General features: G+C 46.3%; 5 protein-coding genes and 2 long non-coding RNA genes across 8 annotated transcripts; 4 read left to right on the plus strand and 3 right to left on the minus strand.

Moving 5' to 3' along the window:
• Positions 1-35,561: 35,561 nt before the first annotated feature.
• On the plus strand, positions 35,562-37,877 carry LOC120692333. Its single transcript, XR_005682582.1, has 2 exons — positions 35,562-37,221; positions 37,400-37,877. It is a non-coding gene; the product is annotated as an uncharacterized LOC120692333 (long non-coding RNA).
• Positions 37,878-44,443: 6,566 nt separating this feature from the next.
• Positions 44,444-46,543, minus strand: LOC120690777. Of its 2 annotated transcripts, none has more exons than XR_005681927.1 (2): positions 44,992-46,543; positions 44,444-44,866 (listed from the first exon to the last, which is right to left on the minus strand). It is a non-coding gene; the product is annotated as an uncharacterized LOC120690777 (long non-coding RNA). The 2 variants fall into 2 exon arrangements; XR_005681928.1 differs by having other exon boundaries at positions 44,945-46,543.
• A 9,158-nt stretch (positions 46,544-55,701) lies between these two features.
• Positions 55,702-56,216, minus strand: LOC120689136 (NEDD8-like). Its single transcript, XM_039971467.1, has one exon. It carries the CDS (start codon positions 56,214-56,216, stop codon positions 55,785-55,787), a length of 432 nt encoding a protein of 143 aa, XP_039827401.1. The 3' UTR covers positions 55,702-55,784.
• Positions 56,217-57,810: 1,594 nt separating this feature from the next.
• On the minus strand, positions 57,811-59,184 carry LOC120693099 (protein EXORDIUM-like 5). The gene has a single exon (XM_039976502.1). It carries the CDS (start codon positions 59,025-59,027, stop codon positions 58,029-58,031), a length of 999 nt encoding a protein of 332 aa, XP_039832436.1. The 5' UTR covers positions 59,028-59,184; the 3' UTR covers positions 57,811-58,028.
• A 1,493-nt stretch (positions 59,185-60,677) lies between these two features.
• On the plus strand, positions 60,678-64,196 carry LOC120692136. The gene is made up of 6 exons (XM_039975370.1): positions 60,678-61,271; positions 61,362-61,417; positions 61,509-61,770; positions 61,849-62,038; positions 62,584-62,705; positions 63,750-64,196. The coding sequence occupies exons 2-6, from the start codon at positions 61,398-61,400 to the stop codon at positions 63,762-63,764; spliced, it is 609 nt and encodes a 202-aa protein (XP_039831304.1). The 5' UTR covers positions 60,678-61,271; positions 61,362-61,397; the 3' UTR covers positions 63,765-64,196.
• Positions 64,197-64,997: 801 nt separating this feature from the next.
• LOC120692695 (serine carboxypeptidase-like 34) lies at positions 64,998-67,915 on the plus strand. The gene is given in 10 exon segments (XM_039976069.1): positions 64,998-65,274; positions 65,370-65,460; positions 65,569-65,664; positions 65,778-65,842; positions 65,961-66,049; positions 66,161-66,442; positions 66,576-66,712; positions 66,799-66,894; positions 67,391-67,496; positions 67,710-67,915. Coding segments are annotated over 10 exon segments (1,389 nt in total). The 3' UTR covers positions 67,860-67,915.
• A 15,525-nt stretch (positions 67,916-83,440) lies between these two features.
• LOC120689138 (serine carboxypeptidase-like 34) lies at positions 83,441-87,996 on the plus strand. The gene is made up of 6 exons (XM_039971468.1): positions 83,441-83,620; positions 86,982-87,040; positions 87,144-87,244; positions 87,331-87,423; positions 87,540-87,640; positions 87,847-87,996. The coding sequence occupies exons 1-6, from the start codon at positions 83,441-83,443 to the stop codon at positions 87,994-87,996; spliced, it is 684 nt and encodes a 227-aa protein (XP_039827402.1).
• The last annotated feature ends 37,494 nt before the right edge of the window (positions 87,997-125,490 follow it).

Raw genomic sequence — 125,490 nt, forward strand, 5'->3', positions numbered from 1 at the left:
ATGTTTATCCCTGTGCCACAACTTGTGAAGGAAACTGATCCTTTTGTTTTGGAACCAAAGACTTATGCTAAATATAAACATTTGATTCCAATTGCTACAGAAAAGGATGAATGGAAATTGTTGTCTTTTTTAAATACTTTGGGTTATATAGAGTTTGATACTTTGTGTGCTCTTATTAGTTTGGAGGAGAAATTTAAATGTGTTGGATTGCCATGGTTATCTCGATGTACATATAACTTTATTGGCAAATATAATTGTAAAGAAGACTGTAGTACACCGAGTTTATATTTGTTCAAATCTGAATTCTCCTTTTGGTGTGCATCAATATGACCAAATAGAGGGCTGCAATATCGATAATAATATCATGTGGAGATTCCCTAGTTTTCCTTTAAAGAAACAGGTTAAGTTTCAAGAAGTGGAGCATTATTGGCTACTACCCACAACATGTCCTCCAACTAAGCTCAAACCGAGGACGGTTTGTTGTCAAGAAGGGGAGGATGATGAGGACATGACACCTTCGGATACGACCATTGCTTATAAGATGACTTTGCTCTTACTTTTCCAAAGTGATTTTTGGCACAATTCACTTAGTTCCACATGTACACGTCATTATTTGCTTGTAGGTGCAAATATTTCTCAAAGTGCAAGTCCATCAAAGTTGCTATGTCATTGTCACGGGCTTGTTATTCACAATTGGGACCCTGGCCCAAGTTGGAGCACACCCCATGAAGATGGAGAACACGTCAAGAAAGTCTTTGGACGTCCTCCACCTTGGCCACCTCCTTAGGAGGCCAGCAAGGGCGTCCAATCCAAGTTGGAGGCCCAACCGAATTTGAGCTCGAGTCTGTTTCGGACTCCAGGAGCAGCCCGCACTAAAACGGATGCCACGGTTGCATACGGGCTTGGATTTGAGCATACTTTATATGGTTGGAAAGATAATTCCAAGACACTTCCAATGCAACCAGTCTCAGGCCTAAATTCGTTCGGAGTCGACAGGAATCATCCAAGAAAGTTGACGTCCAGAATCTGTCCCGATGCTGCGTCACTGTTTTTGGCCCGATAGCCCGTGTATCGTGTTGGAGCCCAATAGGGGCGCGTCCAGGGGGTCTTGCACGACCTAAACCCTTATTAGCAGCCGCCGCCGAAATCATGAGACTTGGGTTTTGCCTGGATTATTCTGTCAAGAACAGTTTCGCTGCCGTGTCGGTTTGTGAGACCCCAACTCGTGAGATTAATCATTCATCTGCAGAGTCACTTCATTTGAGCTGCGTTCTTTCGAGTTCTTGCTTGTGTTCTTCATTGCGCTTGCAGGGATTAGCCTTCTTGGCGAGGTCAACCGGGTTGTGACACGGTTGATAACCAGAGGAGTTGTGGTGCTAAGATTGCTGGATTCGGGTCTTAGGATCTGAAGCCGGATCGGTGTGTATCGCTCCGCCTACAACGAGAGTTATCCAGAACCTGATGGGAGATCAGGAACCCACGTCCTTATCACCCACTAAGGCCTATCTGAGGGGCATAGGCACTGATCACATTCACAGCCTAATCTCCAACTACTATCCGGACCAAGATAATCCGGTCGCCTCGCCTTCTAACATCTACGACTCCGTCCTTAAGGCTCCTATCGGTCAAGATACCGACACCATTTCTACCCGATGTTGCCCCCGTGTACCAAAACTTGAATCCAGTACCCTCAACCTTCTTCGCCTCTGGCCCTTCCATTTAGTCTCCTGAACGCATAGAATATTTACACGCCTCCTAATTGCTACATCAACTAGCTGTCGCAACTTACCCGTTAGGGACCCTACGTTCCAGCTACCTATACGAATCCTAGTTAGCTCGGCTAGCTTTCTTACCCTTCGCACCCGTTGAGGGAAGTACGAAGACTCTTGCTCATTTATCACTACACCGGGCGTAGATGTAGCGCGTCACTCAGGTGACGACCCGACCCTTGCTCACTTATCATCGTACCCAGGTCATGATACGACGCGCCATTGGTGGGGTGGCGGCCCGGCCCTTGCCCACTTATCGCCACACTCGGGTTCCGATGTGGTGCGTCGCTCAGAGGGTTACGCCCAACGATGTTTTTATGGGTTTCATATCCATTAGAGTGGCTATTTTTTACACTGGTTCGCCAAACCTACCGCAACCCTCCTCCTTTACCCGGCCTTGGGACCGGCTATGTTGAGACGACTCGAGAAAGTCTTCCAGTCAACACAGGCGGAGTTGCTCATTTTCATCAAAAACCCCAAAAATTCCATCCATGTTGAACAGCAAATCAAACAAGGACAATAGATAAGAACACATGAGAAGCAAATTAAGCTCCAATTGAACGGCAATGACAACCATTCATATATTCCACAATCTCAAAAGTTTCCGAATATCCAAGACACGATAAGGTGCTTCATACCTAGAAATAAATCCATATACCCCCTAGAACATTTTACTTTCTTGTTAAAAATGTTCTCAGCCATCTTACAGTAGCAAGGACTTGGAAATAAAAAATTACATGAACTGGAGGGCATAGCGTTAAGCTTTAGCTCTTCACAAGAGAAACAACCTTCAAAGCAGCACTTGTTTATTGACATCTTTTTTTTCACGAAAATCAGGGTGATTAGATCTAGTGTCCTGAGCCCTGATCAGGTTCTATTACCTCCAATGGGCAACAAGCAAACTTCTGCACCTGGCAACTGCTACCTCCATGGTCAGCCAAACCAACATCCCTTTGGCTAGTTCATTTTGCGGCGTTGTGTCATCTGTGCGCCATCTGTGCTGGTACCTTGACCACATCTTGTTCAATACCCTACGAATTTGAACATTGTATGTCATATAAAGTTTCTAGAAGTATTAGTACATGGGAAAGATTTCAGGCAACTAAAAACTAATAGCAATGAACTCCAATAACGCAACACCTTTTCTTTAGAAAACTAACTAAAATATAATTTCTATATATGCATTGAACAAAATGGTAAGCATAAGGGTGATGTGTCATTCATGTCTTCATCTGCTTGAACATTCATGTCTTCATCTGCTTGAGCACTTGATAAATTTTAAGACAAAAGAATTATAATGACCACAATAAGTTATTAGGAAATCCATTCAGTCGCATAGAAGCACGCAAAAACGTAAATCTTGATACAAAATGGTTCACAGATTAAACTAAGCAAGCGGGATCTAAAATGTCAAACTAGTGATGAATGCACATGGAAATGAGAACTACTACTATTCTAGATCCGTAAAACTTGGCACTTCAGTTAACAATTGAAATAAATACACTGCATATCAATACTTTGTGAAAACATAAACAACACTTTCTCGAAGAAAAAAAATGCCAAAACTATATCAAATAAGTGTATCCATGCTTGTTGAAAGTGCAAAATAAGTAACAAAAGGGGGAAGATGCCTAAAACTACAGAAAATATTGGAAGAACTTATCATTACGCTAATTTATAGAACTATTGAATGCAACAACTTACTCTCAACAAATGATTTTACATGAGGAACACTGAGAATTTATTTTTATTTTAACCTTTTTTTAATAATATTTTAATTTTAACCCGGTATGGATTTAATTTGCACAGCGTAGCCCGTTTGGTCGCGCCAGCCTCTGTCGCGCCATTGCGGCTGGCACGACAAGGGTGCCACGCTGGCGGGCCAACTCGGCGCTACGCCACCTTGGCGCTGACGTGGGCGAGCCTGTCGCGTCACATGCAGTGGCGCGACAAGGCTTGTCGCGCCATGCGGGCTGGCGCGACAAGGCCAATGCACTGGGCCCGCGCTAGCTCCTTCTCCCCCACCCTCCCTTTCTTTCGTCCACCACCCCGACCAGAGCAGCGCCAGGGTCGCCGCCGCCAGCCGCCGCCCCCCAGATCCCCCCAAAATCCATCATTTGGGGGGGGGGGCAGTGGGGGAAAGCATTCCCCAACCTTCCCCGAAGGTATTGCCCCTATTATCTCTTTGTTTAACCGTGTACATTAGTAGTTATTAGTGGTTCATGGTGATTAGGGTTTGGTTCTTGATTTGATAAATGGTCTTGTAGTTGATAACGTACTCATGATTAGAGGTTTAGATGACACGTAAATGGTACTCTGCTCGCGATTTGGACGTGAGGTAGTACATGCATGCATCGATTAATATGCCATCTAGGATTTAGTAGTGGGAAGGATATTATGAGTTTCATTCATGGATAATATGCACCATGGATTTATTTGTGTAGTTGGTTTCTTTGTATAATTTATTAGGGTACGAAGTTTTGTTTTGGTTGTAGATGGACGAATTAGTTCGGTTCTTTCACAGAGGTATGGTTAAGAAAAATGGAGAGTTTGAGAATATGATAGAAGATGTCGAACTTTTCGATAGTTCTCCATCGCTCAAGGATTTGGTAGACCGAGTTGTTTCAAAGCATTCTTGTCGAATTGATGAAATATCTCTGAGGGACATATTTGATTGTGGTAAAGCTAGAGCACATTATGTTTTGTTGACATTGGAATCGGAGATGCATTGGAGGAAGTTCAAGGATATAGTAGCTCGTGCGAATGTGGTTTGTTGGGAGGTGGTTGTTGAAATAACCCGTAGAACTAGAACACAAGAACCATTTGAGAGAGTAGATGAAGTTCCATTTTGTATTGAGAATATAACTCAAGAGTCAACCGTTGTAGAAGATGTCCCAAATCTCACTTCTGCTAGTGCTTTTGTTTCGGATTATGATATGACCATCGCTTCCGATCATTTCAACAACGGTACCTTCGAGGAGGAGGATGGGGATGCTAGAGATGATGATGATATTTATTTAGGTTCTGAGGACAATGAATACGATAGTAATGATGACGACGATGATGAAGACATTGGGGAAGAAGGACCGGAGGGTAATGCTGGGGTGCCTCAAGTAAAGCAGGAAAATGATGACGGAGATGGATCCAACGCTACTGATGAGGAAATAAGTGGAGATAAGGAGTGTAGGGATGGTTCAATGGGTCGGGCTATTAGTAACGCTGATGAAAGATTTAGTTATACCGCCGAAGAGTTGCGCATGTTGAAGCTAGCCCACGCTGAAGTCCCGACAGTTTCAAATGCTAAGGACCTTAGCAGGATCCATAGAGCCATTTGTGACTCAAATATTTTTGAATGTGAGTGTGTAATTGATAGTGACAGTCCAGAGATTCGCAAGGGCATGAAGTTTAATTCCCTTCCAGAGTTGCAGTTTTTCTTGGCTGATTATGCAGTGCGTCACCATCAACCATTTAATGTGGTTCATTCGGACAAGAGGGTACGCTGCGATGTGCTATGCAAATAGGGATGCCTTTGGGGAGTTTGGGCACGGATTGTTAGGGGCACTGGTTAGTGAAAGATCACCAATGTAGGACAGCCTCACACATGTGCATCCTTGAAATCGAAGGAAGTTCATGCACAGTGCACCGTACGTTACCTCGCACATCGGATTCTTGGTATTGTTCAAAAGGATAGCGACACATCAGTTCCTTCGCATATGGAGTCGATTTTCGCCTTTAGTTGTTACCGGGTGAAGTACTCCAAAGCATGGCATGCAAAACAACATGTTATAACTTTGTTGTGGGGAGATTGGCTAGAGTCCTATGGCAGGGTGCCTAGGGTCTTTACGGGCATCTCCCTCTTCAATCCAGGGATCAGATGGTTCACCTACATGGGAAACATGATGCTCCCTCACAACGGAGCGTACAAACGCGTTTTTGTCATGTACCATAATCAGGGGCACCCTAACCTAGGGACTAAAACACCCTCAAAAGTGCAAAACGCGATTAGGCAATCGGGCCCACAGTGCCAACCGCCTCATCATACTCTACAGTCATGGCGAGCCAAGGCAAGTCGTCTTCCTCCGATCCGAAGGGGAAGAAGGACTACTCCACGGCGATCCTAGAGAAGAAGAAGCCACCAATGCTGACAACTCCGTCGTCACTCTGCACCCAGATACCATGGAGCTCCTCCAGCTCTCCCTCAGCACCCGGATCCTCTCCAGCCTCCCATAAGGCCCAATGCGAACTCGGCCCACGGCCCAGCTCCGCGGTCCGACCCATACGAGGCCCCCTCAAATCCGTGGAATGAATCCGCCTCGCTCGAGGCCTCCCCTCCGAGGCCTCCAGTGGGCGCGCTCCATCTCCGCCTCGCTCGAGGGTTGAGAACCTACCCTCGAAAATAGGCCAACTCCGCCTCGTTCGAGACCCCCTCGGCCGAGCCCTCCGCAGGGCCTCGGCTCGGGGGGAGACTCTGCCTCGCTCGAGGCCACCCTCGACTGACGGAACAAGCAACCCATCTGCTCACCCACCCGACTGACAGAAGCATTTAATGCCAACCACTCCACCGCAGAGCGCGGAGTCAAGCGGCGTCAGGTAGCCATGCCACACAGGAAGTGTGACCGGGGTCTCGTCCGCCCACTCCGGCCACTGTGCCGCTATTCCCGGCCCTGCTCCGACCCTGTGGGAACCTGCGGCGCCCTGTGCGGACATGCTTGATGCTGTTCTCGCCACTGTGCTACCAACTCCCCGTACCTTCCTCTACTGCAGAACCCTCGGCAGGCATGAGAAAGACCCTCGGATAGTGTACGGATCTTGACCAGCACAAGACCAACATCAACAGAACCCTCGGCGCTCCGCCAAGTCAGGCGCAGAGGACGGTACCTTCAATAGCAACCGCCACGCCGCTTACTGGAGTCACCAGGATGCCGGCGCGATCCCCGCAAGGCTAAAGAGCTTCTCAGGACGACTGCCACGCCCGGCCCATTCTCTCCAGTGCTCCACAGTGTACTTTCTACAGCAACTGTCTACTGCAACCCCCCTCCCCGATTCGGGGAGAAGACGACGACTTCTGAGATTTCCCCATACATGTATCCCGCCCCTCCTTGTGTCTATAAAAGGAGGAGGCGGGCTCCCCCATACACTCATCATCCATCTTCCACGCGACTCGCAGAACACACACCCGCTCTCCAGAGCCCGATATTGGTACTAGCCTCAATCATCTTCTCCTCTAGCAGAGACTTAGGAGCTTCCCTCCCTCTCTCGCCTCGCTTGTACTCCCCTACTACAGGCACTCCGGTGCAAAATAATATAGTGCACTCACACACCCTGCTAGACGTATGGCCCCGTGGCTGGAACCAGGATAAACTCTTGTGTTACTGTGTTACCTGTTGCATCAATCATCTAGGATTAGGGACACACAACATTGATTACTAGTTAGCCCTAGGCCGCGAGGTCTGGACACCGACAATTTTACAAAGGGTGTTCTGGTGTTTTCCCCAATGTGTTGAATCATTCCATCATTGCCGACCTGTGATCCTCGGGGACGCCACATTCTTGACAGGTAAATCCAAGGGGACACTAATGATGGCAGTTGCTGTGGATCCTGAGAGACAACTAGTTCCGCTAACATTTGCTTTGATCGAAGAAGAAAACAATGACAGCTAGTCCTGGTACATGAAGCTGGTGCGGCGGTATGTATTGGGTCCCTCCAGGCAAGTTTGTATGGTATCTGATAAGCACCATGGTCTCCTAAACTACGTTAAAGATCACATGGATGGATTTCCCCCTCTTGTGCACAGGTGGTGCATGTGACACTTTGCAGCAAATATGTGGAGGCGTCAGAAAAAGAAGTAACTAATTGGGAAACTAAAGTTGCTTTGTTCAGTGCGCATGGACAAAGTTCTTCAAAACTTGCAGATTTGGAGAAGGAAATGAATGAGACGGCCAAGGAGTGGCTGAAAGGCGAAATGGTGAACAAGGATAAATGGACTCTTGCTTATGATGAAGGGGGGAAGCGTTACGATATCATGACTACAAACAACACTGAGTCATTAAACAATATATTCAGAGGTATTCGTTCAAGACCTGTTGCAGGCATTGTAGAGTTCTCCTTCAAAAAGTTGAACGAGTACTTCGTCGATAGATGGGGTAAACCCGGAGTTTGTCGGATAAGGGTCAATATGGGGACTAATAGCGGAGGAACACCTTGAGGATGCTGAGGCTAGATCGGTGAACCAACTTGCAGCGCCTTACGGCCCTGAAAGAATAATTTATGGTGTTAGAGGTGCAGGTGGTACAAATATAAAAGGAGAGAGTCATGGAGGACGCCATTACAAAGTGGACCTCAAATTTGGAGAGTGCACTTGCATGACTCCATAATTGTTACACCTTCCATGCTCACACCTAATAACGGCATGTAGAGCTCGAGGACTTTTTTCAAAAGCCCCACTTATTTAAATCCGTACTACGCTCGGTCGAACACAATCAACATATGGGAGTCCAGTTTTGAGTTTTACCTCAATCCGTCCCAATGGCCCGAATACAAGGGACTAGAGTACGCGCCGGATGCGTCACTGTTGAAACCTAAAAAAGGAAGGAGGCGGAAGAAAAGGCTCAAAGGTGATATGAATGAGGCGCAAAGTCGGGCTAGTGCGGACTATAGCACTGGTGATTTTGATGAGGACAGGAGCCAGAACCGTTGCTCCAAGTGCCTTAGATTTTGTTCTCAGTGCAAATGTAAGAAGAAAAAGAAATCGAAAAGAAAAAGAACAGCACAGCCAAGCGCGAGAAAGAGGATAAGGCATAGCACATGGGGAGAGGTACAGTAGTTTGTGCTTAGCATAAATAATAATTAGCAATACAAGTTACTCTACATTCGTTGTTGTAAATAACAATTGCAATAAAATTGATTGATAATCTACAATTATTATTTTACTGACCATGATCATGTTGATTACTTTTCGGTTCATTACTGATCAAGTTTTGATTCGTCACTGCAGGATGGCGCACCCCACGTTCCCCCTACTGGAGACGTTCTACGACTCCAACCACCAAGCACACGTCCTAGTTGATCGTGGCGAGGTTAGTATTCGTTTTACCAAATACTCAATGTGTTCATAGACCACTTAACTGAACATATGTAGTAGGCTCTACTGGCTGTAGTCGGCCACCTAGATTGCTTCACCTCTGCCGGAAAACCGCATTCACAATTTGGGACAGGTAGTGCAGGAGGGACAGGGTCATCCTCGAATGATAATGTAGGATACCGTATCTCAACCTTACGTTTGCGTTCCGCCATCAACCTAAAAACAATGAGATTATTGGACCACGAAAAAAAGTTAAATTCTACTTCTCAATCCTAGAATTTATATTAATCGATGCATGCACGTACTACCTCACGTCCAAATCGCGGGCAGAGTACCATCTACGTTTATCTAAAGCTCTAATCATGAGTACACTATCAACTACAAGACCATTTCTCGAATCGAGACTCGGTCTACCAAATCCTTGAATGATGGAGAACTATCGAAAAGTTTGACATCTTCTATCATATTCTCAAACTCTCCATTTTTCTTAAACATACCCCCGAGAAAGAACTGAACTAATTCGTCCATCTACAAAGAAACCGACTGCACAAATAAATCCATGGTGCCTATTATCCATGAATGGAACTCATAGTATCCTTCGCACTACTCAATCCTAGATGGCATATTAATCGATGCATGCACGTACTACCTCATGTCCAAATTGCGAGCAGAGTACCATCTACGTGTCATCTAAACCTCTAATCATGAGTATGCTATCAACTACAAGACTATTTCTCAAATCAAGAACCAAACCCTAATCACCATGAACCACTAATAACTACTAATGTACACGGTTAAACGAAGAGACAATAGGGGCAATACCTTCGGGGAAGGTTGGGGAACGTTTCCCCCCACTCCCCCCCACCCACCCCCCAAACAAAATGCCAAATTTGGAGTTGATCTGGGGGGCGACGGCGTGCCTGGAGATGGAGTGGTCGAGGAGGAGGAAGGAAAGAAAGGGAAGGTGGGGGACAAGGGGCTGGCGCAGGCCCAGTACATTGGCCTTGTCGCGCCACTGCATGTGGCGCGACAGGCTCGCCCACGTCAGCGCCCAGGTGGCGCAGCGCCGGGTCGGCCTGCCAGCGTGGCGCCGTTGTCGCCAATGTTCTTAAGGCATCACCTAGGCGACGACTAGGCGACAAGGCGTGCTTGTGGTGGTAGGCGTCCCCTTCGCCTTGCCAAGATGCCTATGGCGTCCGCCTTAGGCACGAGGCGTCCTCCTGGGCGTCGCAAGGCGTCGTTTGGGCGTCCCAAAGGACGAGGCAGGTGCCATAGATGGGGTATCGCGCGGGAAATCGAGTGGCGCGCGGGAAATCTAGGGCCGGGCGGGAAATCGAGGGGCGGGCGCGAAATCGAGAGGCAAAACCACCCAATCCCTGCAAAATCGAGAGAGAATAGAAAGAGAGAGAGAAGAACGAGAGGGACTGAGGGAGGCAGAAGAACTCACGGCAACTGGGCGAATCTTGGGCTACGGCGACCCCTGCGCCGCCGCGCATCTCCGCCTATCCGCGAGGCTACTGCCTCATGCGGCACTGCCTCCTCTGCGTCACATCTGCTGGTCGGCGGCCCCGGCTCCTCTACGCCGCCGTGCGGCCCGGGCTCCTCTGCACCTCTTCTGCTGGTCAACGACAGCTGGTCCGTGGCCTCGTGCGGCCCTTCGCAAGACTGCAATGGCCAGGTAATTCATCTGCAGTCTCCCTGTCCCCTCCCCTCTGCTTCGCTGCTCTTGCTTGCTCTGCTGCTCGCGCTGGCTCTGCTGCTTGCTTTGCTGCTAGTGCTGGCTCTACTGCTTGCTCTGCTTTTTGCCTCTAGCCCTCTACTGCTTGCTTAAATACTAGTGTGTGGCTCTGCTCTGCCATTTAAAATCAACTCATATGGTTATATGTTAGTGGCTTTGTGATCTGTGCGTCTTTTGTTTACTCTTTGCGCCATGTGATGCTGCTTTGTGCTATGGGCTAGCTAATCAATATACAAATGCTATGGTCTGTCATCTACGACTAGTATACACTATACTGAATAATGCTTTTGTTTTTTATGCACAGCCAATAGGGAAACAATAGAGCAGCGAGTCCAGCTTCAGTGGCAGCCGAGTACGATCCTAAGACTGATCCAAAGAGAAGACCAGCAAACTCAAAAGATCCAGGATGGGAGTTTGGCTACTGGGAAGACCCTAAGGATCGAGATAAGGTGACATGTAAGTTGTGTACAAGAAGATTCCAGGAGGAATTAAAAGGTTTAAGCAACATCTTGCTGGTGGTTATGGAGATGTTATTATATGTCCACAGACCAACACTGAATTAAGGAAAAAGACGAAAGCATACTTGGATGGCAACAAGAGGAGGAGACCAGTGTACTTGGATGATGAAGAGAATGCTGAGAATAGTGGAGAGGAAGATGAAGATGTGGTGGAGGTGGTACAAGAAGAGGCTTCAGGGGCTGCCACTGCAAATTCCCAGGTCACCAAGGTGCCAAGTTCAGGAACTGCAGCTAAAAGAAGGCAATCAACCCTTCAATTCAAGCCTGCAACAGCAAGCAAGGGCAAGACAAAGCCAAATGAGAATAAGAAGTCAGTTGCTGCTATGTTTAGAAGGTCTCCTGAAGAGATTGTTGATGAAAGGCAGTCAGGGAGATTCCAAAAGACCATCCAAAACAGCATGAGGACTAAGGAGGAGAAGCATTATGTGGATCTGCAATGGGCTATGTTTTTCTATGAGGCGGGCATAGCAATCCATGCGGCTGCTGCAAGACAGTTTGAGGTTGCACTTGAGGCCACAGCACAATATGGTTCTGGATATGTGCCTCCTTCTGAACACATGCTCAGGGGGGCCATTACTTTGGGAGTGTGTCAAGCTGACAAGTAACATGAGGGTTGACCATGAACGAGCATGGAAGCATTATGGCTGCACACTTATGTCAGATGGTTGGACCGACAAGAGAGGGCGTCACTTGATCAACTTTCTTGTGAATAGGCCCAGAGGGGACTTATTTTTTGGAGTCAATTGATGCATCAGGTGAAGTACATTATGCCTATTTGCTAGCTGATCTATTGGAGGAGAGAATTGAGCAGATTGGAAAAGACAAGGTGGTTCAAGTTGTCACTGATAATGGTGCTAACTACAAGGCAGCAGGCAAGCTTCTAATGGATAGGATTCCTACACTGTTTTGGAGTCCTTGTGCTACACATTGCCTGGATCTTATGTTGGAGGACATAGGGAATTTGAAGGAATTTAAGAAGACTATTACACGTGCTAGGGGGTCGCCAATTTCATTTATAGGCATGGGAGAATTCTTAGTGCAATGAGGGAGAAGACAAATGGTAAAGAAATTGTGAGACCTGGTGCCACTCGATTTGCCACTGCATATCTTTCTTTGAAAAGCTTGTATACGCTCAAGGATCCATTGAAGGCCTTATTTGTTTGTGACATATGGACTACCAGCAAGTTAGCAAAAACTAATGCTGGGAAAAAACACATGACACTATGCTCTCTACTAAATTCTGGAACTCAGTTGAAGATTGCCTTAGATCTTCAGCCCCACTACTTATTGTGCTAAGGACTGCTGATGGTGATGAGAAGCCGGCAATGCCGGAGGTTGCTGCACTAATGGCTGAAGCAAAGGAAAAGATAAAGCTAAGCTTTGCCACTCAAAACAAGGCAGGGCTGCTCAAAAAAATCATGGGAATTATTGAGAAACGTTGGTTGAACCAAATGGATCATCCATTGTATGGGACTGCGCTGTATTTGAATCTAGGAAAATTGTTTCCCCTCATAAAAACTGATGATGATGAAACTGTTGGGCAGCTAAGGCCTTGCTTCCTTAAAGTGATTCGAAGAATGGTACCGGAGAGGGAAATTCGGAATAAGATCAATGATCAAGCCATGGACTATGAGTGTCAAAGAGGAGATGCATTTTCAGATGAAATGGCTATAGAAAACATTGAATCAAAGAGCCCTCGTAAGTGCTGTTAATTTCAGCCATTTATTACAGCTAGATAAGTTCATTTCATTACTCTTAATGTGTGCTATGCTTGAATTTGTCATTCTAGTTGATTGGAGGCGTTCCTATGGTGGTTTGGCCATTGACTTGCAAAGGTTTGCTAGGCGTGTTGTTGGTCTATGTGCTTCCTCAGCTGGCTGCGAGGGAAATTGGAGTACCTTTGAATGAGTGAGTTACTGTACTATGTAGTTTGTTTGCTGTTTTTTAGCAAAATATATAATTACTAATCCATGATCTTTCCAGATCCATACAAAGAAAAGGAACCGGCTGCTACATAAGAGATTGAATGCCATTGTCTTCATTTCATACAACCGCAAGATGAAAACTAGATTTCAAATGTTGCGTCAGAAGAAGAAAAACATTGATCCTTTGGTCATTTCACATTTTGATTGGGACAATGAATGGGCTGATTCGTTGCATGTACCTCCTCAAGGTCATCGTGGCTGTGAGTTAGATGATGGTCTCACATGGAACCTTGTTGATGAAGTTGTTGGAGCATCAGAAGCACTTCGTGGTCACAATCTTCCTAGGACAACTCATAGAAACAACCATGGTGAGCCAATCACTTACAGGAAACGTGCAAAAAGTTCTACTACAATTGTTGAAGATGATGAAGATGAACACATGGGTTCAGAGAATGAAGAAGAGGAAGAACTTCAAGATCCATATGATGATGTAGATGTCACCGATGATGAGGATTCTCCCTCCAATGATGCTGAAGAAAACAGAGATGCTGCTAACTCCAATGAATTTGATGATGGATATTAAGAGCTGAGAGATGGGAGTTGAGAGATTTAGACTAATACATGCTGCTTTTGCCTTGTGCCCTACTTATTATCTTTTATTCTGTAATGTGGTCCAAAACTGTGGACAGGGACCTATTAATCATGCCCACTAGATTCTAAGCTTGTGGACTGAAGTACTGAACTAATGATATTAGTTATATTGTCATTCCCATGTATTTATGTTGCTAATGTCCAGCTTTCACTACAGCCGATTAGTACTGTAGCGTCAACTCAGTTTCCTCCTGTGTACACCAGTTCCACGCCAATGGCTACACATGGACAAGGAAGCTTCATGTCAGGATACCCAACTGGTTGGGATCCTACCACTGGATTTGGTATGCCTCTAGAATACATGATTCCATCTCTAATAGGGCAGCCAAGCACATCGGCTTCTTAGCCGATGAATCAGCAAGTCAATGCGTCGGCTCCATAGCCAACACAACCTCAAGATACCGCAGCAACTTCACAGCCGTCGGTTACGCCTGCATCAGTGCCTTCGTCAGCAGGCCCAAGCAACATGTCAGCCCCATGGCCGACACCTCAACAACAGAATCTGGCGATGATACTGTAGCCCAAGTCTCCTACGGAAGTCCTGGCAAATAGAATTCCCCATGCCAATGGAGTCACATGGGTTTTCCATGATCTTGCAACTGGTTTTGTACGTCACGTGAACGTGCCCAATATACCACTTGTGGCACAACAACAGCCAAATCAGAGGACAGTGCAGAGCAGTCATGGCAATGAGATGGTGCTCTACCAATCACCGTCTAATCAATCCCCTCAACAAGTCGCACGGACCGCATCGGCTACTCAGCCAATGGCCACACCGAATGTCCAGCCAGCATCGGCAGCCTTGCCGATGACTCCGCCAGTGCCACAGGCAGCATCAGCTGATGGTCAGCAGATTGACTAGGCATCCAAGATTGCTAAGGTGATGAGAGATCAGTTTGGTTTGAAGCCAAAGCAGCAGAATCTGATGTACAGAACTCCGTATCTAGCTGCTTATGATCAACTGCCATTGCCCCACAAGTACAAGCTTCCAGATTTCACCAAGTTTTCTGGACAGGGGGAGGTCTCTACAGTGGAACACATCAACATATTCATCATGAGTGTGGAGAAGCAGCTCAGAACGACGCATTGAAGGTGCGATTGTTCTCCATGTCTTTGTCTGGATCGGCTTTTACATGGTTCACGACGTTGCCAGCCAACTCCATTTTATTCTGGGCCAATCTAGAGAAACAGTTCCACCAGTTCTTCTACTCTGGTATAGAAGAGATGAAACTGACCGATTTAACCAACTTGAGGCAAATGAATGATGAATCGGTTGCTGCCTTCATTCAGAGATTCAGAGATGTTAAGAACTGGTGCTTTAGTCTGGTTCTATCTGATCAGCAACTTGTAGAGGTTGCCTTCTAAGGACTCCTTCCACACATCAGGGAAAAGTATGCTTCCCAGGAGTTCTTCAGTATCAGTCAGATGGCTCACAGGATGACAGGGGAGGCCAGACCATATGAGCAGAAGAGAACCAACTTCCAGAAGAAAGTCAATTTTGTTGACTGCTCAGACAGTTCTGATTCGGATGATGATCAGATGGTGGGATCGGCTGAATGGGTCCAGAGCAAAAAAAAAAAGCTGATTTCATGTTCTTTTGGTAACAAAGAACCCGAAAAGTATGGGTTTGATATTACCAAAGCTGATAAAATCTTCGACCTGTTGCTGTCAGAAGGACAGATTAAGCTGAAGCCATATCACAAGATTCCGACAGATCAGAGTTGAAGAATATCAAGTACTGCAAGTGGCACAATGCAACATCTCATGATACAAATGAGTGTAATGTGTTTTGTCAGCAGATACAATCGGTTATAGAACAGGGTAGGCTCAAGTTTGAGACACCCAAAAAGCTGATGAAGATTGATGGGCATCCGTTTCCAGTGAACATGGTAGATGTTGGAAAGAAGGGGAATGCACTACAAACAAAGGTGCTCACATCACAATCGGCCACAGAATCTAGGGCTGTTGATCCCAAAGCACAAATAACGGCCGATGAAGCCAAGGGTAAGGAGCTGCAGTAGAGAGAAGAATCAGCGGCGCCAAGAAAGAAGATCACATCTCAGATGTTGCTGAACAAGTTTCAACGTGATCAAGAAAGGAGACAGTACAGAGAAGAGTCTGCACGACGGCATGAAGGGCACTGGAGATGTCCTTTCTTTGTCTACTGTTGGGAAGAAGGCTTGACTCTGCCGACAATGGATAACTGTCCAGAGTGCAACGGTTTCTACCGTGAAGACCGATCGCACAAGAAGTCACATTTAGATCAGAGGTCTCGAGGGCCGATTATCAGAGAAAGAAGTGATGATAGACGCATCTCTGTGCATGATCGGCTGGGGGGCAGGGTTTTAGTGTATGATCGGCTGGGGGCAGGACCATGCTGCGTGATCCTGCAGGAGGACGGATTTCTGCCAATGAGCGGGTTGAATGGGCTGTTGCTGCTCAAGTTTCACATGAATACCCACATCGCAGGGACCCAGAAAGAGAGCATGTTCATGATAATGTTGATCAGCCTCGGTGGTGTCCAGCTGGTTTATCCAGATCGCAGAAGAGGCGTGTTCAGAGGCTGCGTCAGGCAGAGGCGCTAGAAGAGGAGAGAAAGGAGACTTCCAGGAGAAGGATCAGGTCAGAGGTTTGGCATGTCAAGCCAAAGGCCGATGATGTGCAGCAATCAGGATCATTGGCTGCACCCATTAACATGATTTTCATTCTACCTAGTGAGTTCATGGCTCCAGATGATGATGATGAGAAGCAAGATTTGGAAGAAGCTATGGCTCAGCTAAATTTGGAACCTATACCGGCTACCTTTGAGAAACTAGAAGATGAAAAATGTAAACATCTCAAAGCTTTGTTCTTGAAAGGATTTGTTGATGGTAAACCTGTTACAAAGATGCTAGTAGATGGGGGAGCAGCAATGAATATAATGCCATATGCCATGCTACGCAAACTTGGGAAGAGTAATGAAGATTTAACCAAGATAGATATGTTGCTCAAAGATTTTGAAGGAGTCGTATCTCCGGCCGTTGGAGCATTGTGTGTTGATTTGACCATCGACAGTAAGACTCTTCCTACTACTTTCTTTGTTATAAATGGGAAGGGGTCATATAGTTTGATGTTGGGAAGAGATTGGATTCATGCCAATTATTGCATACCATCTACTATGCATCAATGCCTTATACAATGGATCGGTGATGTTGTTGAAGTCATTGCTGCCGATTCGTCATTCAGTATTGCATCGGCAGAGGCCTATGAAGAAAGCTATGAAAGAGTGAAATGTTTCTATGGTCAAGCATGGGAGACAGAATTTTTGAAGATTGCCGATTACGAGATGTCATCAGATCGAACAGTTGGATCTACGGACAAATCTTGAGTTGTGTTGTAAAAGCTGATGATTCGAACATCGGCTAGGTTTGATATAGCCGACATTATGGATGTCGCCTTTAGAGCAAAAAATGTAAAAGAAAGCTAATGGTGTTTTGATGACATTGGCTGCTGATGGCCGATATAATTTTGTATCGACCTTAGGGCAATAAAATCCAAATGGAAAAAGATGTATTGGTTAAAGGCAGAAGTTATGAATTAAACATTGTTTGCAACATATCAGTTGAAGTTTTTCCACCACGACAAGGACAAGTAGCAGTTTACAAAGATCCAAGAACATTCTGGATCACAGAGATCGCACACAGGCAAATATCATCAGCATCTTGAATCTCCTTGATGTCAGCCTCGGCAGAACCTAGTACTGTTTTGATGCTTTTATGGAATTGGTAGGTCTGGCGAGCTTGTTCATGTTTTTCTGCCTCAAGTTGCTGAAGAGCCGATGGGAGCTGGGATAGTCTATTGTCCACATCGGCAATTTCTTGATTTACTTGCTCCAGCTCTTTGATGAGGTGCTCTCGCTCGATTTCCAAGTCTCTTTTGGACTGTTCCATGTCTGCTTTAGACTAAGTTAAGGAGACAATCTTCCCGCGGGTTATTTCCACAAGATTCTTCAGATCATCTCTCTGTTTGATCGATTGCTCTTGGTGGAGCCGATCAGAAAGACGTTTCTGAGCTTTGAGGAATGAGATCTGGTGGCTCTCAATGTAAGCAGCAGGATGCAGTGCTTCCTCAAGAGGTTCGGGAAGAATGCCCTTTAGAGACTTCAAGATGGTGCAAATCAGCTCAGCATCTCGAACCAGTTGGCCAATATCTTGGTTCAACAGCTGCAGAATTTCCTGGAGTTTGGCCTTGGTTTCTTCAGATAATGGAGCCGATTCTGCTGATGACATAGCTTCATCTTCTGCACTGATTGTCCCAAGTTGAAAAGAGAACAGACTATTGTCTGGACTATCCTGTGCCTGATTAAGAAGAAGGGAATGTTAATTGAGTATTGCCCTTCTAGATTTTTAGAAAAAATGAAATGTCTTACTTGTATCAGAGGGACTTTGTCGGTAGCTGGTGCAGAAAAGGATGCGAGTAACAAGGCCTGTCGGTGTTTACCGCCAAGCCTGCTCAGGGATATCCTTAGCAGTAGGGTTTGTAGGTTGGGATCGACTGCTCTAGAACTCGATGGTACAAGGAACACAAAGATTTAGACAGGTTCGGGCCGCGAGTTTGCGTAATATCCTACGTCCTGTGTGGTGGTTTGTATTTCCTTAGGTGTTGATGTGTTTTGAGGGGGTCCCTGCCCACCCTTATATATCCAGAGGGATAGGGTTGCATGGAAAGTCCTAGCTGAGTACAGTTGGAGTCCTACTACAACACGATCGGGTAGTTTCCTTGTACTGCAGCTAGTTTCTATGCCTATTCGGGTAGTTACAAAAAAGGTAAGATACATCCATGAGCTATCCCTTACTCTAGAACATTCTACGCCTGTGAGCAGTCCCGCTGCCCCGGGTCTGACAAGCCCCCGAGCTCTTCGTAGCCGAGTCCTGCAGGCGTCGAGTACTTCTGAAGATGTCTCCGAGTGCTCTAAACGTCTCATCGAGTGCTTCTGAATCTTCAAGCGAGTACCTCGAGTAATCTTTCAACTACTTCCGATTGCTTCGAGGCTGTGAGGTTCTCTAGCCCCGAAATCTAGATCATATATGGTGCGCGAAGTACTCGCGCTCCATATGGGGTAGCCCCCGAGCCTTCGATTGAATCGTAGAATCAGGCTGAGGGTCACTTCAGTCTCTTTCTTCTTCTTTATTTTAAAAAATTTGAAAAATAAATCTTTGATACATATATTCCGCAGCCCCCGAGTCTTGAATTTAAATCTCTTCATTTAGATTTAAGAATCAATGTAAACTCGTGGCAAAAATAAAGACTTCCTTGAAAAGGAAAGAATCCGTTGGCATCCCAAATATTGACGAAATTGCCATCAGATGCCATATAAGATCGGTTGAAAACTTCTAAGGGTTTTACCCCTTTGTACTCCTGGCCGCCGTCATACTCAGATTCACATTAGCCTCTTCTTAGTTAGATTCCAAAAGCCCCTCTCATAGCCCTCGAGCCAAAACTCGTGACTTTGAGATGGCTCCCAAAAAGAACAAATCCAAGGTTGAAGAGGAAATTGTCGCCAATATGTCCACAGGTTGGCGTAAAAGCAAGATGTCCGAGTCGTTGGTGCAAGAATAGGAGAATATGGGTCTTCTCCAATCCCAGGGTGTGATCCAATGGCGCGCTGGTGAAGGGGAAGATTGCCCTATGAAAGGTACCCTTAAGACTGTTATGTTCCGTGATTTTTTGGAACGTGGTCTCACTCTTCCTTTGTCGGAATTTTTCTATAAACTGCTCCAGTTTTGGGGAATCCAATTACACCACCTTACTCCCCAATCCATCTTGCATCTATTGATTTTCACTCATTTCTATGAGGCATTCCTTGGAATTCTTCCCTATTTCCACTTTTTTCAATATTTCTTCTTCCTTGTTCCTATCCCGAACACCACCAATCCTGTCGTTGTCGGGGGATGTGAATTGGTACTCTGGCCTGAAACCCGAAGCGAGTACTTGGCTTACGATCCAGCGGGTAAAGGAGCCGAATGGAAAAAGTTCTGGTTCCATGTTGGGAACTTTGAATCCCCGCTTCCAGAAAGGATTGCTGGCGCTCCCCAAATCCAAGAAAGTTGGTCGAGTAAAGGACCTGGTGGCAAGCAAGTTGAAGCCATTCTTCGTGTTATTGTCACCTTAAAAAACAAAGGAGTCACTGGAGATCATGTGGTCTTCTCATTTGTTAGTCACCGGGTGCAACCTCTCCAGCTGCGAAAGCATCCTGCCTTTAGATATGAAGGTAAACAAGATCCCACTCGGAAGTCTCCAGAGCCAATGTCTCAATCTGAAGTAATCAAGAGGTGCTGCAAAGTACTCGACAACTTCAACAAGTCTTTGACGCTTCCAATTCTCTGGGCACAAAATCCTCCCGAGAATGCCTGGGTACATGTTTTGAAAACCATGTCGAGTACTTGTAGTTAATCATTTTTGATCATCTGACTAATTCTTGGCTTCTTTCTGCAGAAAAATTATAAGTCCTGGTATTGTATGCCTCCAACTTCTGTAAATGCTGATTCTGGTGATAGCAAGAAACGGAAGGCCATCCTCGGATCTTTGTTGTAGAGAAAAGTTCCTCGTCTTAATGCTGGCCAGTAAGTATATAATATTTTGTTGATTTTATCCTGTTTGCATCTGCTTTCTTATTCAGAATCTTGCTTGGCTAGAATCCAATATCTTCCGGCTCATGAAAAAGATCAAGTTCAAGACTTCCGCATCTGGATGTCGAGTGGTTCGGAGGGAACTAGTCGATCAGCCCTCGAGTCACCTGTAATTGGGTTAATCGAGACTCTAGCTGCCAGTTTGCCAAGTGTAGACACAGCTGAAAGACCAAGCGAACCGAGCCCTAAAGCACCTGATCGTACTCATGCGACTACTGAAGGAGCATCCAATGTTGTTGGATCTAGAAGTATTGGGGCTGAAGGGTCAAAAGGTCCTTCTGTTTGACTGGCTCCCTTCCAGTCTATGCCTCAGTCCACCCAGGAAGAGTTGGAGAAAGATTTGTTCGATGATCCTTTGTTGACTGTAGACAACATGAAGAAGCTCGCAGATTGTATGCAATGGAGCTTTAAATTTACCAAGGTGAGTCTTCTGCTATTATTTGTCATCGTCGAGTAGTAATCTGTTCTGATCAGACTTGTCTTGTATGTTACAGGATGTAACCAATCGATCTTTCCTAAAGTCTCATGCTCTGTATAAGAATGTAGACAACCGAAAGATCTTGGAGGAGCAGAAAGCCATGATTGCCAAACGACTGGATGAGTACCTTGGTACTCGTAATAAGCTCTATGAAGCAAATCGACAGCATCATCTAGAGATTTGTGATATGAAGCGCCAGATAAAGAATCTTGAAGAAGAAAGATCAAAACTTCAGGAAGAAAACTCCAAGCTTCAAAAGCAACTGCAGACTTCCCAAGCCTGTAAGTACTCGATCTTTTGTCTTGATTTTGCTTTGTCAAATCAATTACTGAGATATCTTCCCATCAGGTTCTCCAGAAGACCATACTTGACTAGTAGTAGCAGTTGAAGCTCTTGTGGATGTGATTGATTCTGAGGAGGGGTCATCAAATAGCAAGTCCCTGGTGGAGCGTTTAGAAGAAGCTCCCAGAAGATTTTTGATGTCATGACGGCAACTTCCAAGAATTATCTGACTCACATGATAGGAGTAGTTAAGTCTTACTTGCCTCACTTCAACTTATCTCCCATAACTAAAGGAATAGCTCCCAATTGCTCTGATGAGAAATTCCGGGACTATTGTAAGGAGTCAGAAGTGATTGCTGAGGAGATTCTGAAGAACATGGCAGAGTAGACTGCTTGTAACAACTTTTATAATCTTCATTGAGTTCTTGTCATTGTTCATAATTTGTATCCTGTTGGTGTGTCTTCAGAAGCATGATATGATACCGCAAGATAGGTATGAACTAATTGATCAAGCGAGTAGAATACCCAAGTGAGTAAACTTGTAAAGGTATCCCTAAACTACTCGAGCAAGCAAGTAGTGTATCCCAATCAAGGTCCGGAGTAATCCGCAATACAAAACTAGGGTTGCCTGAGATGTAAATATCAAAGGGATATCCAAAGCTTACTCAAGCAAGGCGAGTAAAGTGTCCTTTAACCAAAGACTGGAGTAATCCATAAGGCAAAACTGTTAGGTATGAACCCCATCGGGCTATCCAAGATGTAAATGCCAGAAAGATATCCAAAACTTACTCGAGCGAGGCGAGTAAGGTATCTAACTTGTAGACTGGAGTAACTACTAAGATTGACATGTTAGGACGAACCCCGTCGGGTTGCCCAAGATGGACAAAATGTAGTAGTATCCATAACATACTCGCGCGAGCGAGTAGTTTTGCCTTTATAGCAAGGCTGGAGTTCTTTATAATTGACCTATTAGGGTGAACTCCGTCGAGTTACCCAAGATGGACAACTAATAAAAGTATCCATACACCTTCTCGAGCTAGGCGAGTAGGTTGCGCCCTTATATTAAGGACAAGAATGCGGCTTGTGTAGTTATCCTGATGGAGAACTGTGTAAGCTATCCTGGACTGGTGATGCTGTCAGCTAGAGAAATTGCCTTTAATGTAGTCGATATGCCAGTAAAGACCCTTGCTTTATTAAAGAAATCAACTGACATCACCATATTGCTTGGATCAAGGGTAGAACTTGCGCAAGTGGTCAATATTCTAGGAATTCGGTACCTCATTGCAATCTGCATCAGTGATTCTGTATGATCCTGGTCTTGTAACCTTGGTTACGATAAATGGTCCTTCCCATCTGGAAATTAACTTGTGCAGTCCTGTCTCATCCTGGATCCTTCGTAGAACTAGATCTCCAATGTTGAAGGTTCTTTGCTGGACATTGCAGTCATGGTAGCGTCTGAGTCCTTGAAGATATCTAGCCGATTGAGTTAGAGCGTTGACTCTGGCCTCTTCGACTGAATCTAACTCGAGTTGTCGAGCTTCATCTGCTTCTCCTTCTTGATAAGCTTCCACTCTCGGAGATCTCCACATGATGTCTGCCGGTAGTATGGCCTCTGACCCGTAGGTGAGAAAGAAAGGAGATTGTCCAGTTGCTTTGCTAAGCTGGGTTCACAGCCCCCAGACAACATGAGGAAGTTCTTGAATCCACTTGCCACCTTTCTTGGTGTTGGCATCGTATAGTCTTTTCTTCAAGCCGTCGAGTACTAAACCATTGATTCGCTCAACTTGTCCGTTTGCCCGAGGATGAGCTACGGAGGCATATTTGACCTCAATGCAGGAGTTGTCACAGAAATCCCAGAAAGATTGTGACGTGAAGTTAGAACCAAGATCTGTAATGATGGTGTGAGGAAAGCCGAATTGATGGATAATGTCAGAGATGAAATCCACTGCTCTGTCGGATGAGATCTTGACAATGGGCATGTACTCGATCCACTTGGTGAACTTGTCGACTGCTACCAGCACATGATTGAATTCTCCTGGAGCTACGGTTAATGGTCCGATTATGTCCAAACTCCAACAGGCGAACGGCCATGATGGAGGGGTTGTTATCAAGTTATGTGTTGGGACGTGAGTCTTCTTGCCGAAGAATTGGTAGCCAAGGCACCGTCTGACCAGTTCTTCTACGTCAGAAACAGCTGTTGGCTAGAAGAATCCTGACCTATACGCCTTGCCGACTACTGTCCTTGATGCAGTGTGATTGCCGCAAACTCCTTCGTGTATTTCTCGGAGGATGTCTTTGTCTTCTTCAAGGGTAACACACTTCATGAGGATGCCTGAAGCAGAGCGCTTGTATAGGTTGTCACCAACGAGGACCAGACCCTTGCTACGCCTGATGATGCGGGCAGCTTCAGCGCTTTTAGGATCAACATGTGGTGGAAACTTGAACTCCTTGATGAAGTCGATAAACTGAGTCCGCCAATCTTCTTCAATCATCAGTACTTCTCTGACTGTGGCCGGGGCCTCCGTGTTAGTGGCTTGTTGGCTTTGTGTCTTAACTGATGGGTGATGAAGTTCATGGACAAAAATTCCCGGTGGAACAGCTACTCGAGTAGATCCAAGTTTGGAAAGGACATCGGCTCCCACGTTGTTGTCACGATCGACGTGGTGGATTTCCAATTCGGAGAACTTGTTTTCGAGTTTTCAGATTTCTTCAATGTATGTGTCCATGGTATCCTTGTTGATGTCCCATTCCTTATTGACTTGTTGGACAACGAGTAGAGAATCGCCGTAAATGAGTAGTCGCTTGATGCCAAGAGAAACTGCTAGTCGGAGACCATGTAGTAGTGCCTCGTATTCAGCTTCATTGTTAGAAACCTTGAACAAGATTTGGAACACAAACTTCAATTGCTCTCCCTTGGGGGAGATGAATAGAACTCCAGCGTCGCCTCCATCGAGCTTGAGGAGCCATCGAAGTATATTACCCAATGCTCTAGAACGTTGTGAGGTGCTGGAATCTGATTTTCCCGCCATTCAGCTAAGAAGTCGACAAGTGCCTGTGACTTGATTGTTGTTCTTGGCTTGAAGTTGATTTCCAAGGCTCCCAGTTCAACTGCCCACTTTGAAATCCATCCAGTGGCATCCCGATTGTGGAGTATATCTCCCAATGGGAAGTCAGTTATTACTGAGATCTTGTACTCATCGAAGTAATGCCGGAGCTTCCTGGAGGTGATTAGAATTCCATACAGAAGTTTCTGAATTGATGGATATCTAGCCTTTGATTCAGAGAGTACTTCGCTGATGAAGTAGACTGGTCTCTGAACGCCGTAAGTGTGGCCTTCCTCCGGGCGTTCGACTACTATCGCCGTACTGACTGCATGGGTAGTCGCAGCGATGTAGAGGAGTAATTCCTGACATGGTAGTGGAGCTGTTAGAATCGGCGGTGACTGGAGATGATGGCAGCCTGTAAGCTTCTGGACGTCCTTGATGGTAGCTGGAGCATCCATGTCCATGATGGCATTGATCTTCTCTAGATTAGCCTCAATTCCTCGGTTACTGACAATGAATCCGAGTAGTTTTCCGGAGGGTACACCAAAGACGCACTTGGTTGGGTTGAGCTTCCAGCGAAACTTTCGGAGGCTGTTGAAGGTCTCTTTCAGGTCAGTAATAAATTGATCCTGGGTTTTGGTTTTGACAACGACGTCGTCAACATAGGCTTCAACATTGCGATGTAGCTGGTCAGAGAAGCACAGCTGTATCGCACGCTGATTGGTAGCACCAGCGTTCTTCAACCCGAAGGACATGGTCTTGTAGGTGTATGCCTCGTAAGGGGTGATGAAGGCCATCTTGATTTGGTCCTTCTTTTAGGGTGATCCGATGATACCCTGAGTAGCAGTCGAGGAAGGACAACACGACACATCCTGCTGTCGAGTCGATTACTTGATCAATGCCTGGTAGCCCGTAAGGATCCTTTGGGCAGTGCTTGTTTAGATCGGTGTAGTCGACACACATCCTCCACTCGTTGTTGTTATTTTTCTGGACGAGCACAGGGTTAGCCAGCCATTCGGGATGATAGACTTCCTTGATGAACCCTACTGCGATTAGTTTTGCCAGCTCTTTCTTGATGGCTTCTCGCTTTGTCCGGTGAGAAACGTCATAACCGTTGCTCCTTTGGTACGGCTTTAGGGTCGATCTTCAAGGCATGCTCGATCAACTCCTTGGGCACTCCTGGCATATCTGCTGGTTTCCATGCAAATACGTCTCAGTTGGCCCTAAGGAAGTTGACGAGCTTGAGTTCCTATTTGTTACCCAGTCTTGCTCCGATGATGGCTGTTTTGGAGTCGTCTCCCTCTTGTAACTGGATAGTCTTGGTGCCCACATCACCGGTTGGTTTATCCGATGATTGGCTTGGTTTCTTGGAAGGCATCGACTCCTTGAGTGAGAGTTCCTTAGCGGCAGCAAGTATTTCGCTGACAGAGCTAGGAACCCGGATAGTAGAGGCATGATCTATTACTTCCTTATCGCACTCGAAAGACTTGAGGAGGTCTCCCCGTAGTTAAAGGACTCCTGTGTTGCATGGCATCTTGAGGAGTAGGTAAACATAATGCGGTACTGCCATGAACTTGGCTAGTGCAGGTCTTCCCAAGATAGCGTGGTAGGAAGATTTGAAGTCGGCTACTTTGAATTTGATATATTCAATCCGGAAGTTCTGTTCTGTACCAAACGTGACTGGGAGAGTAACCGAGCCAATTGGTGTAGAGGAATTCCCAGGGACGATGCCGTAGAACGGAGCCTTACTTGGGGTAAGCAGACTCATATAGTTGAGGCCCATCTTTACCAATGTGCTTGCAAAGATCAAGTTGAGCCCACTTCCGCCGTCGACGAGTACTCGAGTAAGCTTGGAGCCTTGAACGACTGGATCGAGTACTAGCGGGAACTTTCCAGATTCAAAGAAGTTGGTCCACTAATCCTCCCGGGTGAAGGTAATGGGGACCTCGCTATATTTGAGTGGCCTCTGAATTGCTGGCTCGACTGAGAGGATCTCTTTGAGTAGGAGCTTCTGAGCTCGCTTGGAGAAGCTAGGATCTCCTCCAAATATGACGTTGATGATGTTTTGTTGCTGTTGGAAACCGTCATGGTCTTTCTTGTCGTCTTCATCATCTTTGTCTTGTTCTTTCTTTGGAGCAGCTGCAGGTGCCGACTGGAAGGATTTGCGCAGGATCGTGCACTCCCACATCGAGTGGTTGCTCTTGGGATGGATTGGACATCTTTTGTTGTGTAAGATCTTGTCAAACTGATCCTGCGGCTTATCACCCTTCTTGCCACGCGGTGTGCGATCCATAGTGCCGACAGTGTCGTCAGGCTTACGCTTGCGCGTAGGATCCCATTGGTTGCTAGACCCTCCACGGTCGTTGTGGCGCTTCCCGTTGTTGTCGTTGTTACGGCGGGGAAAACGACTGCGTTCTTGCTCCTCTTCATCTGCCCAGCGCTGCATCATGTCCCATGGATCTACCACTGTTTTGGGGCGATTACGCCCGAAGTCGCGGTACAGGGATTGGACGGTGATGCCGCTCTTGAAGTAGTCGATGACGTTGTCATCGGCAACGTTGGGGATGGTAGCTCTTGTGTCGAAGAAGCGCTTGACATAGGATCTGATCGACTCACCTTGCTCCTGCTTGATCATGGACAAGGCGTGGCGAGTAGCTACTCGGTGTAACGACCCTTGGAAGTTGTCGACGAACGCCTTCTTGAGGTCCTCCCACAAGTGGATTGACTCGCGCGCCAAGCTTTCGAGCCATGTGAGGGGTGCGGGCTCCAGGGCCATCGGGAGGTAGAGGACCTTGGTGTTGGTATCTCCCCCTGCAACACTAATAGCGGTCGAGTATAAACGTAACTATTGAGCAGGGTCTTGCTTACCGTCGTACTTTTGGATGTTCGTAGGCTTGAAATCCTTCGGGTACTCGATGTTGTCGAAAGCCCTGCTCAGGGCTTGGAAGCGATCGTAGTTGTCCGCAAGGTGTGCTCTGCATCTTGCGTTGATGATGTCCCATGTGTCCATGATGGAATCAGCGACTTCTTCCCTGTTGTGCCTGCGATTGCTGTTGTTGTGGTTTGACTGAGGTCCAGGGTCTTGGTTTACTGGAGGTTGGCCACCCCTGAGGCAATGGCTGCTCGCGACTTCTTGATCCTCTTGATTTCTTCGGTTCTGCTGCTCCTGCTGTTGTTGACGCTGGTGGCCTCCGGGGGTACGGCTTGCCTGAGGTATGACTGTTGCGGTAGCCCTTGATCGTGTGCCATGGAGTGAGGACAGCGGGTTTTGTCTCTCGAGTTGTTCAACAGCGTTCTTGGTGAGATTTATGACTCAGTCTATCTCTGGATTCTGGGGCATCGTCCTGAGTCACAGGGTTGGTTCTGTCATCGCAGCAATTGGTGTTCTAAAAACCGGATCTGCGACGTTGTTGAACTCGTTATTGAGGTTGCGCGGTGGAATTCGAGCACATTCAGCTGCATGAACCATGTGTGCTTCTTTTCGTTGATTCCTTGCCCTGAGGGCTGTGCGAGTGTCTTCATCTTCATCAGCTGGAGCATCTTGGGTCAGATTGTCTGCTGAGATCTGATCCAAGGCTTCGTTTGGATCATGGTGGCTTGGAGCACCCCCGGGTTGGATGATTACCAGAACCAAACGCTCCTGAGAGAAGCTTTCCAGGTCTGATTCGTAATTAGCTAGGACAGTTCCACCGGAGCCGGTTTCCCTCTCAGTTTCGAGGCGAGTGCCGTGTTGAAATAGGAGATCATCAATGCTGGCGACTTCTCGCAGATTATCGAGTAGTTCTACGAGGATATGGCTTCGACAAGATTTGAGTTGCATCTTAGCCAGTGCATTGGTGATGAAGTCCAGACTGTCTTGAGGTGACTCGACTAGATCTGAATATTTGTCGAAAATAGGTGCCTCCCGACTAGCGGTGACTGATTGGTTTTCGACGTGGAGTAGGCGATCCAAGCTACTTTCATAGATGTATTTAATAATCTGCCTGTAAACAGATGATGAGTTGCGCAATCCGAAAACGGGTTGAGCAAAAGGAGTCCCAATCCGAGTGGATTTTAGTTTGAGATAAATCTGAGTCCGAGTAGAACTCGAGTTGTTTTCGAGTTTCGGCTCGATCTCCTTGGCGAAGTCGGGAAGCAACATAACGTCGTGATCATGAGATCTGGCAAGCTTGTTGGAGTCTTCCGACGTGGAGCTCTTCAGCGTGGGAGAGTTAGTTAAGTGGCTATCGAAGCTGCATGAACCATTGGCGACGTAGACCCACGAACCGAAGATGAAGGTGGCGCCTTGAGGAGGCGCCATGGTGCTGAAAGCGAAAGTGGCCATTGAACTCGCCGATGAACTCGCCGAGACCCCTACCTGGTGCGCCAGCTGTCAGTGTTTACCGCCAAGCCTGCTCAGGGATATCCTTGGCAGTAGGGTTTGTAGGTAGGGATCTACTGCTCTAGAACTCGATGGTACAAGAAACACAAAGATTTAGACAGGTTCGGGCCGCGAGTTTGCGTAATACCCTACGTCCTGTGTGGTGATTTATATTGTCTTAGGTGTTGTGTTTTGAGGGGGTCCCTGCCCGCCCTTATATATAGGGGGGACATGGTTACATGGAAAGTCCTAGCTGAGTACAGTTGGAGTCCTACTACAACACGATCGGATAGTTTCCTTGTACTGCAGCTAGTTTCTACGCCTATTCGGGTAGTTACAAAAGAGGTAAGGTACATCCATGAGCTATCCCTTACTCTAGAACATTCTACGCCTGTGAGCAGTCCCGCTGCCCCGGGTCTGACAATGCCGGAACACCAGAATCAGGGAGAGCATCTTGTGAGATGATTGGTGGTTCTTGTACGATAACTGGTGTTTGCTGAATGATGAAATTGATGTCAAATGCAAGATTGGATCAAAAGGAAAAGATGGTTGTGTTACCTAAACTGGCGAAGCAGTTGTTCTGGCCCTTTTGGAGGGTAAGCGTTGGATCTGGTTCGAAAATACAAAGCATCAGATAAATACCGGAAAGAGGTAAATAGACAAGTGAAATACCTGAACTATTGGAGATGTTTGGGGAACAATTTCTTGGACGTCCTCTTCATCTGTGTCTTCGGCAGCTGTATTTTAGAATGCCGAATGATATGTGAGTTGTGCATTGTTGATTGAAAGGAGGATAGAGGAGTATGTTACCTTCTGGTGGAGAGGAAACGGCGTCTGTTGGGACATCGGCACTTGTTGCCGATACAATGGTCAAGGTAAGGCCAGAAGAGCTTTGAGTCTTCTGGGCTGTTCTCTTAGTGCTGGTTATCTTGCGTTTTCTGCCAGCAGCAACATCAGCAAGAGTTGGTGCGTCATAGCCGATGAGAGGATAGTTTGTTGGGGGAGAATATTTGATCGGCTGTCCGCTTTTGCTGATTGTTGGGGGTGAAGTGCCGTCAGCCTGTTAAATGGAGGAGTATTTGTTGAGATGCAGAGGAGCGGAATAGGGTAAAAATGCAACAAGAGAAGTTTTTGCGTGTAACTAGTCCTCTGCGCCTTGATAGTTTTCATCCAAAGGAATACAGTAAATCTTCAGTGACCCGCAGAAAAGGTGTTCTTGTCATTCTGACCACCATTGTGCAAAGGGTATGGTGGTAAGTGGTGCCATTTGCCAATCGGCCAGTTGTGTCATATCAATGGTAGGTTCCAGACTCTTCAACCGGTTGTATACAAGAGCATTGCCGATTGGGTTCCTCGCTTGTATTTTATCGGCAAAGAAAGGAAGAAGTGGTATTTGGACAAATCCTACTTGTCTGGCTACTACTGATGGGTAACAAAATTCGTAGCCCATAGTGCTTTTCCCTGAAGTAAAATTGGCAGACAGGATTCTTGGGGATATAGCCTCTCTCATTATCTTTGTGGCTTCTTCATCATCCCTCCAAGAATCGAGATTGAACTTGAAGGGGTTCTCGTATTCTTTGTTGTCATCATGATATGCAAACCAAATGGTGGAATTCTTAGTAAAACCATTATAGAAGCACTTGAAGAAATTAGTTTTGCCAAAGACATTGGGATCATTGGCAATCATGATGGCAGCTTCACCAAAGGAAGTGCAATGGACAGTGATTGGGTTCTCTTCTTCGCCAAAATCTTCTTGTGGGAAGGACATTTCTAATAGTTTGATGCCCATGGCCTTATGCATATACATGTTCAGCCATAACTGGATAAACCACTAGGGACCCCCCCTAGATTGGAGATTGGTTGATCGGCTCTGAGTTTAGCCGATACTTGATGGAGCAGATGGTAAACTGATCCAAGAAGATGTTTACCGAGAGGTACTGGGTTTCCACTAGCCAGTGTTTCAGCCATCTTCAAGGTGTTGTTTGTTGGACCTACTGTTTTGCCACAAAAGATGAGTTTTTCTAACCACATATTAAGGAAGGCAGTGTGCTCCCTAAGTGATACAGGGCCAGTCTTCATATTATTGGTGACATATCCTTTCCATCCTCCGATCGTTCTGGTCTCTATCTTGAAAGAAGCCTTGTCCAGGAAATCAAAGGATTGATATGAGCATCAGCTCGTTCCTAACCATCTCAGACAGAGACAAATTGAGACATTGGCTGATGTCGTATTGCTCCCAAGTGACCCAGTGACTGCCTGCTACTCTGCGGAACCAGTTTCTCCACCCTGGAGTGACGCTTGGCCAAGATCTGAAGGCGAGGGACCAGTCTGAAGTCATATTTGAAGCCTTGAGGGGGATTCTGCCAGTTTCTAGGTTGATTATGCTAGTCGGATCTGGGTTACTCATGGGGCCTAGACAGACCATGCTGGGTTGCCCGGACAAAGGGATGAGGATTGAGTTCCTAAGGGTCTAAAAATAACTGCGAAAAAGGGAAAATCAAGAACAGTCGCAAATCACAGATTGAAATGGCGGCGCAAAAGAGGATGGGAGTTATTGTACCTGAGGAATCTCGGAGATGGAAGCCATTAGCAGGATCGGGGAGAAGTCTTCGGCGGTTGAAGGAGATGAGTTCTTGACGGGGGGGAAGGATGTCCTGGGTGCAGAAGCTATGGAGAAGAAAGGGGGAGAGTGCGCAGATGTTTTTATAGGGTGACCCCACCTCAGAAATAGGGATTCCGGATTGATGAGCCGTTTACAACAGAACGGCATGGAGCGTTTTTGAGGCAACCGTTTGAAGGAAATAATTATGATTGAGAAATAATTTCGGAGCAAAAGGATATTTCACTCTGAAACTGGGGGGCATGTGTTGACACCGTTTTTTGGCACGTATCAAAAGGATGATAAATGAAAGGAATGCCAAGTTGAAAATGGCGATCGTGCCGATCAGGCGTCTCAGCGTTTATGAGCAAATTTTGGTACGAGACAGTCTCGGTTTGGAAGGTGGTCTTTAAAAAAAAAAAGGTTTCCTAAGATAGAATCGTGCTTTGCCGTAATCGGCTAGGATTGTGTTGGCATGGGGTATAAATATGAGCCCCCCGGCTATTGTAAAGATTGATACACATCTAAACAAACAAACTTTACTACTTGCAATTTACTTTCTCGTCGGCGACTTCGCCACCCCTTTTTCTTTTCCGCGAGTTCTTTCAAGCTGATCAAGGACGCCTCACATTCAAGCGACTTGGTTTGCTGGTAAGTCGTTTTATTGAGTAAACCTGAGCTTTAGCTTCCGGGCATATCTCTGTGGCTTCGTTCAGATCTATTCAAAATTTACCGAATTTATCTAAGCTTTGATCTCGGGCGTATCGCTGTTTTCTCGTTTAGATCTATTCACAAACTACCCGGCTTAGCGATCTATTTAATCGGCTGTGAACTCCTTGCTTATCACGATAAACCTTGTAAAGCTGATTAGATCGGTTGTAAGCTTAGCTTTCTCCAGATCCACACATTCGTGGGTTTGTACACTGTTACCTGGCACGTGTCGGCTCTAGATCTAGCCGTCTAGTTGCATACCGGTATCGGCAGATCATTGTTGATTCCCTATAGATCGCCTTTACTATACGCTCTTTATACACGATCTATTGTCGTTTTCTATATCGGCAGAGCTTTGCCGATACACCTCGTAAGAGTGATTCGGAAATCCATCCGATACACTCTTGAATTTGACGGTTTGCTGTTTCCTTGTCAATTTATAGGTCAAATTGACTGACACGCCTTGGTTTGAATCAAGTGCAGTCCGAGCTTGGTGTACGGGGCTCTCGGGCTTGGTGTGCGATCGTTTCGTGTCAACAATGGTCAGTACCATGCCTGTCAGCGAGAAACTCCTCATAGGAGGAGATCTCAACGGCCATATGGGTGCGACTAATGTAGGGTTCGAGCGGGTACACGGGGGTTTTGGGTATGGTAGCAGGAGTCAAGAAGGGGAGGATGTTTTGAACTTCGCATTGGCCTACGACTTGTTGATAGCGAATACCCTTTTTAAGAAGAGAGAATCCCATCTTATGACCTTTCGGAGTGGACAACACTCGAGCCAGATAGACTTTATCCTTGCTAGGAGGAAGGATAGACGGGATTGCTTAGATAGTAGGGTGATACCTGGGGAGTGTGTTGTCCCTCAACACAAGCTTGTGGTGGCGGACTTTCGTTTTTGGGTACGTGTCCACCGGGACAAACGTGCCAAGATTATGAGAACGAAGTGGTGGAAGTTTAGAGGGGAAGCGGCACAAACGTTTAAGGAGAGGATGCTAGGTAAGGGGCCTTGAGAAGAAGGAGAAGATACTGACAACATGTGGCTAAAGATAGCAACATGTGTCCGGAAGGTGGCCTCAGAGGTGCTTGGCGTGAGTAGGGGAGGCAAATAGGAAGGGAAAGACACCTGGTGGTGGAATGACGAGGTGCAAAGGGCTATTAAGGAGAAGAAGGAATGTTTCAAGCGCCTCCACCTTGACAAGGGTGCAGCCAACATCAAGGGCTATAAATTAACGAAAAGGGCTGCAAAGCGAGCTGTGAGTGTAGCAAAGGGTAAGGCGTACGATGACCTGTATCAGCGACTAGGCATGAAGGAAGGGGAGAAGAACATTTATAGGATGGCTAGGATCCGCGAGCGGAAGACACGGGACATCAACCAAATCAAATGCATCAAGGATGGGACGGGTCGACTTCTAGTGAAGGATGACGAGACCAAGGGCAGATGGCGAGAGTACTTCGACAAGCTGTTTAATGGGGAGAATGAGGGCACTAACTTTGAGCTAGATGACTCTTTTAACGATACCAACAGACGTTTTGTGAGGAGATTTCGGGAGGCAGAGATCGGGGAGGCTTTGAAGAGGATGAAGGGCGGTAAAACGATGGGCCCTGATGGTATACCCATTGAGGTGTCGAGATGCCTAGTTGATAGAGCGATAGTACGGTTAACTAAGCTTTTTAACCTTTTTTTTGGTCAAACAGGATGCCTGAAGAATGGAGAAGAAGTATATTAGCACCGATCTTCAAAAACAAGGGAGATGTTCATAGTTGTACTAACTACCGTGGGATTAAGCTGATGAGCCATACGATGAAGCTCTAGGAGAGGGTTATCGAGCACCGCCTAAGAAGAGTGACAAGTGTGACCCAAAACTAGTTTGGGTTCATGCCTGGAAGGTCGACTATGGAGGCGATTTTTCTAATACGACAATTGATGGAGAGATATAGGGAGCAGAAGAAGGACTTGCACATAGACTTTATTGACCTCGAGAAGGCGTATGACAAAGTACCGAGAAATGTCGTGTGGTGGGCCTTGGAGAAGCACAAAGTCCCAACTAAGTACATTACCTTCATCAAGGATATGTACAAGGATGCGATAATGTTTGTCTGGACATGTGGTGGCGACACCACTGACTTTGCTATTAACATAGGCCTTCATCAGGGGTTGACATTGAGCCATTATTTATTTGCTTTAGTGATGGATGAGGCCACAAGGGACATACAAGGTGATATCCCTTGGTGTATGCTCTTTGCTGATGATGTGGTGCTAGTGGATGAGAGTAGAGCAGGGGTAAATAGGAAGTTAGAGCTGTGGAGACACATGTTAAAGTCAAAAAGGTTCAGACTTAGTAGGACTAGGACAGAGTACATGATGTGCGATTTCAGCGCATCTAGGCATGAGGGTGGTGACATTAGTCTCGATGGGCAAGTGGTGGCCCATAAGGACACTTTTCAGTATTTTGGTTCGATGCTACAAAAGGATGGCGACATTGATGAAGATGTTAGGCATAGAATCTCAGCTGGTTGGTTGAAATGGCGTCAAGCTTCTGGTGTCTTTTGTGACAGGAGGGTGCCACAAAAGCTAAAAGGTAAGTTCTATAGGACAGCGATTCGCCCGGCGATGTTATACGGTGCTGAATATTGGCCTACAAAAAGGCGACATGTCCAGCAACTGAGTGTAGCAGAGATGCGGATGTTATGGTGGTTTTGTGGGCACACAAGAAGGGATAGAGTCCGCAACGAAGCTATTCGGGAAAGGGTAGGGGTGGCACCAATTGAGGAGAAACTTACCCAACATCGATTGAGATGGTTTGGACATGTCCAACGGAGGCCTCCGGAGGCGCCGGTGCGTAGTGGGGTGGTAAAGCATGTTGATAAGGTAAAGAGGGGTAGGGGTAGACCTAAACTGACTTCGAACGAGTTGGTTAAGAGAGAACTTAAAGATTGGGATATCTCTGAGGATCTAGCTTTGGATAGGAGCGCTTGGAGACTAGCTATCAACGTGCCTGAACTATGACCTTTGTGTCTTTTGACTTTCATCTCTAGCCTACCCCAACTCGCTTGGGAAAAATGCTTTGTTGTTGTTGTTGTTGATGATGATGATGATGATGAAAATGAGCAAATTGATTTCATAATTGTATGGTTGAGTAAACTCCTGTGCATACCTCTTAAATTAATGCATCGTGCTTCCTAGTTTCTACCTGCGTAATCCATAGAAGTACAAGGTTTCATTTTCTAGGCAAACATTCAATATTAGCATGAGGTATGCCACAATGTGCTAACCTGGTGCACAGGCACCAGGGTAAAACAAACTTTTACCACTAAATTTATTGATATCTACCATATATTACAAGAAAATTTTATTTGTTACCTATAGGGTGCACCACCTCAACTTTTATGTTAGCTTCGCCCCTGATGATCCATGATAAGGTCATTGAAGAGTATGCACTAGCATGTTCATCCAACAATACCAGCGTCAAATCTATTCATCCATTCCCATCAAAGTTACATTTGAATTTTTAGCTATCCTGGACAACAAATCAAAACAGGACCATGTGGTAATAAATGAATAGTGATCTAAAATATATTAAACTCCTAATTGGTAGAAGATGCTCGCAAGTTTCTCCCATGTCAACTGTGTTAAAGGTGTTAATATCAAAGGCCCATATACACTAAAGGCCCATATGGCCCATGTGGGTTCTATATGGAGACTCTCCATCTCTAATGGCAGATCATCTTCTCCAATCCTCAAGGTTAGTAAGATGGAATCAGAGAAAGGATTAGGGTTAAGGTTAGACTAATCTAATACAACCTCAGAACCAATTTTTCCCCACCCTCCTGCCGTCCGTCAGCTCCTGCCGCGCGTCGCGGCCCCTCTACCGCGCGTCGCGGCCTTCCTTCACCACGTCGCGGCCTTCCTTCACCACCCGTCTGGCGCGTTCGGCCGCCCGTCGCGGCCTTCCTCCGGCCGTCCGTCGCGGCCCCTCCTGCGCCGCCCGTCGCGGCGCGCCCGGCCGCCCGCCGCGGCCTTCCTCCGGTTGCCCGTCGCGACCACTCCTCCGCCGCCCGTCGCGGCGCGTCCGGCCACGCGTCGTGGCCCCTCCTTCGCTGCCCGTCGCGGTGCGAGTACGGCCGCCCGTCGCGGCCTCAACGGCGTCCATTATTGCGCCCGTTGCTGTTCCTCTGCTTCGTTGCATGGCCTGGTTCTACTCTGCCCTGTCCGTTGCACTGTCCTGCTCGGTGGTCCTCCCTTCGGCTACTCTGGTTTGGCCTATCATTGTTGTTCTTTATCTTCAGTTCCGCTGCTGTGTTGCTGGAATTTTGCTCTGGTTTGGCCTGCTGCTGGAGTTTTGCTGGTTCATCCGCAGCTACTGCAGTAACTCTTTCAGTCTTCATTCAACTGCTGCCACTCAGTCATGTCGCAGGTCAATGCAATTGTTATCAATATTACTTTAGATGGGCAGAATTATCTAGAGTGGGCTTTTTTAGTTGAGACTGCTCTACGAGGTTATGGTCTTCATTTTCATTTTCATTTGACTGATGATCCACCTGAACTTAAAACTGATAAGATTAATGAAGCTGCAGTCCACACATGGACAGTTAATGATGGCAAAGTGATGGCTGCCATGGTGAATAGTGTGAAGCCTTCTCTGATTATGAGTCTTCGCAAGTTCACGCAAGCCAAGCCTATGTGGAAATTTTTGGAGACACGCTTTGTTCAGGAAAGTGGTGCTCTTCAACACACTCTTATGCAGCAAATACATGTATTGAACAGAAAGACATGTCTATTGATGATTACTATAATTCTTATGATCGTTTGATGGCTTCTTTGCTCTCCATGGTGCCTCAGTGTACTGCTGGTGATGGCTGTTCTGCACATTCTTTTATTGAGAGGTTTCTCACATACAGATTTGTCATGAGAGTCAGAGATGAATTTGATTCCCTTTGTACCCGGTTGCTTCACAGTGCCTCTGATCTCACCATGGCAAAGGCATTATCTGAGTTGCTTGCAGAGGAGACACGTCTTCGGTCCTTGTCTTCTTCATAAGTGACTCATCCTCACAGTGTGTTGGCTGCCTCTCACAAGTTCAGTGCACCAAAAGCTACATCATCAGACCCTTGTAAGCATTGTGGCAAGTTTATTCATACCTCATATAATTGCTTTTCCAAGCATCCAGAGAAGTTGGCTGAGTATCGTGCTCGTCGTGCTGCCCGTGCTTCTCGTGGTTCTGGTATTGGTCCCAGTTCTAAGGGATCCGTTTCTGTGGCTGCTGCTTCACCGGCCATTGCACCATCCTTGTCATGGGTGCTTGATTCAGGGGCTTCATTTCATGTCACTTCGGATAAGTCTCAGTTGGCCTTCTCCACACCTGTCATTGATGGCACTTCTGTTCAGATAGCTGATGGTACATCTTGTCCTATTACTCATCAGGGTTCACTCTGTAATTCTTATTTTTCAGTACTTGATGTCTCCTTTGTACCTCAGTTATGTATGAACCTTCTTTCAGTTGGCCAAATTGCTGATCGAAATTGTTTTGTTGGTTTTGATGATGTTGGGGATGCCACCTTCGCCCGTCGCCAAAGGCACTCAACTGCGAGCAAGGAAGCGGAGCGAAATGGCGAAGCGAACTGCGAAGGCGAAGAGGACGCGCCCAAAGGCCCTAGAGCGAAGGGAGGAGAGTGCAGGCAATTCCTGTCCGAAGGGAAGCGAAGAGGCTGCACGCCATGGCGAAGGGACGTACGGGGAAGTGGCTCCGAGAGCCCCTTCGACAAGGCAGCGAAGACCTTGATCGCGAAGGGGCTCGAAGAAAGGCAGGCCCACTATCAGAAATCTGTACGAAATGTCATGTCCAGTTGTAATTCCACTACATTGTGTCGATTATTGTAACATTACGAGATTACCCTAGGAATATTCCCTGATGCTGGCAGTTAAGGGGTAGTAAAGGGATTTTAGCCAGGGAGTAGGTGAACTGTTGGGCTATAAATACCCCCCCCCCATGTAACTGTAAAGGATCATTGAATACAGAGCAATTAGACCCCTGCTTTGATTTTCGTGCTGCCACTCTAGTCGTGATCGCTCTCTCGGGGCTTCGCCCCTGACGAATCGAGCTGATGTGATACTCATTCATTCGAAGAGCGTCCTCCACCAACAGTTTTGGCGCCCACCCGTGGTTCGTCCTAACACGACCACATGATAGCGAAGAAGAAACCAAACCCTGGCGTTTCGGAGGCAAACGCCTCAGCCGAAGCCCCGCCTTCGGCCGACAACGCCCTCGTCCCAATGAACAACAACAACAACGAAGACCAAGGCGAAGACTATGAGGTCGAAGACCTCGCTGATGGGGAATTCGAGGTCGACCTCCACGACCTCGGCATCTCTGCTAAAGACATCCTAGCCATGAAGAGAATCGACGCACGCCTCACCGAGCGTCTTCGCCACGCGCAGCAAGCTCAAGCTGGCACATCGAATGCGCCGGTGGCAACAAGATCCATGGGAAAAGGGCATGAGCTCACTACCGAAGAGCCAGAGGAACAACTTAACAAGCTAAAAGGAGAAAAGCTTCGCTGCAAGGCAATGCGGCAGTCCATCCGAGATTGCCTTGTAATGATGAAGCCCCCTCGCCAAGCCCCTAAAACTTTGCAGCATGCGCCTCAGCCGCACAGGCTTCTCCAACAGCCCATTCTCATCGAAGAAGGGCAGTACTCAGACGAAGAGGAAGGAGAGTACGTGATGCAACACCAGCTTCGACCGCAACAAGGCCTCGCCACGCCTCTTTTGGCAGAATTCGAAGAGCTCCCGTGGCCTCCACGTTTCAACCCAACTATCCTCCGGCAATTCGACGGAGACTCCGACCCAAAAGATTTCCTCCTCAAATACGAAGTGGCCATCGAAGCTTCCGGAGGCAGCCCGGCATGCAAAGCCAAAGCATTTGTCCTCACCGCTGCCTTCAGACCACCGAAGCCTGAAGAAGTCAACTCATGTGACTTCCACAACTTGAAGCAAGAAGGATCCACATTGCAAGAGTACTTGCATCGTCTCATCAGGCTTTGCGCAAAGGCTCCAGATGTAGCAGAAAAGACCATCATCGATGCCGCCATCGCAGGCTTAAGTCTTGGACTGTGCGGAGAATACCTTGAGCGCCGTAGGCTGAAGACCCTGAACAGGCTCTTTGAGATTATGCAAGAATATTGCATCTCAGACAAAGGAAAGCGCCGGAGAATCGAAGAAATGAATGAGAAGAGATCACGCAATCGCAATCGACCGAAGCCACAACACGCTGAACAAGCGAAGACCCCGAAGGCCGTGAACACTGTCTCCGGTGACGAAGCCCGCGACTCCCAGCCTCAAAACAACAGAGGATGGAGGAGCGACCGAAGCAACTCCAACCAGGGTCAGAGGGAAAACTCCGGCCGAAGGCAGAAAGTACCCTACTGCTGCATTCATGGCAGAGACAAGGGTCCTTGGACGAGTGAGTGCCCCCTCATCAAGGAAAAGAAAGAAGAGTTGGACCGAGCCACAAACACCGAACAACCACCGAAGCCTGTCAATTACATTCACAACAACCAGCCGCGAGGCCCGCCACCACAAATCCAGTGGCAGCCTCCGCAACAACCTCACTGGACTTCGGCATATCCCACCCTGTCGCCATCTTTCCCAACCTTCCACTACAACCCCACATACACCCCACCAGCCCTTCCAGCACCTTCGACGCCCCAACTCCCACAAATCCAAACCCCTTCGGCGCCACATCAAGGGTGGCACCCACAACCCCAGCCACAAGCTCCCACCTACCTTCCCCCACCGCCAAAGTTAGAACCAGGCATGATCCCAGAAAGAGCCAATGATCCACTCAGAGGCATGGTGAACGTCATCAATGCCATCTCCGGCGGATCAAATGAGCCAGTACACGAGACAAAGCGTCAGAGGAAGGAATACCTCCGCACTGTCTCGCATGTCTGCGAAGGCAAGCATTTCCGCACTCCCTGGTCTCACGTCCCAATCACCTTCTCCGAAGCTGACCTCAGGCGGTGCAACCACCAGGGTCTTCGGAAGAAAAGGAATCTTCTCGATCCACAAGGGGCTGGAGTTCATCTCTGGGTCTAAATGAATCTTGTGGTAGAACTAGAAGTTGGTCCACTCCATAGGGCACTTGTTCCGGTACACCTGAATGGGGATCGGGGTCGTCTGCCTAAAGGCGAAGGTGTAAAACCCGTACTGGGGCTCCGCGTCGCTGCTGCTGCTGCTGTCCTTCTTGTGCACAACGATGGTCTTCGGCTGGTAATGAATGCGGAAGACGCGCGCAAATGCTTCGGCAGTGGGCTCGACCCTGCCTGTCTTCGCAAGCCATATGAACAGGTTCAGCCTGACGAAGGAGGTGGGCATGATCTAGTGAAGGTAGACCGTGAACATTCGGAAGATGTCCATGATCACTAGATCAAGTGGGAAGCGAAGGCTCGCGGTGAAGAAGTCGCGGAACACAACCACTTCGTCCGGCTCAGGTCGCGCCGAGCCCTGGTCAGGGGGCATAGCCCGCACCTAGATGCGGTCAACCACTCTGTGAAGGATAATCCCCTCAAGGACTTCGGAGGTCACATGGCTGTAACCCAAGTCTCGAGTGGGAGGCGGCTTCTCAGTTGTGCGAGGCGCCATCTCTCCGAGCGAAGCCGTCGCGAAATGACAACGAAGGCTGGGAACCAAAGGGAAATGAAAAACTAAGCAAAGAGTGAAGGGCGAATGCAAGGGAAGCTCGCGTGTGAGTCGGGGCTCACTCTCCCCCCCCCCCCCCCCCGGGCCTTTTATAGCCGGGGGCGTGCGTCGACGGACGCGCAAGGGCATGCCAAATTACAGGATTACCCTCACCTCCAACGGTCGAAAGGCTGTGGAACGCACACCCTCAATGGTCGGATTTAGGGGCATTTTCGTCTTCCCGCAAAGCGGCGACACCTTGACTTCGAAAAAAATAATAATAATCTTTCTCACAAAAAGGCTCTTGGTATTCTTCTCAAATTGCAGGAGCCCCAAACGCTCGCAGGTGAACATTCGACGGGTGGCGCTTAGAGGGCGCGGCTTCGCTCGCGCGTCAGTCAAGGCCACAGCCGCTCCAAGGAACAGCCGTGGCCCCGAGGGGCTACTGTTGGGGACGCCACCTTCGTCTGTCGCCGAAGGCACTCAACTGCGAGCAAGGAAGCAGAGCGAACTGGCGAAGCGAACTGCGATGGCAAAGAGGACGCGCCCGAAGGCCCTAGAGTGAAGGGAGGAGAGCGCAGGCAATTCCCTTCCGAAGGGAAGTGAAGAGGCTGCACGCCATGGCGAAGGGACATACGGCGAAGTGGCTCCGAGAGCCCCTTCGACAAGGCAGTGAAGACCTTGATCATGAAGAGGCATGAAGAAAGGCAGGCCCACTATCAGAAATCTATACGGAATGTCATGTCCAGCTGTAATTCCACTACATTGTGTCGATTATTGTAACATTATGAGATTACCCTAGGAATATTCCCAGATGCTGACAGTTAGGGGGTAGTAAAGAGATTTTAGCCAAGGAGTAGGTGAATTGTTGGGCTATAAATACCTCCCCCCATGTAACGTTAAAGGATCATTGAATACAGAGCAAAAAGACCCCTGCTTTGATTTTCGTGCTGCCACTCTGGTCGTGATCGCTCTCTCGGGGCTTCGCCCCTGACGAATTGAGCTATTGTGATACTCATTCATTCGAAGAGCGTCCTCCACCAACAGATGACTTATCTTGTTTTATTCAGGATCGTCAGAGCAGGAGTGTGATTGGGACTGGCCATCACCGTAGAGGTGCTCCAAGCCTCTACATTCTGGACACCTTGCATCTTCCTTCTTCTGCTGCTTCTGTTGCTCCTGTCTCGTCTGCTGCTTCGACCTCCGCCTCTTTTGCCCAGTGGCATCATCGTCTTGGTCATTTATGTGGGTCTAGATTGTCTACCCTAATAAAAACAGGTTGCCTAGGTCATACATCTGTTGAGTCTAATTTTTATTGTAAGGGTTACAAGCTTGGAAAGCAAATACAGCTTCCATATCCTTCTAGTATTTCTCATTCAGCTGGACCTTTTGATCTTGTTCACTCAGATGTATGGGGTCCTGCTCCCTTTGCTACAAAGGGTGGTCATAAATATTATGTCATTTCTATTGATGATCATTCTCGTTATACTTGGATATATTTCATGAAACACCGTTCTGAGCTATATGGCATTTACCAATCTTTTATTCGCATGATACAAACCCAATTTTCTACTTCTATTAGATTTTTTCGCTCTGACTCTGGGGGTGAGTACTTGTCTCATAAATTTCACCAGATTTTGACTTCTGAGGGCACTCTTCCTCAGCTTTCCTACTCTGGCGCTCATGATCAGAATGGTGTTGCAGAGCGAAAGCACCGCCACCTTATAGAGATGGCTCGGACACTCCTCATTTCTTCTTTTGTTCCCTCTCATTTTTGGGGCGAGGCCGTCTCCACAGTTGTCTACCTTATTAACAGACAACCATCTTCCAAACTGTCGAACAAGTTCCCAGGTGAAGTTCTCTTTGGCACTCCTCCTCGTTATGATCATCTTCAGGTCTTTGGCTTTACATGCTATGTTTTTCTTGCACCTCGTGAGCGAACTAAGTTGACAGCTCAGTCGGTTGAGTGTGTTTTTCTGGGGTATAGTCCTGAGCATAAAGGTTACCGGTGCTATGATCCTTCATCTCGTCGCATGTGTATCTCTCATGATGTGACTTTTGTTGAGAACCGTCCTTTCTTTTACAACCCTTCTACTTAGCCTTCTTCATCTCCCACAGAGTCCACATCCTTTCTTGATCTTCCTCCTATCTCATCTAGTGATGATGTCTCCCCGCCGTCACCACCTACTCCGATCATTCCCATCATGCCTCCAGCTCCAGCTACAGATCCACCTCCTTCCAAACCACCCATCACTCGTGTCTACACTCGTCGTCCTCGACATCCCATAGATATTCCTCCCAGCTTAGCCTTACCATCGGCCAGTCCTGATACTCCTGTTTTTACTGATCCTAATAATATTGATGAGTCTCATGCTATATCTGATGAGTCGCAGGTTGGTCCACTCTTTAATTTTCGGGATCGCAGTACTATTGAGCCTCCTGATAAGTTGGGTTTTCCGCGTGCTGCTGCTGTCATAAATGAACCTTCCAACTATCACGAAGCCTCTGGTATTCCTGAATGGCAACTTGCTATGGCTGAGGAGCTTGCTGCCTTTGATCGTACAAGTACTTGGGATATTGTTCCCTTACCATCTCATGCAGTACCTATTACCTGCAAATGGGTTTTTAAAGTTAAGACCAAATCAGATGGATCTATGGCAAGGTATAAAGCTCATCTTGTTGCTAGAGGTTTTCAGCAGACTCAGGGCATATGATGAGACTTTTGCTCCTGTTGCTCACATGACTACAGTTCGTACTATGACTATTGTTGCTGCTACTCGTTCTTGGACTATCTCCCAAATAGATGTCAAGAATGCTTTTCTTAATAATGAATTGCATGAAGAGGTCTATATGCAGCCCCCACCAGGAGTTGATACTCCTCCAGGGCATGTTTGTCGTCTTCGTCGCGCTTTATATGGTCTCAAACAGGCTCCTCGAGCGTGGTTTGAACGTTTTGTTTCAGTGGTACATGCTGCTGGTTTTCATCTAGTGAACATGACCCTGCCTTGCTTATTCATATTTCTCCACGTGGACGCACTTTGCTTCTTCACTATGTGGATGATATGCTGATAACGGGAGATGATGATGAGCATATTTCTTTTGTGAAGAAACACCTTGGTGAGCAATTCCAAATGTCTGGTTTGGGTCCTCTGAGTTATTTCTTGGGAATTGAAGTTCAAAATTCCGCTCAAGGTTATTCCATTTCACAGTCCAAGTATATTCATGATCTTATTTCTCGTTCTGGTATTATTGATACTCGAACAGCTGCTACACATATGGATCTCCACCTACAGTTATGACCTACTGATGGTACACCCCTTGAGGATCCCTCTCGATACCGACATATTGTGGGCAGTCTTGTTTATCTTACTGTCATGAGGCCTGATATTGCCCATGCAGTTCATATTTTTAGTCAATTTGTGAGTGCCCCTATTTCAGTTCACTTTGGTCATTTACTTCGGGTCTCAGATATTTACGGGGGACCGCATCTCAATGCTTGTTTTATGCTCGTGATAGCTCGCTTGCTCTGTATGCTTACTCGGATTCCACTTGGGCAAGTGATCCCTCCGATCGCCGCTCTGTAACCAGTTATTGCATATTTCTTGGTTCTTCTCCTCTTACATGGAAGTCCAAGAAGCATGCAGCTGTCTCTCGACCTAGTACAGAGACTGAACTTCGCGCACTTGCCACCACTACTTCTGAGATTGTATGGCTTCGGTGGTTGTTGGCTGATTTTGGCATCTCTTGTCATGCTCCCACTCCTCTTCTTTGTGACAATACTGGAGCTATACAAATTGCCAATGATCCCGTGAAACATGAGCTTACAAAGCATATCAGTGTTGATGCTTCCTTTACTCGGTCTCATTGTCATCAGAAAACAATTGCTCTTCAGTATGTGCCTTCCGAACTACAATTGGCAGATTTCTTAAAGCACAAACTCAAAAGCAACATCGGTTACACTTGATCAAACTCAGTTATTCAGATCCTCCATTCCCACCTTGAGTTTGGGGGGGGGGGGTGTTAAAGGTGTTACAGTATATCAAAGGCCCATATGGCCCATGTGGGTTCTATATAGAGACTCTCCATCCCTAATGGCAAATCATCTTCTCCAATCCCCAAGGTTAGTAACAAACTGCACATTCGCAAGAACATTGTACAATAAATTTCATGAACACTGACATGTGGATCTAAAAAGCACTCAATGAAAAAAGTACATCTTGGGCAAATAAGGCCTGGCAGCAACTTCGATCTCTAGCTTGAGCTTCATCTACCATGATTTGGCAGTTAGAATACATATGTTTTTTCTTAAGAGAGTCCCAAAAATAATGTCTTCATTCTCCTTCATAGACCACCAGGACAATAATCTGTATGTAATGATATGAAGATATCAAAACAAAGAGTATATGCAGTGTTAATTTTTTTAAAAAAAATAGAAACATTACCATCTAGCAATTATTGAGTTGTAAGGAGAGAAAGGGAGACAAATAACCTTCAGAAGAAGACCTGGAACATTTCCTCTTGCAAGAACATGTCATGTGACTACTAACCGGAGAAGTCAGCTCAAGTAGAACACAATAGGAAAAATATTTGAATAAGTAAAGCAAGCTACATACCAGCAATAAGAGTAAACTACAAACTGCAACACTTTCATTTAAAATAATATGTTTAAACCACTGGTAGCAGTAAGCTACAAATTAGAAAACTTTGTCAGACTAGTAAGGAAACTTGGCTCTAGCATACACGAGTCTCTCTAACTTTAAAACACACACACTATAGTACAAATTAGAACACAGTTGATTGATTCATCTACTAAACAGAGTCCCAAGACACTTGGCTCTAGCATACACGAGTCTCTCTAACATTAAAACACACACTATAGTTCCTAAATCGATCTACTCTGGCCAACAGTCACATGTCACTTAGTTTCAGCATACAAGAATCTCCCCACGACAATTCCTCAAGCACCAGAACCAAAAGGCTAAGAAATTAACAGAATATTAGTTGCACAAAAATTTGAAACATAAGACACTTTAATTCATTGATCGGTCTACTCTAGCTAAGATATAGCAACACTATTTATAATCTAAAAAGTTATCGATGTTTGTTGTTTGTGATCCTAGTTGTGTTGTGTCAGTGTGTTAGATGAGTCAAGTTCAGTAGAGTTTGTTAAGAGGCAGTGGATGATAATTGTCCGAGTCATTTAATTTGCATTCAGTCTGCTTTGTCTCCTAGAAGATAGGAAGTGGAGTCAGTTACTCATTGTGGGCTAGTTTTCAGCAGCCACTATCGCCATCTCTTCCATGTATATTTGGTTCTATATAAGAGCAAAATAAACCCAGATTTACATTAGGATACGCTGGCGAGGTAGTGAATCTGGTTGCTGGTTGCTTGGAACGATACAACTGACTTGCACACTACTACATTAGGACATTTTAGTTCAATAATAAAACTTTTGGAGCACTGGCTTGCCAATAATGTGAATTGAACACTTGCAAGCCCCTAAAGAGTCACCTATAAGACCTGTAATCTACACAGTACTCTAGAACATCAAAGTTCGTGATTTAGCACCTAGAGTTCTAATACTCCCATCTATCTTCAGCACCAAAATCCTAATAGCCAGCTCAGTTCCAACACTCAGGACAGAAAGAAATAGCAACACAAACTGAGGTCCTAAATTTCAGATGAACAAATACATTAAATAGCATTCCTAGGTTCCTCATCGAAACTGTGGTCCTAGGTTCAGATCTAGATGAAATGTTTACAGCACAAAAAACTTCACGACCAACAAAATATTAGAAGCACGAACCTTTGAAACATGACCAACACGAGCAGACGCGTCCTTCTTCCCCCCTCGATAATTGTAGATCATCTCCTGAGCTCAATCAACATATGAGTTCAGCAACTTTCCTAGCTTGGACTTTCTAACGGTACTGAGATATCTGAGACACTGCAGTCCTTAGGCATCCACATATCATAAAGATTTCCTCTGTAAACCGAGGAGATGTACTAAATAAAACCACATGGATTACAATTCGGATTGTTCTTGCCTGTTTGCCCTTGAAATCTGATGAGGTCTTCAACGGAAATCCTCCTTGGCCTTGCGCTTCTTCTTCTATGTTGGAGTCGCAATGCTTCTGGATCCCTGCCGCCCAGGCTGCAGCCGGCCGCCGCTCCGGGCAGGTAGGCGCATTATGCTACGATGAGGTCGACCAGAACATAACTTGCTCCGGCAGGGCCGGCACAGCATTGGATTTACAAGTACTCCTAGACCTCTCACCTCTCTCTATCGTAGGCAATGGAGTGTGCGTGTTCTCCCTTCCAGGAAGGGGAAAGAAGAAATGATGTACAGCTCCTGGGCCCAATCGTACACAAGCAAAGCAGCCTTTCAAATACCCATTTTACCCTTGGCTCCAATGCTATCGCTCGTCCGGTCTTGCTGCTAACTTTACGCCAGATTCCTTTCACGAATCTCGGCGCACGGAAATATTCCAATGGTCTGGATAGTCCCTGCGGTCGCAAGCACATGCGAAAAAACCGCGTCCGCAAGAGGGAACACCCAAAATTTCTTACAGGTGGGACCGGGCAGAACTTACGGGCAGGCTGCCTAGGCGCCTTTTTTATTTTTATATTTTTCGAAAACATTTTTTACAGAAATATATTTTCAATATCACAATTTACAGTTTTGTACCCCTACCGCCCGGCAGTGGGGCGGCAGGGGGCCTGCCGCCCGGCAGCGGGGCGGCAGGGACTTATATGTAAATTTAAAAAAATTTATTTGCGCGGGAGCTCTTAGCGGGAGCCTGCCGCCCCCCTGGCGGGCGGCAGGCCCCCTGCCGCCAATCCACTGGGCGGCAGGGGGCTTGCCGCCCGCCAGGGGGGCGGCAGGCTCCCTGCTGTGGACAACTTGCTGTGGTCATTAGATGTGTTTGAGATATGGATACAAATAAAAACCATTAGTAAAGAACATGAATATGAAAAGTATAAGCTAGCAATTCACACACATACGCAAATGAGAACGAAATAGGTGATGTATGAGAACGAAATAAGTATAACATGATGACATGTCCATAACAAAAATACAGAAACAACTAGAAGCACATCCTAACCACCCCGGCCATGTCGACCTCTTTTACGCTGAGCGTGGACGTGGTCTGTAGAGTAGGTGTGTCGCTCTGGAGGCCCTACGTCTCTACCTGGACGTCCGGTGGGCACAGGTGTCTGGAAGGTAATATCGGCCTGCGGGTTAGGTGTAGAAAATAACCGACTCCAATCTTCGAAGTTCGCCTCAAAGGTATCATGTGTGAGCCCTATATAGTAGCAATTAAGATATCTTAATATCGTCTTATAAGTCATATATTTTGGTATATATTCATCATACGTACCTGGTGGTGGTGGATACGAGGAATGACCCATATCAGGAAGCTGGTGGTGCGATCCTGTAAACCGTTCAAATTATTTAAAATATTCATAGAGATAAGAAGCACATGATAAATTCGGGCTACTGATTAGGTATTTACCTTGCGTTCCTTCTGCTGTCGCCGTAGGGTAATACGAAGAAGGTCCAGCATCATACCCCTGTTGTGATCCTATATGTAAATACAAAAGGAATTAGACTTCATACCACAATTAATTGAAATTAAGATATTGACTATATGTTTACCGAAAGGTCGTGGTGGTGCCTGTGTTGGTTGAAATGACATCCCTGCAGCTGGTGCCATGGTACTAAACTGAGTCCCCTCTCCGTGAGGTGGTAAGGTGGGTGTGCATCACCTGTATGTACTGAGAATTAATTGTTGGCTTCAAAGTAGGAAGTTAGTCAAGTATCCTGACGTACCCTGGATAATGCGGCAGAGACCAATAAAGTGCTTGGGAAGACTGCTGCTGTGTGGGGGACCACAGGAACGACGTCGAGGCTTGAGACGAACGTACGAGTCATCGTACGATGTCCGGCTACCAAAGGCTTCAAGCATGAATGGGATCTTTGTGAAACTCGGGTCCAGGCCGACCTTGCTCATTCCTATCCATCATAGATCCCCCTCGAATCCTCATCAATTCGCCCTGGCATCTAAGTCCATCAACCTGCACATTTCAACTGCAAAGCAAGAAAAAAAAGACATTAACACTGTAATTCCAAAGTATTTGAGAAAAGCGATGGTAACTTTGACTCACCGCCCCAGCTAATGCTTCGTCCCTATGTCGTGCGTACTCATCCTGTGCTGTCGCAACATGCGGCTGTGGTTGCATGTCAGCATATATCAAGCGGCAACGAGTCTGAGGCTGGTACCAGCTCAGGTACGCCCTGTACGAAGCCTCCGTGTGTGCAGGGGTCGCAAGCGCCATGTTCTCCTCTGCCTGGTCCCAGCCATCGACCCAAGGTTGCACCCTTGTCACCCACATGTCGGAGAAGGGTTGCCCAGTCCTCGATAAACTAAATATTGAAAACAATTTAGTCAAATATGATTAGTTAACTATATAATGCACAGTCACTGAAATAGTATATGAATTGTTACCTGTGGTCATGGCGTTCGACCCGATCCAATGCTGACGGCACAGGATACAACTGCCTTTGACCGAACTGCCTCTTGACTCTGTCCGGGCAGTGAGCCTCAATGTAAACGTCGTACACCAACACTGTAGTTGTCATCCATAAGGCCTGGTCCTGAAAGCAAACCGAAGATATCCCGATCGGTGCACGAGTGTTTATAGCCAACTCGGAGTAGGGCTCCCACACAACGTCTTCAGGTGTCAACCGATCAAACTCAGCCACAAAATCAGGATAGGCCCGACGAGACTGTACGTGGGCCCACCTCTTCTGCACAAAATTAATAATAATATGTACAAATAAGAAATACAAAGAGGGTAAAACAAAGCAACAGAATTGCCAACAGAATAGTACGAGTAGCAGTTATTTCCGTAACTGACGAGCGTACCAGAGAGTCCCCATGGTGGGCCTATCGTCCTCGGTGTCACCGTACATATCCAGCTCATACGGTGAGTGGTCGACAAGCGGGCGACCAATTGCTATCCTCTCGTACGACCAAAGCTGTAGCAGAATTGGACATCCTGTAAGAATTGCATTGTGCTTATTTTGCACCGATGCCTTGCAGAGGCCACGGTACGTGGCTGCAAGTACCGCTGCACCCCAACTGTATTGAGGCATTTCCTCCACAGCTGCCTCTGCGATCTCCAGTGCGTAAGGCACAAGCACCCTATCCACATAGGCCCCGTGTGAGTTGTTGAACATTATGTATCCAAACAACCACAACAGGTATGCCTCAAGGGATCGAGTGACGCTATCATCATCAGCATCATGTGCCAAATTGTCGGGCTGCATAGAAATGATGAACATTTATGAGTACGAGATCAATTATAAAATAAAACCATAACTGCACTAGTAAAAAGCATAACTCTAACATTAATCGTTCCATAACAAGGTATGTACCTGGAACTGGAGGATCCATGCCTTGGCAGGGCCTGTTGCTTTTGGGTGCTCTTCTACATCAATCGCGATGTCAATATTTGCAAAACGCTCTTCTAGATCGTCCAACCACGTAGGCGGGACGACACGAGGCCCTACGGCATCCCCACTGATAGGAAGACCCAGCAGCATCGCAACGTCCTGTAGGGTCGGTGTCATCTCCCCACAAGAGAGGTGGAAGGTGTTTGTCTCAGGCCTCCATCTATTAACTAGAGCCGTCAGTAGAGACCTGTCCAGCTGTACTAAACCACTCTCAGCAAGACGACCTATAGTAAGAAGACCAGCCTCACTCAACCTGAAAAATAGAACGATCAAATGTAAGTACATTATGTACGAAACGTATACGAAACAAACGTATTTTTAAAAACATAATCCGACGACATATCACCTGGGCACCCATCGTGGCTCAACAGGAATAAACTCCGCTGGTGGACGTGGACGTAGCACGTTAAGTTTCACGCGCTGAACCACAGCAAGAAAGGACCGGTGCGACGAGTCTATGACTCCGTCAAGTAGAGCTGGCGTATCTCCGGCCATACCTAACACAAAAAAATATAAGTTTTCTGCATTTTCTATAATTTTTCTGCATTTTTCTACAATTTATCTTAAATTTTCATAAACTTTTCTAACATTTTCGTGCATTTCCTACAATTTTTTACAATATATTTATATATATATTTTTTTTCTAACATTTTCTAAATTTTTCTGCATTTTCTACCATTTATCTGAATGTTTCATATACTTTTCTAATATTTTCTACAATTTCTGACTATTTCTCGAAATTTTTTCTCGTATTAAACAACTAATCAATACCACAAAAGTTGTTGGTAAACCTAATTGGTTATTCTAAAAACTAATCTTAATTCTACCTAAATTATATTAAAAACATTACCTAAATCGCTAAAATATCATTACTGCTGCATACACTAATTATAGAATTAAACATACAATAAATTTAGATCGAGAAAGTTGAGAAATATTTATTACCTGCGGTTAGGATCCAAAATCCGGCAGGGCTTCGCCGTTACAACTCTCTCCCTCACCCCTCCTCTCTCCCTCCCGCTCTCTGGATGTCGTGGGAAGCAAATAAGGGGGAGGGGGAGGGAAACCCTTTTATACAGGACTGGGGAGCCTGCCGCCCGCCGGGGGGGCGGCAGGCTCCCGCCAAGGGCTCCCGCGCAAATAATTTTTTTTTAAATTTACATATAAGTCCCTGCCGCCCCCCTGCCGGGCGGTAGGGGTACAAAACTGTAAATTGTGATATTGAAAATATATTTCTGTAAAAAATATTTTCGAAAAATATAAAAATAAAAAAGGCGCGGCTGCCTAGCGCCGCTCAATACGCGCGGCCTGGCTGCTGGGAGGCCTAAACGTTTACCCACTCGGCCCATTACATATCACTATGCTAATGGTTTAAGTTGAAATAAGTTTTATGGATCCAGGTTTTAACATGGAGTATATTTGAGTAGATTAAAATAGTTTGTATTAGTTAATAGAGTGGGGCGAAGTGGGTTCTATATCAATAAACGGGTTGGGATGGGTTGAAATGGATGTTTCGTGAAAAATATTATAAATATATATAAATGTTGGTCTCACGTTAAGAGTCGGATCCTAAAATTAAAAATTACGCATTCACACCATAAAATTTTATTGAAAATGACTGAAATTTGTTTGAGATGACTTAATATGACTGGCAGCTACTCTGTGCAAAGGAGTATGGTTAGACCTACACGTGAACCCCACCGTCAAGAGCCGGAGGCTGGAAATAAAACCTCGTGTTCACACTAAATTTTTATCGAAATTGAGTCAGTATGACTGGCAGCTAGTGAGGTTAGAACTACATGTGGGCACCCACATCAAGAGCTGGACCCCGCAAATAAAATCTCACATTCACATTTTATCGAAATTGACTGAAATGTCTTGGAGATTACTTTGTACGACTAGTAGCTACTCTGTTCGACCTACACGTGTTGACGTGTGCCCAACGTCAAAAGTCAGATCTTAGAATTAAAAGCTCGCGTTCACACCTTAAAATTTTAGCGAACTTGAGTAAAATTTGTTGTAGATGTCTTGTAATGACTGACCGATATGTCTAGATTTATATATGATCCCACACATCAAAAATAATATATTAAAACTAGTTGGAGAGGATTTAACCTAATAGTTCGAAACCGGTTTGAAGATTTTTGGTTGAGACTATTGGTTTGGTTTGCTTTGGGAGAAAAGAACAAGTAGTTTAGGTAGGTTTGGGCGGAATAACGAGTAAGTGGAGCTGGTTTGGTTTCTAAAATATGTTACAATAAAATAGTTTGATGTGTTTTTAGTTTGGTTTCCAAACTATTAGCAGGGCGAATTACATGTATAAACTAGAGAGGATTTTTTTATTTTTCTAATTTTGTTTCGTGTTACCCTCGTATAAAAATTAGCAAATCTCTACAAACTACAAACGAAATATTTGTTGTATTACTAAAAACGATTGTATGCATCAAATAAAATGTTGAATCTGAGGAACAAATAACTATAAAAAATGACGAAACATATCAAACTTCCGGAACAAATAACTGTATACAGCAAAAAACTTTCATCATGAAAATAAATAATTATATATAGCTAATAAATATATTAGACATCAGGAAAAGAAAAGAAAAAAACAACGAATTGAAGTCCCCAGTGCTCCACTAGCATTAGCAGTGCAGATCTGCACATGCACGCCACCTGGCACCCTGCTGCCACAGATAGAAAATGACTCATTTGTCCACGGCCCGTACTGGGCATACTTTTGTCCGGTATAAACATTGACATAGAGTCATGTTAGTACCGGATCCAAATTTAAAAGCCTCAACTATTTTAGTACCGGGTCAAGACACCGCCCGGTACTAAATGTCGCATTTTAGTACCGGTCAGTATTTTGGCTCGGTACTAAAATGGAGCGGTCATTTAGTACCGGACCAAGACACTAGCCAGTAATAAAAAGTGACATTTAGTACCGGCCAGTGTCTTGGTCGGTAATAAATGGTCCTCCATGGGTTACTTCAAAAGGAATGCATGTCCCTCTAGTCACATGTGATGCGTAGGTGCGATGGTACGGAAGCAACGCGTGAGGTCGGAGGTCATAGGTTCAAATCATCGCGACCGTGCATGCGCATTTACGCGTGAAAAATCGTGTGACTTGCGGCGATGCGCGCTTATGGGGGCCTCCCAGCTGTTCTTCATTTTTTTCTTTATTCTTTGGTGCAAAACCGTTTAGTACCGGTCGGTGTTAATGACCGGTACTAAATCGTACCTTTAGTATCGGGCATTTTGACATGTACTAAATGACGTGTCATTTAGTACCGACCAATCGAGGAATTTCGATATTTGACACTTAATTTGCAGGTCTCACGTGATTTGACACTCAATTCGCAGACCTTTTGAAATATGACATCCCGCAAGCGAATTCTTTCGCAGACCTTTTGAAATATGACATCCCGCAAGCGAATTCTTTCGATCTGAGTGTTTTCAGACTATTTTCTTCATTCCTCTCATTTTTCTTCTCATTTTCATTTTACAAAGACCTGAAGAGACGGAATTACCCCTACCTTATCCTTTTTCACTGTGAGGATCCAATCGGCTTGGGCACTTCTTTCCTCCTCCCGTGCGTTCTTCCTTTCTTTCTCTCTCTGCCGGTCCTCTCACTGGCTTGCCTTGACAGACCGCCGCCGCCGGCGACCTGGGCGGCGATGGAGAAGCTGTACGACACCGGCAAGGCGCGCGCCACCGGCTTCAGCAACTTCTCGAGCAAGAAGCTGGCGGACCTGCTTGCTGTGGCGCACGTGCTCCCGGCCGTCAACCAGGTGGAGTGCCACGCCGTGTGGCAGCAGGGCAAGCTCCGCGCCATTTGCGAGTCCAAAGGGATGCACCTGCAGACCGAGCATAGCTCGGTTGGTAGAGACTCCCGGCTGGGAGCTCACCCACCCGGGCTCGAACCCGGGCGTGCACGCCTATTAGACCTCCAATGAGGTTGGGAGCAGTGGCGAGCTCCTTTAGTCAAAAAAAAAAAAGGGATGCACCTCTCGGTGTGCGTGTAGTTCAGCTGCTCACGACGAGCTGAATCCTTTCCAAATTCCAAAGTAGTATTTTTTGGTAGTGTGAGCGAAAAAGGTTCTTGGCTGCCGTGTCGCGTAGGCCTGCTCGTCGTTGGGCTAGCTCGCCGGGCACGACGATGGTGAAGGCGGGCGCGGTGCTGAGCACCCCGTGGTCGACCGGGGAAGACGCTGCGGAGAAGCTGGGGAAGACGCCACCGCGCCGCGCAGGAAGTATCCCGAACGTGTCGACCGGGAGAAGGGATAAGGCAGGGGTAATATCGTCTCTTCATGGCTTTGTAAAATGAAAATGAGAAGAAAATTGAGAGAAATGGAGAAAATAGGCTGAAAACCCTGGATCGAAAGAATTCGCATGCGGAATATCATATTTCAAAAGATCTGCGAATTAAGTGTTAAACTACGTGAGGCGTGTGAATTGAATGTCAAATATGAAAATTTCTCCGACCAATTGGTACCGGGCGGGGACCGGTACTAACGGGGGATTTTCGCCCGGTACTAATGTCAAGTTTTCTAGCAGTGTGCATGTCGAAGAACTCCCTTCGAACAATACTAGAATCACAAATTAATACTAAGTATATACCAAAATATCCTTTATTTTTTGTGAGTGTATGAGATATTAGTTATTTTTTCGAGAATTTTTCAAAAATTACTTTATCTTTTGTTATAGATAGATTAAAGTTAGTATTTTTATGAAACAAATTTCAAATTCTATATTATAGATAGATTAAAGTTAATAATTTTTATGGAACAAATTTCAAATTCTATAGTTACAATTATTTTGGAACGGGGAGCACGTGCTCCACTCGCGTGAGGCCGTGAGCCAAGTTGTTCCCAATATTAAATGCGCCGATTTACTCTACGACCGGCCACACGTGCTCTTCGAGTGACAGGATGAAAATTTGTAGTTTAGGTGCATATAATCTTGAGAGATTCAGGTAGGCGTTCTCTTTAGCAAATACTTTGGTCTTCTCTATCATATTAGCGATACATTCGTTTTCGGCTGACACGGCAAGAAAAACTAGTATTAGTACTGCAACCGGTACTTATGCGTGCCACCTAGGAAAAATGAGAAAAAAATAAACTCTTATGAGACATGCAAATTTTTCAAACGCAAATGCATGCGCATTCATAAGGATTCAAACCCACAATTTTAACCTCGTCTATAGCTTCCTTACCATCACACTGTACCCATGCAACTAATGGGAGATATTTTATCTTTAAAGTAACCTGTGAAGAACACCAGACTAAGACACCAATCGGTACTAAATATCATTCTTTAGTACCGGTTGCTATTTTGATAAGCCCTCGGCCGACGTCGCATTGTTCTGGTAAGCTGGTCCGTAAACTCATCAAAATGAACTTTTATGATTTTATCTAACCAACGGGTTTACTTCTTTGCTTATTTGGCAACCACCGTGGACAAATCAAGAAATTGGATTGGATCAATTTAAGCACAAATTTTGTCATAAAAGATTGACATTCAGATTTTCATTTTTTTAGGTCCCAAGCAAGGCCCTGTTCGTTTTAACTTACAATTGGATTAGTAACAAAAGCATAAAATTAATATGATTCTCATGCATGCACCCGAATACGGTAATCAGAATTTCAAATCCACAAGACATCCGAGTATCGTGAACCGTTAATTGGATGCAAGATCCAACAGCTACCATAGTCCTGGTTTCTCTCAGTTTTAAACATCAGCAACCTTAACTGTTGCAAAAGTTACTTACTATTACAACGACCGCCTCTTACCGCGAGGACGAGGTGGATGATGGAACCGGCCGTGACGTTGCTCTCCCGCACGGTCTTGCCGTCGGCGAGCTGCTTGCCGCCGAAGATGAGCCGCTGCTGCTCGGGCGGGATGCCCTCCTGCTCCTCGACGCGCTCCTTGATCCTGCCCACGGGGTCCGTGGGCTCCACGTCCACGTCGATCTCCCTGCCCGTGAGCATCTTTACCTTGATCTTCCGGCTCCGGGCGACCTCCACGTCGTCGTCCACCGCCATGTCCGCCACGGGCTCGCCGTCGACGTCGATCGCATTGAGCCTCTCGGCGAGCGCGTCGACCTCTGGCGCCCCCTTCCGCTCGCCGTAGCCGGCCAGCTGCCTGCCGCCGTAGAACGCCGGCTCGCCGACCCTGCCACGCATCTGGGCCATGGCCACGACGCTAGTTAGTCGCTCACGACGACGGCGGCGGACGATCGGCTCCTCTCAGACGGCTTGGCTGGCAAGTAGCTGCGTGTCACCGAGAACAAGAACTCTTCTTTCTCCAGGTTTGTTTGTTCCTGCAGCCTGGGGTTGGGCCAGGCAGGATGGATTTATGGTCAAGATGGGAATGGGCCGACCCGGCCCTGGCCTGGGACCCGGCCCCATGGCCTCGAGTCCAATTCTAGGGGTTATGGGTCGACCTATTTCCCTTAGGTGTTATGGCTTTGATGATCCATTGGGTATTATGGGCCGACCCAAATATTTTTCTATAATCTTAAACCATGAATACTATGAACACTTTTAGAAAAGATAAAATTCAAGATTAACATATATCACAATAATATGTTAAGATTGTTAGCAATGCATCAAATTAAACATATTTACTAGCGGTTCATGATTTTAATTCTATCCAGTTTCACTTCCAACGCATGATAATCCTCACTATATTTTGAAGTATATAGAATCTAACAACTAATGACCAGTTGTATTTATTCAAAAGAATGAAGAAAACCAATAAATAAAATAAAAATTTATTAATAAGATAAGTGGGTCGACCCAAAATACCCATCGGGTCAATAGGTACCGGCCCTATTGACCCATTTTGAAATTTAGGATCGGTCCCTATAACCCATCGATTCTGTTTTTATGGGTCGGGTCAACTAACCAATTGTTCGATCCGACCCATTTCCATCCATAATTTATGGAAGGTGTGGATCATCGAGTCGGGATCGGACTGGACTCCGGTTCCGCCAAGCTCCTCGTACGGACTATGTCATCCGGGCCTGTTTGGTGGAGCGAGCGCGAAAAGGAGATGATCGCTGCCGGCCCGGAGCTGGATGGGCCGAAAACACACGGCTTGGGCAATGCTGCCGAGCTGAATTTCGCTGACCCTCTTAAAAAAAGTTGAACTTCGCTGACCAAGAGCCTAAATATGAATAGGGATGGTAACAAATTGGGTAAGGTATGGGTAGAGAAAATATTTGTCTGCGATAATATCCGAAACTATAAGGCATATCCGTAACTGCAAAGTCTAACGGATAAAATTTTATACCCGTACCAATACCCGTCGGGTACGGGTCGGGTTTCAGGTACCCATCGAGTATTTTAATAATAGTTTAAATAACCAATCATTTGGTCGTATTGCCGGACATATTTATAATTTATCATCCATCAAAGCGAACTCAAAGCATTATTAGAACTAAAAGGATCATTTTGCACCATTTTTTTCTTCTTATTTTCAACATCTAATCTATTTTGTAGTTGTATGTAAGTACGTGCGTTCAATTCTAGTCATGTATTTTATCTAAAAAAATGTAACAATGATCATACGCTTCACTACAAATAATAAGTAAAAATGTCAATATCATTTTCCCATCTATTAGCTCACACAATCTTACTATCCATCTATTTAGTTCATATAATCACAAGAAAATGAGATATAAAATTTGTGAATAATATAAATTTACTAAATTATTATTTATTTCGGGTAGCCGCGGGTAAAAATTTTTACCTATGCTTTACCCGCGAGTGAAATTTTATATCCATACCCATACCTGCGATTAAAATTTCATACACATACCCTCAACCGTCGTGTACCCGCACCCGTCGGTAAAATTACCATCCCTAAATACGATTAATCAAGTTAATTGATTTTTTATACATATAATAAACCGAAAAAAATACGATACAAATCCCCTAAAATAATGCAACTTTTCTCCACTACCACAAGTATACATGCTAGCGGCGTTGGCCAAACACAGCCTAGTCATTGGCATTGGGCCCCACGCAAGCCTTGGCCTCTGGGCTCCACAGCCACTGCACCAGGAACTTCCTCCCGTTCCTGCCGTTGAGATTCCAGCTCCTCCCCTGCGCGTCCACCGCCACCCTCCCGGCGTAGCCGCCGCCGCCGCCCGTCCCGTACACCCCCTCGCAGAGGTCGGCGATCTCGGTGGGCGCGGTGGGGTCCTCCCCTGCGTACCAGGCGTTGACGAGCGGGTTGGTGGCGAGCTCGGCCAGCTCGTGCGCGATGACGCTGACCATGCCGTCGACGCCGGCATCGCCGTTGGGGGGCCGCAGCGCCGCCATGCCGCCCCGGGACATGTAGGACGGCAGCGCAAACGGGTACGCGCAGACCTCGGCGCAGCGGCCGCCGCTGTGGCCGACCCAGGCGTAGGGGAGCGTGTGCCCCACGAGCGAGGGGAAGGTGAAGTAGTGGAAGCCGCAGACGGCGCGGCAGAAGTCCTGGACGCCGACGCCGGGCGCCGTGAGGACGAGGTACGCGCCGCCGCGGGCGTCGGCGGGGAGCCGGCCCGCGGCGACGGCGGAGGCGAGCACCCGCTGGATGTCGAGGCGGGAGAGCGCGCGGCCGAGCGAGGCGGACGCGTCGGCGGCCTCGGCCGCGAGCGCGACGCGGCGGGTGACGTTGGCGAGGGTCTGGTCGGCGTAGAGCGCGGCGGTGGCCCACCAGGCGGCGACGGAGGGCGGCGGCGGGGACGGGTCGGAGAGGGAGAGGAGGAAGTCGCGGAGCGGGGCCTGGTGCGCGGGGTCCCAGCGGCCGTACCAGAGCACGTAGAGGCGGAGCGGCGCGGCGGAGAGGACGGGGCCCATGTGGTAGCGGAGGTCCACCAGGTCGGAGCTGCCCTCGTACCGCTTGGACGCGCCGAGGAGCGGGTCGCCGCCGTGAGGGTATGGCGTGGCCGCCATCGCCGTGTGGAGAAGGAAGCCAGGGATCAGCAAGAGGACGGCGGCGGCGTGCGCCATCTCGTCGGCCTGTTGGAGCGCGCGCGGTGGTCGTGCTCGCTGTGCGACTGTGACTGTGCAGGGAGGGGACTAGCGGTGGGCGGGTATTAAAAAAGGACGGAGGGCTAGCGGTGGCGGGAGGCAGGGTGGGCTGGCAACTGGCACCGATGGGATTGGAGAGGTGGGAGCTGGAGCCAGCTGCATGCATGCAATGCCGCTGTTGCTATGAGAGTGAGGCCGGCGCATGGACGCCTGAGATTTTTTGTGGAGTCATGGCCGTGGCATGCCTGAATGAACGAACAATGGCCCGCAGCCGCAGGCTGCCGAGATACGCCTGCGCGAATTCCCTATTGCATATTCGAACGAGAGCTCCCACGAACAAATTAAAACTTGGCGAAATTTTGAATTGTTTCTAAACAAGTTGGGCTGCTTCCGTTGGCTGAAGGGGACGCTGAAGAAGAAGAATGTCTTGTGCGCGCACCTTGTTTAGTGAACCGGGTCCATCTGTGCCGCGTGAACAGCTGCCGCAACAGGGTGATCGCCACTGTCCGGGAAAGCGACGACGACGGAGAGGGGGGCGCGCGCGTCCTCTCGCTCGCTCTGCCCCGAGTCCGATCCAGGCTGTGTTTAGTTCCCTCAAAAACCCCACAAAAACATCACATCTCCATCACATCTCCATCACATCGAAACATTAAATGTAGCAAATGACCCATGTATGGAGTACTAAATGTAGGTAAATAAAAAAACTAATTGCATAGTTTTGATGTACGTTGCGAGACGAATCTTTTGAGTCTAGTTAGGTCATGATAGGACAATATTTACCACAAACAAACGAAACGTGCTACAGTGCGCTACAGTGTGTGATGTGACTTTTCGTATCCCTTTTCACAACATCTAAACACAGCCCCAGTCCAGTGTCCAGAGGTGCGGGACAGCGGCCGGCAGGGGTCCGTACGTACCCACCCTTGCTGGGCATGGACCACGCCCACCCAGGGTTTACCTTCCCGACCGGTCCGGCCAAACCGGAGGAGTCCGGTTTGGCCGGAAACTGGTCGGAACTGGTCAAATTCAAATTTGAATTCAAAAGCCGCCGTGCAATCGGTTCGGACCGGTATACCGGCCGGTTTGACTGGTATCCGGCCAAATTCAATTTTTTTCTTTTTTTTTTAAAATTCAAATGCCCGCAAAGTATACTAAATAAATATTTGTATAATATGTATTAGTCTAAATGAACCCTCTAATCTTTTTTTTACTACTTTTACATTGTATTTGTATACTTTTGTATGCATGTTTTTTTGTTCAACTTCAAATCTCCGCAAACTATACTAAATGAATGAATTTTTGAGAAAATTTGACACCATTAAATTCGTCGCACCTTAAAGTATTTTTAGAAATTTTTTAATTTTTTTTCATTTTTGAATTTAAATTTGAATTTTGAATTTGAGCCGGTTTGATACTAATTCAAACCGGACCGGTTCCTACCGGTTTGGTGAACCCTGCACCCACCACGGAGGTAGTTGGCTGCGTTCATTGCTCCGCTCCGGACGATTGCGCTGCGGCACAGGGGATCCTCCTCCTCCCGTGTCGCGCAGGGGCGCTAGATATTTGCCATGTTGCTCCGTGGTGGTCTGTGCAACCGCGTCTCGTTTTGTTCCAACTCGTCTCGTGTTCCAACAATCCCGTTGCCGAGACCGCGCCGGTCACGACTCACGACGGGGTTTCTATTCATCGCATCCGCGATTTTTGCGGCTCCCATCGCAGAAGTGCTCCTCCCCCACCTCCCGTGCCTTCTCCGGCTCCGGCGCTACTCCGCCGCCCTCCACCACTGCTCCCGCCGCCCTCCGCCGCTCCCGCCTCCTCCGTCGCCGCTCCCGCCGCATCCACCTCTGCCGCCGCTCCGCCGCCTCCGCCGCCGCTCCTCTGCTTCCCCGGCTCTGGCGTTGCTCTCGCCGCCCTCCACAACTGCTCCCGCCGCTGCTTCCCGACCTCCCCGGCTCTAGCGCCGCTCCCGCCGCCCTCACGACCGCTCCGGCCGCCTCCGCCGCTCCCGCCTCCTCCGCCGCCGCTCGCGCTGCCTCCACCTCCGCCGCCGCTTCTGCGACGTGATGCTCAGAAATCGCGCGCGCGCGATGAATAGATCTCCCCGTCACGACGGCCTCGATGCCGGCCGGTGGAGCTAGGACGAACCCGGGTCGGTTTGTAACAACTGCCGACTCCTATCGTCGCTACTCGCTAGCAAACCGCTGAAGCCAGCCATGTGTATATGTATATAACCGGCTGTTTTGCCCGCACTTTGTTGTGCGTTCTATTTTCTGTTTTGGCTCTGACTGTCGCCACCTCTTTCTTCTTCAAAAGGTGTCAAGGTGTGCACCTGCGATCGGCAAGAACGTGATGGCCGATCAAGATCCCATGTATTCTCACATCTCTCTCAATCTAGTCTTCACCCTTTTCTAATGCCTCTTATTTTTTTGATGGAATTTCTATTGCCGTTTTTATATCCAGGTCTGGTGATGACGGCAGTGGAAATGAAGATTGTCTATTTGATGACCCTTTCCTAGAGGATGGGTTTGGTAACTTAACAGAATGGAGGTTGAGCGATCTTAAGAAAGACTTCTTGAAGCACCTAGAGGATGAATCAAGTAGGGCAAGGACAAGAGAAAGGAAACATCCAAAAGAACAGAAGATGAAGCTGCACAATGATCTTATGGAACAATACATGCAGTCAGCCCTAAAGAAATACAACACTGAAGAAAGCATCGATGGGGTTTGTGACCTTTTCTATGTCTTTAATACTAAATTTTCGTTTTTAAAAAATTAATATGCTAACGTGACATAATTTCAGGATTCGGGTTTTGAGTTTGTGAAAGCAATAAAAGAGAGCTTCATTGTTGAAGGAGCGGTCAATTTTTATCGGCATTTTAACTTCACAGCCATGCAAGGCAGCACAATTCACTTATTTTTCGCTGAAGTTATCCCAGATGGAGAGAGTTGTGATGTGTCTTGTTGCAGGCTTCTACAAGATAATGACAATGGTATGATTTGGTTCCAATAGTTATACTCTGATTTTTGCACAATTCTATACCGTAATGAAGCTTTGATCTGTCATCTGTGTGATGAATCTATTTGTTAGTGGAATAAACAACTTTCCAAATGTATGCTTTTATTTGACTTTGTAGTGCTAAATGCTTGAAAATATAAATGGTTGTATACTTGAGTAAGAATAATAGGGACGAGAGCAGAGTTGATATATGTTGTAGCTTCCATGCATGGTGGATCGATGTAACTTGAGATGCATGCATCCATTGTGCTGAGTTGGAACTTAGTAGGGGATTGTGTTGTGGCAGTTGATTTTTTTTTTTTACCACCCAGGCAATGCTGCAGCATTGTTGTTTTGCGAATGACTATTCACTACTTTTTTTTAAGCCAAAGGACATGTTTAGTAGTTTGTGCACTCCATAGCCGTCTAATGTATTGGTATAAATTTCTTCCTTACTGTTTTGTTTAGTTCTTGTGTACTGCCTCTGTTTTCAAATATACATCTAGTGCAAGCTAGCTAGTGGTTTTGACTATTTTGCAGGAAGATGCCTTGGTTGTAAAAATCAAGGTGACCCTGACTTACGGCATCCTGCTTCCGACAATGTCTATGCTGGAGGACATGAGGATAGCGCATTCCCATTTCTTATTGACAGTGATAGTGAGGTACTGCCTATTCAATAAATATTTTGTACCTCCAGTTATTTTGCCGTGTTCTCCCATCTTGAATAACTGATGCTTCGAAATATGAGAATACATTAGAGCACATGTCAACTAATGTACACCACTTCTAAATATTTAGATGATATTGACCATATACCTCTATAAGAGTATAGTATTTCTCAATTTAGGACACTAGTCTATCAACTCGTGCTCCCCGATGGGCTAATTAGAATTAATATAAGAATAAAGTCAATAATTATAATTATATCTCACGCCCTTTGTCATCTATTAAATATTCTAACACATACTCTAAAATATACATTTATCTTTATCTAGTTACAATAATTTTATTTTGCATCACATCTCCATATGTATTCAATATATATAGCTGAACTATTTGTTTGTGAATTGGTATTCTTATTTCTTCCATCATACATGAATATATAGTGACATATATCGTGGGTAGTATTTTTATATAAATAATATATTAATAATGATAGAAATAGTAATTTAGAATTTTATATATTGGTGCACTTTAATATTTTATTATCATTATATAATTTAGATTCAGATTTAGGAGTAATTTAACTTGTAATAATAATGAAATAATTGGATATTTTATAAGCAAATTTAACTTGTAATAATAATGACATAATTGGATATTTTATAAGCAAATTTAGGGGGTATTTATATTACTTTTATAATGGCATAGGTGGGTAATTTATATTAGGGGGTTACTTTAGATTTTTTTATAATAGTAGAAGTGGATAATTTAGGTACATGTTTAGGGAGTTATTTTAGTCTATTTTCATAATGACAGATGTGGGTAATTTATTAGGAAAGATAACGGATCCGATGATTATTATAATTAGAGTTGTTGGATTGATGGCTGGATGTTTCTGATTTTCATGAGAATTTATAGGATTTCTCTATTTTTCTAGAGTGTCCACCTAGGACCCTAGATGACTTCATGTGCCAATTAGTAAGCTTCCAATTAGTAATAGTGAGATTCCAGAATATTTACCCTCTTGTGTTTGATCCCTTCAGGATGACGGTGATTGAGCATGGGAGATTGCCTAGGTTTTAGAAGATTTACTCTGGCCAAGAATCGTTCTGCAATTCTGCAATGCTAGCATCATATTGTACACGTCAAACTTGAGCCGGCCACTTCGGGCACTTTGTGCCTTCCAGCAATGCTGTCATGTTGGAACACTATGTACCTCCCAACAGTTCTTCTATTCTATAGACATGAAATCTGGACAATTTCCACTTCCACCTGTTCTGTTTTTAATTATGTCTAGGTCACTGAGAAACTAGTGAAAATACTGCGAAGGGTGGCCTCGTGGCAAGACGAGCTGCTTGTAAAGTTATAAAGAGAGCCAAACAGAGTTTCACTGGAGTTGAGCGTGGAGCTCTCAGACTCAGATGAGCATGGACTCGCTGTCAGATGAGCGTGTAGTTTGCTGTTGCTGTAATATTCCATTGCGATGACCACTCGATATGCTGGTTAGATCAATGGATGCTTCTGCCGCGTCCTCTTACTCCTATCCTATAACGTTATCTTTGGTTTTGTAGCTATAAACCTAGCTTTCGTATTACATAATACATAATAATAAAAATGTCCTTCTCAGATGATGATGCCTTGAGGAATAATGCCTTCTTGATCCTTTCAGTTCGTGTTGTTTGTTGCGTCATCCTATGCGATGCACAGGTGAAGTGCTAGTCACTCTCAACGCGGTAACACTTGATAAGCTATTTGCAGATTGCAGTTGCTAGTCTTCAGGTTTTTACCCGGTCACAGTCAAGATACCAGCATCTGATTGCATCAGACTTGGCTGAAAAACTCAGCTTGATGTAACCTTGGACAGTTCGTACTTCGTCGGTACATCCATGTTTTCTAGCCAATATGATTTTCACAGCTATTTCTATGCTCAGCTTTATGTTTTTTTTTTGAAAAGAAATGCTCAGCTTTACGTAGATTATAGAACAAAAAAATGCTTTGATCTTCTGGACTGGATTATGATCAATAACTAAAGTTTGAGTCGTTTTCACAGTGCATTTTTCCCGTCTTAGTAACATTGAGAAACCGAAGTTTTTTTCCTTGCCGACAAGGCATATAATTTGTCGAGGCACGAAACTCATGAGAACAAAAGCGATCAAAGAAAAGTTCAAGCCGGCCAATGCAAGGATGATCTTCTTGTCACCACTCACCACTCCCTACGCAACGGTTACAGTAAATACTATAAATACTGAACCCTCGTCCCTTGCGTTCTCGCAACGGCAAGTAAAGGAACGATGAAGGTTTACACCTTATCCTGCTTCCTCCTCAGCACTCTTGCGCTGGCACTGGCAGCACGGCCTGACGCAGGTAGCCTCGATGCAGCCACGATAGCCGTGCAAGAGCTCGATCGTGTTCTGTCTCTGCCGGGGCAGCCGAGGTCCTCGCCTGCATTCAAGCAGTACTCCGGGTACGTCACGACGGATGAGTACCTAGGCAAGGCACTGTTCTACTGGTTCTTCGAGGCCACGGACAAGCCTGACGAGAAGCCACTGGTTCTGTGGCTGAATGGAGGTTACTGACATCCGACTTTTTTCTTTTAAAATAGTGAAAGTTCAGACTCTGTAATTTGAAGATTTTCAAGTGCAATGTGTTCTTGCTTTGTACAGGGCCTGGCTGTTCTTCCATTGGGTTTGGACAATCACAGGAGCTTGGTCCATTCCTGGTGAAGAAAGATGTGCCTGAGCTTGAGCTAAACCCGTATGCTTGGAATCAAGGCATGTCAAAATGGACAGAACTAACCTGTGTCATAGTCTTGTCTTTGACTGTAACAATGGAAGTGTAACTAACTGTCTGATGGTATTTCAGCTGCAAACATGCTGTTCCTGGACTCCCCAGCGGGCGTTGGATTTTCGTACACTAACACGCCCTTTGAAAAAGATCCACCGGGAGACAATTCCACAGGTATATTTCTGACGGATATTTCTGTTCACTGTAAAAGCACAAGAAACATGACCGATTACTGAATCGCTGTCTGCACCTGCTGCAGCACACGGTTCGTACACTTTTCTTGTCAGGTGGTTCCAGAGGTTCCCCCAGCACAAAGCGAAGGAATTCTACATAGCTGGAGAGAGCTACGCAGGTGCAGCTAACTTATCATATCATACTTAACCGAACGATTTCTATTTGCTCGCAGAGGTACCTTCAGGACTTCAGCTCATGCACATTTGGTTGGTTTCACTTGCGTTTCTGCTTTCTAGGACACTACGTTCCCCAGCTCTCAAACGTCATCCTGGAGGAGAACAAGAAGGCCTCCAAGGAAAATTACATCAACTTCAAAGGCATCCTGGTATGCACTGTCTGAGGCTCTGAACCACATAGAAATCCCTAACCTTTTTCTTCAGAAGCAAGATGCATGCTGACCACTAGCATTATTCATCTGCCTGAACACGTGGACCAGATCGGGAACGCCTACATGGACGGGGACACTGACCTCTGGGGCATCGTTGACTCCGCGTGGCACCACGCCATCATCTCGGACAACCTCTACAGCGACTTCAAGAAGAACTGCGACTTCAGCTTGGTCGAGCTGTCCCCGGAGTGCGACGCGGACATCGGCCAGTTCACCGCCCTCTACAAGATCATCGACATCTACAGCTTGTACACCGATCGGTGCGAGCTCGGGTACCCGGATTTCAACACGTCGTCCTCGGCGCAGATCCGGCGGACCGGCAGCGGCCGTGTAAGCGCCCTGAAACTTCATCAGCACCAGCAATAGTGGCAGTCTCTCTCCTTTTTTTTTTCTTTTCAATTTCATCTCAGCATCGTGTGTCTGATTGATCTATGTTTTCCTTTCGTGCTGCGCGTGTGATCAGCTGGATCTTATGAAGATGCCGATGGGGTACGACCCGTGCACGCAGACGTACGCGACCGAGTATTTCAACCGCAAGGATGTGCAGAAGGCTCTGCACGCAGATATCAGAGGCGCGCCGCATCCCTTCTCGCTTTGCCGGTATTTGTTAACGCAGAGGCTTTACCTGGATTCAGAAGCATGTTTTATGGTGACAGCTCGTAATGAATCTATTTTCTTTCTTTCAGTAACTCGATCAACAACGCATGGAAAGACTCCGACCTGACAGTCGTTCCAGTAGTCAAGAAGCTGGTGGAGGCAGGGCTCCGGATATGGATTTTCAGGTAAAATATCTCTGCATCTGAAACACAACCCTGAATGGTGTTTATTAGCCAGTGCAAAGCACTTGTCAGGAACATTATCAGGGCCGAACCTGACTTTTTATTGGCCCGGTTTGGAACAAAAATGGAGATCCCATTTCACCATAAAAATATAAGATGATATTGAAAAACTCATTGTCATTAACGAATCTCACACTAAGTTTAAAATACAAAAGAGAGATATCTCTAGATCATTTAAATTAAAACAATTTGTTCTTACAATTCTATATGCAAAAATCAGTGATGATAATGTCAATTTCCTCTCTATCAGACATCTGCTCTCTATGTAAACATGCAACTGGTTTTGTTGGCACTTGTGATTTGACAAGTTGTTAGCATAGTAATTTTTAGGGGTCTCTAATTTTTGGAGGTCAGGTGCGGTCGCCCCGTCAGCACTGGCCCTGAACATGATCTACATCCGCTGTGGTTTAAATCTATCTTGTTCTTTTGTGATGAGCAGCGGCGACACGGACGCAAGGATCCCTACGACGTCAACCCGGTACACGCTGAAGAAGCTCGGCCTGCCCATCAAAGCGCCCTGGTCGCCGTGGTTTCATCGCAAGCAGGTAAAAATAACGCTCGCAGATCCTCTGAACGGGTCTGCGCTTCGCAACTTGAAAGGGACAAGATGAAATTTGCTATAAAAAAACGAAAGTGACAAGATGAAAAGTTTGCGAAAAAACGATTCAACTTCACTGTCTCAACTCTCAACACATAATTGCAAACTGTGGTACGTTGCTGCTGTTCTGATCCGGCGTCGTGTCGTTGTGCTGTTGTAGGTTGGCGGCTGGAGCGTGGTGTACGACGGCCTGACATTTGTCACCGTGAGAGGGGCCGGCCACATGGTCCCGTCCACGCAGCCTGCGCAAGCGCTCGAGCTCTTCAGGCACTTCCTGGCCAACACCAACCTGCCCTCCAAGCCGTTCTAGAAAATGTTACTGGTCGTTTTCGAACACGTACGCTCCTGAATAAACATACATCGTCCGTGCATGCCCGCATGGATATCGTGAAGATTGAAATTTCTGTAATGTACACCGTCTCTCTGTGTTCTTGGAAATTGGAATGAAACAGTGCTGTGATCGTTTGCCTTGAAAAGAAAGTGACGGTGATTCTTGGTTTTATTTAAATATTTTTTCTTTTTTCAGTCATTCGAACACGACCACCGTCCAAAATTTTACCAAGAAGAGCTGTCACGTAAACGTCACTGACACGCCCAATGGTTAAAGTAGAATATAAACCTGTTACAAAGAACGGAAGACGCGAATCTATTTATTATTTTATTATTTGGCAAATAAATGGAGCCTCCACATTCACTCTCAATGTCTAGAAATTTCCATATTAATCAGAGAAAAAAATAAAAAAAAACACCCACTACTGCCATTACGAAAAAATAGTCTAAAATACTCATATATATGTTTATAAATTACCCACAAGTGGCATTAAAATATATTTCTATTTATAAATACTAGGGAAGATGTCCGTGCCACATGCATGTATTTAATTTTTCTTCTACCAAACAATGATGTTATTTATTTTCTTTCAAAAAATAATACACATCTTTCTTTTTCTTTCATAAAACAATGATATCAATTAATATCCTTTCAAAACCATCAAGCAACAATGCCATTTATTTTTCTTCTAAAAATAATACACATTTTTCTTTTCCTTCCATAAACAATGATGTCAATTATTATCCTTTCAAAAGAAAAAATAACATGAATTATGGGTTAACATATGTGCAAAGGAAAGTATGTCTATACTAAAGGAAAGTAATACGTTAATACATATTTTTTTTCTTCCATAAACAATGATGTCAATTATTATCCTTCCAAAAGAAAAAATAACGTGAATTATGAGTCAATGTATGTGCAAAGAAAAGTAATATGTGGGTATAAGAGGTTGTTATAGAAAATTATTGGTGTAAAAAGTAATATGATTTTGGTGGAAAACATTGACGAAATCAATCTCCCCCTCCCTTTCGTCAAACTTTTTGGCCTGACAAGTGGGGCCTCTGTGAGGGGTACGGTGGGCCTAATCTTGGTAAGAAAGGGTTTCAGTTGTTTCAACTTTTTATAGATAGATAGATAAATCTATCCATCGTTTTGCATATCAAGCTATATATTGTGCATACATATAGGATACTAGCTGCACAAACAATTGACAAGTTTTACCACATGTATATCTTATTATATTACTAAAATCCCAAATACACCTTCACAATTATATTATTATTAGTTAAAATAAACAAGATAATTTTAGAATTTGTACTATATTAGACTACCACCTAGCCTGCAGTGATCATGATGAGAGGGTGGCCAAAGTTTGGCCAGCGAAGAGGATCACAGAGTTGGAGGCTATGACCAAGAGTAAGCGCCGCGCCGCAAGCTTCTTCATCCTCCATGCAGTTTGGAGATTGTCCATCACCCTACTACCTACTGGTGATGTCTGAACGTGCATGCCCGCAGACCCAATGCAAGCACAAGGCCACTGCACGTCTAACCTAATTCTTTTTTGCAATCTTCCTACATACCTGTCCTTGCCAAGGGAGGATCCTTGACATTACTCCAAAGGTTTGTACCAACATTGCTACAAGGCACTACCGCACCTCACAATTAACACCACAAGCTCAAAAAAATTAACACCACAAGTAGATCAGGAACCAGGATAATATCGATCAGGTCATGATTGGTATATTAAGCTCATCAGGTTTGAACATGAACATATGTTGCTAAAATTCTAAACAGAATCTTGTACTCTGCAATGTGGAGATTTGTTGGCTTCCAAAAATCAAGAAACTGGATCGATTGTTCCCCAACAGAAACTAGGCCATGGAGGCATGGCACCATGCAACAGACGACGGAATTAAACATAGTAGCAACAGACGACCAAGAGGACCATAAAGTAGGGAAGCTAGCAAAAGAATAACTTATTCAGTTGAACTGAGCAGTGGGTAGCATTACTGCAAGGGCTGGCAGATAAGAAACATGTTACTACTACTATGGCTGTCACACCCGATTTTTATAAAAAAACCGAATGCATAACTATATGTATGCCAGGATCAAATTCTATACACATAGTGATAGCATAATGGCAAAATGAACAACAATGTCACGTAAAAGAAACTTACAACGATTAAAAGGTCTATCAGAGATACACAGCTTCTACTGGAAACGACAGCTCCATACTTCACAGGCAATCGACCGGGGGTTGCATGCGCCTAGAACTCAGCAACATCTTCAACAAACTTCAAGGAGCTTTCTCTTCTCTGAGCAGTGTGGTAATAGCAAGGGTGAGCACATATCGTACTCAGCAAGTATATTAGAAAATAAATGACATGCAAGGCTAAATCAAGGAATAACGCTGGTTGAATAAGCGGTAAGAATTTTAATAACAGTTGAACATTAACAGCCTATTTACTAATCATGTATAAATCATCCCACATTTATGAAGAAGAAGTAGATATCTGAGTAAACAAATAATCTTGGAACATTAAATAACTAAGTTGAAGCAATGATTTCAATTAAGTAGACATGTGAGGGTTCGAGCCGCTCATGACCGTGAGCACGGCTGATATATCAGTTTTCACTCTGTAGAGGTTGTACACTTTCCCCACAAGTCGTGTTACCCGTCACGTGGTGCTGATCAGGCACACTCACCACACTTTCTTAGGTATGGCTGCATGGGTACACTACGAGGCATTTACAAAGACTCTCTAACCAGTAGTAGCCCGCTAAGGTTTCAGCCGCTAGGCGAGTGCACCCTCTCCAGAGCGAGCGTACCCTATAGGCGTACCAAAATCCCTCTGGCAGGCCGAGTACCCCTCTTGAACCTAGTCCCCCCTCTTGCGCCTTTCGGTAAGCTACTAACAAGTTAGAGACATCTAATTAATCAGCTAAGACCAGAGCCATATAGTTCTTGTGGTTACGCTATTTTCCCGGGTTGTTCTTCATGGTTGATTTTAATCAAGTTCACCAATTCATCATATTGTTCCAAAAGATATAAAGTATAGAGTCACGTCTCATGTATCATTATTGTAACAACCCATAACCATTATTCAGCAACTAAGCAAACTACCAAAAATTTTTTATAAAAGTAACCCGGCTATTCAAGGACAAGGATGAACAATAAGGATATAGGTAACCCATCAATTTAATGCATGCAAGATTATAATAAATAAATGTCATTGGGACGAAACATGATCAAGAAATATACTTGTCTTAAATCCTTATAGTAACTGCTCAGAGTCTTCAACTCTTATTCTTGCATCTTTTCATCTTTCGATCTCTCGAACTGTGCACTTTTCTAATTGCAACAACCATCAGCACACATACAAAAAATAAGCAAACAAGCACAACTAAAAACATAGCACTAAACAGAAGAAAGCACAAAGAAGCGCACTAAAGAAGAGGCCTCGAAGGTACGACAATGAGAGCGCAAGAAACACCAAAAATGAAGCCACGGTTGAACAGACACAGCTATCGAAAATTTATATTATAACAGAAAAGAAAAGCTATAAGCTGGATTTATTTTACTTAAGAAAACACATGTAAAAGGATATATCTAATTAGCTCAATTTAATTTATATTCGTAAACACGAGGTAAACTTAATCATATTTTATTTATCAAGTTCTAATATAAATTAAATCAGTTCACTATTTAACTAGCTAATAAAAGACATATAAGAGCAACTAGCGTAAAACTTTATGATCCGTGGTTCGAACTAAACAAGTTATTTAAAAAACACATTTATATTGGTATTAATTAATTTGTCATTAGTTATGAAAACCGATGTACAACTCTAATTAGCTTTTAATTAGAAAATCTAGCTAGTTGAAATAGATATTAATCAAATTGATTCTAAATTTATTTTAAAATAGGAACTACGACGACACTAATAACTCTAGCTCTCGCTTGCTAAAACAAAACAAAGGTAACGCAAAGCTTAAAAGTATCTGGCCATGGCGTGCAGGGCTCCCGGTGGTTTTCCTTGCCGGCATTTGGGGGGCATGGGAGGCCATGGTGAGTAGGGGAAACGAGAAAGGAGCACGAGGGGATTCTGTTTGAGGGACTCACCGGCGTCGGGGATGCTCGGGATGGCCGGAATCGAAGCCGGAAGGGGCGCCGGTGGTTAAGTTATGGGCGTGCAGACTTGGTGTCGATGCAGGGTGTAGCAGCATCATGATCTGGCGACCAAATCTGTGCAGCGCTGGGTGCAGCCCGTAGGGCATCTGCAAGGGCGTTGCGGAAGGAGGCAACGGCAGCTGCAGGGGCTCAGGCGTTGGTGGAGGGCGATGCAGCGGGCGTTGGCAGTATAGATGGCCATGCAGCCCGAGCCCGTTAGCTTGGCACGGGCCCCGGTTTTTTGGCCCGGCACGGGGCCGGTTTTTTGGCCTGGCCCATTGTCCTACGGGCCCGGGTAAGCACGGCCCGGGGGAGCAGTACGGGCCTGGGCCGCTCACCAGGCCCGTGGCACAGTACGGGCACGACCCGCTCCAATGGTCGGCCCGGTGGCGGCCCGTTGACCCCCCCAACGGTCGCCTCGCGCCGGCCCAGCCCAAACCCCCCCTCCCCGGCCCGGCGCCATATAAGAGGGAGCCCCCCCTCCAAACTCTAAACCTAACCGGCCACTCCACTTCCACTCGCCGCTCTCCGCCTCTCCGCCTCCCTCTCGCTCTCGGTCTCTTGTCTGGAGACTGCTCGGCCGCCGCTCTACTCCGACCGTGCCCGGCTCCGGTGACCGTGACCTCGCCGCCGCTCCTCCACCTCGCCTCAATCTAACTAACCCCTTTGTCCTCCCATCTCTCCCTTCCTCTCCTCTGTCCTCTCTTTCTCGCCGAACTATGTGAGTTAGTGTACTGTCCTCCTCCGCTGCTCGCCGTCGATTCTTATTTCTAATCGGTGCTTGTCTCGTCTCCTCTGGGTTTCCCTCGTCCTCTCCGGCACCGGGCTCCGGTGGTAGCACAGGTATGCCATCAAACCCTAAACCCTAACCTTAGATCTGCTAACCCTAACCATAGATCTGCTAAACCTAAGCCTAGATCTACTCACCCTAACCCTAGATCTCTAACTTTTCTTTCTGTTGCTTTGCAGGTCGGTGTCTGATGCCGAGTCTTCGTCTTCTGGCGTAGACATGGCCAGGCGCCACCAGCGTGCACCGTTGAGGAACGGTGCTGGAGGACAGGGTCGGCCGTCCGGCCCGTCCGAGCTTGGGGTCGCCATGGCCGGGGCGGATGAGTACCCCCTCAACGGCTTTGACTCCCAAGCTGAGGACGAGGACCTAGAAATCGAGGATGATGACGACGTCCGTGAGGATGCTGCGGCGCTGTTCGGCATTGATGTCGGTGATGACGGCGTTCCGAACAACAACGTCATCGATGTCGATGCCGGCGACAGTGGAGGAGCCGTAGCCGAGCCGGCCGGGTGCTACTCCATGGACACCCAAGGTACCACTACTTCTGGTAAGCGTAAATCTAGTGTCTAGGCTGATTTTAAGGAGGTTATGTTAAATGATGTTAGAGTTGCTGCTGTCTGTAACATGTGTGGTAAGCGATTGTCTGCTAGATCTTCTGCTGGTACTAGCCATTTGATTAGACACCAGTCTTCTTGTAGGAAAAAATATGATCATGCTCAAAGGGTCTAGTCTAGGCTAGCTCTGAATCGTGATAGCTTTTATAGCTGGGTCTATAATCCTACTGTAGCTCGTACTGAGTTGTGCCGGTTGATTGCTAGATTGGACCTTCCATTAGGCATAGGTGAGACATAGGCCTGGGAGGATTACATTACTCGTGCTCATAACCCTCGGTTTGCTAAGGTTTCTAGATAGAGCACCACTAGAGATCTTGGTAAACTGTTTGCTGATCGCCGTGATGTGCTTATGAAATCTGTCTTGCCTGCTGCTTCTTCTATTTCTTTAACTTCAGACATTTGGTCTGGTAATGCTAAGAAGGACTATATTAGTGTGGTTGCTCATTATGTGAATGCTGATTGGGAGTTGCAGAAAAGGGTTATTGAGTTTAGACTGATTGAGGTTAAACATTCTGGTGGAAACATTGCTGATAGGGTTGGTAGTGTGGTTGAAGAGCTTGGTTTGATTGATAAGATCTTTGTTGTCACTCTAGACAATACTTCTTCTAATACTAAGGCTATGGAGACTTTGACACCTATGTTCTTTGGTTACTTGGATTCTGATTCTGATCCTGCACCTAAACCTTCTGGTCCTCATAAGCGTAAGTATTATCTTGTGCATCAACGTTGTGCCTGTCATATCATTAATCTGATTGTAAAATCTGAACCGAAGAGGTTGAAACCTGTTACTGAGGATTTTAGAACTGCAATTAATTCCTTGAACTCATCTAATCAAAGAATTGCAATGTTTAAAGAATATTGTAATGCTAAGGGTGTTAGACCTAGAAAGTTTGGCTTGGACATGGATGTTAGATGGAATTCCACTTATCTTATGCTTAAACACTTGATTCCATACAAGGATATCTTTTCTGTGTTCATTAATTCACATTATGGTTCAAAACTGTTGACTAGAAACCATTGGTATGTTGCTGAAAAGGTAATGGAATTCCTGCAACTCTTCTATGATTCAACTGTAGTCTTATATGGTGTTTATTATCCCACAAGTCTATTTGTTTTGCACCATATTTTAGAGATTGCTTCACATTTACATGCTGCTGACCTTAGAAACATTGTTGGTCCAATGAAACTTAAATTTCTTAAATATTGGGAGGATATTCCAATGCTATATTCATATGCTTTCATTCTTGATCCTAGAACTAAGATGAAAGGATTTTATAATGTTCTGCAATTGCTATCTGAAAGTACTGGAGCCTCTTACAGTTTATATTATGCTGAAGTCAAATCTGAATTGTATAAACTGTTTACAAAATATGAGACTAAGTTTGGTGCAGCAAGATCTCAAAGGGTTCCACAACCATCAGCTCATTCAGGTAAGAAGAAGCAAGCATGGGCAAAGATTTTTGGAGAACAAGCTGGTTCAAGTGTTGTTGGTCCTCCCCCTACCTCTTCCTCCTCATCTGGTGGTGCTGTTAGTGAGCTCACATCATTGTGTCACTGCTTATGATGATGATTTTGACTTAATTCTCTGGTGGCATGACCATAAGCTAACCTATCCAATCCTATCTATAATAGCTAGAGATATCATGTCAGTTCCTGTATCTACTGTCTCTTCCGAGTCTTGTTTCAGTTTGACTGGCAGGATCCTTGAAGGGCGGCGGCGGTGCCTGTCACCAGAGAATGTGGAGATGCTCACCTGCATCAAAGACTGGGAGCTAGGAGCAAGAAGGGAACAACATGAAGCTGAGGACATAGAGCTTGAGGAGGCATTCTAGAATCTCTTCCTTGATGAAGAAGAAGCCACTAGTGGTGGTGGAGAAGCTGTGAGCTGAGAGACTTAAGAGTTTGAGAGACTGAGAGTTACCTTTCGGCTTTTGCTGTGAGATGTGAGTGACTATTTGAACTCATTTGGGTGGCCATTTGAACTATGCCACTATGGACTGTAATGATTAACTTAATTAAGACTTTCTGAGCTGGCCGCACTCTTTTTTTCTTTCTAGGGTTTCTTACAAGGGTGAGTTTTACCTAGAAAAGTTTTTAATGAGCCAGCATTGCACATCAGCGCATTTTGGTTATCTCTTTGTGTTGTCTTCTCCATTTCTGTTGATCTGTTCATCTGTTCTTGGAGTCTTGGAGACTTGGAGTCTTGTACTCAATTGTCACATAAACTTATGTGTACTTGTGTGTTTGTGAACTCAACTGAATGTCTGAACTGAGAACCTGTGTATTTGTGAACTGAATTGAATGTCTGATTAGTGATTTCTGAATTGGGAACTCAATTGTGAGTTATTTTGAGGTCTATTGAGGGTACCGGGCCGTGGGCTGGCACGGCCCGAAAAGTGGGCCGTGCTAAACGGGCTGGCCCGGCACGAAAAACGGCCCATAGTGTCGTGTCTGGGCCGAAGGCCAGGCATGAAGCCCGTAGCGGCACGACCCGGTAGGCTCGCCGGCCCGTGGCAGCCCGTCCAGTACCGGGCCGTGCCGGCCCGAGGTTGTGCCGGGCCGGGCCGGGCTGGCCCGTTGGCCATCTATAGTTGGCAGCTTCTGCTCCCCTTGCCGACGACGCGCTAGACTGCGAGGGAGGGAGAACGTGAGCAGTAGGGACGTCGAATCAGAGAAGGGGCTGCCGGGAGTCTTGGCCTCACGTTGGTGCCCCGGCGACTTGAGCGGCGGCACTTGGCTTCAGCGAACGGCGGCGCACAGGGGCAAGCAAAAAGAGTCGGCGCTGCTGGTCATCGCACGCAAGGGGTGGCGCAGGTGCAGGGTTTGGCCAAGAGGAGGTCGTGCTGTAGAGTTGTTGGCCTTGTCATCACGAGCGCAAGGGCACAACAGCAGCTGGGCTTGTCGGGCAGGAATTTGGCCCACGAAGGAAAAGGAAAAAAGAACAAATAAGAGAAGGAATTAGAGGAGAAAAGATAAAGAATTCAATTCTAGAAAATTCTAGAATGAACTCTCTGAGATGGTTTGGGCCATGGGAAGTCCAAATAAAATACTTGAATCTTAAGAAAAAGTATTCTAGAACCTTCCAATAATGGATTTAGCTTCAGGGAAAAGTGAGAATAAATGATAGAGAATTCTGAAAAATTCTCAAAATATTCAAAAAATGGATAAATATATCGAAAAGATGTTCACATCCAAAATTGAAATTTTAGGGTGTGACAATGACTAGCAAATGATAGTAGCTAGGATCGCGGAGATAGGCAGTCGTGACAGGATTATGGCTATGCGCTTGTCATGCGGCCTCGTCACTGACAAAGAAAGATATAGGCAAAAGGAGTCACCACTGTACTAGCAGCAGAAAAAGACTCTTCATTACTGAATCAAGTAGCATGTGATGAGAAAGATTTAAGTTTATGAATAATAATTAGATAAAAAATACAAAATATATTTTGAATATCAATACTAGTCGCGCAAATGCGCGGGTCACCTCACTAGTTATTTTATAGGCTAGGATCCTGCTATAGATATTTTTGATATGTTCCTTTTTTATTTTATTTGATCAAAGTCATCCTAAATCTCGTGGTCGTCTCTTGGAAGACGATTCTACTGCAGTACTGCAGAGGAACTCGCTCCCACTGGCAGCAGTGGAGATGATACTGAGAGAGTCCCACTAACATCTGAACCCAGTGTGGTCAGACTCACGCATCAGCTCACTAACATAAGGCTATCTGCACTCGTCGTCCTCTATATCCATACTCTAAAAAAAATATTCTGTTCTAGTCATCAAAATTCTCTTCTCTATTTTCAGTTTGGCTGCACTCGTTCATCCTTCATATCTCCCTCTATATCAACTACCAGCCTGTGGGGTTCACACGTCATATTATTTTTTCATTTTTTACCAACCGAACCCTCTCTCTCTCCCATTCTCTCTCTCCCCGACCAATCCCCCTCGCCGGCCCTCTGCTCTCCTTCCTCGCCGGCACATGGCCCTCAGCACCTCCCTCCCTCGCTGGCGGCCGGCCCTCCACCCCTCCCTACCTCGCCGGCGAGGCCAGGCCGGGCAGCCGCGCCGCGAGGCCGGCTGCTCCCTTCGTCCACCGTTGGGGCTCCGGCGCGAGGCGGCGGCAGCACCTCCTCTTCCTTGGGCTTCACCGCGGCCGGGAGTTGCAACTACAGGTGGGGGGCGGGGGCCGCGCCGCGAGGTGAGGCCGCGACGCAAGGTGAAGGCGCGGCTCGCGACGGCCATGGCGAGGCGGCGTGGGTCCATGGCGCTCGTGGCCGCATCCTCTTCCTCATCGCTGCGGCCTTCCTCCCTCCCCGCCCGGCCTCTGCGCGCGACGCGGCCCTCCTCCCTCCTCTGCCCGGCCTCCTCCGTCCATCTCCCTCGCCGGCGCGCCCTCCTCCGGCCATGCACCGCCGCCAGCTCGCCTCGCCATCCCCGGCGGCAGCTCTGGGCGGCACGGGGCGGCGGAGGTCTTCTCGGGAGCTCGCGGAGGCCGGCGGGGCACCCCAGCGTGCGGCGCTCCGCCCAGGCGGAGCCCCTCCCCACTTCTCGTCGTGGCAGCGGGCAGGTGGCCGGCACGCGCGGCCGTCGTGTGCGAGTTGCGGTGGGTTCGTCAGGGGCGAGCTGCAGCGGCGAGCAAGTCGGGCAGCCGGCGGCGACAGCAACAGTGGCGGCGGGTGCGGCCGCCAATGCGCGGGCGAGCGCGGCCGCGCGCGGAGCGAGGGTGGGGCAGGATGGCGCGAGGTGGATGGCGATTCGGCCTCGAGTTGTCTTCCCCACGGCCGGCTCCTCCCTCCGCGGTTCCTCATCCCGGCCGGAGGTGCAGCTCCTCCGGATAGCGGACGCCAGTGCGCACGCGCCGTCGAGGCCTCCGCGATGCTTCCCTCCCTTTCTCTCACTCCCGGCCGGCACCTTCCTCCGCGTGAGCTTGGAAAGGACGGCGGCCATGGCGGAGTAGGCCATGCCCCGGAGGAGCAGGGCAGAGACCGGATCTGCGATGGGCTCGGCTCGTCCCCGCATAACGGCGGCGCGCGGGCCGGCGAGCGCGCGGGACGGCGAGCAATGTCTCCGCGTGCTCCGCAGCTCCCCTGCTCGCCTCCTCAGCAGCGGGCGCGGTGGTCCGTCTCCTCCCCAGCGGCGGCGCGGGGCTGGGCGGAGCGGTGGCAGAGGAGGAGCGCGTGGTGGTTGGGAATGGCGCGCGTGGCATCGTGCGGAGGCAAGGTGGGGTCGGCGCGGCGCGTTGTGTTGCGGAGAAACACCATCACGATAGATTTGGAGAAAACGCACCCCTTTCGCAAGCGTAGCGGACCCTTTGCAGTACGCCGCTGCAGCGAAATTTTCGCTATCCGCATCCTGGAGGACGCAGTTGCGTACGCCGCTGCGGATAGCCTGATGCGTGAATCTGACCACACTGGGTTCAGATGTCAGTGGGACTCTCTCCGTATCGTCTCCACTGCTGCCACTAGGGCTGGAAACGAGCCGAGCCGAGCTGAGCTCGGCTCGGCTCGGTTTGGCTCGGCAAGTGAACGAGCCGAGCTCGGCTCGGCTCGCTATTTTTGCGAGCCAGAAAATCAGGCTCGGCTCGGCTCGGTGGAGGCTCGCGAGCCGGCTCGAGCCGGCTCGCGAGCCACACTAAACAATGTGAACTAAACTCAAAATAAATTAATTTACTTTTTTTTAATGATAACAATAATTATGTGGCATATATTTCTTATGTACATACAAATTGCTATGTTATGTGTATAAATATTAATTTATACCACTAAAGATGAAGAATTAATTCATCAATCATCGTGAAATTATTCTTAAACTGTATTGGGTCGAGCTCGCGAGCCGGCTCGGCTCGGCTCGCTATTTTTGCGAGCCAAAAAATCTGGCTCGGCTCGGCTCGTTTGAGGCTCGCGAGCTGCTCCGAGCCGAGCCGAGCCGTTCCAAGCCCGAGCCGAGCTACGAGCCACGAGCTATTTTTCCAGCCCTAGCTGCCACCGCCAAGGGCCAAGCAGCGCCCACCACATGTCCCTTGGTTCGGGGACGGCGGCGCAGCACAGGCGAGGCAAGGGCCAGCTAAGAGCATGGCTAACGGTTTAGCCAGCAGCCGGCGGAATGCAACAGGCACGTCATATTGAGCTTTCAACGCAACCAATCAGTATAATGAATTGGCTATTAGGTTAGCTGAGATAGTCCTTGCATTTAATAAGAGCAAGCACTTAATGTAGGCATGCTAATGCAATCTAATTGGAGGGGAGGAAGAATTGCAAACATAATTGCCAACCACAGGCTGGGAGCGGATGATTCCACCATGGGTCTGCCGCTTCGAGCGAGCGACTCACAAGCCGCTCATTCTGCGTTTCTCAATCCTCCAACTCAGATTGAGCTGACGTGGTGGGCAGGATTCCCCGGCTGAATGGATTCGTTATACTTGCTCTAAGCGGTGCCACGCTAGCGTAAGGGAACCGGAAGAGCGCGGCAGCGAGTGGGCAGACGTTCATTGTTTTGTTTTATGTATGTATGTCTGCACAAGTTATGAACTTATTATTCTTTGGTATAATTTATAAATCCAATATTGCCTATGGAAAAATAACACCATCCAGATGGTAATAACCTTGGCTTCCATTTCTTTTTAAAAATTTGCTCCAATCTATATACGTTTTTCATTAAAGAAAAAGCTCAAATTACTTCTCTCAAATATGGACACAGTCCGAATAACCCCTAAACTATCTCTTGGTTCAGTTTGGCCCCTTAACTATGTCATTTGATTTAATTTACCTCCTAATACAATTTATCCTTTTATTTTTTGAATGAATTTATCCTTTTTTATTTCTTCACATACAAGTAGAATCTTAATTTAAGATTTTTCATAGTTGTAGTGGGCATCAAAATATGTGTCGAAAAAAGCTAATATGATTTTTCATCAATATTTTTTCAATATTTTTTTATCATAAGAGTTAATTTATTATTAAATATTATGTTGTCAGTACCACGAGAACAAGGTCCCCCTAGCCCGGACAAATCGAGATCAAGTGGGCCAAAAGGCCTTTCTAGCCCACCAAGAGCAATGGGCTAGGGCAAAGCACTAACACAAGGTCCCTCCTTGAGGGCCCAAGACCGGTTAAGGCCACGCACTTTCCAAGGTCCGGACAATCCCTTTGTGGAGGACTCGTCTGACGACGCATTTAATGCGCCCGCCCCGCTGCTACCAGACGAGGCCAGAGGTTGGCGCGCCTTCCCCGCAAACCAACATGATTACGGGAGAGGCATGCTTACAGGCGGCGCTGTGACCAAGCTAGGGGCAGCCCCCTCCCAGGTCATGTCGCACCATCTTGCAATGGATGGTGGGGTGGCCCCACCACTGTGGCTTCACATCATGTCAAACGGGCATGACAACACCATGAGGTTGTACATGGGAAGGACCCGGGGTGACGTAAAAGATCCTGGGGTGATGGAAGGACCCCAGAACATCCCAAGATCCCTTGCAGAGAGCAATCTGGGCTGCGGCAGACCTTGGCCCACAGAACAGGATCCTGTCCTGCGGATAGGTGCCACTTGTAGGACGATATGCCCTATTGGGAGCCGCACTCGCACCAAAGCCGGTAAACCTATCCCTGAGCCCATGGGGAAGGCTATAAATAGGATACATGGGCAATATGTACATGGGTCGGATCCCATCTGATTCAACTCAACTGAAGATAACCACCAGCACCACACATGAAGCAGGGTGTTACGCTCTTTAAGCATCCCGAACCTGTCTAAATCTCTTTGCCTCCCTAGCTCGCATGGATTAGATCCTGCTGCGTGATACACCACTGGCTGAATCTCTAAATGGGGGTTCCCATGAATCCCTGCTCGCGGCACTCACCCATCGTTGCATATCCTATCAAATAACGAAGAAAAATTCTTGATATATTTTTCTTATAACATTCACTATCATCTTCAAAATTTTAACTCAAGATCTCGTTGTGCAAGGATAAATAAAAATATTATTCTTATTAAGATGTAAATTGGATCAAATTATATAGTTTAGGAAGTAAATTGAACTAAGAAATAGTTTAGGGCGTTATCTGAACTTTGACGATGCTTGAGAGGAGCAATATGAATTTTTTTCCTTCCATTAAAAGGCCTGGTTTGTGCACAAATTTGATGTCTACTTTGGAAATAATTAAGTGGATCAAGTTAGCTTCTACATTTTTTTTCAGGCGTGGAAGACCGCCTAGAAATATCTAATCCCAAAAAATATTGCAGGCTGCCATCCACCCGTCACTCTAGTTCACAGGTCTTAGTAAATACGGGCATCAACATATCAGTCTCTATGCTCAAGTGTTGCAAAATATAAAAGTTCATATCCATACAATAACCGTGTGCATCGGTACTTGTATAATCAAATGTGCATGCATCTTCAAAGCAAGTATTATGATGTGCTTATATCTCTCTCATAAGAAGGCTCAATGCTGAGGTGGAGGAGAGAAGAGGAAAAAAAAGTGAGCTGTAAGTTTGCAGCCAGTTTCAACATAAGAATCAAGGAACTTTGTGAGAGAAACAAGTGAGCCATATATTAATGGTGAAGAAACCACTATATAAATAGTCTGAGAGATGGGCTGTAAATTTTTTTACAGCCAGCAGAAGATTATATTATTAGCCTTACAGTCAGAACCATGTCGCAATAAAGTACGCATGCCTTGGTACTTATGCAATCAAAGGTGCAGCAGGCATCTTGAGAAGCATGTTGCTTGCAAAGTGTGCATGCCTCCTACAAGTAGTTAGCACACATGCTCTCCTAAATGCATGTGCATGAAGCATATTTTAAAGCACATCGTCCAGGCGTCATTGTTTAGAGACTTCCTCGAGCTGTCTCTTTGAAGTGAAGATAAATAAAGAAGCAGCGTCCCTCGGCTCATCTATATAAGCAGAGCTAGACATCCAGGCATAGGACATCGGGAGCAAGGAAGGAAGACACCAGACAAACTTCGAGTTCCTGAGAGCACTCTTTTGTTGCAGTAGTGTTTAGCCATCCACTGTTTAATATCCAAGAACACTGTTGTATTTTTGTACCACATTCGCTGTAAGGTAATCCCCGTTCTCTATAATTGTTTGTGGAGTTTCCTGGAAGGGGAAGCCATATGTAAGCATGTTTATTTTAATGGAGTAGTTTGTCTTTTGAAAATCCCCTTGTCTTCTGGTCTGTTTGTGCGAGACGACTTTTTGTGTTAGGGAACCTATAGGAGAAACCTCTATGATATTGTTCTCGTTGAAGCCCCATATTTAGCATCTGAGAGAATCTAGTGATCGCTGAGAAGTGTTTCCTTCGGGCTGCCTAGGGAGACGATCATTTTGCATAAGCACTATTTGGGATATCTTTGAAGGGAATGTATCTAGTGCAAATCATAGACTTCGTGAAAACCCATGCAAACCACGGCAAAAAAGTCATCTAAATTCACCAAAAAATCACACATGTAGATGGTATGATGATACACCATCTTGTAAAATATCTTATCCAAACTCGACTTCGTTTGTGAGATATAAAAATAACAAATTTCTTAAATAGCCGGGCGAGCTCGGGGGTGGCCGCGGGCCGCGGGCACGACCGGCGGCCCCCTACTTCACCTCCGGCGAGCGCGGCCCCCTGCTCACCTCCGGCTCCCTCCTCGCCGCGGAGATCTGGAGGGATGGAGGGCGGCGGCGGCAGCGTCCGCTCGCCTCGTCCGCTCCGCCTGGCCCCGCCGGCCGCTCCTCGCCGAGGACTCGCCGAGCCGAGCTCAAATCGGCGGAGGGCGCCACGCCCCCCCCTGCTCCCTCCCTTTCCCTTGCGCGGCGGCCTGGTCGTCCTCAACGTCGGGTCCTTCTCCCCGGAGCTGTCGCTCCTGTCCAGGATCGTGCGCCGCTTCGCATGCGGGAGGACGTCATGGGCTACAACCTCTCCGAGATGGGCTGCAGCGCGGGCTCATCGCTGTTGACCTCGCTCGGAACGTCATGCTCACGCGCCCGCGCACCATGGCGCTCGGCGTCAGCCTCAGCAAGGCGCTCCCCAAGGCCGCCATGCGCGCCTTCACGGAGAACCTCCAGCGCCTGGTGCCGCGCATCCTCCCCGCCCGCGAGCTCGCCCGCTTCGCGTGTCGCCTCCTCGTCCGCAAGCTCCTCCGGCGCAAGGCGGCGGCGGCCAACAAGGGGAGGGCCCCAAGATCACTTCAAGACCGGCGTGGACCACTTCTGCCTCCACCCCGGCGATGGGCGAGCGGTGCCAGCGCGGGCCGACGAGCGCTGGCCGGTGGTGATTCATCTGCTTTTGCCTCCGCCTGTTGGAGATGAGGATTTTTGCATGTGTGATGAATTTACTGTATAGGAGGCAAATGGAGGAATGCCTCTCCCATTTTACATCTTTTTGTTGGAGTCGGTCTAATCACTTGAGGCATTGCATAGTTTGCTAGCGACATGCTTGTCAAGATACCTAGAACACCTTTAATTGCACAAATACCGAGGCATGCATACTTTGCAAGCAACATGGTTCTGAAAATATCTGCTCATTTAATTATACAAGTACCAAGGCACGGTTATTATATGGATGTAGATCATCTTTTTTTATTCTGCAGCATCTGAGCTCACAGAGAGTGACCCACCTGGATGCCGGTAACTGATGACACGTGTGAATTAGAGTGATGAATGGATGGCAGCATGTGATATTTTTTAGAATTAGATTCTCACCACCGGCCTGCGGTGTCCTGCATTCTATTTCTCTTTTGGCGCCTGAGTCTTTGACTGGAGAAGCTCGCCGCCTCTCATCTTCTTCGCAAGGTGCCCACCTGCGATCGGCACAATCGTAATAGCTGATCAAGAACCGAAGCCCATGTGATGTAAGTGCATATATTTCCTTTCTAATAAACCTGCTCTACTTCATCCTTTTCTAATGGGTCTTATTTTTTATGGAATTTCCGTTGCCATATTATTATACCCAGGCCTGATGATGACGGCAGTTGAAAAGAAGATCGCCTATTTGATGGCTCTTTAGGATGGGTTTGGTAACTTAACAGGACTAGTGAGGTGACCCACGCATTTGCGCGGCTAGTATTGATATTTTAAATATATTTTGTATTTTTATCTAATTATTATTTATAAATTTAAAGTTTTCTCATCACATATTACTTGCTTCAGTAACCAAGAGTGCTTCTCTGCTGCTAGTGCAGTGGTGCCTCCTTTTGCCTACATCTTTTTTGTCAGCGATGTGGCCGCATGGCAAAAGCACACAGTCCTAATTCTGTCACGACTGCATATCTCCTCGATCTTACCTACTACCATTCGTTGTAGTAATAGTAAAATATTTCTTATCTGCCAGCCCTTACAGTAATGCTGCCCATTGCTCAGTTCAACTGACTCAGTTGTTCTTTTGCTAGCTTCCCTACTTTATGATCCTCTTAGTCATTGTCGCTAATATGTTTAATTTTGTCATTTGTTGTATGGCGCCATACCTCCATGGCCTAGTTTCTGTTGGGAATAATCAATCCAAGTTTTTTGTTTTTTGGAAGCCAACAAATATCCATAGTGCAGAGCACAAGATTCCGTTTAGAATTTCAGCAACCTATGTTCATGTTCAAGCATGATGAGCTTACTATACCAATTATGGCCTGATCGATATTATCCTGGTTCCTGATCTGCTTGTGGTGTTAATTTTTTTTAGCTTCTGGTGTTAATTGTGAGGTGCGGTAGTGCCTTGTAGCAATGGCAACAAACCTATGAAGGATGGTAGTCTAATATAGTGCAAAGCCTAGAAATTATTTTATTTATTTTGACTAATAATAATATAATCGTGAATGTACATTTGGAATTTTCATAATATAATAAGATATACGTGTGGTAAAATATGTTAATTATTTGTGTAGCTATTATCTTATAGGTATGCACGATATGTAGCTTGATATGCAAAACGATGGATATATTTATATTTATAAATAGAAATATATTTTAATGGCACTAGTGGGTAATTTATAAACATGTATATGAGCATTTTAGGCTAATTTTTTCGTAATGACAGTGGTGGGTAATTTATTTTTTCTTTTTTTTTCTCCGATTAACGTGAAAACTTTTAGGCTTTGAGAGTGAACATGGAGCATCCATTTGTTGGCCAAATAATAATATAATAGATGAAAGTTGAGTGGTCTTAAGAAAGACTTCATTGAGCACCTCAAGAATGAATCAAATAGGCCAAGGGCAAGCGAAAGGAAACATTCAGCAGAAGAAAAGATGAAGCTGCATAATTATCTTATGGAACAATACATGCAGTCAGCTCTAAAGAAGTACAACACTGAAGAAAACCTTGATGAGGTTTGTGATCTTTTCTCTGTCTTTAATATTCCATTTGCCTTTTTCAAATTTATATGCTAACGTGACACAACTTCAGGATTCAGGTTTTGAGTTTGTGAAAGCAATAAAATAAAGTTTCATTGTTGAAGGAGCGGTCAATTTTCATCGGTATTTTAACTTCACAGCTATGCAAGGTAGTACAATTCACTTGTTTTTTTGCTGACGTAATCCCAGATGGAGAGAGTTGTGACGTGTCTTGCTGCAAACTTCTACATGATAATGACAATGGTATGATTTGGTTCCAATAGTAATGCTCTATTTTTTTCACAATTCTATACAGTAATTGATGTTTATAGAAATTATTCAATTGTTACCTTTTCCTAGTTTGTAGCTATTGGAGACCAAGCTTTTGTATTACAAAATAAAAACATCCTTCTTAGATGATGATGCGGTCGGTGTTTTACCGGCTAGCCCACCTAGGGATACTCTAAGGTAGTTGATTGTATGTAGGGAGTCGCCAAGATCAGGAACACGATGGTGTAAGCAACACAAGGCTTAGACAGATTCGGATCACATGTTGCATAATACCCTACATATTGTTGGATGGTTTGTATTACCTGAGGGTTTTAGATTGTTTGGAGGGGGTCCCTATCCGCCCTTATATATGAAACTCTAGATCGATATGAGCCCAAGAGTCCTTCTCGAGTAGTTCGCTTTTATACCGACTAGTTCTACTCACATACAGGTACTTTACATGATGTCAGGGTATGGGACATGCCCCATCTCTTATACCATGCAGTTATGCGTCATGTCAGGTGTCCCATGGCCTCGAGTTTAATAAGCCCCCGAGCTCTTCATAGCTAAGTAGTGCAGGCTCCTGGGTATTTTTGAAGCCGTGTTTGAGTCCCTTGAACTTTGCCTAGACATGTCTTCCGAGTACTTTTTTGGCTGCACCAAGACTGTGTGGTGCTCTAGCCCGAGTAGTCTTGAAATCTTCAAGTACAATCTTTATATATGGGATGCGATTAAAATCGTACTCCATATGGAGTAGCATCTGAGCCTTAGGTTGAATCAAATAATCAGGCTAAGGGTTCATCTTGATTTTAAATCTTTGTCTTCCAAATAAATTTGAAAAACAAACTACTCATCACACGTGTTGCACATCTCCCCGAGCCTTGAATCCAAATTCTTAGATTTGGAAAGATTCAGACTCTGCTTCTCTTTCGTTGGGTTTGGGCAGTCGCAGGAGCTTGGACCATTCCTGGTGAAGAAAGATGTTCCTGAGCTTGAGTTAAACCCGTATGCTTGGAATCAAGGCATGTCAAAATTGGCAGAACTAACCTGTCAGAGTCTTGTTTTTGACAGTAACAATGGAACCATGTAACTAACTGTCTGATGGTAGTTCAGCTGCAAATATCCTGTTCCTGGACTCCCCAGCGGGCGTTGGATTTTCGTACACGAACACGCCCCTTGATAAAGATCCACCGGGAGACAATTCCACAGGTGACAGATATTTCTCTTCATTCTAAAAAGCACAAGAATGTAAGAAACATGACCAATGGCTGAATAGCTGTCTGCAACTGTTGCAGCACACGGATCATACAGTTTCCTCGTCAGGTGGTTCGAGAGATTCCCCCAGCACAAAGCGAAGGAGTTCTACATAGCCGGAGACAGCTACGCAGGTGCAGCTAACTCATCCATATCATACTTAACTGAACGATTTCTATTTGCTCGCAGCTCATGCACATTTGGTTGGTTTCACTTGCGTTTCTGCTTTCTAGGACACTACATTCCCCAGCTCTCAAACCATTCCCCAGCTCTCAAACGTCATCCTGGAGGAGAACAAGAAGGCCTCCAAGGAAAATAGAGGACTGGTCGCCGTGGTTCCATCACAAGCAGGTAAAGAGATCCTCTGAAGTCTGAACAGGACCATCACCTTCCGATCCGGTCCCTAATAGAAAACACACGCATGGGCTTCGCAACTTCAAAGTGATAAGATGGAAAGTTTGTTAAAAAAAAAGATTCAACGTCGCTCTTTCAACACAGGCAAACTGCGGTACGTTGCTGCTGTTCTGATCCGGCGTTGTGTCGTTGTGCTGTTGTAGGTTGGCGGCTGGAGCGTGGTGTACGACGGCCTGACCTTTGTCACCGTGAGAGGGGCCGGCCACCTGGTCCCGTCCACGAAGCCTGCGCAAGCGCTTGAGCTCTTCAGGCACTTCTTGGCCAACACCAACCTGCCCTCCAAGCCGTTCTAGAAAATGTTATGGTAGTTGTTTCCTCAAGGAACACGTACGCTCCTCAATAAACAAACAACGGGATCCGTGGATGGGTATGGTGCTGATAACGTGTTGTAAATCGAGATTGCAATGTAATGAACAGTGGAATCACGAGATGTAAAATGTGAATGAGCAGATTTCTTATTGATCTTTGCCATCTATTTATATATTACAATCAGACTTGAAAATCTCTTCTTTTCCGTTAAAAGTTCCCACGACGCATGAACTCCAGTTCGTGGCTCGTCGCCCACGTTCAGGGACGCACGCGGGGTTTTGACTGCCTGCCATCGAGCAGGAGTAGTTTTTTTTTTGGAGCAATTAGCAGGAGTAGTTTTGGCCTTTGGAGTTTGAACATCGGATAAGATCACCCATTTTCAAACTTAAACAGTTCTGTCATGTGTCGCTGCAGTGTGTTCTTGGAATGAAACAGTGCTGTGGGCGAAAAGAATGTGACGATGATTCTTGATTTTTGAGGAATGTTGAGTACTCTATTCTGCTTGTGATGAGTGAATTGTCAACCGTGCGGTGTGATCGTGCGCTTGGTCTTTGGATTGCAGGTACACGGGCGTCAAGTGTCGACAGAGAGCTGCCGTGGAGGTGCTGTGGCCGATGGACCGTGCGGTGGACGGCGGTGAAGGGCAGCCGGGACCGGAGCTCATGCCGGGTGGTAGATGTGGCGTCCACTCCTGTATCGAGGGCGCAAGCGGCGACGGAAGGCGGGTTTCTTGGTTTGCGCCACAAAACCAAGGAGGCGGACGGCGGTTGAAGACGCCAAAACCGACGCTTTGAAATTGTATGTGTCGGATCAACCGGTGTATAGGTCTTTCTCTGAGTTAGGGTTTTTTGGTGTTCTTCAGTTACACCGGTGCTTTAGCTACCACGAACATCGGTTTAACCGGTGCATGGTCACCAGTTGCCCCATGTGCAAGAGTTCACTCATTTAACCGGTGTATTGAGTTTTCACAACACCGGTTTAACCGGTGCTCAAGACTTTTCGAGTTGGTGTTCCTCTGGACAACTACACCGGTGCTTGATTGTGCCAACGTCGGTTTAACCGGTGTAGTCAAAGGTTGTTTTGTGGACTCTTTGGACAACAACACCGACGCTCGAGCTTGATTTTGCCAGATCATCCGGTGTCAGTCATCGGTTGAACCGACACAGTTTAAATCAGTGCGTCGGATTAACCGGTGGGTTATACCGTGCGTTCTCTTCTGCTGCTTCTTGTGCTGTTCTACGTGATTGCTTCCGCTATCATCCTAGCTTGTTTCTAGGGTTGTTTTGTGTTGGTTTAGCTCTTCCATAGTTACTCCACGCTTCACCTAAGACTCGAGGATTTCGGTGTACACTTGAGACTACGCTGATCTTTCCGATTGCAAGAAATTTTAATCGGCTCCCATTCACCCCCTCTGGTCGCCCCTTCGGCCCCTCAATTTTAATATTTTTTTTCCTTTTCAGTCGTTGGAACACGACCAACGCCCCTGGTTTTTTTTTTTGAAAAACGCCCCTGGTTTTGGTACCAAGAAGAGCTGTCACGCAAAAATATCCAGAACATTTTTCTTCTCATCACACAAGCTGTATAGCTTTGGGGTGCGTTTTTATCAGCAGATCCAGTTTCGAGATTTACTAGTATTTCCTTTTGCACGTCGACTTTCAGTTGTTTAATTTTGTTTTCTTTTAGTCATAACGGTTACTTCTTAACAAATCAGTTTCAGTAGAGACCAAGCCAACACTTCACCAAATGTCTCATTAAAGAAATCTACTAATCACACAAGCTGTCAAGCGACAAATGGTGTCTCACTTGGCCTTTTATTCGTTCTATAAACCCGGAATATCTAATTGGCCGGCCGCCGCGGGCCCTCTAGCCTCCGTTCAGGCCGCGGTCGCCGCGCACGGCTTCCGGCAGAAGCAGCGGCGGCTGAAGCCGCGGCACCTGCCGCCGCCGGCGAAACCGTCCTTCCGGCACACGCTCGCGCAGCGGCTGGACCTGAAGCACAGGCCCCGGACCCCCCTGGTCCGTGTCAAGCACTCCTTCGCCTGAACCGGCGCCGCCATCTCTGGGCGCACGGCAACAACAACGTTAACCGCCAAGACAATGGCATCGTACGATTGGTGCAATGGTGCTTCAGCTTTCTTAGCTAGAGCCTAGAGCCTAGAAAGCAGCATGCGCTTAACGGCAGCCATGACGAGCAGGAGCAGGAGGAAGGCGGCGGCGCGAAGCTTCTCCCGTGAAGGCGCCATCGATTGATAGATGTGTTCGGGCGCTAAAGAAGAATCGTTAAGCAGATGAGATGAGTGAAAGCCGATCGAAGGCGCAGGCACGGCCGAGCGAGTGTGATTGATGGGAATATATTGGATCCGATGGAGAGAAGTATTAAAGACGAAAACCCCACTGAGGATTCCCCAAATCTTTACAAACATTTATTGCGCAATAATCATTTTTTTTCCTTTGAGGAATGGTGTTTCAGATCTTTCGGGGGGCAGGAAATTTAAATTAGCTCCCAAACCACAATTAAAAACTTGCAAACCTTGTACCAGCAATATATATATATATATATATATATATATATAGTTTGAATTTAAATGCACGCGCCATAGACACTTTTATTGCACAGATCCCCTAAATTGAAGATATATGACTGAAATTTGATTTTTCTTCGATTAGTGGCGGTCTGTGCAAGCAATTCACTTCAGCGGCCATGCGCAAATCTGAATATTATTTCATTGTCACACAATTGGTTCATTGTCATGTAATTACTTCAGTGTCATGTAAACTTCATATGTACTTAATTGACCTTGGCTTTCATGAAGTTTTGAGAGAGTAGTTCGAAGTTGAATTTCGGTTTTAGATTTTGCTTTCCCTTTGTTCTCGTTCTGTTCTTGGGCTGAGATTTAGGAGAGCACTCGGGCCAGACAGTGGCCCAGCAAGCTGGCTTGGGCCTAGGCGGGGGCACAAGCCGGCCCAAGCGGGCGGCGCGCAAGGCAGCCCGCGAGGCGAAGCGTCTTTTTTATTTCTATATTTTTTTAAAAAAATTACAGAAATATATTTTTCATTTCACATTTTACAGTTCTATATCCCTACCGCCCGGCAGGGGGCGGTAGAGATCTCTATGTAAATAAATATAAATTTTATTTGCGCAGAGGTCCTTGCCGGGGGGCCTGCCGGGCGGCAGGCCCCCTGCCGCCAAGTGGTGGGGCGGCAGGGGGCCTGCCGCCCGGCGGGGGGGGGGGGGGGGGGGGGCGGCAGGCTCCCGCCAAGGATATAAAAGCTCCGGCCCTTCCCTTGCGTCCTCATTTTCTGCCCACGAGATCCAGAGAGGGGAGAGGAAGAGAGGAGGGGTGAGGGAGATAATTCCACCGGCGAAGCCCTACCGGATTTTGGATCCGAACCGCAGGTAACCAATATTTCTTAACTTTTTCATTCCAAAATTGTTGTATGTTTAATTTTATGATTAGTATTTTTTATTATTGTAAGCACTTAGAGTTCGGATTAGTTGTTATAATTGAAGCCATAGCACATTTCTAGATATTAGATTAATTAAAATGAAGTCTTTGGATGGCCAGATATGTCGTGCAAAGTGGCGTTTCAAGTTCATTACGGTGACTTCTATAGAATTACTCATGATTCCTATGGAGCAAATCTATCAGCATTGGAAAGAAGACAGTGCAGTCTAGATAAACCCCTAGAGAGGAGTTTTGAGTCCATTCGGAAATGTATTCACAGGATGTTCAATGTGAATCCAAAGACCTATTTGCTCACGGTTCATACCTTGACTTCCTGGAAAACTAATGGGGATTTCTGGGAGTTGACGCATATAAGTAGTACGGAAGAATGGCAACATTACATGCACGCAGCTCTTGAAAGTGGGTGGCCTCTCGCAATGGTAATTCAGATTCACCAGAAGACCGGTGATTTAGGTGAAGGGTCAACACACACAACATCTGACTGCAATGAAGAGATGGAAGAGGATAAAGAAGAAGAGAACATGCAAGCTCCAGAACCAGAACCACAAGGTTTGGCAGATGAAGACGAGCGGATACCTGAAATTGTGGAGGAAATAGAGAAAGAAGACCAGGATGCGCTAATAATGGAGCAATGTGGGGACTCATCGGACGATGAGGACGATGAACGCTTCCCAGTGCTAGGTGAATGGCGTGAAGAGGGTTTTGAGAATCCAGTGGTACAAGATATTAAGAGTTCGGAGTTTGAATACAGAGTGAATGAGGTTGTACAAGAGGCAAAGTATCGTACCATTGAGGATGTGAAGGATGATGTGAAGCTCTGGGTTGTATCTCTGAGGAAGGAATTCAGAGTACTGAAGTCTAGCAGCAAAGAATACGAGGTGAGGTGTGCAGATAGAGACTGTACATGGCGAGTGCATGCATACAAGGGAAAGTTCAAGACACACTGGGAATATTCAATTGTTACACCACATACTTGTAGATTGACAGGTATTGTGGGACATCATCGTAATATCACATCAACTTCCGGGGCTAAGAAGATGTATGGGGTGATTCTTGACAAAATGGATTACGAGCCTGCATTGATAATTAGGGACATTGAACAGAATTTCTAGTACGTGATCAGCTATGCAAAGGCTTGGCGGGCTAAACAAAAAGTATTTGAGATGAGGTTTGGCACTTATGAAGCATCATATGACAACCTACATCATATGCTTGAAGCAATTGTGCACAGAAATCCTAGAAGTGCTTTTGATACATATAGTGTACCGAGCTTGTCAGGGGGGCCAAGCATTCTGCTGCGAGCTTTTTTCTGCATTGGAGCATGTGTCAGGGCATTCATTTACTGCCTTCCTGTTCTGTGTATTGACGGCACTTTCCTGGCAGGGAAATATAAGGGAACAATATTGACGGCAATCGGAATTGATTGCAACAAGCAGATAGTTCCAATCGCCTTTGCCTTTGTTGAGAATGAGAATACAGAAAGCTGGTACTGGTTTCTTGAACGTCTGAAGAATCACGTTGTTGCTGGAAGGCCTAATGTTTGTCTTATCAGTGATAGACATGCAGGTCTCCTTACAGCTATAAGACAGCTACAAGAAGGTAGTACATTTTCACCTCCTATATGGCCAGATGTTGTCAGTAGGTGGTGTGTCAGACATATGGCTGCTAATTTTTATGAGCGGTTCAAGAACAAGGATCTCATGAATTTGTTCAAGCGATTGTGCACTCAGAATCAGTAGAGGAAGTTCGATGCTTTGTGGGGTATAATTGATGATATGAGCATTGAATTGCTTAAGAGCCAGGCCTCATCATCCAGCAGGAGACGTTCTACAGATTCATTAGTGGGACATGCTAAGCCATTTTCACAGTGGATTGATGGTGCGCCTAAAGAGAAGTGGTCACTTCTATATGACACAGATGTGAGACGTTATGGGATCGAGACGACCAACCATGCTGAGTGTTACAATATGGTAATGCGTCATGTTCGTGGATTTCCTCTTATTGGCATTGTTAAGTTCATCATGTATGGATGTATAAGGTATTTTAGGGAGCGATACACATCAGCCGCTCCCTTACTTAATGATCCAGGAGTGCATTTTTGCATAAGGGTCAATGAGTACATGGAGAAAAAATTGAAAAGGCTCGATTTCACTCAGTCATATCGATGGGCACAAAAGAGCAAAGATTTGAGGTATCATGTAGGGATAGGACCGGCCAGGGTGTCCGCAGGCAAAGGGTAATTCAAGAAGTCTTGATAACCATTGACGGGAGGGTGTTCTGCCGATGTCAGAAGCCAAAGGTGCATCACTTACCATGCTCCCATGTCATCGCGGCTTGTTCTGTATTTGGGTTAGATGCTGTGTCATATGTTTCTCAATATTTCAAAAAAGAAGCCGCAGCACATACTTGGTGTCATGAGATATACGGCATCGGTATTCTAGGCCCATTCACTCAAAAAATTCCCCATCCAATTCTCATCCCTGATGCAGCTACGAAGCGGGGCATAGGCCGACGACAGACACGTCGTATCCGGAACGGAATGGACGAGTCCGAGGCTGGAAAGAAGAAAAAACATTGCAACTTGTGTGGAGCGGACGGTCACACTTACAAGAAGTGCCCACAGCTTTTAGTACCCAATGCTGCTGCCGAGGCTGGACCTTCCGGGAATCCGACGGATGGATCGGCTCCTCCTACAAGAATTCGCCGCATCTAGTTGTGCATTTATTTGTGTGTACGAAATTAAGTATATTGTGTATGTACTATGCCTAAATGTCTTGTTTAATTAGTTGGAAGTGCGTATTTCTATAGAATTTGGTTGTAATGAACGTAACCTTCAATGTAATATCTTATGTGGTATCTTGTTTAACGTTCTATTTATATTTCGTTCATTGTATCAAATTGGTTAGCCCCAAATGCTTGGACACATGGTTTGTCGCCACCTATAGCACAAGCACCACATAATGTGACACATAGAAGAAAGCTAAATGAGTACACATCCATGATACTGAAGAATCCAAATTATTTCAATACAATTTACTTCACAATCTAGACCGATGAACACCATATGTTACACATTATTTCATGAAATCATCTAGGTAGTCACGCACAGGGAGAGGAACATCATCTCTTGGAGGCCATGGTTTGGGGGGCATGAAGTCATCTAAGTCGTCATCCCAGTTAACAGAACTTGGTGCTGGACGTGGTGCATTTTGACTTGACGAACCTCTTGACTTTCCCTTTCTCTCTTTTATGGTTCTACTTTCATGTACAGGGGAGGAACATCAGGTCTTGGAGGCCATGGTTTTGGGGGCATGAAGTCATCTAAGTCGTCATCCCAGTTAACAGAACTTGGTGCTGGAGGTGGTGCAGTTTGACTTGACGAACCTCCGGTTCTATGTGATTGCCAAGTACTATCACCCGAAGATCTTCCACGCCTCCTTCGTCTTGTTTGCGGCATGAGTCCACCGAAGATACATACCAATTTACGAAAATTTGGTATTGATTTGTTAATCAACTCTGTGTCCTCGGGGTAATCCTTGCATATAATTACAGAACAACTTTAAAATTTACGGAATATGGATTACAAATGACTATAGATATTAGATACGAATGATAGTTACCTTAATGTGCATTTCATACACCTCTGACCGCATCCATATCGTAGAAGTACTTTGTACGAAACCAATAACATTAGGATGATTAGCTAGTTCACATACCCTCATATACATCTTACGGCGTTCTAGCAGGTGTCCCTTTACATCTTGCGTTGTAATACCTCGAAACAATGTGAAATCTTTAAACCCTACTAATTTGGACAACACCATCTCTATCGTACCATCTGCTAATGGATCCAACTTCTTACTGATTACAAGATGTGTCATGATCTCAAGAAATATACTAGATTTTTCTTCGATCCATGAAAATCCAACAGAATTAGAAGCAGTCATTGCCTTATGCTGCAATAACAATAAAGTACTGTCATTCTAAATTTACTATTTTATATTTCACTAGCCAAAAACTCAATCTATTCTAATTCGTAATTATTTTAGAAACAATTCTATAATACGTCAGAAATATTGGTTACCTGCGGTTCGGATCCAAAATCGGATAGGGCTTCGCCGGTGGAATTACCATCCTTACCCCTCCTCTCTCCCTCTCCCCTCTCTAGATCTCGTGGGCAGAAAATGAGGGCGCGAGGGAAGGGCCGGAGCTTTTATATCCTTGGCGGGAGCCTGCTGCCCCCCTGCCGGGCGGCAGGGGGCCTGCCGCCCGGCAGCGGGGCGGCAGGCCCTCGCCAAGGACCTCTGCGCAAATAAAATTTATATTTATTTACATAGAGATCCCTACCGCCCCCTGCCAGGCGGTAGGGGTATAGAACTGTAAAATGTGAAATGAAAAATATATTTCTGTAAATTTTTTTTTTTGAAAAATATAGAAATAAAAAAGACGCCGAGGCGAAGGGCAGGCGGCCCAGAGAAATATCAGGCTGTAGGGGCACGTGGCTCGGCAGCAGTGGGTACTGAAAGCTGTGGGCATTTCTTGTAAGTGTGACCGTCTGCTCCACACAAGTTGCAACGTTTTTTCTTCATTCCAGCCTCGGACTCGTCCATTCTGTTCCGGATACGACGTGTCTGCCGTCGGCCTATGCCCCTTTTCGTAGCTAGATCAGGGATGAGCATTGGATGGGGATTTTTTGAGTGAATGGGCCTAGAATACCGATGACGTTCAATTTAAATTTCGTTCATTGTATCAAATTGGTCAGGCCCTTTAGAATTCGTTCAGCTTTTATATTTGGGGGAGCCTGCCGCCCCCCTGCCGGGAGGCAGGCTGCCTGCCGCCCCTCCACCGGGCGTCAGGTGCCTGCCGCCCCTCCACCGGGCGTCAGGTGCCTGCCGCCCAGCAGGGGGGCGGCAGGCTACCAACAGGGGCCTCCGCGCAAAACAATTTATATTTGTTTATATGTAGTTCCCTGCCGCCCCCTACCGAGCGGCGGGGTACAAAACTGTAAAATGTGAAACCAAAAATATATTTCTGTAAAAAAATGTTTTTAAAAAATATAAAAATAAAAAAGCCGTCACCGCAGGCCTGTGCGGGCGCAAGCAGCCTAGTGGGGCGCATGCAGCTTGAGCTGCAGCTGGGTCACGGGTTTTTTTCTTTTTTATATTTTTTAAAAATAAAAATTTCAAAAATATATGTCCGTTTTGAAATATTTCAAAAATACCCCCCGGTCACCGCCCATAGGGGGGCAGGTCTTAAGTGTAATTTTTTTCTTCAAATTCGCAACGAGGTCCCTGGGAGAAAAAAGGGACTGTTGCCCCCCCCCCCCACGGGCGACAGAGGCCTGTCGCCCGTTGGGGGGGCGACAGGGTCCCCTCCCCTTATATAAGCCCTGACCGCCATATGCCGCCATTCCCTTTGTCATTTGAGCCAAAAAAATTCAGAAAAAAAAAGAGAGGGGTGAGGAGAAGAAAGACGGCGAAGCTCTGCCGAATTGCGTACTTGTGATCTACCGGTAACTTCCGTATGAATCCATTGATATTGTATAACAATTAAATTTAATTAGCGGATTAGCTGAATTAGATTTGGTGCTTTAGAACACTCGTTTAGTATTACAATTTCAGTATTATTACATACTTGTTTTTAAATTAATTATGAATTAGAATAGAATTATGAAAGTACCTTATTGATATTGCAGCATAAGACAATGGCTGCCTACAATTGTGGAGGATTTTCATGGACCGAAGAAAAATCTAGTATAATACTTGATATCATGACCCATCTTGTTATCAGTAAGAAGTTGGATCCGTTAGCGGATGGTACGATAGAGATGGTGTTGTCTAAAGTAGTAGTGTTTAAAGATTTCACATTATTTCGAGGTATTACGACGCAAGATGTAAAGGGACACCTGCTAGAACGTCGGAAGATATACATGAGAGTATGTGAACTAGCGAATCATCCTAATATCATTGGATTCTTACAAAGTGCTTGTAAGATATGGATGCGGCCAGATGTGTATGAGATGCACATTAAGGTAACTCTCATTCAGTTGTAATCCCGTCCGTCATTTCGAATCCATATATATGAAACAGTAACATTTTTTTAATTATATGCTAGGATTACCCCGAGGACACGGAGTTGATTAACGAAACGATACCAAATTTCCGTAAATTGGTATGTATCTTCGGTGGTGGACTTATGCCGCAAACTAGACGAAGGAGGCGGATAAGATCTTCGGGTGATAGTACTTGGCCTGCGCAAGAACAGATACCCGGAGATTCGTCGAGTCATGCTTCAGCACCTCAACCACCAACTTGTGTTAACTGGGATGACGACATGGATGACTTCATGCCCCCCATACCATGGCCTCCAACACATGATGTTCCTCCCCCTGTACATGAACCTAGAATCAGAAAGGAGACAAAGGGAAAGGCAAGAGGTTCGTCAAGTCATGTTGCACCACCTGCAGCACAAACTTGTATTAACTGGGATGATGACATGGATGACTTCATGCCCCCCAAACCATGGCCTCCAACACATGATGTTCCTCCCCCTGTACATGAACGTAGATCCAGAAAAGAGAGAAAGAGAAAGCCAAGAGGTTCGTCGAGCCATAGTACACCACCTGCAGCACCACCATCTATCAACTGGGATGACGACCTAGATGATTTCATGCCATGATCTATAACATTTGATGTTCATCGGTTTAAGATGTATTCGCATTTAGTATTGTTAATGTTGTATTTTGCTTGTATGTATGTCTCGTACCAAACTTGCAACCTGTGATCTCGTACTCGCAGCTAGATACACTATGGTTCCTATTTTGAGCTATTCGAGCGTGTAGTCGTCGTCATCGTCGGCAGGATCTCGGCCGCTAACTCCTACCGCACCTAACTTGTCCTTCATTAAATCACGGGAAAAAATCGCAAGAACTTCCCTTATTTCACGAGCATTATGGAACCCACAAACATAATAAGTTCACATCAATAGTATGTATAGAAACAAATGACAAGTAAACTAGCACAATCATAAACATCGGATACAAATAAGCGGTCCACAGCTATCTCATTACAAATAAACATCAGAGATACAAACATCAGATATATCTAACCACCCCTAGGGCGTCGGACCCTCTTAGCCCTCTGCTGGGCACGGACATGGCCCTCGGAGTAGGTGAGAACATCCGGAGACCTCACCTGTCGCTCAGGACGCGCAAGGGGCTGCGGTGTCTGCTGCTGAGAGATCCCAAGTGGTGCTCCTCCTAGCTGTTAATACCCCAAGACATCGGGGTCACCTTGCGCGGCAGGCTCTTCTGGACTCAAGATATCGAAGTCGTCTAAGGTGAAGGTCTCGTTATCTGGTCCAAAGGAGGAAGAAGAAGGTCCGGCGCCCGCATGGGGGTAGAATCCTACGCAAAAAATGTGGATGTTAGCGTACACTCGTATATTTTGTCATGACATGTAGAAACCGAAATACGAAACATAAACTAACATGTGTAGACCGGTATCTGTGGCCCCGGTGCCATCCCTGGATACGGTCCGCCAACTGGTGCTGTCCCTCTAAACATTCCAGTATGGCCGAACACAGTAGCTGGATCGTATCCTATATGTGATATTAGTAAATATGTAGGAACACTTGATCTAATTTTAAAGAGATATGTACGTTACCTGCACTTGGGAAGAACTGCGACGTCGGCCCGTGCACGGTCGACGGACACGGGAACGACGACGAGGCCTGGGACGACCCGTGGCTGTCTTCGTACTGCACACGGCTTCCGAAGTTGTGCACTACCTAACGCAACTGATCACGCTGCCTCGACCATGCCTCTGTCTGCTCAAACTGGGTCATTGGGGATCCGGCACGTACCCTCATCAAGTAAGTCGAGCAGTCCGTCTCCATCATGTTGCAAAGGCGAAGCTGCATCCATTCAGTAAAGGTACAGTTACAAACACATGAATTATTTTATGAAACTGATTATATATATATATATATATATATATATATATGCAAATATGATCAAGAGACTCACCGCGCCAGCTAGTGCCTCCACGTGGTGCCGGGCATAGCCATCCTGAGGCCTCGCCTGGTGTGGCTGCGGGTGAGTGTCAACAAAAACCAGACGAGCCCGAGTCCGGGGTAAGTACTAAGTGAGGTAAGCCCTAAAGGAGCTATCTGTGTGTGGTTCTGTTGGATGGACCAAGTGCTCGTCTGCCTGTTCCCATTGGTCCACCCACGGCTGTATCTTGGTGAGCCAATCATTAGAGCACGGCAAGCCACTCCTTGACAACCTACAAAGTGGACCACGAAGAATCGTTAGATTCGACACGAATGTATGAGCCAAGTTCATTCATAATTACCTGTGGTCCTGGTGACTGACACGCTCCAACGCGGTGGGCACCGGAAACTCCTGGCGCTGCCCAAACTGTCTCCTGACTCTCCAGGGGCAATATGCCTCAACAGCGATGTCATAAACCAGGACGGCGGAAGTAAGCCACAGGCTCGCATTCGCGGAGCAGTGCGAAGACAGGCCTGCTGGTGCACGGGTAGCCACAGCCTCTGGGCTGTAAGGCTCCCAGACAACGTCCTCGGGCGTCAGCATGTCGAGCTCCGAAACAAACTCAGGATATGCGCGTCTAACCTGCGCATGCGCCCAGGACCTCTGTATTCGGAATAAGTAACATTAAAAGTGCGCTAATGCATCATGTAACAATGAATAACAAAATTAGATGTATAAGAACGTACCTGACGCTAGATCCAGATAGTTCCCATAGTGGGCCTCTCGTCCTCCTCGTCGCCGTACATGCCCCCGTGGTAAGGCTCGTGGCTGACCATGGGCCGACCAACGGCTAGCCTCTCGTACGACCAAAGCTGTAGCAGTAGTGGCCACCCTGCCAGGATAGCGTTCCCGTGTGTCTTCATGCAGCCGTCGCAGAGTCCACGGTAAGTGGCTGCAAGTACCGCCTCACCCCAGCTGTAGGGCGGTACGTCCTCGTCCCCATCTACAATCTTCCGTGCATACAGAAGGAGAATCCTATCGACCGAGTTGCCATGAGTGTTGTTGAACATGATATAACCAAACAACCAAAGTAGGTACGCCTCCAGCGATCTGGTCACACTGTACTCATCGGCATCCGCAGCCAACAGGGCAGGCTGCATAAACAATTAAGATTTATGGTTTCAACTGTCAATGGAACATGTGAATTGTAACAATTAAATTTATATATGGAATGAATACGTACTATAAACTGTAGGAACCAGGTCTTCGAAGGACCTGCTGCTCGCGGGTGCGGGTTGATCGGACCTGCTTCTTCCACGCGGTCAACCAGGGCAAAACGGGCCTCCAGGTCATCCTTCCACGAGGCCGCCACCAAACGCGGACCTACAGCCTCCCCGATGATAGGGAGGCCGAGAAGGTAGGCCACGTCCTGCAGCGTAGGAGTCATCTCCCCACACGGGAGGTGGAATGTGTGTGTCTCCGGCCTCCATCTGTCAACGAGCGCCGTTAGGAGGGATCGGTCGAGCTGAATAGGCCCAACCTCGACAAGACGGCTCAGAGTCAGTAGACCGGCCTCACGTAACCTGCAAAAAAACAAAAATGTCGAAACAAAGGAATACCGACGAATACATAATTGATAAACAATAATATTTCATTACATACCGGTCACACCAATCGTGGTGTATAGAGATCGCCTCCCCGGGTGGACGAGGACGTAACACCTCTAGGGCTCGGTGCTCAACAGCTGCAAAGTAAGACCTGTGGCTCGAGTCGATAACTGGGTCTAGCAAGGAGTCCATCTCCATACCTGCATTCAAAAATATATGAGAACACATAGGTAAATATATATTTCATACAAACTGAACACATAAGTACAATAATACTTCATTACATACCTGCAATATTTCATTTCTACATATTAAAAATAATGAAATACAATTGTGGATCATGACACCGAATGCCTTCCACGAGCAATTCTCGCTGATGCTTGTCTGAACGTAGGAGGTGCTCCATCTCTGGGATTTCCGGAAGGACCGACGTCAGCAGCATCGTGAAGTGCATTCTGAGGACACTTCTTGTAGTTGTGACCCAATGCTCCACATTGGCTGCAATGCTTTTGTGCCTTGCTTGCTTCCGACTCGTCCATACCATTCCGAATACGACGTGTCTGACGGCGGTCTTTGCCTTTCTTAGTGGCTGGATCAGGAATAAACATCTTATTCTCATTATCCTGAGTGAAAGGCCCCACAATTCCAATCCCGTATACCTCATGTCCCCAGGTGGATACAGCTGCTTCCTTGCTGAAGTAAGGTGAAACAAATACTCCTGGCTGCAACGCAGACTCTGCACATGCCGCAATGAGATGGGAGCATGGCAAATGCAATAACTTAGGCTTCATGCAGGAGCAGAAGGCTTTGCCATCTACTGTAATCAAACTCTCCTGTACCACCCTATCTCTACGGATACCACGACCAGTTCTATCCTTGCATAGAACCTCAAATCTATGCTCCATTGTACCTGTCGATATGACGCAGTGCAGTTTGGCCTTTTCAATCTTCTCTTGCATATATTGTGTCACTCTTTTGCAAAACTGAATTTGGGGGTTGCTGATGTTTATGCTTGCAGCCGTGTAACGCTCTCTGAAATACTTCATGCACCCATACATGATGAACTCAACAATTCCCACAAGAGGAAAGGCACGACATGAACGCATAACCATATTGAAACACTCTGCATGGTTCGTTGTCTGAATACCATACCGTATTCCGTTGGTATCATAAAGGAATGACCATTTCTCCTTAGGTGCACCTCGAATCCAGTGTGAAAATGGCTTCTCAATTGAATCCCTAGCCTCTGCAGCCTGACTCGTGCCTGCTCCTGATGCCCTTACCTTCACTAGCTCTGCAGTCAACTGATCAAGCATCTGCCATAATGCATTGAATTTTCGCTGTTGATTTTGGGTGCACAACCTCTTAAACAGGTTCTTAAGATCCTTGTTCTTGAAGTGGTCATAGAAGTTTGCACCCATATGCCTAATGCACCACCTGTTTTGGACATCGGGCCATAATGGAGGCGTTGTCGCAGTTCCACGTTGCAATTTCAGTATTGATTGCAGCAGACCTGCATGCCTATCACTAATAAGGCACACATCTGGACATGCAGCAACAACATGAATCTTCACTCGTTCAAGGAACCAATACCAACTGTCTATGTTCTCATTCTCCCCAAATGCAAATGCGAGCGGAACTATTTGGTTGTTGCAATCTACACCGATTGCGGTGAGTATCTGACCTTTATACCTTCCAGTCAAAAATGTGCCATCAATGCAGATCACCGGAAGAGAAAACTGAAATGCTCTAACACAAGCATCTATGCAAAAGAAGGCTCGTTGCATAATTCTTTGTCCCCTAGTCACGGCTGGTACGAGGTACGTGTCATAAAAGCTTCCAGGATTTCTAGCAGCAACCTGGGATAACATCCGAGGTAGGTTATCATATGACGCCTCGTATGTGCCAAACCGCATCTCGAACACCCTTTGTTTAGCCCGCCATGCCTTCAAATAACTGATGGTGTACTGGTAAGTCTGCTCAATGTGTCGAACAATTATTTTTGGCTCATAATTTAGGTTCTCCATAATAAACCCATACATTTGCTTTGCAACAAAGTCGCATGATATATTGCGATGCGAGGGAAGAACTTCTGACAGCAAACAAGTGTGCTCTGTCACAATGGAACATTTCTGGTTTGACTTCCATTTCCCCTTGAATGCATGTACTCGCCATGGACATCCATCATTCACACACTTCACCTTATATTCTTTACTGCCAGACTTTACGACTCTGAATTCTCATTTCAATGATATTGCCCATAGTCTCACAGCATCTTTTACGGCTTCAATGTTTGGATATGTTGCACCTTGCACTACCTCATTTCCTCTGTACTCCCACTCCAGATTTCGTACATCTTCTACGACATAACTGCCAAAACCATGCTCCTTCCACTCTTTTGGCAATGAGTACTGCTCGTCATCAGATGAGCCCTCATATTCTTCCATCTCTATTGCGGATTGGTCTTCTGCCTCCATCTCGTCCACAATGCTATGTATCCTCTCTCCCTCATCAGCAAGGCCATGTGGTCCCATGTTTTGGTTCCCTGTCTCTTCTGACTCATCTTGCTCAACATAATTGGTCTCTCTTTGAATACTCGGAGTTCCTTGATCTACACAATGTTGGATTTCATTTTGTGTCTTCTCCCGGATTTGAACAAGAATGGCGAGAGGCCACCCACGCTCTAGAGCTGCTTGCATGTACTTCTGCCGGTCATCAGTGCTGTGTATCATCATTAATTCCCATAATTCACTTTCTACCTCCCAATTAACAAGAGACTAGACGGTGATCACATGTGTTAACGGATCAACACGGAACCCACGCTGCAGCCAATTACATATGGAACCAAAACTCCTTTCCAGAGGTTTATCTATTGCGCTAGATGTGCACTTAAAGGTAGAAAGATCTACTCCATTTGGCCCATACATAACATTGTAGTCACCATAAAATACTTGAAACTGCATCTTGCTCGACATATCTGTATATCACATAATACTTATCGAGTTATACTCTTTACTTCACTACCTTATTCAATAATCCGTAAAAACTAAGTTTGAAATTCAACTACAACGTATAAGTATTCATAACTACGTGATGGCACTCAAATTCTATACTGCATATGCCAAATTCTATTCTAAATCATAATTAATTTATAAACACGTCTCTAATAGTACTGCAATTGTAATAATAAATGCGTAGTACTAATTTTCTAAACTAATTTACTACTACGTAACTACAAACTAAAGTATCATTAAACTCCTACTTAAATGGTTCTACTATAGCACTAATTAAATTAAATTACTCACCCCTACTTAAATTACTCCTACTTAAATGCGTAGTACTTAAATAGAAAAATATATAAACTAAATGTACTAACCTGCAGATCACAAGTGCTGAATCCGTCAGGGCTTCGCCGCTTCCCTTCTCCTCACCCCTCTCTTTTTTCTGGATTTTTGGTGGAATTTTCAGGCTCAAATGAGGAGGGAAGGGGGATTGCATCTTATATAAGGGGGCTTACCCCGGTCGCCCGCGGAGGGGGCGACAGGCCCCCCTGCCGCGCCCGTGGGCTGGGCCCAGTGGTCGCCCGAGGGGGGGCGACAGGCCCCCTCTGTCGCCCGTTGGGGGGGCGACAGACCCTTTTTTTTCCAGAGACCTCGTTGCAAATTTGATGAAAAAAAATTACACTTAAGGCCTATCACCCTATGGGGGGCGACCGGGGGATATTTTTGAAATATTTAAAAACAGACATATATTTTTGAAATTTTTATTTTAAAAAAATATAAAAAAGAAAAAACGATTGGGTCACGCCACCAACCAGCCTAGTAGGGTACAGCCTGGAGGGATCAGGCCAGATTGGAAGAAGACCCGTGAGAAGGTTTTAAGGTTTGGTTTGCATTTTTCTCTCCTTGCACTTTCAATTAATTCTTCATCTACTGTTTAGATTAGTTAGTTAGTGCTGCACTCTCTAATAGTGATTAATGTGATGCATGGCTAGTTATTTAGTAAGTGTTTTCTAATTATTGTTAAATCATCACATGCTTTGTTAAGTGGAGTAGGCTGAAAAAGCCTCCGTGTTACATTGCGGGGAGGGGTATTTATGGCTCAATCTCATAATTACACACTACCAAATATACCCTTAGACATCTAGAATATACCTAAAATATTCTATATTCTAAGGTCATTTTACAGCTTGCATTGGAGCGTACAAATTGAACTTTTGTTTGTACCCACGCTTTCCTCGTATCCCTTAGGGGGTGGGTCCACTTCGGTTTAGGGGTGTGGCCTGAAGCCGTGCGCGTGGCTCCGGCAACGGCCCGACGGGTAAGATAGGCCAACATCAAGCAAAGCAACCGAGCCCTTGAACCAACAAGGTAATGTTTGAGAAATTTATCCATACGCAATTTTCTCACAAATTCACAGTCATGCAGTGAGGAAAATATTTATGAAGCTGGTGATTGCAATGTGTAGGTCATGGTAAGGGACAGTAATGTTTGAATAGTTACTTGATCACATTCATTGGAAGCAAATTCTTCTTGCAAGTGAAGGATGAGACATCACCAAGCTTTTTCAAGCTATGATAAATTGGAAACTTGTGTTGTAATTTGTAAGCATCTTATTGATGTTATTTTCTGCTTTATGATTTATACTCTATTTATTTTTGGATGTTCTACTTTGAAATATTGATCATTTAATTTGGTACATCTGTTATTCACTTATTTGTATGTTGAACAATTTCAAGTTATGAGGAATTTTATACCATCAATACTCAATTATGTGCTTCAGGCTATTAAAAGAATTCATTCTTTGAAAATTTTGAATATACATATCCCAAATCCTAGGCTAGCATATAACCTTCGACAAGGCCTTCACGCATTCCTCATGGGTTTTGGGACCTTCAGGCACAGCCATATGCCTTCTTTAGCTTCACAGGTGAAAGCTTCGCCGGGTAGTCGTCTTTCATCCACCGTAACCTCCAAATGTGTCACCTTCGGACCTGCACACAGTACGGAGAAAATCATATATATGTTGGCAGTCACATGCTATCAGGTGGTTTTAGGTTCTTTACAGACAAGTTAAACCAATTAAGTTACAGTACTAATGACTGTCCTCATTACTGCCATCTATTTGAATTCTGATTATACAAGTATCTTTCAATTGTTTTCTACAACTGTCGGTACCCTGTAGCAGGGATACCCACTCCTACTGCAGCAAGTCAGGACTCGCGTAGTCATCCGTAACTACGCCATAAGGGGCGGGCTCTTTCCTCACCTGGCCAACGGCCCCGGACCCGCCCCATAGGGTCCGGGACCTCCCCGCGTCCGTCCAGACCTCCCACGCGCGTAGAACCAGCATACCGCCGCGGCGGGATCCGGGGACGCCACGTATCTCGCAGGCGCGGGCGCGAGTCTTCCGCTGGAAGACTCACCTACCCACCGCATTCAATGCGGGTAGTTGAGGCGTGCTCTGCAGCCGCGGCACGCGGGGCAGCTTTTGTCAGGCCTCACTGTAGACCGCGTATTATCGAGGTACAAAGTGTAGCCGCATGCGCCGCATCCGCGCAGAGCCGTCTGCCGCATTAAATGGATACGACGGCACGGCACCTTTTCATCATACCGTCTACGCCGCAAGCTACACAGCCCGTTCAGCTACGCAGCAGGCAACGCCGCAAACTACGTCCTGGCGCCGTTTCGACAAGACAGGGCATGGATATGCCGGACGGAGGATCTTCACAGGCAGAAGGAAATCCGGGAATGAAATCTCCGCCGCCTGTAATGGCATAATGTCTGTACAATATGTTGTTTTATACTACATCGCTGGACCCACCTGTCGGGGACCCAACGGCCATGTACGCGTCTCCTTTGAGATATAAAAGAGAGGCGCTCGCTGCACACTCTGGACTCAGCTAACGCCAGTGACTCTCGGACACTCTCCAGACTCTATACACACAAGCTCAGTTTCTACTCCGAGCAACCCGGCTCTCAACCTCTTGAGAGCGCAAGCAATACAACACACAGTGGACGTAGGGTATTACGCTCCGGCGGCCCGAACCACTCTAAACATGTTGTGTTCATCGTGTTCTTGCATCTAGATTAAGCTAATCCTAGCTAACCCCCGAGTACACACCCTCAGGGTTTAGGCGGGTGCATTACGCCACCCGGCTGTGGGTTTGCACACCACGACAACAATGGGTAAGAATGCAAAGATGAATTATAGCCCATTAATTACTTCAACAAGAACAGCGAGGGTTTTGTGAAACAACTCATCGTGTTCTTTTACTTACACACTCTAGTCAATGTTTTTTAATAAGTGAACTGTAATCAACTAGTACAAATTAAGCCACTGCGGCGTGGCGGTTGCTGGCGCAACCATCCTCTTGCGTGATGAGACGGTGGACTCGAACTCGATTCAGGAACTTAACACGTACGTGCACACATACTCGTGCCCTCGCAGCACCGTACTGGTTTTCGGACTCGATCAAGACATCGCCGCTTCACCATGCTATTGGTTTGCTACTTCGTTCCTGACAGAACATCTGAACATCAGAACATGTACTTAATTAGTTTCTTCAGTCAAAGTAGATTTGTGTCCGTCTAGTTTGACCTTAGTTCACAAATTCGTTATGGATAAAACCCAGATACTAGACAGGATGATTATAGAGGTTTCGTTTAGTGATTAGCTAATCTCGGACCACTACTACTAATGCAAACTGTGCTACAAAAAGCCGGACAGGCCAGGTGAGTGTCAGAGAGGCAGTGCACGCAGGCGGCGTAGTACTTGTTTAGCATGCTGCCTCCCGTTCTTCGTGTCCTATCCTCGCTTGGGGTCAACGCCCCTGCTCCAGCTCCATGATCACTCCTGGCATACGGCATGATCGCCTCTGAGGACGCCTGCGCAGCTCCTTTGTCCCCAACCTCTTGTCTCTTCCTGCACTGGCGCCGCATGCCTCCCGGCTCTCACCCAGGGTTTTAATTTCCGACCGGACTGGCCAAACCGCCGGCCTCCGGTACCGGTATACCGGTCCGGTTTGGCCGGTTACCGGTCGGAACCGGTGGAATTCAAATTTGAATTCAAATTGCGCCGTTCAACCAGTTCGCACCGGTATACCGGCCGGCGGTGATTTGAGAATAGCTCTATACCGGCCGGTTAGACCGGTGTACCGGCCGGTTTGGCCGGTATACCGGTGAGTTAAAAAAAATTCTGAGGGTTACAAAATAGATCCCCGGTGTGAAATAAAAGAAAATTTCAGCATGAGCTATGCAAATATTAATATAAATGACCACACCAAAGCAATAATTTATAATTATGCATACAAATACAATAGTAATAAGCGTGCATACAAATACGAAGTCATACACTTATACACATGAAATAAAAGTTCAACGTAGGTATGAGAAGACCCCCATTTGTGACGCGGTTTGGTATTCGGCGGTGGACATCAAAGTGATACCTCGCACTCTAAGATGGTCAGCCTTATAGTGTTGCCAAGTTTGGCCCGTCCACACCGATGTTGTCTGCCATTCCTGAACTAACATAGTGTAAAAATGGGGGTCTTCCCATTCGTACACCCATCTCGTCGGTGGCTGCATGCTGATGTCAGGAATGGGGTAGTGAAAAGAGTGCCTGGAATCGTTGTAGGAGGAAGAAGAGTACTGTGGAGTGTCGTTGTCCGTCGGTCCACCTGTTCTCCTCTGCGATTGCGGTGCTCCATGGTCGGTGTTCTGAGTAGCATGTGTGAACTGAGTTTCCCCTGCAATCAACCATATATCATAAATACTCATAATTAGAAATATGTGTGCATTTATATATGCAATGTATACCTGTAAAATGAACACCACGAGCACCACCACTACCACTAGCAGCACCACCAGCACCTTTCGAATCTCCTGCAAACAAAGACATATTGTTTAGTAACATATTCAATGTGAATGGAACATGTTTAGGGAGTACCTTGAACAAATATGCAGCATCTTGAGTTCTTCCAGTCGCATCAATAGATTTATGGAACCACGTGACCCCATTGCAATATATCAAAAAGTTGATGACACTCATTCTCGTCGGGCCAGTCCATGAATCACACATCAACGTGACGCCAAATAAAAGCCAGTCTTTTTGAAACTTTACGTACCTCGACTTCAAGTCTTGCTCGTTCTGATCAAGGTACTTGCCATCAATATCCCATCCAGTGGGTGATGCGATACCTTCACCTGCAACCATATGAAAATCATGAGATACAAGAATGTAAGCTCATATGTATCATTCCAATGAAAGGAGATTTACCCCACTTCTGTGTCTCCCTGACCGCGCTGGCAAAGTATGGACTGTCAGCCTGTCTTCCAGGTACTCCTGCAATATGGAAAAACTTTGACCAAGCTTTACCAATAGCTTCCTTTGCATTCTTACACTTCTGCGTCCAGGAGCCTGTATCAATCCTTGGTTGCGTCATTCCTCTTCTCCCATCAGCTGCCAAGTTATAGTCCTCCACCACAGGACTCTCCCTCTGCGAAGTGGACCTTCGAAAAATCCTCTGCATAACATTCCCCCTCGTCGAACCACTAACCCCTCCACGCTCATATTCATCTCCTCTCTGTTCCACCCCCCGTCGGAACTCTGCTTCCGCTCTCGATAGATCCATGGCACGCTGCACCTGAGCCTCCTCATCTTCTTCATCACCGGGATAGTTTCCCTCCGCTGCAGCCTTCTCCCGTCTCAACCTCTCTCGGGCCCGGTCAACAGTGGCCTTTTTTGCCCTATCCAACTCACGCTGAAAGAAGTCCCGCACATCAGGTGGCACATTCCTGCAATGGACCACCTCTGCCCCGCGCCCAGCCAAATGTTGTTTCAATCTAGTCGCACCACCTCCTCCTTTCTGCGTACGACAATAGTTGCATCGCCATCCGGGATAAAGATTTTCACCGTGTTCCCATACAACATCTCTGCCTGCCATTGTCTATCTGCATACATGGACAATGAATACATATCATCTAATATTCTAACTCCTAAGTCATAGTGTCAAAAATTATCTAATACACCTAAATCAAATCTACCTGAAACCTACTACATAGTGCAAAAAATCATGTAATACAAATAAATCTTACCTACATTCTAAATATACCTAAGTCATACACCTAAATCATAAAACAAATCATCTAAATACACCTAAATCCTAGGGCAAAAAAAAAACCTTACCTGCCCGCGGCTTACCGCCGCTCGTTGGCGGTTTACCGCCTCTCTGGGCCGGTAAACCGACCTACCCGGGCGGCTAACCGGTCGGGACTGGTAGATCTGCTACCGGTCCGGCTTACCGGTGGATCAGACCGGTTAGCCGAGCTCCGCGGGCGGCTGGCTGGGGTCGGGCGGCGGACGGCTCTTTCTGGCGGCGGACGGGAGTGAATGAGGGGGGAGCGGATGAGGGAGGCGCGACTGAGGCTGCGGGTGTCTGGGGGCGAGGTAAAAAGCGCGCTGCCACGCGATGGGTCTTAATGGGCTGTGGCTTTTTTCTTTTTCTTTTTTGATTTTACTTCTAAATTCGGTAAACCATACTAAATGAACGAATTTTTGAGATAATTTGACACCATTATATTCGTCACACCTTGAAGTATTTTTAGGAATTTTTTAGGAATTTTTCATTTTTTGAATTTAAATTTGAATTTTGAATATGGGCCGGTTTCATACCGGACCAAACCGGAACCGGACCGGACCACCAGTTTGGTGAACCCTGCTCTCACCTCGTCGTGCTCCCAAGAACAAATTGCACGATGCAGAGAGCCGGCTATTTATTGGCCACCGCCGTATCTCGTGGATAGTTGGGGTAGCGACGACCAAGCAGCAAGCATTCAGTCATCAGTCATCAGTCATCATTCATCAGTCAGGTAGATATTCAGTCATCATTCATCAGTCAGGTAGATGGTTGAGAGGCTTGTGTAGTTGTAGAGAAGTTCTCTGTAGAGTGTAGTAGACTGTGTTTAGTTCCGTAAAATAGTGGTAAAAAAAGATCACATCAGGCACTGTAGTACATTGTAGCACTTTTTATTTGTTTGTGATAATTATTGTCCTATCACGACCTAACTAGGCTCAAAAGATTCGTCTCGTCGTGTACATCAAAACTATACAATTAGTTTTTTTATTTACTTACATTTAATGCTCCATGCATGAGATAAGAGATTTGATGTGATAGATGAATAGTGAAGTTTGGAAATAGAAATTTTGGAAGTAAACACAGCGGTTGTGTGCACTGCTACTCTGAAGAGTGAAGACTGGAACACTTTCCTTGGGCGACCGATCTTGGGATGATGACGGTCGAGAGAGCAATGGCCGGGCGGGAGAGGGTTGAGGGAGCGGCGAGGCAGTACAACCGGTCCAAGGTCCCTCGCCTGAGGTGGACGCCTGACCTCCACCGCCGCTTTGTCCACGCCATACACAGGCTTGGAGGCCAACACAGTACTGCATTTCCTCTTCGATCTTTATTTGCTATAGATGTTTCGACTCTGCACTCTGCATACAGTTTGGCACAGCTACCTGGTTTCTGAATTCTGATAGTAACTTCGTTTGCATCTTGCGTGTGATCGATGCGCGTGCTTCAATTCAGAGGCCACGCCCAAGCGGGTCTGCAGCTGATGGGCGTGCGGGGCCTCACCATATCCCATGTCAAGAGCCATCTGCAGGTATCCAAGACTTTAACTTGTGCCTTTTACTGAGCTTTGTTTGCAGATTTCAGTTCTTCACTGATAGGGTGATACGCTAGTTTTTTCACTGATACCTCGACCTTGCACTTGGACAGATGTACAGGAACATGAGAACTGACTATCTGGACATAAAAGGTTCTACGACGAGAGCTGCAATTTATCTAATCATGCATATACTTACGAATGAATACGATTAATCGTTGTCAAGCAAAGAAATGGAAGTCATATTCAAAAGGAGTCCGGCACTTCTCTTTTCCTTTCCTTTCCAAGCATGCAGCAATGAGCTCAAGTCTTACCATCTTGTTTTCTGCCATGCATTATTCTCGTGGCCAGAGATGCAGCAAGTGGTGGATACGGCGCAAATGTTTGCAGGAGGCGTTCGAGGCTGTGTTTAGATCCTGAAAAACGGGTAGAAAAAGGTCACGTTGGACACTGTAGTACATTGTAACATTTTTTGTTTGTTTGTGGTAAATATTGTCCTACTATGACCAAACTAAGCTCAAAAGATTCGTCTCGCAACGTACATCAAAACTATACAATTAGTTTTTTTATTTACCTATATTTAATACTCCATGCATGGGTCATTTGCTATATTTAATGTTTCGATATGATTTCGATGTGATGGAAAGTTTAGAAAGTTTGGATGAGTTGGGAGATCTAAACACATCCCGAGTTTCGACAGATATGGCGGAGCAATATCATCATGGCTACTATTGCTGGTGCTGCTGCTATTCTCAAAAGGAATGACTGCTGCACGACCTGCAACTGAAAAGGTCGCTTCCTTTAGCCTTTCATTTTGTTGTGTAGCATGCAGCCTTGTTTAGTTTCAGCACAAAATTTTTTTGCATTGAAATCTTACTAATTTAAAGTACTAAATGAAGTTTATTTATAAATTTTTTTAATAGATTGGTTGTAAATCGCGAGACGGATCTAATGATGCTAATTAATTTATGATTAATCAATAATTAGTGGATGATTACTGTAGCACCACTATTGCAAATCATGGATTAGGTAAGCTCATTAGATTCGTCTCGTGATTTACAGTCCATCTACATAAAAAAATTTATAAATAGACTTCATTTAGTACTTCATACATGTGTCGAAATATTCGATGTGACGGTTTTTTCATACGGAATTTATGAGGTGGAAACTAAGGGCATTTCGGCCATCTCCCCGGCTAGTCATTTCAGGAACTATTTCATTCGCTTTTCACATGGTGATAGTCTAATAGTGCTAGCAGTCTGCAGTACCAGTTCACGTTGCGAAAAACAGTGCATTCTTTTTGCATGCTCAGAGAGTCAGGGCTCCATCAGATATTCCTACAATCCCACCTAGGTTAGGTTAGTTAATAAAAGCTTCATGCAAATTTTGGTGGCTTCCATCCATCACCGATTGAATTAGACTAAGTCCATCCCAAAAATCGTCCCCCCGCCGAGAGACTCTCCAAGATGTGCACCAAACATATTGCACCCACAATCTCACCTCTGTAAAAATCAACGGCTCAAAATACTACTCGCAGGACTCAACGCGATCCGACGGCTCACGTTTTAAGGATCATCCGCTTCAACGCGCGTTGATGCGAACACCCCCATCGCCCCCCCCCCCCCGCTCCCGCCCCTCTAACGCGCCCCGTGTTCGAATCGCCCCCGCCCCCACCCCGCACTCATTTTCTTCCCAAAATTGGTGACGCGCTCCTGAGAGCCTTCCTCCCTACCCAGCGCCGAGCCCTCCGCCCTCAAACCCTAGCAAGCGAGAGGCCCTCGCCCCCCACCCCGCCCCCATGGAGCGCCCCCTCTGCCACCTCGCGCTGCTGCTCGGCCTCCTCGCCTTGGCCACGGCGGCCGCCACGAGGGCCAAGGCGCAGCCGGTATGCGAGCCCCCCAACCTCCTCCTCTGGTCCGTCGTCGCCTCCGCTGCCGGTCGGGCACGCCGCCGTCCGGGGCGGTAGAAGGGGCTCCTCCGCCGGCCGGGCACGCCGCCATCCGGGGCGTCCTCCGCCGCCCGGAAACGCCGCCGTCTGGGGCGGAGGAAGGGCTCCTCCGCCGGCCGCCCATGCTCGCCGCAGTCCGGGCCGGAGGAAGGGGCTCCTCCGCCGGCCGGCCGTGCCCGCCGCCGTCCAGGGCAGTTCAAGGGGCTCTTCTGTCCGGCCGTGCAGCGTGCGTCTGGCGCGTGTGTGACCCACGCCGTGGGCTGCCGCCCTGCACGAACGGCCGTGCGTGCCCCACGGCGTGGGGCGCTGCCCTGCGCGTGCGTGCCCAGCGGTCGGCGTGCGCGGCGTGTGGCCGGCGGGCGGCGCGTGGACGCCGTGCGCGCCGCGGCCGCCGTGCCCCCGACCGATCCGCTCCATCCCTTGCCGAGTGGATCTGCTCCGCCCGGCCGCCGGCGCATGAGTACTCCTCAGCCCGGCCGTCGGCGCGGCGTTGACCTTGCTGACCAGGGACGCCCTCGAGGTGGTGGCGCTGGAGATGGAGGAAGGATCCGGCGGGGAGGAAAGGGAGCACACCATCCCGGGGCCAGAGCGGCGGCTGCTGCTGCTGCTATTGCCGCGGCTCCACGGGATGAGCAGGTGTAACATCCCAAAATCCACCGAAATAAATCTTGCGCTAAAACGGTTTCAAAAGTTTTTCGTCGTTGAGCTCAAACCAATTTCCCGCCTGATCTCCCGATCTTCGAATTACCCGACCCCGACATCTGAATCCACCACCCTGTTCGCCCTCGTCCGGTGCGTCGCGCCCAACCGCGCACACGTGCCCGACGCCGCGCATGGCCGACCGGGCGCCGTGATCGCGGCACGAATCTCTCCATCTCCCTCTCCCTTTTCCTCTCTCTCCCCTCCTTTTCTTTTTCTTTCTCTTTTTCCCATTTTCCTTTTTCTTTTCTTCTCTCTTTTCTTCTCTCCTCCCCACGCACGCTGCAGAGCAGCTCGCCACCACGCGCTCCGCCCACGCCGCCCTCACTCCCTGCTCCCTCCTCGTGCACGCCCCGCCCCGGCCTGCCCCTCCCGCGCGCGCCTCCCTCCCCCGCCGCACGCCCCCGAACCTCTGCACCCTGCAGTGCGCGCTCGCACCCACGCGCCCACGTGCACGCGCGGATGCGTGCACGCGACGCTCACCGCGCCGGGCCGGGACGGCCGCACCGCCTGCCGTGGCGTCGCTGCGCGCCCCGCCTTGCCGGTCCACGCGCGCGCAACCACGCGAACCGCGTGCCCAGAACGCCGCCGTTCTGCTCGTCGCTGCGCGACGCGTCACGTCGCCTACCCCCGCCGCGCCGCCCGCCGAGCGCGCTATGCGCGAACAGCACCGCCGCCTATGCCGCCTCGACGCAGGGGCGTAAGCCGAGGCCGACGTCGGCCATAGCAGCCACACACGTGCGCACCGCGCCCCTAGACGTCGCTCTCGGCGCGCACGCCGCTCCGCGACGCGCGAATGCGGTCGAGCGCCATTAAGGCCTGCCACGCCGCTCGCCGGACGGCACCAACCCGCCACCGTCGCGACTCGACCCCCCCCCCCTTCTGCCTTCCCGCGGCTATAAAGGGACCCCTGCCCCGCCTCCGAGCTCCGTAACAGCCATCACCACGAGCCGCGCCTCCTCCCAAGCCCCAGCGCCGCCGCCGCAAATCAGCTTCGCCGCCGCAACTGCCTCCCGTCGACCCGCCTCTCTGCTCCACTCCAGTCCGAGGTGAGCGAGGGAAATCGAGCCCCGAGCCCCCCTGGTACTCCTTCCCCACTCCCTGGTCGCCGACGAGCACTGCAGCGCCGGCCCAGCGCCACCCGCCGGCCGCTGCCGCATGCCGCCGCGGCCAGGCCATTCCAGGCCACCTCTGGCCGAGCTGCGGCCATGGATCAGGCCCCCACACCCCCCTTGCCGCTTTCCCCTCACACACCGACCGCCCCAAAGCCCAGGCCGCCGGAATCGGCCTCCGCCGACGCCGTTCCCCACTCCCCTATTTCCCGTGGAGGAAGGAGGAGGAGGATGGCAACTTTGCCAAAAGCCCCTCCCTCTTTCCTCTGTTCTGTACAGAGCCCCTCCATGTTTGACCTTTTTTTTCAAATTAAACCTTCTCTTTTATTATTTTCCCAAATAACTCCTACACCATATAAACACATTTATAAATAAAACCCTACTCTTTTCCAAATTGATCCAAACATTTCTCAGAATTCTAATCAGGTCCTTTTTCCTAATTACAAACAAGTCTCTGGACCTTTGTTTATGCCCTAAACACCCGTTAACTTATCATTTCATGTGCCAAATAATCTCAGATCAATCTGAAACTTTACCATGCCTCTCATGTCATAGTTTTGGCCATGTCATTAGGAAATCGCTCAACAATATTACTCTGAACTCCATATCTTAATTATTTCCGATTCGAGCTCAACGATAAAACTTTTATTTCTTTTTCTTGATTGTGTGTTTGTTGGTTTGCGTCATAGACCACGGTGTGAACGAAGGAGAGCCCATTGATGAGCAGTACTGCGAGCCAGCAAGCGAGGACCAGTTTCGTGACCCCGAGCCCGAAGGACAATGCTTCGACCAGGACCTCCCCGAAGGCTTCGAAGATGGCAAGTTCAATCCCATCCTTTGATGCATGCTTTTGTCCCAGTTTTTATAAACACAACCTATTGGCCTGTTTTACAAAATTGCATATGTTTTGCCTGTTGAAAACACGGTTGGATAGCCACCCCTTGATTTGTTATAACTATTCCTTGACCACCTAGGTTAATGTCTGAATGTGTTGTTTGGATGTTAACCACTGCTAGAACGCTTAGGATCTCATACTCAATATAGCTTGTTTTATAAAGAAAATGCGTGTGTGTGGGAGGGGATAAAAGTGGAAATTTTCGAAAGATGAGTCTAGAAGGGATGGATGGCATTTCTATGTGATTTTCCGTTTGGTGTGCTTGTGCTTGTGTGGCAGAGCAAGGAAGGGAGATATCCATCTTGTCACCACTAAGGACCGAGTTGGTGTGTCATCTCACCTAACTCCACTATTGTACAAACCACTGGACTGTTGTATAGGAAACGGCTTAGCATAAACCCCACTAGTTAGTCTGATAGCCATCAGGAGAGCTGAGAGCAACGGGTGATCAAGGAGAAGGGATTAGCTCTGTGTGACTTATGCCCCGGTTACAACCTCTGTGATAGGTCAATGACCCCTTGGTGCATCCCGTGATGGCTAGTCAGGTCTAGCTAAGGTGGGTAATGGCTTTGTTGGGATCTGCACCGACACTAAGGTGATCAAGTTGCGGTACCCCGCTTGTGGGTAAAGTTGCACACCTCTGTAGAGTTAAGCATCTATTCGAATAGCCGTGCCCACGGTACTGGGCGAGTTACGGTGTGGTCACATAACTAGTGTTTACTATGGGATGGGTTGGCGTGAGTTATTTTGGAAATGTGTCCGGCAGTTGTGCCGTGTGCTACGGCGGATGAGGAGTCCGGTAGCAGCTTAAAACTGGGATCCTGTGTGGATCAACCCTTCATGTTACTCGGTACAAGAAAATTGGTTTTGGAAATGTTTTCTTTCAAATGAACCCTTGCATAAAATATTACTTTCCGCAAAAGTAAGCCTTAATCTTATCCTTGAATTACCCTGTGCATTATACTCTGTTTATACCCCCTCCATGGGTGTGGTTGGACTTGCTGAGTACGTTTGTACTCACCCCATTCTTTTTTTTACAGAAGAAGATCCAGACTTTGTACCTGACGACGTTGAGTAGGGGTACCGTCCTGCACCCAGCCTTGCCTGTGGATTAGGGTCACCCGCAGGAGATACCGCATGGCGCAAGACTCTGATGACCTTCTTTTTATATTTAATATCGTTGCATGTGTGTGGATTGTAATCCTCGCGATAGTGGCGCTTCTCTGCTCACTACCGCATAGAGTTGTACGGTAATGAACCATCTGATGTAATAAATGTGTCATCAGCATCCTGGGACTGATGTTTGTAGCACATTTAAGTCTTCTCTTATGAGGGGACGCTTCAGCAGACAGGGGCCCGCCGGCGACCAGCGTGCACGAGCTGCTGGAGTGCCCTGCCTGCAACTCCATGTTCCCGCAAAGGTGAGGATTTCCTCAATCTTAGGGTTAGGGTTTGGGAGATTTGGGGATTTTCATTATGCAATTCGGTTCTACATTCCTCTATCGTTCTACATTATTTAGTAATGCCTGCTAACATTCGAGTAACATTTTGATTAGGGTAACATGGATTTATTGTTCGTGGCATTATTCTTTTTTTATGATCGATTATCAGGACATATATCGGTTCTGTAGTTGTTAGAGTTCATGGAGGATGGAGTGTGCTTGCTTGGCGTGGGTTGAAATGCTTGGAGGGAAGGGATGGTGCTCGGCTAGAGGAGTTGGAGTCCGTGAGTTGCTCTGGAAGCTGCTCGGTGTCTAGGTGTACAATACAGCTTGATGTCATCTGCACTTGCTCTACATTTCAGTCTATTTCCATCGCATATCAGTTTGTTGGTTGTCCTTGATAGAGCAAGAGATAGTCCTCTTTGGTGCTCTTATGGAAGAAGATGGTCCTCTGTCAATCTTTTTTGTGGTCCTAGATATATCCATAGAGGTCCTTTTCTTGTGCAAGTTCAGCTAGCGTCAATTTCCCTACCATTGTTTATACTTTATACTATCAATTGGTTGTGTAGTATCAATATTGGTACCTTCCCTTGGCAGACATATCTTGTCTAGGAGGATGGGGATTTTCTTTGCCTGAAAATGACTGCAAAATATTTTGAATACAATTATTGACAGGTAAAAATATTTTGATGCAGCATGCCTGAATAAGCCATTGAGTTTCAAGTAATGAGACTAGTTGCAGGATGGCTGAACTCATATAAATTTGATTATCATTTAAAAATCATATGGAAACTGAGATAACCACTTTTATTTGTAGCTTGCATGCAATTTGCATTGCAATTTGCCGGAATGTGCGAAAAGAGTTAATAAAAGGAATTGCAGGTACCTACTTGAACCTAGCACTTTATTTTTGTGTCTTTTCGAAATATTTGATGAGCTTCTTCCAAGATTGACGAAAGAAGGAAGATGGTAACCATGGATCCAGTGCTCTTAAAGTGTTGATTAGTCACTACCTTTTATCATTTGTATGCATGTTGATTAGTCACTACCTTTCTTAAAGTGTTTTTGTTTCATGTGTCCCCTTCACAAGTCAAAATGGACTGCCACTAAATCCTATTTGTTGCAACCGGGAATAGTTTCTTTTGATTTGGTTATCTGTTGAGGCTCTGTAGGTAGGGAGAGGCTTGTAGAGTATATTAGTGCAAGACCTGCATCTTTGTTTCCAAGAATATACTAAATCTTTAGTATTGCAGCTGATTGTACTTTGAGAAATCATGTTTGTGTCATACTAAGTCATTCATCCTCATGAACTTGTCTTCATGGCTTTGCACCATACTAAATCTTTAGTATTGCAGATGATACCTTCATGGCTTTGCACCAAACTTGCTAAGACTGATTCGTAGAATTCTTGATCCAAATCCAGATACAGTAAGTTGAGCTTGAAAATTATTTAGATGGAAGAAACTTGCTAAGACTGCAGTGCTTTAATATATCCCTTCAGACATACTAACACAGAGAGAATAAAATATAACAATTCTATGTAATTTTTGACATGTTAGCACCGTGGAATAAGGTTTGCTCAAGTAAATGTGCAACTACAGTTTGCTATGTCATATGTTGCCAATTTTATTCAAAACAGACATTTATAGGTGTGTTCAATATCAGATTAGGCAACGCAGAGTTGGGTATATGATGTCAATTTTTATTTCTGCCAGGATCTCATATGCATGACATGAAAGCTCAGTTTCTTCAATGTTCAAGTTTCAGTTTCAAGCAAAATTCTACTTTGTTATTATACTGCGTTATACTACTTTGTGAGAAATAAAATGATGCTATTCCTGTATATATATAATTTAGATTTTGATCTCATGAGATTTTATTATTAATTCTGGTTTGTAGTGGATTTGGCCAACTAAGTATATATTAGTTGACTGGTTTGCACATTTCGTTATTACTTGCCAAATAATATCCAATCATCGACTAATTAGGCTTAAAAGATTCATCTTGTGCTAATCAGTTAAGACTGTATAATTAGTTAATTTTTCAATTAGATTTAAAGCTTCATGCATGTGTTCAAAGATTCAATGTGACGGGTACTGTAGGAAATTTTTTGGGAACTAAACGGGGCCTAAAGAGCTTAACCTGAACACATTGCATTCTCCATTTACATTTTTCCTGCCCAGTCTTGAAACATATTAACTAATCGGGAAAAATAGGATTCTCTAGGCATTTGCAACATACCAAATTCAAGGCCCTCAACCAAATAGGAATCCTTACATATTAATAACTTTCTAATGTGTTCATGCTGCAGTGAACAATTGAAGTTCATGAATCCCGACAAGTATGCCGAAGCGAAATATGAGTTAGAGAGACAAGTTCTTGCAACTTTTCATCAAGGAATTCTTACTATAGTCTGGTGGATGAAATTTACCGTTATTTCTAGGGCTAAGGCTGGTATTACTGGGACTCATGTGTCTGCAGTAGAATTGTGAAATGTTAAGTGCAGTTTGCTCAGCTCTGAAATCTCAGTTGCCATGTGTCTGCAATCCATTGTTGAAGCTTTTCGAATATGCCATACCATAATGTCTAGGTAGCTTTAGTCTTTAGATTTAATACTGATATGCTCAACTCCTGGTGATGTCACATGAAAGTTCTTCATTGATCAGAGAACTTGAGGAGGCTTCCTTACTAAGTAACCATTGAAATGCTTGAATGGTAAAAACAATTTTACAGACTTGTTAAATAGAAGTATAATTCCATATTCCCTGTGGTATATCACATTATTGGCCCTTGAACTCTCTTGTGTGTATGCACATCTATTGCAGTAATTGAATGAATAGATTGTGAAATCAGTGACATCTTTCCTCTCTCTTAAAGTTAGCTGCAATAATTTTCCAAATTCTTCTAAACCAATGTGTGATAGCTCATGACAATTTCTCATGCTCACTGTACTTTCCAGGAATGTTACTGATGATAACAAAATGAAGCCCTAGTTCCAACTTCTAAATCGACAGCTAGCATGGTAGATGACACATTTGTTGTTCTAGACAGCCTCTGCTTCAGGTTCTGCATATACATCTCTAGGAAGATCTGCAAATCCCTTGGAAGATCTAGGGAAGCCTGCAAACTCTGAACGCAAGGCTGCTGCTGATAGTTTATTTGAGGAACCAAATACATTTGACCAGGCCCCAAAATCATATCCTAAATTTGCCATAAATATTACACGTGTTATATTTTTTACCCATAGCGTTAGCATGGGCTAACTTACTAATAGCTGCAAGTGAGAAACTTCAGAGATGCGTATGCGTATGTAACGAGTTATTTTGGTCACATCAAAAGTACACTGGTGCCTACTGGTAAGTAAAATCTTCAGAACATCTTCCTTGGAGCCATCGAGCAACGAGCTAATACCATTTGGAACAGCGGTTATCACCAAGCCTGAATCCCAGAAAAAACATTTCTCCCGTGCAGATCTACATGAACATCCCAGAGGGACACCAACACCACACAGAAGGCACGCCTTCAACTCCAACTCCAAGAAATACGTCCTGATGGGGACGTGTCCTTCGGCATGCGCGGCGGTCTTTCAGATTGCCACCAAGCAGCAGGCGTAGGCTACCACTGCACGCGTGCCGCAGTGGTGGGCTGCGCCGGCGGGCATCAGCTTCGCTTCCGGGCATGGCGGTGCCCCACTCCCACAGCCGCAGCAGATGGTGGCGAACAGCACGCCGCTCCTGCTCCCGACACGCCGCCCGGGCAGCTGTGCTTCCTGCAGGTGAGGCGGCGCCACCCTGAAAAAGAGCTGGGCCAGTAGTCCGCGGCATGGGCGGCCGTGCCACCGTGGACGGCTGCAATCTTCGCTCTAGTTTGTGTTGAGTCTTCTTTTTTTTTCAGGACCAGGAAGGAGAATCGATCTGCGCCCACAGTTCAACCGCACCAAACAACAGATGGCCGGCGGTCGTGAAGGAACGCGACGGCGAGGACCACGAGTCCTCGCGCCTTCGCTCTCCTCTTTGGGTGTGTTTATATCCGCAAAAATTTGGTAGAAAAGGTCACATCGTATACTGTAGCATACTGTAGCATTTTTGTTTGTTTGTGATAAATATTGTTTTATTATAGGCTAACTAGGCTCAAAAGATTCGTCTCGCAACGTACATCAAAACTATGCAATTAGTTTTTTTATTTACCTACATTTAGTATTCCATGCATGGGTCATTTGCTATATTTAATGTTTCGATGTGATTTTGATGTGATGGAAAGTTTAGAGAAATAGGAGGGAAGTGAACACTGCCCTTAACGCTAGACTCTGGGTTTTGCGGCAGCAGGGACGAGGCCGACAGCGGCCGGCGCAACAGCAAAGGCAGCTCCGCTTCCTCCCCGTCGATGGGTTCTGCTGGCAGGCCCGGCCCTGAGGGGGGTCGAGCTATGCAGCCGCCCCCCCCCCCCCCCCCCCCCCCCAAAACCAAGGGCCCCTCCCCACGTATAAAGACTCTCAGATTGCAGGTGTGCAGTAAGTATAGGCTCAAGCTGTAGTTTGGACTAGCGCAGTAGCATCCGCATAGCACTAGGGCAGCAGGCCTGCACGTTCACCCACAACACAATGTCGCAAACATGAGTGCGTGATTGGGTGAACTCTTTTAATCCCTTAGATTTATTGCTATATCTAATCTAATCTCCTTACTCTCGCGACTCGTCACATCCAATCCAAACAAACGATGGCAACTCCATTTTCTCCGTGTCTCCGAGCTCGACCACCGACCAAGGCAATGGAAATTGCCTCTATGTCTGATATGTGAAGTTCAAAATTCATTAGTATGCGCCTGATGCGCTATTTTCCATCTGTACAATCTTCAGAGTTTAGACTTGAGAATCCATTGTCCATATCTCCATCAGGGGCATTAATTTAGCCAAGCGGTTTTCGCAACTTGATAATTTACTAGTTTTGTGGAGTTGATCATGTATGGCATTACATTTAGTAAATTACTAATTGTATTTTCAAAATTTTTAGAACTGTCATGTTGATAGAATGTATGTGTTAGAGCGTGCAAAAAGGAAAAAAGATGAAACAAGTACTATCATTAATTTCTTTCTTTATCTTTACTATTTATAAGATAAACAATAATTTATTGGTCCGTCAATAGTTATCTCTTCTATTTCTAAAACAAACAACAAGTAATAATGCATGTATTAATCTTCAGCCCTTGCAACACATAGGTATATTTGCTACTTAATAATATTATTGTTATGGGCCTCTTGCTTTAATTTCGCCCCGGGCCGCCAAAATCTCAGGACCGGGCCTGTCTGCTGGCCGCGGTTGCTGGGGACGACAGCACGGCGGGCGGGGCAGGATCAGCTTGGACCTCTCACTGGCCATGCCCTTGTACACCCAGACTCAGAACCAGAGCTACTAGTATAGGGGGAGAACGCGCGAATAAAGAATGGATGAGAATAATATGAGATTTGGGTGTTTGGGTTTGCTCCGTCAAGATTTTACATTTTTTTCTAAGAAAAAGTCCTTTTGCCTCAATCAACTTTGAGCCGAATCTGTTTTTCCTCCCTAAACCACAAAACCGTCCATTCAGCCTCCTCAGACTCACAAAACCGTTCACATAACCTCTCTGAACGGTTTTAGAGTGAGGTGGCAGCGATTTTTCTATTTTTTTATTTTTTATTTTGACTAAATCTTTGAAAAATCACAGTAAATCACAAAAAATCATAAAAGGGAAAAATCCAATTTTGTTGAACTCCACGCAAGTAGATCTACGCATTGAACATATTATATGATATACTTTAGTACAAATTTTTTTGTAGTTTTAGATATATGCTTTTCTATAATTAATTTATAGTTATAGTCTCCATCATAAAATTACGATGAAAATTTATGGTGGGCTAATAATTATATGATTGAGCTATAGTAAAAAATTTATAATTATTGGATCATGTTTGACTGAGCTATATATTTATCTATATAAACCTAGATAAATCTAGACCAATCTATAGTTAAACCTAGATAAATCAATAACTCAGTCATACATGATTCGATAATCATAAAACTTTTACTACATCTCAATCATATAATGATTATACCACCATAAAATTTTCATCGTAATTTGATGATGCAGACTATAACTATAAATTAATTATAGAAAATCATATATCTAAAATTACAAAAAAAAATTGTATTAAAGTATATCATATAATATGTTCAATGCGTAGATCTACATACGTGGAGTTGAACAAAATTAGATTTTCCTTTTTATGATTTTTTGTGATTTACTGTGATTTTTTAAAGATTAAGTCGAAATAAAAAATAAAAGAAAAATAGAAAAACCGCTGCCACCTCATCCTAAAACCGCTCAAAGAGGTTATGTGAACGGTTTTGTGAGTCTGAGGAGGCTGAACAGTCGATTTTGTGGTCTAGGAAGGAAAAGCAGATTCGGCTCAAAATTGAGGAAGGCAAAAATGACTTTTTCCTTTTTTTTCTATGGGGGCCCGGAATCCATCTTCTTTTATGCACCGGCCAAGCCCATGCACGACTGGTGGGCTTGGGCGTGCGCCTAAACGAGATTTTGGGCGGAAAGATAAGCGTAGTATAGTAAAAAAAAAAGCTATGTGGTTTCGATCCAATTACAATACAATACAAAAGTCGTGTAAGGGATAGGACTGGGAAGAGGCTTCGCCACGAAGGCCAGCAAAGCAGCCAAGACTGAACATGGTCTAGCAACGGGAGCAATGTTGCAAATTGCGGACCGTAGAATTTAGCGGAGTGCTGCTAAGAAAGTTATAGAAACCATAGTGTTGCTATAGCGGCAGCTATGACCTTTAGCAATATGCAAATCATCATCAAAATTTAAACATAAACATTAGTAACATCACAATTTAAACATTAGTAATATATATATAAAAAAAAGAAAAACTGTTGCCACTGCCGAAATATCGCCGCGTTATCGAGGGCCCCCTGGCGATCTGGATCGCAGGCTGGCCGGTGATCGAGGGCCAAGGCCGAAACCGAGGTCGACCGAGACCGCGGGTGTCTCGCAGCCAGGGTTCACCATTTCGTTTTCCGGTGAAATCCCGGTGATCGGCGGAAACGGAATTCCGTTCCGGAATTTCGGTGAATTTCGGACGAATTTTTTTGAATTTTGAATTTTCAAAACGAAATTTTCCGAAAATACCGAAATATTTTTTTCCGGTACCGAGCGGAAACGAAAAATTTCGCCGAAATTTCGCCGAAATTTCAAACCCTGCTCGCAGCTACCACTCCGTGGCCTGATGGCCTCGGCCGCCGAGGAACCAACCCACCCAACCCAAGGGTAAGGGGCAACCCCTTCCCCGAGCGCCGAGCGCGCGCCTTGGGTTGGGTTCTTTTCTTTCGCTCCGAGCGGGGTCGGCATGTCATGTGGGAGGTGTGCTGCGCGCGTGGCGGACGGCTGGAACCCGACGCGAACCACGTGATCCGGAGCCGGGAGTGCGCCCACCAGCACGATCCTACGGAGAGGGCGAAGACTTTGGTAGCTGAGCTCTACCGACGGCCGGTCGCGCCGGCATTTCAAGATAATTACAGTTGCAGGAGCGTAGCCGATCAGCAATGCTCATGCTGCTGCTTGCAGCTTGCTATGTTTACTCAGGCTTCTCTTTCTTTCTTTCTTTC

The sequence above is a fragment of the Panicum virgatum genome, chromosome 9N, assembly GCF_016808335.1.
Source record: "Panicum virgatum strain AP13 chromosome 9N, P.virgatum_v5, whole genome shotgun sequence".
NCBI lineage: Eukaryota > Viridiplantae > Streptophyta > Magnoliopsida > Poales > Poaceae > Panicum > Panicum virgatum.

What these genes read in the sequence shown, in the direction of transcription:
- LOC120693099 (XM_039976502.1), bottom strand. Translation starts at nt 59,027, where the DNA reads ATGGCGCACGCCGCCGCCGTCCTCTTGCTGATCCCTGGCTTCCTTCTC.
- LOC120689138 (XM_039971468.1), top strand. Translation starts at nt 83,441, where the DNA reads ATGGCGCTCGGCGTCAGCCTCAGCAAGGCGCTCCCCAAGGCCGCCATG. An exon ending in CGGCGGCCAACAAGGGGAGG is followed by an intron (nt 83,621 to 86,981) that starts GCCCCAAGATCA and finishes GGGTTTGGGCAG; the next exon opens with TCGCAGGAGCTTGGACCATT. An exon ending in CCTGAGCTTGAGTTAAACCC is followed by an intron (nt 87,041 to 87,143) that starts GTATGCTTGGAA and finishes GTCTGATGGTAG; the next exon opens with TTCAGCTGCAAATATCCTGT.
- LOC120692136 (XM_039975370.1), top strand. Translation starts at nt 61,398, where the DNA reads ATGGCCGATCAAGATCCCAT. An exon ending in CTGAAGAAAGCATCGATGGG is followed by an intron (nt 61,771 to 61,848) that starts GTTTGTGACCTT and finishes ACATAATTTCAG; the next exon opens with GATTCGGGTTTTGAGTTTGT. An exon ending in TCTACAAGATAATGACAATG is followed by an intron (nt 62,039 to 62,583) that starts GTATGATTTGGT and finishes ACTATTTTGCAG; the next exon opens with GAAGATGCCTTGGTTGTAAA.
- LOC120689136 (XM_039971467.1), bottom strand. Translation starts at nt 56,216, where the DNA reads ATGGCCCAGATGCGTGGCAGGGTCGGCGAGCCGGCGTTCTACGGCGGC.